Source organism: Nesoenas mayeri, assembly GCF_963082525.1.
Source record: "Nesoenas mayeri genome assembly, chromosome: 5".
Lineage (NCBI taxonomy): Eukaryota > Metazoa > Chordata > Aves > Columbiformes > Columbidae > Nesoenas > Nesoenas mayeri.
In genome coordinates, this window is record NC_137548.1 from 10594242 (window position 1) to 10732150 (window position 137909).

The 137909-nt window shown below is 43.0% G+C and overlaps 1 protein-coding gene across 1 annotated transcript; it reads right to left on the reverse strand.

Annotated features, from left to right (window-relative positions):
- Positions 1–2022: 2022 nt before the first annotated feature.
- Positions 2023–105934, reverse strand: KIF26A (kinesin family member 26A; the record flags this gene model as incomplete). Its single annotated transcript, XM_080345556.1, has 16 exons — positions 104810–105934; positions 102213–102458; positions 68282–68782; positions 52024–52190; positions 32056–32239; positions 18102–18311; positions 16068–16161; positions 15335–15597; positions 14899–15082; positions 14440–14599; positions 12595–12757; positions 8653–12037; positions 3948–4138; positions 3473–3493; positions 2940–3090; positions 2023–2198 (listed from the first exon to the last, which is right to left on the reverse strand). Exons 1-16 carry the CDS (start codon positions 104942–104944, stop codon positions 2023–2025), a joined length of 6231 nt encoding a protein of 2076 aa, XP_080201682.1. The 5' UTR covers positions 104945–105934.
- Between the last annotated feature and the right edge of the window lie 31975 nt (positions 105935–137909).

Below are 137909 nucleotides of genomic sequence, written 5' to 3' on the forward strand. Positions count from 1 at the left end.
CATGCAAAGCCACAAGGATGTTTAAGCATCAAACTTGCTCTCACGCTCCCACTTCTCCAGCTGCAGAATGAGGAGGAAAGCATTCACACTCCTCTCACAGGCTTCTTGGGAGGGTAAGAGAACTTGCTGCTTGGGTGCCATGCTGTTAGGGCTACGTAAGGAGAGAGAAAACTGGAGGGGAAAGTTTCACACATTACAGGCCATTTGGCCAAATAGCTGGAAAATACTCAAGAAGGTGTCATTAGAAGCACTAGCTTTACATTACATCTGACCAGTTGCTCCAGCCAGCATCAGTGGGAGATGAGGGCCGTGCACAGCCACTAACAAGAGAGGAAATGCAGCAGAGAGAATTGAATGTAGACATTTACCGTGATGGACCTACAGTGCACAGGGCTTGATTCCAGTTCCTAAAGTCTTCTTGTGTTTTTAAGACCCATTTTTAATTGCTTTGCCTCATGAGGGAAAACAAGTGTGTGAGCTGCAGGTCTTTGTTCTGTAAACTCTGAAGTGCTAAGATAATATAAGTATTATCACTGCTATTTATTTCACACTTCGGTGCTTTGTTTCTCTTTCTCAATTGGTTTACAATCACTAATGTCCAAACTCTGTTCCCAGTTCTCTCTCTTGGGCAAAGAGATAACATAATATGGCATCTAACGCAGTACAGCACAGGCCATCCTCTCTCTTCTGAACATTAAAATTATGTACATAGCAAGAAGCAATCGTAACAATAGATGTATCTTTTATTCACAGATAAAAACTGAAGCAAGCTGTTATAATACATATTTCTACAAAGGATTTGAAAAAACCATAAAAAGGAAGATGATTAGAAAATATGATTCATTATGAAATGTGGTATTACATACACTATTAAACCTTTTCAAAAGTATTTGTTTGGCAACAATTTATCAATAGTTTCCACACTTAAGTGGCCTCCTTCAAAAAAGCACAAATCTCATGCAGCATGTATAAACTTGATCCTGAGGGTTTGCCTTCCTTAGAAAAACTGTAAAAAGATATACTATTTGTCTTAAAAGTTCAAAATGCAAATGCTATATTTATAGTCAAAACTATATAAAAATATGGACCTAACTTAACATTTACAAAAACCTTTTGTTCCTTTTTTTTTGTTTGTTTTATGGTTTTGGTAATAAACATAATTCTCAGTTCCTGCAGTCAGAGAGGAAAAAAGAAAACCAAAACAAACCACAGTGCCCTTTGTAGACTTCCTCACATTAGATTTATGACTCCAAAAAGACCAGATCTGTGATAAGTGAGGTTAGTAACCAAGGAAGTAGTTAAGCAGTTAATATATATCTATATATGTATATATAAAATGGAAAACAAACATTTCTTTTGATCTGAAAAAGTAATAATACAAAACCTGAAGGTAAAGCAATCATCTCAAAATGCCATAATACACCTTTTCAATAGATAAATGTTCATAAAAATATCTTGACCCCTAACCAAGAAAACAATTATAATACAATTTTAATTCTGCTACATAAAACAGCTTTTCTATGAAACAAGAAGGCAAGTTCAGGTATGAAAACATAATTTACTTATTGCTTTTGCTACAATGTTGTTTGTTTCTTTACATATAGTCATAAATACACTATACAGTATAAAATATTTTGTAGGAATACATTTTGTGGTCTGCTTAGGTTTGCTGGCTTTAATTCTAGCACCAAATACAAAAATGAAAATCAAATGAATTTAAAGGCACTTCCATTGTATGTATGTTTGTTCGTTAATTAACATCTCGGTTTGTACTAAATTTCTTTGCTTCCCTCTGGTAGAAGCAACATTTGATCCTACTTTTATCTTTGTACAGTCCAGGTCACATTGAGGCACCAAATGATTTATGAACATTCCCAACCCTCAGCTTTTTCTTTCTCTTAAAACATTCATTGTTGCTTTTTAGGCTTCACCTTCCTTCCTTCACTTCCTAGCTACTTAATCTCTTTACTTCATATCGGACGATCCAGCTTCACTTCCTTCAGTCCCTTGAAAAACTCCTCTTCAAACCTCCACTTCCCTCGCTCCATCTTGTGCATCTGTTATTCCAATATCGAAACACGTCACTATCATGATATGTGACTTGCAAAGATTAACACACTGTTCCAGTTCCTCTGTGACTTGTTCCAGTGCCTCCAGGTACTCCTGTGACTCCTTATCAAGATCAGGATCCACTTCAACTGTCAGACAAAAGATTACTGAGTAAGAGAAATAGGCCATAGCAAGCAATTATTCCATCACAAAGGAGCCAACAATCATAGAATAGTTTGGGTTGGAAGGGACCTTCAAAGCCCATCCAGTCCAACCCCCCTGCAATGAGCAGGGACATCTTCACCCAGATCAGGTTGCTCAGAGACCTGTCCAGCCTGGCCTGGAATGTCTCCAGGGATGGGGCATGCACCACCTCTCTGGGCAACCCGGATGAGTGTTTCTCCACCCTCACTGTAAAAATATTCTTAATAATGTACAGTACAATTTTATTCCTCTTAAGAAATCTTTTTCATTTTGTTCAGTAGATGCAAAACTCTACCTTGAGGCTCCAGTTAAGCACAGCACTCAATCTGTGAACAAATTTCAGGCCTCCATTTCCCAGCTATAATATGAAAAAGGAAACATTTTTTTCTTTCTTTGGAAAGATAATAAAAGGTTATATAAATTTTTAACATTAACAAGCACCACTGTGAGTCTCCACATTGTTTTGCTGTTTTTGTCTGGTTGGTTTGGGGTGGGGGTGTTAATTCCTGGTACTACTCAGCACTGAACAAATCCCATATAACAGAAATAAAAATGGAGTCACAGAGTATTTTAGGTCTCAATTCAGCAAAATATGTTAGCAAGTGCTTCATTTTTTCAGTGGGACTGCTCACATGCTGAAAATTTGTTACATGCTGATCATACTGCTGTTTTTGCAAAGTACTTACAGTCTTCCTTCCACTTCTTTGGATCCATCATCAACCTGCACTTTGTCTCTTCTAACTCTTCCTTCAAATAATCATGCTTTGCCTTCACTTCTCTGATTCTCTGCTGGCGCCTTTCTAGTATCTTCAGCTTGGTATGGAAATACATCAGACCCTTTTAAAACACAGAAAGACCATTTCATTAATTCCCCTGTTATGAGCTGGCCTCCGACAGTTTGACACAAATTGCTCCCAGCTCTTTACTTCTTAGAGTTAGCAGGTGGGTTGCTTTGTTTGGTTGTGGGGTTGGTTGGTTTGGGGGTTCTTTAGGGTTTTTTTATTTGAAGTTTACATTAATGGATTCTAAACAAGAGGAACAGCATGCTACATCACTCGACCATTTGTTGCACTTGTCTGAATTAGGAAACATCTCTAATACATTCTGAAATTACTACTGTTTGTAGAGGATTTTTTTTTCTAGCAATGCAAATGATAAGCACAACCTAACAGTACTGTGAGAGTTATATTTAATCCTAAAATCTTAAAAGCACTCCTACCTTCTCAACATCCGGGAAAGGCTATTATGAAAGAAATGGGAAAAAGGCATCAGAGGAATATAGAATTCTGGTCTCCAAAACAGAATTAGCTGAAGTGTTTTCCAGTTACAAGTAAATTGAACTCAGTGCATTCCTGATTTAATAGAATCCTGTCATTTACATGAAGAGTTAATGACCCTGCAGTTGAGGGAGACTAAGGTTTCATCAGCCAGACTAAGATACTAAAGTCTTCTCATAATGTATTCATTGGTAACTTCCATTTATATCATCAGTCATGTTAGACACAATTAATTTTAGACAGTAATCATTTTCATTTTCTGTGTTAAGGGGACATCAACATATGAATTGTAAAATTAATAATTACAGTGCTTTAATTGCAATCAATTTTCTGAACACCATTCCAGCATTCAAGCAGGGATTCTGCGGGTATACTGTAATTTAAGTTGTCTACAAATGTTTTAAAATATGTACTGACCTCAGTTTCCTCTTGTCTGTGTCGCTGTAATCGTTCCACATCATCTATCTCATAAACTTTAATTTCAAATGGCTCTTTTAAAGTGCCCGGCAAAGGTGGTAGATCAACCCATTGGCCAGTGACGCTGGGTTTTCTTCCTAGGGAGGCAGCATCAGGTAATGGAGCAGGAATCAGTCTACGACGCTGGAGACCTAAAATACAAAACACAAGTGCTCCTCAGACTCTAGGAGACTATCAGACTGCAGAATGTACTGCAATGAATGAAAGACCTAGGTTCTCAGGATACTTAGGAAGAAATGCTTTCCTTGATCTTTTCCTTTTAGTAAAATACCCTCAGGCTGCTAACTGAGTTACTTCCTTAACAAAGTATGTTCCGTTCGGTTCACGGATGGGAGAAACAGCAGTTTGCCCTGTCATTCTGTGAAAGCAGATGTCTGAGCATCAATTCTTTATTCCCTCCTTGCAAAAATGCTCAAAAACCTGAGTTAATTTTTCTTTGGTGGGCTACAGTGGTATTCATTACCTTGCAGGGTCAACGAGAGAGTAATTTCAAACCAATACTGGTAACAGCAGACGAATGTGGAAATCTCCTGCTCCTCCAGTTAGAGTGAAGCAGGGCTACACATCATCATATTAGCTCTTTGCAAAGAGCAAACAGTTCCTTTCAGAACTACTACCAGTGCTTTAAGTTATGTATAGGGTCTGCATGGCCAGGTTTTGGTAGAAGCAGGGCTACATGGTGGCTTCTGTGAGAAGCTGTTAGAAGCTTCCCCCATGTCTGATAGAGCCAACGCTAGACAGCTCCAAGACAGACCTGACACTGGCCAAGGCCAAGCCACCAGCAACAGTGGTAGCACCTCTGCGGTAACATATTTAAGAAGGAGAAAAAGTTGTTGCACAACAGCAACTGCAACCAGAAGAGAGGAGTTAGAATATGTGAGAGCAGACTCTGCAGACACCAAGGTCAGTGAAGGAGGTGGGGAGGAGATGCTCCAGGTGCTGGAGCAGAGATTCCCCTGCAGCCCATGAAGGATACCACACTGGTGCAGCTGGATGCCCAAACGAGACTGACCCCATGGGAAGCCCACACTGGAGCAGGCTCCTGGCAGGACCTGTCGCCCAGGCTGGAGCAGAAGGACCCCATGTGGGGACCCACACTGGAGCAGTCTGTTCCTGAAGGATTGCATCTCATGCAAGGGACCCATACCATAGCAGTTTGTAAAGAACTGCAGCCCATGTGATGGACTCACACTGAAGAAGCTTGTGGAGAACTGTCTCCTGTGGGAGGGACCTCACGCTGGCACAGGGGAAGAGAGTGAGGAGGAAGGAGCATCACAGACAACGTGTGTGAACTGACCACAACCTCCATGCCCTGACCCCCTGTGCTGCTCTGAGGGAGGAGGTAGAGAAATTGGGAGTGACGTTGAACCTGGGAAGAAGGGAGGGATGGGGGGAAGCTTTTCAAGATTTGGCTTTATTTCTCATTACCCTGCTCTATTTGATTTGTAATAAATTAAACTAATCTCCGTCAAGTTGAGTCTGTTTCTCCCATTATGGTAATTGTTGAGTGATCTCTCCCTGCCCTTATCTTAACCCATGAGCCTTTTGTTATATTTTCTCTTGCCAGTCCAGCTGGGGAGGAGGAGTGCTAGAGGAGCTTTGGTGGGCACCTGGCATCAGCTAGGGCCAGCCCACCAGAAGGTGCTAAATACCAGCAGTTTTCAATGCCTGTGGGATTTGGAAGCATTCAGAAGTCAGCAACCAACCAAGCTGAAACTTGAGCCACCTCTAATATCAAGGCCTATCACCACCCACGTGCACCAACACTTAGCAGCTCAGAGCATGACAAAACTCACCAATTCCCAATGTACAAATATCACCATACTGCCACCTTGATGCACCTGCTAGAGCTCAAGTTTCATGAATCAGAGACTGACCTCGGTCCTTCAAAAATGCTGGTATGTTTGTATACAACAGTAGGCACTTTGGTGTCCAGCATTTTTTTTTTTTAATTGTAAGTCTCTCTTCATTCTCTAAAAGGCTGATCTTTACACTATGTGTGTCAAGGATGAGTATATGCATAGAGATGGTGAAGCAATATTAACAAGGCTGCAATCTAATCCCTAGTAAACAGGAGGGCTGAAGGCCACCAGAAACAAGCTTAAATGTCACATGATAGCATTAAGTATAAGCAGTTTTTGGGCGACTGGTGGCAATAGATTTAGTGCCTAACTTCCTTCTCTTATTGAAAACCAATTCAGAGGTAAGGAGTCTTATTTCTTCTGGTCTCCTTACAAAAGTGAGCACACCGAACAGAAGAGACAGTGCTGCTCAGAGGTCAGTGCTGCCAAAATAACTTCTGGGCTAAGACCTCTACAGAAGACTTAAGTGCTGTCAGGTAAACGCTGTCACATAAACCCCATCACAAACTTCAACATGAAATGGAGACAAAATCCCAGCAAGTACCCCCAAGAGCAACATATCTTAATAGACGCCAGAAGAGTTACCTGCTTTACATATTCTTAAGAAAAACTTAAGAATTCTAATTCTTAATTGCATCTAATTCTTAATTGCATCCTTGCTAATTTCTAAGTAAAAAGAATAATCACAATGGGAATATTTTGGAAAGAGGAAGACTTGATTGAACTTCTACACCACCTATTCATCATTCTCACAACCACAATTCAGTTAGCCTGAATCACGACTGTAGTCCTGCCTGCTGAAATCACCCACTGTAACTCTGGTTCTTAACCACTTTGGTGACAGCAGGATCCCTCTGAAGATGACAACAAACAGACAGAGTCAAACACATATACTAAGCAGACAGACTTCATATCCTTCCACTGTATCAGCCAGGGTCAACATCATCTCTCCAAAGATGAAGTTAAAGGACAAGGGGACAAAGTTTCCAGTAACAAGTATGGAAGTAGCATCTGTCCCTAAATCCAGAGACTGCATGACTCCAACATAGTTTGGAGTAACACAGGCTACTCCAAGAATCTCTAACACTTTGCAAATATTACAATATATTTTAGGCCATAACAGGCCTGAACCAAACATTTATTGTAAGAAATATTTCATGACCTTCCTAGGAAACCTCATTTCATGTATAAAACACATTATTGTCTCAAAGTCTACAGCACTCCAAGAAAAGTATGACATAATTTACTGATATAAAGCAATTTCAATTGGAAAAAGAAATAGTTCATCATTTTTAAAGACCTTATAAGCATTTCCTGGGGCAAAACCAAATACAAATCCATCAGTGGGTAATGCCTTCTCAATACATGTCCAACTTATATAGCTGTTAATATTGATTTGTAGGAAAGGTTTAAGAGGTTGATATGCTATGGAAAGAGAACTGCAGTAAACGTTGCACTGACTTCCCAAAATTATTTATCACCTGCTGAAGCAACTCAGTTTCTTTGACCAGAAAGCACCATGAGATCTACATCAGTTTAACTCATTTGGTTTTACTGCCAGAATTGCGCATCATGGGTGTCTACAGGGACTGCAATAAGTACCGCTTTCCAACCAAAAGCTCAGATTCAGCGCGTTGCTGATATTAAGTTGCTACTATATTTCCAACAGTCAGTACGCTTACTTGGGTTGCTGAATGAGGCTGTTGGTCATTAGCTACACAGCACTAACTGCCACTGATTCTTTACAACACTACAAGACTCCAACCTAGATCGCTAAAAATTAATAATGTAACAGGAGTCATATGAGCCCGTTTTTGAGCTGGCTACAACTAGCAGCACTTAGATGAGCACCACCTGCGAAAGCCATATGGAAAGGCACTGGAGAGCGGGAAAGGGACCTGGCTCTCGTGCGCCCACCTTCGCACGGTGTAGTCGATGCACCTGCCTTGCACAGCACGTGAGCCGGAGCCACCTCTTCTGAGCAACTCCCCCAGTCAGGTGTCTATTGCCTGTGGTATCCACATGTACACTCTAAAATTTCTTTATAAAAACACTATTACAGCACGATACAATAATTTTGCAATTAGCAGGTAGCATTAATGTAAGCGCTGCTGCACATTATGTACACACCCTACTGCTCTACCTCTAAGCCTTATCTTGGGTGATCCAAGGCACATTCAGCAATCCTCATTAATTCACAAACACTCTTCTCCCCTCTAGGCCTATTCCCTTGTTTCCAAAATATATTCCCAGCCCATCTCACTGAAATTCCCTCACAGACACCTGGCAGCAGAGCTCCTCCTCCCTTCACCACCAGTCTTCCCAGACACTCACTTGATCCTCACAAAAAACTCATCAGCAACCATCTAGCATCCTCATTCTTCCCAACCCACCCATAGCACCCTCCTATGTTGGGCCACTCTGGTGCCACACTCACTGCCAACCCTGCTGAAGGAGGAAGGAACGTCCCCCCATCTGCCAGCAGCCACCTGCTGCCTCCTCCCTTGCAAGGAGGCTGCCGGCGCCCCGGGGTGCCCAGCGCTTCCCCTGCCCTCTCCGCCACAGCACCTCTGTCACACCTGGAGCTTTGAAGTGAAATAAATGACAGGTAGCTGCTGTCACAGCGATATGCATGCACATACAAGTGCATGCAGGCAATCCACCCCTCCATGCTTTGAGTTTACCTCAAACCTCCCCTCCCTGTCAAGAGATGCCATGAAACCCGCCCCCATCCCCAGGGACACGGCAGTGGACACCTGGTCACCTTCCCCTTTGCTCCTTACCTGTCGATCGTTTCTTGGGAGACTTAAGGCTCCTCATCCGTCCTGGCGATGACATCCCGCTTTCACTCATGGAGTCATGTGCTGAAGAGGCGCTGCCCGTGGCCTCGCTGTCCCGAATCATGCTCTCGTAGCCACTGCTACCCCCGCTGTGGTAAAACAGAGCCGTCCTCCCCATGGCTGGCGGCAGCTCCCCGCTTAGGACACTGCTGTTGTCACTGCCGTGCCCACTGCTGTACCGCTGAGGCCGCCGGGGTGCCGTTATCTTGCTGTATGGAGATGGCAGCACCGGGATCTGTGACTTCTCATCGCTGAGGTTAATGCCACTGTCGTTGCCACTGTCGGAGTCGGTGGAGCCTCGGAAGTGGCCCGCCTTGGCAGAGCCACCCGACACCAGCTCATTCACGCGGCTGTTGGCCGCCCTCATGGCCTGCTTGGTCCCCATGATGGTCCCTCGGCCAGGTTTGCTGCTGACGGGCTGCACAGAGCGCGGGGCCATCTTCCCGCTGGGGGCCATCCCAGAGCCCTTCCCCGCGGGCTGCGCCAGGGACTTCACAGAGGAACTGAGAGACTTTGACCCGCTGGCAGAGAGGCACCGGTTTTTATTCCCATTCGATTGCACCTTCTGGTTAGCTGTGGGTTTTGCCTGACTGTTTTTACCAGGCACAGGGGCAGTAAAGGGTGGTGGTAAACCCATACTAGAGGCAACAGGGGGGACCCCCAGCCTGGGGACGGAGCGTCCTGCCCGGCTGTTGCTGGTGCTCCCGTTCTCCCTCACCATACTTGTTTTGCATCCAACCGATGTCAGGCTGTCACACCTCTCCAGAGACATGTGACTCCCGTAACGGTGCACGGCTTCACTCTTCGACACCTTCGCCTTTAGGCTGGACGTCATCTTGGGCAAAGAGTGGTCTCCCTTCAGGCTCATTTTGCTGCTGGCACTGTCGCTGAAGTAAGACCCTGCTTTCAGCCGCAAATCTGCATCGTCTTCAGCCTTTGGCACAGCAGCTCTGGCAAAGTCCAGGCCAGAGGCTTTTCCCCCACCATTGCCCAGACCAACAGGTTTCTGCTCCAGGCTCGATTTGCGTACAGGAGGCGTTGGAGGTGTTGGCCCACCTGGCCTGGACAACATGGGTGTCTTCTGTGGAGCACTCTTCTTTCCCAGCGATGATTTTAGGCTGCCAGTGGCCAAGGCAATATCCGAATTCCCTCGGGTCACAGCCTCTGACAAAGTACTGTTGGCATGTGACACTGGCATCACTCCCAGAGTGGTGGCTCCTCTCTTCAGCTGTGGCGTCTTCATTGCAACTTCTGACTTCTTTGCAGCTCCACTGGAGGATTTGCAGACCATTTCGCAACCATCCACAACCCTCTGCGAACAGGCGAGCATAGTCTGCGATTTTGTTGGCCCTGGTGCTGCGTCAAAATACTCGGCAGCCTTTCCTGGCTGCTTCTCAGTACCAAATGCATGAGATTTTTGACACAGCAGTGAGTTCACAGGTTTTGCTTCCAACTGATAATCGGTGCGCAACAGCCACGGATCTTCAAATATACCATGTGGATTCTGCAGCTCTTTATAACTGAGGACAGTATTATTGTGGATTGGAGACGAGGTAGTTTTTGATTTCCTAGGAAGACTAGAATGTATTGTTTCTATCACAGGCATATCACGAGAATTAGTAAATTTTATTTTTACTGGCTGATCAGTGACACAAAAAGCACTTTTTATCTGAGACGCTTTGGTAGTTTCAGAGACTTGAGGGTTTTTGCTGATGCCTGAGGACAGCTTGCTGGAACTCAAGCTCTCACTCTCCAGTTCAGAGAAGCAAAATCCACTGTCATTTAGAGTGCTTTTCAGGGGGATGGATAAATGGGATGAATCCAAGTTGAAGGGTTCCTCGGACTTATTACAGCTGTAAGATGACTGTGCGACAAAACTGTCACTGGACTGGGCTCCATCACTTTCAATTGTACAGATGCTGACTTCACTAAGCCACGAACTGATGGAGGAACGTCTGCTGCTGGTAAAGGGATCCTTAGCAAAGGGCACAACAATATCAATATTTACACCAGTAGAAGTCTCCTGTGAGGTATAAGCATCAAACTCATCATTTATGCTGCTGATAATACTGACTGGCCTTGAACCCGATGCAAGAGCCTGAAGGGAGCAGTCACTGTTAAAGCTAATGATACTGGAAGGTCTTCCATTATCCATAATCCCACTAATGGATAGTTCTTCCACCACAGTGAAAACAAGCTCATCCTCTCCATTCAGCTCAACAGGCTGCTGCAAAGTCACCGTGGTGGTTAGTATATCCCGATCAAAACACTTCCCTCTGAACGCTGACCTGAAGCTGTGTACCTCTATCGCACCTGACTGATTCTGGGGGTTGCTACCAACCAGGAATGTGCTTCCTATGGGGTTTTGCTCAGGTTCATTTCCTATCTGCTTGCTCATTCCCACGGGAGGAGTTCGAACTCCACTGCTATTGTCCAGCTCCAAATTCTCAGCTTTGGAGCTTGGCACTTGCTCTTTCTGCTGCACAGGTGGAGGTGCTGGGCTTTGCAAGGGTCTCTTTGCATACGAAGGCTTTTCCTTAATGCCACATTCAGCCGGGGCTTTATTCTGCTCTGGATTTCTTGAAGGGCTACACCTCGAGGACTGCAGGGAATCGATGACTGTCTCTCTCCCTCCCTCCAGTATCGAGTCTATTATTTTGTTGTCAGCTCTGCTCTGTGGCTTGGAATGCTCTGTTTTCAATTGAGGTGTGCTCTTTTCGTGACAATTGCCATTGCCACCCCTTGGAGCAACAGCCTGGAAAGGAAGGTTATATCCTTTTTTGGGAGATGCAGTTTCTTGTGGAACTGGTTTCTTAAGTCCTCCAGAAGGTGAAGATATTTTATCCTTTACCAGCTTAGACTGTGAATTTTCTGTACCTCCAGGGACTGGACTACAATTGGACACAACAGACATTTCTCCACAGGCAAATTTGATAGGTTCCTCACTTCCATCAATGCACTCTAACCTTTCTTGCAGTTCAGCAAAAGTGTTGCATTTAAAATGGTCCTTGTCAGAACTCCTACCAACAGCGGAATTGTCTTTATTTCTCTTCTTGTTTAGGGATGGGATGATGGGAACAAACTCTGGAGGACCTTCATTATCCGTCAATTCCCTGTCAGACAAAGCTGCACCATTGGGACCAACATAGATGACAGTATCACAAGACTGTTCACTACTGGAGGAATAATCAGGATCACTAGATATACTCAGGACGGGAAGGTCAGGATCAAGGGCAACAGTTCGCGGGTGGAATGGTCGCAAATGGGGCGGTCTTCGGACATGTCCTTCTTCACATGAACTCTCTCCTCCAGACGAGCTGGAGGCATACTGCAAATTATCAGTAAGAGAAAATATATAAATACTAATTGATATATAAGTGTGTATATATATGCTCATATAATTGACTAAAAGGTCAGGTTTGCTATATACTTTGTGCTTTGTGTATAATATCACAATTACATCTGGTGGAAAAATGTTAGAGTATGAATTAAAATAACAAGGTCATGGTACATAGATTTTACTGTATAAAGAGTAATATAACAATCACACCTTTTCAGATAATTCCCATTAAATATTATGTATTGTCATTCTCCTCAACAGTTTTCTGTTCCTTCCTTATTGGTTTTTAATTAATAGGAGCTTTTGAGATAGTTCCATATATAAGCAAAGAAAGAATACGTGTTTGGAACAAAAAGAAGGGAATTTCAGGATTAAGGACTGGGGGCGGGATGATGGCTCAGTGCCAAGTCATTTGTCAGTTCCTCTCCTGAGCTTTCATGCATTTTGTATTACTTCTTACCGCAGAGAAATCCCATGCTCTCCCACTGAGAGGTTAGGAAAACTCATTTTCAAATGAATTAATTGCTGCTTGTTTGTGAACCAACCTTGGATTTCTTCTTTCTCATTCGGTGGATTCGCGATGCAAGCTGAATGGTGGTGAGAGTTTCTGCATAATTGGCTGGGGAGTCAGAAATATGCGCAATCATAGTAGTTCTGCAGTTGATGTTCCCAAGTGATTCCCTCAACAGCATTGTCAACTTGTTGTCCCTGTGTTAAAAAATGAGAATGCTGAGATGGCTTAAAAATATCACAATCTTGTTTTGCAGATTTTTACATCACAAGTTGTGCTTTCTCTCTCATAGGATATATGCATGTATGGTACATGTAGATAAGAAATATGCTCGTATTATTTGACCACACTTGAAATGTCTCGAGATGGACATATACAAAGATACGTAGATAAATAATCAATTTGGTAGTAGTTGCATTATGGTATGTCATTTTATTTGTTACTTAGACAACTGTAAAATAATTGATAACTATTTTAGTTATGTCAGGTTTAGCTCATATTACCCCAGAAGCTCAGGAGTGCTGTATTTTTACCTGTGCAGACTTAGTACCTGGATAGCTAAGCTCTGTGAGCTATATGCAAACAATTTTGATAAGAAGAAAAAAGTCAACAGAAATGGTAAGAAAACTCTAAACAAATATAACAATGTTAGATATCAGAAGTACATTATCAGTGCCACCAGAACTAATCTACTTTCCATTCTGCCTGCTGTGCTCTGCTCTGACATAGCAAATGGGAAGCAGAATTTCTCTGTGAAGGCTTTCCTGGACAGAAAATCTGATAAGGCAAGTGACATTTTGTCATCCTTTGGTCCCCAAGACATCTATCCCCAGAGTTCCCTGAAGGCAGCTTCCTATTGCCCCCCTGAGCTGGCCCAGCATGTGGGAAGTACCGTCATATCCCTGCTCACCAAATAGTGGCAGGTGACACAGTTGAAGATCTGCCCTTCCCTATTCTAACCTGTTCATCCTCTACTCTCATCCACAAACCTAGTAACTAGCCTGAGGAAAATATCTTTCTGCCTAATACAGAAAGAACGAACACCTGTTTGAAATGCAGCAGTAGATAAATATGTGAAATGACACTATTGATAATGAAGGCACAAAGTTATAACACATAAAGACAAGCAGCAATTAAATTTAAGGACTGAAAGCCAAGTTCTGGTAAGGGTGTTTACAATGTGGCTGTCTTCTTTAGGTTGGGCTTCCCACAGGTGTGTTTGACATTTTATTGTCAAATACACTCTGCAAAAGACCACACCTAAATGTTCACCTCCACTGAACCACATGGTGGTCTTTTATTTTTTAAGTGAAAAAAATATATTATTCAAAAAGACGAGGAAAAATAACAACCTTTGATGATCACACTTGATAAGCTCTCTAGTATTTTCTGAAATTTCAATGTAATTTGTGAATTTGGAAAAGAGAAAGAAAATCCTATGAAATTCTGACATAATTGTTTACTAACGTCAAGCTGGTTGAGACTGCTCTGAATTCCAAACCCAGGAAGCAAAGAAGAGATAGAAGAAAAAAACATTTTGGCCATTTTCCCCTGCTTTTTTCAACAATTTAACCCTCCCCAACATTTCACCCAAACTGAATATCTATCAATATCCATACAATTTTTGCTCCTGTAATTAGGAATTTCCTGTTACTATGTGACATTTTAAAAATTGTGTGTGTGTGTATATATATATATACATATAGACAGGTAGATAAATGGATACATGTATCTATAATATCCAAGTGACCTTAAGTTAAGAAGACAGATCCCTCTCTGACAGAACTTCAACTTCATTTTACGTAAATTGTTGATGCAATTCATTGCTAAAGTAACAACAAACACAAATGTAAGATAATGCAGACAATAATTCACTTACTTATATGGCACATGCTTAGCACCATTAATTAAGGCCAAAATTACATTGCCCAGGGCAGAGAGAGACAGACACAGAGAACCTCCTGCATCTCGGCTCTTGCTCAGCACTTTTTCGCAGCTCCCCAGATCAATGAGATGCAAACGGCTGCGTCCTCCAGACACTGAAACAAAAAGGGGGGAAACAGTTGTATGTCATGTTCTTGTATGGGCTCAAGCCAAACTTGGTATTCAAAATGTATTCAAGTGAGGAAAAAAAGAATACAGCACGGGATAATGACCAAATTAAATATTAATAGTAAGGAAATGAGATATTAGCCACAACTACCAAAGCTAAAGGTGACTTGGCTGGCTTGAGGGTTCACTTCATTTTTTTCTTTTTAAGTTTATTGCAAATTATTGTTTAAACTAACCCAAAACCCACATCATTTAAAAATAAACAATACAGTAAGAAGATTCATACTTCCTCCTTTGCCACTCTTCTCCATGCGATACTGGTATATGTGAAGAGTAAAAAGCATATGTGAATTCCTCCTGTCTTCTTCCTCGCATTCAGGTTTGCTGGTACTTCTGGCAGCAATTGCAGCATCAAGGAAAAAGGCAGCTTTCTCTGCTGTGGGGGCCCTTAGCTCACTTTGGTTTTGAAGCTTGAATATAAACAAGAAAATGACTAATTAGCACAGGGGCGTTCTTTTTTATTATTTTTCTGCTGAATTGACTAAATATCTAGGGCACTAAAAGAAACAAATATGTACACCATGGGAAAACAGCTTATAAATTAAAAGCAATAATTTTTTTTTATTGTCTCAAAAGTTGTCGTAATTGTTGCCAGATAAAAGGAAATAAAAAGCAGAAGAAAGTCAGGCTCAGAAAAATCTATGTTGTGATATCCATTATACCTGGGTTCCGCATATTGGATCTTCTCTCAGATAAACCCCGGGAGACTGGCCATCCTGAAGGCTGCCAGTGGCTACTTCAGCTAACAAATCCTTAAGGTTTTCATCTTTGCCACTGATCTCCACAGCAGATACTCTAATAGAGAAACGAGTCCCAGTTTTTTCTTTACGTTCATTGATTAATTTGAAGAGCCAAGAAATTGCACAGGGGATGATACCAAGGCTTTGTGTGGAGCTATCCTTCCCAATCATGGTAAAAGATTTTCCTAGAATAAAAAGACAAACATGAATTTAGTTCACCTTTCTTGTACTAGACTCTTCATATCACCACTGTACATTATATGCAATGCCATGTGCTGCACAGAAAATGGGAAAGAACAGATACAAAAATGCAAGTATTTAATCATTAATCTGTTACTATTTATTCAATTAGTTTTCCATTTTTGTAACTCAGACCCACAGCAAATTAATGTTAAAAGCATCTCTGATCTTTTGATTTTCATCACAATGCACCTATATAAACTTGCTCTTGAATAAGCTAATCTGATGTTACATTTTACCTTTTCAAATTAAAACTTACAAGCCCAGTGTAGAAATAAACCATGATAAGTTTGCAAAACTAATTAAAAAGAAATTCTAATCTATTCATATACTCCAGGTTTATTGTTCCAGGAGCTGACAGCATGTAATTACCAGACTGACATAGTAATTAACTGTAACGAATTTGGGAGCTCACCAAGCTTGACATGACCAAAGCAAAATATGCAACCATCTGCACCATTCACAACAGACTGGATTACTTCTGCTACTGTTCCAGAGCATACCTCAGCCTGAAAGAAAGATTTGAGATAAATAAGTAAAAGAGCATATACTGCTATGGTTTTTACTGTTCTTCTGTAATGAAATGAATGACTCAATATTTTTGAGGTGCAATATTCTCTCCATTTTTATGGCACCAGTCCTACTATTTTAGAAACTATGCTATCTTAAAAAATAATAAAATATGCTACTACAGCCTAAAACAGTTTTCAGTTCTATTAAACCAATTCTCTTGGAATATTGATTCTATGACTAATGTAGCAAACTGAATACTATCCAACCAGGCTTCCTGCTGGTATAATAGCTTAGCCAAGGCTATTCAGCAATAGTAGCAACTCCACTGAAATTAAGCTACTCAAGAGTGCTCACAGGAATTAAAAAGACATTTATACGGGAGAAAATGCATTAAGATCCCTGAATAATACTTCATTGTATCACATCTTCCTCTTCCACGGGAAAAAACATCATCAATAAAGATAACTTGCTAAAATATTTGAGTGTACTAGAACCAGTTTATCCACGTCAGTGAAGGTTTCAAGTATACAATAAGATCATCTATTAAGTACAGCAACTGGGGCCCAGGGGAGACGGTTGGTGTAAATATGTAACTGCAGTGAAATGAAAGGCTCTGTCTGCAGGTGCATGGCAGCAAGATTGCCTCGAGCAACAGAGGTGGCTGCGCTGGTCAACGTCACCCAGGAACACCACAAACAGGCCACTCAACAGGCCCACCACAAGGACCTGAGCAAGCCCAGCACAAACCAGGGGTCAGCCACCTGAGGGACTGGTGCCAAAACCAGCAGAGAAGCAGGACATGACTGGCCACCTTGCAGGAGGGCTGGCAACACAAGTAAGAGAAAGCCACCTCCCGTTATGGACTAATGTTGAGATCACTGCTACACTTCTGCACAAAAAACCAGCCTCCTGATGTCATTACCATAGCTCTAGGTACTGATGTGTGTGGGAGGTTATTCTGCATCTTTAGAGTTTGGCTAGAACTTGGACCTCATAAATATTTTTGTATATCTACTTTGGAACCCAAAAAAATAAACAAAACCCCAGCAGAAGATCTGAGGGTAAGATTCTGAACTAGATTTTGTCAAGTTTTCTCAACATTAATGTATCATTTTCAACTTGGATGTTTTGTGGTGTACTTTCACCCTATTTTTTTTTTAGCAGTTCAAACTTGAAGTAGTTCTTCATATGCTGCTGAATTTGGTCTTCTTTTTAAAGCTGTTCTAAGATTTTTTCTGAACCAAAGATTTTTTCCCAGAAGGAATTTTCAGGTGTCCATGAGTACAATTTCACCAAATTTACTGCAGCCCTCAGTCCTCTCAAATACCAGCCATCCTGCCTGCATATCAGATTTCAGGTCTGGGGCTACTGCTGTACAAATACAGCCTTTTGCAGGCCAAAAGAAAGACATGCACCACCACCAGCACAACAATCACAATAAAATAACCAGTCAAAAACATAGTATAAAATAAACTGGAAAAGGCAAGGAAAACATAAAACCTCTCTAAGTGTTTCAGTATGGCAATCCCACAGGGTTAGCTGTATCTCTTCTCCTAACAACAGCATTTAGTTTAATGTTAAGCACATGTTCATTTCCCATTGAAAGCAGTGGGGAAGGACTTTATTTCAGTGACATCAAATAGGTTAAAACCTAACCGGATGGAAAAGTGAATTTCAAATTGGCTGTGTGTCTCTCTCTAACAAGAGAAAACGCAGGAATACAATTTAGTCAGCAAATTCATCTCCCCAGCTATTACTCCGTAATTTTACATCTATGTAAGAATTTACCCACTTGCCTAGTAATTACCGTGTTTTTTCCCAAGCATTAAGGCAACTCATTCAAATAAAATTCCCCAGAAACAGAAAGAACATTTAAGGCAATCAAACTCAGTGGCCATGAGAAGACTCAGGAGGTTTATGCAAGTGACTCCAGTACCTGTGAAGCATCCTGGGGGAAAACTGCATCAAAGGCAAACATCTTTGGGACAGCAACAACTCCTCTCCTGTGACCTGCATTGGAAGGCCCACTTGCCACTGGATCATAAAAGGTGATTTGCTTTTTTCGTGGGTCTACCTTTAAGAAGGACATGGATTCAGACGTTTCATGTGCTCCTTGAGAGGGACAAATCCTTACCATCACTTTCACCTGCAAGAATTCAGAAGAAAGTGATAACTTGAGTTGTCAGCTACAGATAAACACATGCAAAGCATTCCTCCCGAACCCATTCTCCCTCCCATGACATGCTCATTTGTAATATTTAGGTGTGTCAGTACAACCGTGGGACAAAACCAGAGCGAGATTTTCCAGCCTGGTTTCCACCCTGGGGTCTGCACTGAACTAGCTTTTAAAGGTACACTTTGTCCCTTCAGTTGACTCTGTTCCAATTTTACCATTTCAAATTATACACAGCTGATCTGCAGGTATAATGCACTCTAGATTCAATACTATGCCTAAAGAAAGGGAAACTCTCAGTCTCCTACCTTTCAAGCACTTAACGTGACTGAAAGCACAAAGCAATCCACGCTGAAAATCAGTCTGAATAATGCAAGCCTCAAACAGCTGCCTAGTGCATTCAAACTGAACTAAATCTAGAAACTTTCAATTCCTGGTTCACATTCTCCTAATACAAAGGTGATTCTCTTATAGCTTTCCCAGGCAGATGCCTTTATGCTGTCATTGCTAGGCTCTTCGATGCTTAGTTGCAGATTTAATTGAAGCCTCAAAGAAGGGAAGAAAAGGAAAAAAAGCATTAAAAGGTCAAAAAGCTTGAAAAGAAATCACTCACAAAGTAGATTTCTATTGCAGCATTGCAAATGCCAATTTCCTACACATGGTGTTTTAAGACAGCATTTTTAGAGAGCTCAGACACGTTGGCTGTGATTTCCAAAGCAGCTTATAGGATCCAAGTGACAGGGTCTCATGGAAGTTCAGCAGAGGTTGCACACTTGCTTCTTTTAAGCTTCCTGGAAATCACACGCTTAGTTTGAGAAACTGAAATATCGCCTCACACTCACTTACGACCATTTATCCTTATTAAATGCCCCCAGGTCAGAACCAGCGTGTTTTATACAGCTTGCAGTGAAGTAAATGACAATTACAGGCACAGTGAATCACTTTGCTGATCTTCAATTCTGCACTGCCCAGAAGATCAAGCTTAAGAGAAAAGCAGTGCTCAGCCAGAGTGACTTTCTGTGGCCAATGTGAAATGTTTCAATAACAAGCTGAACTAGACTGTTATCTCCTTATTCAACTACCAGACAATTTTCACACCAGCGATGTTAACCATGTAGTATCACTGGGTGAAGAGCCTCCACGGCTGTAACGTACCACAGCCAGCAGAGCCAGAACGATTTCCACCCAGAGCACCTATGAGGAGCTTCATCTTCTGCAACTACTGACCAACAAAACACCCACTAGTTTTACAGCACTTGTATCTGATTTGGAAGGAGTGACAGACAGCAAACCTTCTGAGGCTGCAAATCTGGCAGGTGAACCCTCCAAACACAGAGCAGGAAGATGCTTGTGCATGAGTCAAGTCCTCCACCAGCCCTGAGCTGGATGTTGCATGGGGAAGCTGAATTGGAAAGCATGCATCTCTGATAAAGAATGATCCTCCTTTTCAGTAACTTATTGTTGCCAATTTAACCTTAAATGTGCCAGGACAATTTGACTCCTCTTTACTATGTTCCGAGAACATAATTCATTAACATGGTGTGCACTCACTACACTGACACACTTTTTTTTGTTTTTGAAAAAAAATGTGTTTTGCAGTTGGCATCTCCCCATCACTCCCATATCCAGAGAAATAATGTAAAAGGCAGAACCAAAGATGAAACACTACTCCAACAAAGCACAACATGGGAAAATCAGGGACAAAGTGATGGCATACACACCTGCACCCAGTGGGTGCAAGTGAAATGTGGTGTCCAAGCCAGGATGATCCACAGCAGACCGGTGGGTGCAGAGGAAGCACCCTGCTGAACTCTCCCTGCTTTATCACCTGGGGACAGTGTGGAACATCAAGATCTCCTTGGCGTCCTAAACCGTTTCATATTTCCAGTTCCTCCTTTCTACAGGGGCTAAGCTGCACACAGGCATCTCTGCACAGTTCCTCAAGCACCCTCACAGAAAATATTTTCCATAAAGAGGCTATGAAAGCTTTTCTTCAACATTTTTTCCAAAGAGCATAAGAAACAACTGATCCCTCCAGTAAACACTGCAGAAGGCTCCACTAAAGGTAGCAGCAAACTCTTCCGCTGACACAAGCAGTCCCCTGATTTCAACACTTTCTTTTATTTCTCCTTTTCACAGTGATATGAATATGAAAATACAGTCCCAGAAAATAAGCAAACCTTAGAATAAATGAAACAGCTGCTTTAAAAGCAAAGTGCATGAGAGGTGACACACTCAAGGCTGTTTCCCCATAAAAGCTCCATGAAGCCAGCTTTGTGTATTAGCCTGCTAGCTCAACCTTGACACGCTACCAAGGTGCTCAGTAAAATACGTACCCTCAGGGGAAAAAAAAACAAAACACAACACCACACACCTATATATATATATATAAAAATACAAATTATACAAATGCCCACTTCAGGGGGTCACTTGATTAAAATGAATTTTAAAATATATGCTGTTTTCAAAGCACTTGTCTAAACAGTCCTTTCTGCTCTCTCTTCCACCTATTATTAGATTATAGCAGCCAGAGCTCAGATAAGGGAAAATTGGTTTGCCCCTGACCTAAACAGCAAGTTACCTCCATCGGAGCATTGCTCCCCGTAACACAAAGATGGCTTCACCCCCAGAAAAACCTTGTGTGTCAAATCAGCTTTTTGAAACCACCTCTCTGAAGTAGAAAGATACTACAACAGCTTCCCACAATGGATCAGATCCCAAACTTAACGGGCCTCAAGGGTCATCTTCATTTTTTACAGTGAAAGTGAGCTTTCAAGACAAATGGGAGGAGGGGGAGAAAAGCAGCTCAAGGGAGTTCTTCTTTCAGTGTTTCATGTATAAAAGCTGATTTGCAGAACAGAAAAATACTGATTTCAAATTTAGTTTATCTGCCCACTAAATCTGTCTGTAAGTGATGCCTACGAGAAATTGTAGGGTTATAATGTGTTGCACTCATTCATGCTGCTGAGCCAGACTTCGACTTCATTTGAAAATGCAGTAGAAATGCGCATGAAAGTACCAACAAGCACAAAGATTACTCAAACATATCCCTTCACAACAGCAAAAACTAAGTGCAGTCAGATCCCGAGTCCACATACATGCTTCTAAGTACATAAAAGAAAGGTTTGGTGTTACACTATTTATTCTTCTCACACTTCTTGCCCTGCTGTGTTTCAGGACAAATCTTAAGTGATAGCTTTATATTCTCAGCTCTGCAGTTCATCCCAGTACTCTTCTGGGATAAGTACTGCAGAAAAAGCAGGATACTATAGAGCCAGCGTGGTTCCTGCCTTAAGGATCAACTTAACTGCATCTTCTCCTGGGTCTCTTTATCTAGTTCTCATACAAAAGTCATGTTCACCTGTAGAGACAGCAACATGCAGTACAGGAAATCATGCACATAAAAGGGCTTGCAGTGAGGGAAGAATTCAAGAAAACATGGCAACTTACAAATTTAAAAGTAAATTTGGCCTATAACCGGGGGGCATAGCAGCGATACCTGCACTGCACTCTAATGCTTTTATTTGCTAATGAAAATGAAGGACTAGAACTAAATGCAATAACAGGCAGAGAGTTGGGGTTGTTCAGTCGGGAGAAGAGAAGGCTCCAGGGAGACCGTATTGTGACCTCTCAGTACTTAAAAGGGGCTTATAAGAAAGATGGGGACAGATTTTTGAGCAGGGCCTGTTGCCATAGGACAAGGGGTAGCGGTTTGAAAATAGAAGGTGGTGGATCCAGGACAGATATAAGGAAGAATTTTTTTACAATAAGGGTGGTGAAACAATGATCCAGGTTGCCCAAAGAGGTGGTGGATGCCCCATCCCTGGGGCATCCAAGGCCAGGCTGGACGGGGCTCTGAGCAACCTGATCTGGGTGAAGATGTCCCTGCTCATGGCAGGGGTTGGACTGGATGAGCTTTGAAGGTCCCTTCCAACCCAAACCATTTAATGATTTTAAAAGATCAATTTCAGGCCTACTCTAGATCACACCCCGTGTGGGCAGTTATTCAACAATACAGCCAGTTTCTTGGGCTCAGCTCAAACTGCAGCGGTGCCAGCTACTGGGAACACTTGCACAAAGCAAAGAAGACTCAAGATAAGGAATAGGGAGAATGAATGAAGAAATTGAGAACAAGACAGAAAAGAGCTAAAAGGAATGGCAAGGGGGAAGGAATGGCATGAGAAAGAACACAAAAAAAGACAAGACAATACAAATATGGTAAAATTCCAGAAAAGTCATCTTAGGCTCAGGGTGTCTGTGCCCTGACCACTTCTAGACCCCTTCAGGAGATCTAACATGGCAAATCCATCCTGTGATGGGGTGACTCTTACTCCTAGAACTGGGCATTTTTAGGAACTCCATTTTTTCTCCTCTTTTTTGTATTTCTTCTTCAATGTCACAGAAAGATGCAAAATAAGGAAAAGAATTATGAATGGAACTTTATCATTATCAAGGATATTTTAATGGGGATGTTGATAGAAAAAGAGAATATATTTGTTCAACTTCTGCAAATGAAAATAAAATAAACACAACCATCACAATACTTGTACATTATTAATATTTTTCTCAGTGCCTGAAGACATCCTAAATCATGCAAACCACTGAAGTATCTCATTAATTAGCCAACTCTAATCTGGTGGGTTTTGTACACTGGGGGTTAACATTCAGCTGCTGAGGTCAGCAAAACTGCTGAAGGAAACCCTATGAAATTCAAAAGTGTTTGGGAAAAGAAGATGGCTGATACATCCTGAATATGCTATTAAAATATAAAGAATTTTAAAAGTAAATAAATGAGTACATAATTTTGAAAAGACTCAGAAATAGGCAGCATAAGGTCAGAGGACCACTTACACAGCACAACAATTTTAACCTTCAATGGCAAGGATGGGAGAGAAATTGATAGCAATCAAGGAGATATATATATTTTTTTTTTAATGGGCTAAACTCCATACAGAAACATCTGATGAGACCACTAGAGAACCACTGAACCATATAGTACACTCAAATACCTGTAATTTATTGAAGCCCTGAGCCAAAACTCTAGACCTTGACGTCTCAGACCCTTATGAAAATCAAATATAGATGCATATTTAACAATTCTGACCTAAACAATGAAACCTCTCTGAAACTAAGAGATATACATCTTGTCTGGTGCCTCCCCTTTCTCCTCTTATAGCCCACTCCTCCTACCCCATTTTACATCCCAAGGGTCACAAGGAGAGACCTTCTGCCCCATCATCTCACGGCAGTCACTGTTCCCATGCTGTGGCCTCCTCCAAGAGTACCATCCGCGTGTGTTCCCTTTGTGCAAACTTATGATTTCCAGACCCCCCCCCCAAATACTGAACCAGCTAGAGCTGAGAACAGGACAAGCGAATCACAGCAACCAAAATAATCAGCTGGCAGCAGCACTGGTCAAGATAGTGCAAACATCAAGCATATGTCAGTGTCAGAAAGCAGGTTTGGAAAAATAAGAGACAGACCAGAAAGCTGTGAAACCCAAATTTCAAAGCAACTCTCTGACATGAATGTGAGACTGATGGCCAGAAGCAAGCTAGCAGTTTTGTCTAATACAGCCCACATATTTTGGATATGCTGAACTGAATGGAGCTACAGCAAAGCCACGCATCAATGAACACAGAACTCCTCCAAGACCAGTGAGGCATGCATCATCCCAGAAGAAAAACATCCAAGGCTGACTTTGTAGAGAAAAGAGCCGTGATAACAGAGAGAATGACACAATCCTACACAATTTCAGACAGAAACAGTCAAGAGACTGAGACAGCCAGGTTCACATTGATTACTACCTTGTAATCAAGAGATAGAAGGGCTATCAACTCTGAGCCCAGACGGGGAAGGACAGCCTCATGCTTAAAGAAACACATGATTTGGATTCTGTTTCTAAGACTATCTTGGATCTCTACTACACGTTTTAGACAATGAATAAAAAAATATTATATTACCTCAGAGAGTTGGTCATGCACCTTTCAGTGGAGTGAAGGGTGCCAGATACTCTGTGGTTTAATTTGGGACAGACATGTAGACAGAAAAGACTCCACTAATTCACTAAGTAATGACTAGACTCCATGGCATTTTGAATGCTGAGGAAATTAAGACCCTGACCCAGCCAAGTATGTTAGGACAGACATAACTGTAACTTATGGTATCTCCCTTGAAATCAATGGATGTGCAGCGTTCCTGTGTTTACAGTGATGTTCTATTGGAATTTGATGAGTATATAGTTATCAAGTTTCAAATTAGACAGAATGAGAAGGAAAAAATAGAAATAATAAATTTCAAAGCATGTAAAATCTTAAAATAGATACGCTCAAGCCTTTTTTACCAAAATAAACTCTGACTTTATCTGTCTATATTTTGGGAACATGCTGGCATTCTAAAAATGCTGCTCATATTCTACATTACAGCAGTATCATAATCCCTAAATGAACAAGCAATTTGGTCCTTAGCAATAAATGTCATTATTCCAAATTTGAATGGACACTAAATATTCCCTGAAATACATATCCTTGACAGGCATCATGCAGCCAGGAAGTTAATTTTGTCCAATGTTCACAAAATGGTGTATAACAGGAGGTTAATTAAATAACTATGGTTAGACATCCACCATTCTGAATTAAGATTTCCTGGCAAAAAATTATAAAGAATTCACATTCAGTTGAATAAAGACCATTTTCCAATGAAATCACTTATTTTTCAACTACAGTGTAAATCAAATTACAAAAGTCCTAGTTCAGAGCCAATATTTTTCATGGATTTAATTGTAACTGACAGATATATAACCCTTGCTAAATTGGTTTACTGTGGATAGTTCTTACAGGCCTTTCATATACTGCCACTATCAATGGATGGCAAATTTATATGCAAAATAGCCATGCTAGCATAGACCATCTAGCTCCCCTGGGAGAACCTTAAAAAATCACTTCTGTATTGTACTCTATTAAAAAAGAATTGATTCTCTACTCCCAGGAGACATGAAGAAAACTATTTCATTTTTAAATGTGAAAACAAAGTAGAAGAAATTGTGAATTTTTATCTCATTTTTCCACATCTTTGTTTAAGCGATTCAAGGTATTTCAGCAGGGATGCACATACCTTGGATGATATGGGACTACATACACGGATAGAAAAGTACTTAGCATGATACATGATTTATATCAGAAATAACACTCTAGTCATTAGGAAACAAGCAGCAATAAAGATGACAAAATTAAGTACCTATTTGTTATCCATCATCAAACTGTCTAAGAACCATTGAATGGGACATACAGCACACTTAAGAAAACCCTGAATGATCAGTAAATTATATTAGCAGTACCTTAGCTATGGCTTGGTAAAGCATAAATGAAAGTAAATGTCTAAAACACATAAATGGAGACCAGTATGTATATACCTGTCCAAGAAATATGTCTGACAATTCAGGTTCTCTTTAAATGCTCCACTTCAATTGTCTCACATAGGAGGATTCTGTCATTCTAACATAAAAAATTGACAGGATCCTTGCAATAGACAAGCACTTAAAGCTGCTGCTGTAAGCGATGCAGTATTATAAAGAATGAGCTGAATAGAATGTCAGGAAAAAAATAAAATAAAAAGAAAAGAAAAAAAAGAAAAGAAAAGAAAGAAAAAATTTTGCATGAAAAAGGCTTCCTACCATGCTAAAGAAAAATAGTAAATTAGAATGCTACACAGCAAGCACTGTAAAAAGGATGTCTTTTTTAATACCACAATATGATAAATTATCTTAAGTAGCACATTAATGTCAGAAATTGAGCATAATCTAACTTCTTTCCAGTGACAATATTAAATGGCTTTCAGACGTCTTTTCCACTATTCTGACATTAAATTTAATAACACCCAGAGAGACCACAAAAATGACTCAGTTACAAGAATCATACTGTACTGGATCATTGCCTTTTAAGTAGGATCCAGCTAAATGATTTGGACTCTGATGTTTTTGGCACATTCAAGAAAGAGATATGAAATTTGCTACATAACATTCACCAGTAGTAAGCAAAATGCCTTTCAGTGTCCAGTTTGTATTGGTAGTAGGATTTTTCTTTATGCATGAGAGTTCGATTATTGTTGGTTATATGAAACACAAGTCCCAGACAGACTTATGGTTCTAATATTTTCTTTTTTTTTTTAACTTTTCCATGCTTTGTATTCTTAAATATTGACAAACCATGCAAGCACCTGTCAGAGCATATAACTTTTGTACTCTTAGAAAATAAAGTTAAGCCAAAGGCTTAATTAAAGATTTGTATCACAGGACAAATCCACACACTCCTGCTGAAACTATTATAGGGGGAAAAATTGGTATTCATGAAATGTAAAAGAAATTATTTCCCACCTTCTAAGTACTTGAAACAAGGAGAAATTCTGAACAGAAATTGCAAAAAAAAAAAATATATAGGCTCTCTGATGAGTAACTCTCTAGCAACATGTGTATTCAACTGTAAAAGCCATAGAGCAATTTCACCACAGCAGAACTGTATGATATGCATGGAAGTGATTATGTTAGATGAAGAACAAATTCAGATCTTGTGCTCAAATAAACAATAACTGAGTTCAAGAACTGCCCAGCACAGTCTTATCGCATTCCTACCTTTGCTATAGTCATATGGAAGTCTTTACAAAAAGCAGGAATTCAAGCTTCTTCCCTTTCCTGAAGGTCCATCGAGCTCACAAGTTCAACACAAGGTCCCACCACCAGTGACAAGACTTGTCCAATTCTAGACACCACAGAAACAGCCAAGATACTCCTGATGCTGCCTGTGCTCAATTCAGTCAGTTTCTTAGATTCAACTGTCCCTTAACCCAACTCAGAATAACTCTTATTCATATGTTCAACTTTGAAACCAATGAAAAGGACTTAATGTACGAGGAAGCTCTCCACTGAATTGCTGACTTGGCCAAAGGGATTTTCTTTGGTGGGAGAAGCCAACAGTCACAGTATGGCAGCTTTGAAAGTGCACATCAAATAAGAAAAAATACAGGTATGGATGTTAATTTGTTTGTGAGGTCCTTTTCCCAAAGGTTTAGGCTTACTGGGGTCCAGCTCTGTACCAGCAGCAAAACACACACAGCTACTGCTCCTGCATGCTGGGGTCTTCAGATCCAGCCCCTCCCTCACTCAGCCACAGCAATAGGTCCTCTCTGAGAAGGCAATTCAAAGATATCTACATGGGGGAGCAAGGGAAATCTTTACTTTTCTTCAGTTGTTACCATCCTCTATTAAACTTCGTGAAAGCTATTACCTCAAGGAAAAAGGCCAGGAGAGAAGAGGAAAAAGTTTTCAAAAGCCATTATATGCCTGAAGAGGAACATATATTTATATTACATACTGTCAGAGACTCCCTACAATTAAAGATGCTTAATCTTTTTGCCTCCTGAGCAGTCAATAAAGCATTTCTTTAGAAGCTCAGACTCATGATAACAAACCCAATGCTGTAGCTTCTCCAGTAGCTGGTAAAATGGGTTATGGCCATGCCTGATATTCTTATTGTGGGTCCATGCATAGTTAGAGCTCCTTATATACCCTGCTTCGTGTTAATCAACACAGAAGTTCATCAGCCTCTTTATCCACCCAGTAACTTCAGTGTCATGAGACCTATTTCCAAGTCTTCACAGTCAATGTTTAGCTTTGGCTTTTCTGAGTAGACAGCTTCACCACCTCATCCAAACCATTTCGAAAGACAGCATGGACTTCCACACAACACCATGACTAACTTTGCTCCAGTGTGAAATTCACCCTCTTGTTTCCCACCAGTTATTAAACCACTGGAGAATACATGACAGATTACATTTTTTTTTAAGAAACCTAAGTCAGGGCACTTGTCAAAGGTTTTTTCAAAACCCAAATACACTCTATCAACCAGACCAACCCTATTCAAACACTCACTGACCCTTCCACAGAATGCTAACGTATGTGTTCCACCTGTAAAAGCTCCATCAACTGATCCCTACTATATCACATTAATCTCTGCCTGCTAATTCTATCTTTATTATTGTTTCAACCACTTTGGCTGGTTGCCTGTTCTGAAAGTCAGCCTTACAATGCCATACTTCTTGATTCCCTCTGGAGCCTTTTTTTCCCTTTTAGCCCCAAAGTGACGTAATATTTTCCACATTCTGTTCCTGTGTCTTTTATAATGTCTTGAATACCAGCTAAAAGACAACCTTGAGCATCAGTGAGGGGGAAAAAAAACGTCAAAAATTACCAGTATAGAAAGCCAATCCTATTGGACACTGTAAATGTTTCAACATTTACCTTGCTCTAAGCTTTCAAAAGATTTACAAGAGAAATGGGACTACATAGAGTGTGTCATTATAGATAACGATTATTCATTGCAGTGTTCAAGCCTTACTCACTAGTTCTCTCCTAATATAAACAGTATTTCTGCACAATTGACATGATTCACCACTTCAACGTTTCATGAAGGGAGACACACTGCTCTCACTGAAGTATCTTGGACACTTCATGTGTTTCCAGTTCAGTACTCTGTTTTTCATTCTCACATAACTTATACTCTTCTCCTTAAATTTTATCTCTTCAGCCCCTTCACAGTAAGAAAAGCCATGTCTCTCTATGGAATTCTGTCCTGTTCTGAAAGAAACCATTTGACAAGGCAATCAAATCTTGTCAAGCTATCTGTGCTCAGAAAAATCACTCCCTTGAGGAGAATAAGTACTGGTCTTCAATGGGTCATTCTCAGCTTAGTAAAGTGAAGTTAGGTGGGAAACAGGCAGCCCATCACCACTGCTACGCTTACCTATACAGCAAAAACCAACAAGGAACCTGTCCTCCACAACATGACTAACCATGAAAGCCAAACCAGCAGCAAGCAGGTAGGTGAGGAAGGAAAAGCTGCCCCACCAGCTGCTTAGCCCCCTGGAACCACACAGTAATAACAGGGCGAGGGACATTGCTGACCTAGGAATGGTCACAAAAACCAAAGGAGAGCCCCAGCCACCACCACAGATGCTGTGGTAGGAAAAAGTGATTCCAGAATCCACCACTGATTCTGTCCCCTATGCGTATCTTGTACTTATTATTGGACAGGCTGCAAGAAAAAGCCACAGAAAAAAAAAAAAAAAAAAAAAGGATAACCAGGAGGAGTGTAAAGTAGAAAGCCATTAGAAGATGAAAGACTGAAGTTAACAGAGAACCACAGCACATCTGTCAGCGTTTGCTGATTTTTCTCTCAATTGCTATGATACTTAAAGCAGTGAGGAAGAAAGGTAATTACTTTATTCCCATAATCCTCATAATGAGATAATAGCTGACTAAATCTTGATCAGCAGAAGCTGGTGAAGAGGAAATTATAATGGAAAATGTTACTGTGCAGTGGGCTACATGCTACCAAAAGCTTCTCGGTGTTGCTCAGAAAAGGTGAAACTATCAGTGTCTAGTACTAAAAGATGACCTATGCAGGACTGACACCTATCCTTTGACCGTAAGTTTTAAGAATTAGGATACATGAGATTTCATTTATGCTGACACATAGTTTTACAAAACACTATATTCCTGGAGGTTTTTCTCCTATGGGCAAACGCTAATTTATAAAGTTGCAAAAGAGGAATGGGTTGTGAGCCATTTAACAGGAACTGCGCATTTTATACTGTGGATCAGAGAAGATGCCTAGTTACTTTATTTTTTGAGGAGCATTAAAACTAGTAACTAGCACACCCCATCACCATTTGGATGGTATAGATCAGGGGTGTCAAACTCATTTTCAGTAGTTATATTTATGCAGTCTTAAAATTACATTTGGCCCTTTGAAGGCAACTACAAGGCTGATGTGGCAACCGGTGAAAATTAGTTTGACACCTCTGGTCTAGATCTTAAATCAAGAATCAAAGGGCAGATTCAATTTGCAGAGAGCTCTCATCCTTTCCAGTACAGTGCAGGATTCTTCCAAATTGTGGTCAACAAGTACGTGGTGAAAAGGACACAGCTGGAACCCTGGACCCAAACAGTATCTTCAATAATGTTTTCATCTGAACAACAGAGACATTTGACAAACTGCTGTTGACCCATAAAGTCTGGAAATTCTTGGTGTAGTGTGCCAGGCAGGAGAGAAATACCAGATGCACTGCCAGCATGGGATACATACATATCCCATGTTGGAGGAGAAGCTCTCACAGCTGAGCTGCACAGCTGCTCCAGGTCCTGCCATGTCCCTTGGCATTCTGGTAGAGCTCTTCCGTCTGAAAGCCTTCTGCTATGCTCGCTAATGAAGAAAGCAGATAGACCACATGGCGCAAGGCACATCATCTCCTGCCACCTGGGACTGTGCACTTGATCTTTATTAGACTTTGTTGATCTGTTTAAAGACACCAGATAAACCAGAGCTTTCCATGAGGCACAAGTCACACTGGTAAACACCACCAGCCGCCCTCAAAGCACAGGACAGAGGCTGAAGTCTCTTGGCTACAGATATCTGCAGGTGCGAAAGTGCAGTGAGGTGCAAAGACAGTTTTATTAAGCTGCAGGCACAAGGAGACACAAGTATGCTTTAAAGGTCTTCCAAAGAGCCTCAGAAATGCTACACCCCTATTATTCCTGGTGCCATGGCCAAGCACTAAGCCTCATGGAGAAGCAACAGGCACAACAAATGGGGTCTGCTGAAACACACACATAGAAAGGGTGTTCCTCAGCAAACCTTCCTGCACCTGGGTATTTCTAAATTACTATGCCCGGTTTGCTGTATTCCACTATTTAACAGTACATCCCCTTTTCTAACTCACTGGGAATAAAAGAAGAAACCACATTTTCATCTGTGAGTTTCCACCTGCTTAAAACAGACCCATTACTCCTTTGTTTTCCATTTAGCACAAACTCACTGACTTGAGAAATACAGAGCAGTCTCTGTGAGCAACAGTGGTAGTTAGAGGTATTTAGGCTGACAATCTCTTTATGTTAATGCTCATTTGTGTGCATTTAATGCTCAAGGTGTGTATTTTAGCTCTCCTGAACACATGATATACTCCAATTCTATCTTCATATGCTAATCTCTTGTAACCTATATAAATAAGTATTCAGATTCTGCTGCGTGGGTGATTAAACAGTTATAAATATGAATAAAGCTTTAAATAATTGGGTTGTATTTTAATTAATTTTAAATAAAATTAGCACAAATATTACAATTTGAAAGATGATGTATTTCGTAAGTTGGAAAGACATCTATTTCTCTCCTGCTACTTCATTTCCATACTCCTGACTTATAATGACACGTGAAGCAGAAGAAAACAAAGCCTCCTCAAGGTATCTCCTTAACCTCAAGCACCAACGGCTGAGCCTTGCTAGCAATGCAGAGACTGATTCTGCCAAAGCTGAATCCTGTATGTTCACTGAGTTTGATCAAATGATGCCAAAGGAAAATTGTTTCTTGCTTTACTAGTGGCAAAAACAAAATAACCTTTGCCAATGCTGTTGCCAGTGATGTTAACTGGCTTCAAGGAAGCCAACACTCCAGCACTGAATCTGCTCAGAGGCTGCCAACTCTTTCCAAAGTCAACAGGTGATAACAGCACTCAGGCACATTCAAATAGTTGTGGCTCTCTCTCTATCCCAAGACCCTTCCCTTAAGCCTCTCTGACTCTGTTCTGGGCTGAAAGCCTCCAGCCCTGTTAAAATTCACCTAGAAAACTATTAAAAAAAAAAAAAAAAAAAAAAATCAAAATCCAAAGTTACCTTTCCAATGCCAGGGTTGTCCTTGATTTTAGACACAGCTCTCAGAAGGCATGGTGGTGCTGGGGGAGGACAGAGCTGCAGGATGCCACTAAAATTAGTAGCATAAATAGAGAAGTCGTGTGTGTGTGGCAGGGGAGGATGGTATTTCTTTCTCTTCGAAGACAGGTTAAGCTTCTGTGCTGCTCTGTATAAAAGTAATAGCAAGAAAGGACAATGTTACTAGGTGTTAATGAGAATCTGGACCAGACAAACAGACGCTCGTTGTCATCACTGCCTGCCTAACAAATCAAGTCATCGCTTTCTAATCTGATTTCATAAGGACAAACCATTAGGAGACTAACAGAAGGAAATATGGGTAGAAAAATTACTGGCAAAATATTCAGATAATTTCTCCCCCAACAGTTTCAGTTATAATCTAACTTTCCCCTCTTTCCCCCAACAGCTTGACAGTTGAATCCTAAAATCTCACTGACGTAATGAAAAGCTGAAATAATCCCCTTGTCACTGGCAGTACCAGATGGACTTTGCTGGTGATAACATTATGAAAGTCGTTCTTTGTACTCTACATGTTACTCAAGGCAGAGAATAACAGTCCCAAGTCAGTTGAGCTCAAGATCCTCTCTTGTTGGTTGCACTGAAAATCCTGAGATAACAGAGAATTTCCTTCAAGACAGATTGGTTTTTCCTCCTCCGTTCCATTCTTTCACATTAAAAGAGAAAGCTATTAAAAAGACATGCTTTAATGTTCTGAATGATAATGATCCTGCTTTTGAAATGCAGAATTTCAAAACATAAAAGCTAAAGAAGGAAAAATTAAAACATAACATTAAAATGGTAACATTCTTCCTTGTGAATAAGGATATGAACATAATCAACTTTTCTTCTATTCCCCACCAGCAACACCAAACAGTATAGCAAGAAACAGAAGCTCTACATCAAAACTCACATGGCAAAAATCCCCCTGCAGAGTTAAGTAGAACAAATATAGCGTTAGTGAACACATGCTGGGCAACCAGGGGTTGCACTGAGAGTGAAATCTCCACTCTGTCAAAGCCAAGGAGAGCTTGGCCACCTGAATAGGATGTATGTGATCTGACCCTGAGACTGTCAGTAGAGAGCCCACCCCAGATACATATGGTAAAAGCATCCAACATGCCATCTTTTAACATTACTTTGAATGACTGCTAGGGCAGCAAAAATGCAGAATGTTACACTGCCAGCACTTGTGGGCAACCTGAGACCACATCACTGATGCCAACAGGTCATCTGGGGACAAAGCACTTTTCTCATCCATGCTTGCAATACACAGGCACTTTGGACAAGTTAGTTTACAAAGATGTGATGACAAAAAGTCTCTTTATACAATAGCTACTGTATATTTTCATCATGCCTTTCAGCACGGAATCTCCAAGTGCTTTTCAGTGAGATCAAACTGGCACTAGCATCTGTGGAGCATCATAAGCAACAGACATATGGAGAAACTAAGGCAGTGCTTTGCTGTCATACCTAATTCAGGGTAAATCTAGACCCCTAACCTTGCCACAGATCTAGTTGTCAGGCAGCCTCAGGCTGAGTCAGCTTAGTAAACTGATCAGAGAAGGAGAACTCTTCCTTTGCCTATATTATGGCAGGTTAGAAGCAAAAAATGAACACTGAGAGCAGGAGGGCCACACAGCTACCTCGAGCAGCTCTATTTGCTTCAAATGAGTTGCAGTACAAAGAACTGGCTGTGTCTGAGCAACAAAATTACTCCCTTGGGTCAACATTAGACAGTGAATCAGTCCGAGGGGCAGGACTCAATACAATCTCCAAATTTCCCAGTCCTATGGTCTATATCCCCAAACTTGTATGTTAAACTCCTGTATCTTTTTACTTCATCAACTTCTAGAGATACAGACTCCCTATGTGCTTCCTCTACAAACACGGCAATATTTAGAAAAAGACAAAGATTTGAGTGATGAAAAAATGAAGCTCTTGTTCCAAATTCAGAGAGAGCCAGAAACCACTGTCCTGTGAGGGACAAGCTGGACTTTTGCCTGTGAGGAAAGAAGCAGCTTTTGACTCCTGCTGCATCCTGAAACCAGCAGGAACTGCGTCCCACGGTGAAACAAAACACTGCAAGCACAGGTTTATGCAGAACCACGAGGTTTTGGTGTCAATGAGAACTGATTTAATTGCCTATATCTCAAATCCCCTTGCTAATACCTCATTCGGTATGAAAACATATGTTTGAAATAGGACACCAGGCAAACAGTTGTACAACTTGACTATGGTTGCAGCTGCACATTAAGACCGTAACGCCTCCTAAATTACATGCAGCTTTATTGTGCAGAAAAGAGTCTCTACCTGTTGGTACCCTCATTGTTGAACTCAAGACAGTCATTACCCTCTATCTCCAAGTACCAATTAACAAATGCGGTTATTATTTAATCATTGTGCTGATTAATATGAAAGATAATGTTTATTTCCTTGTTTACATGCAATGATCCCTTGTTGAAATGATAAAAACTCCTCAAGAGAATGTCTTCAAAGTGCAATCAAGATATATATTAAATACTGATGAAACAATTATTCATTCAATAGATCTGGCTGAAGGAGCTCCTCTGGGAAACATACATGAAACAGAATGAGATACAAAGGACAAATTTACTCAGGAATTTTGTATTCAAGCACCTAACTAACCGCTAACAACTCAACGAGTAAATTGAGCCAAAAGGGCCAAGCTAAGCAAAATAGATTAGCAAATAAACAGAAAAGTCTGCCTTCTTATAGTATCTCTCAAAATAGCTCAGTAACACAGCTTTGGACCATTTCAAAAATCAGATCGAAGATATCAAATCCATTACTAGTTGTCTTACGCCCCCATCAAGCCAGAACAACTTTCAAAGTGATCCACTTCCAACAGTATTCACACACTTTCTGCAACTCCACTGTTCAAAGGACAGTGCCATATGCTAGCTAAAGCAATTAACTGCTCTAGTGCTGATAAATCCTCTTCCTATGAGTCTGGAGTGCCACAATTTTACTAAGAAATTTGGCAAAGGCACTGCTGATGTCCATGTGAGATAACAGGAAACTGAAAAAGCAGAGGAACTGGAGTAGCTGTTGTAGAAAATAATCAGTGCTTTGATGGGCAACAGGCCAAGGGCACTAATAATGAAGTATGTGGTTAACATTTAAAAAGCATCTCTTCTCAGGTAGCAGTGCACAAGGCTTAATTACAACCTCTCTGTGTTTTAATGCAAGAATTCCTTTGCATGACATTAAAATGAGGTTTCTAGAGCTGGAACATCACAGCCATCTTGTACCAGCAGTATCAAACAGCTTGTCGGGTTTTGTTGTGTGTATTGTTTTGTTTTCTAAAAGGGAAAAGTTAAGGATCTAATGGAAAGAATAGGGAATTTAGGCAAAATGAAACATCACTATCAAACTGTAGACTCTGAATATGAATTTAAGTAATTGCCACCCTCAGCTCCTATAAAAAGAACAGTCAGTTATTTTAACTGCTACAAAAGCCAGCTGGGCAGCAGCCTTTGTATGCTTTGCTTGAGCTCCTGGACTGGTCCAGGCAAAGAGCACCACAGAAGGACTCATCAATCCTTATACACTTCTCACACCACCAACAATATACTTGGTGGCACCCCAGCCAAGTACTCATTAGGCCAAAATACAGGCCAAGCTGGTCTGGACATGAGCCCAACTGAATGAAACAAAATCCAGCTTCACAAAACTCCTTAGTTGAGTAAAATTCATGGAAGTATGTATTTACAGGGAGCCACTTCTGAGACACTCCAGAGTGCTAGATTTTCTGCAGTCCTCATCCAACAACCCATTACTGAATTTACACTTATGTTTCCAGAACTTTTTTTCTCCAGCATTCCTTTTCTCAGGGGGACTTTGTCCCTCGAAGATACGGAACACTAAGCTCTCATAAATGGGGCCTTTTTTGCCTAGCATCAGAAAGACCGAAGTCGGGCTCATATCAGAACCCTTTCTGTAGGAGCCTAATTAGATGCCACAACTCTTTCCCGATTTGTTTCTTTTTCTCGAATTTAATCTTGCACAGGAGGCCCTCACATCCATCTTCAGCACCACAGTGGGCTGTCTGACCTTCTCCAATATCAACTCCTGTTTCCTCACAGGGAAAATTATGACCTGTGGAGAACACTATGCAAGACTTAAGCATTGTAGTAATTTGTTTTTCTGGGCATTTTCCAAGCATTTTGTCACAGCTTTGACAGAGATGTATGCTTTGTACCTACCTTCGCCTTCCCCATTCAGCCTCCACCAAGCACTCTTCCACAAAACATTCTTGTGAGGGAAACTAAGCCACACACTCTCATGCCTCTATTCCAATTAAAGCATGAGGGACACCCATGTATATTATTTTTACCTCTGGCTGCAAGATCTACTGTCTGTATTTTGCTTAACTCTTTCCATCTTTAATAGGAGATGTCTTTTAAGATGCTCTGGAGAGTTCTTTTCCCATAGCAAGGTGTCATGGTAGAAAATAAAAATAACATATGGCACATGCAAGGGCACTCAAATATCAAATGACAAGGGACAGGCTCTAACCTGCTCCTTCCCCTACACAATTTACAGGTTACTAGGTTTTCTGCCATGCATGGATGAGACCAGTGACGAAAAGCATGGTCAGATCAATGACATAATGTTCAGCACCTAGGGAATAAGACTGTGCCTCAACAGTAGCTACAAACTCTGCTAATTAAAAAAACTACACACTTTTATTTTAAATTCTGCCTACGTGGTTAACGTGACATTTCAGATATTCTGATGTACTGCAAGCTGCTTCCAGCTTACACTCACTGTGCACGTTCTGCACATTATAGCTGTGAAAGTAAACAGTACGATTTAATCCCCTAAGGAATAGTGTTCCTTCTGGGCATAATTTCTCCATGAAAAATAAAATTAGATTTGAAACTTTTATAACTATGCACAATTATAAAATTTTTGCTTAACACTTTGTGGAATTTATCAGCTTCAGAAGGAAGAGTGATGTGAAATATACTCTGGGACGCACACTAGAAATGGGTCAATTGAGAAATATACAGAGGATTTAATTGACAAAGTGGGTTTACAGACAAACCACTGCAAGTCAGAAACAGAACTGGGAGTCCTGCTTCCCATTAGTAAGCTCCACTGGCAAAAATAATAAAACTTCTGCACATTTATTTCAGTGTGACTCATTACATATTAACAGTTTTAGTGTTATTAGCCAGCCTTATCTTTCAGAGATCATTGCCATTATTCATAATGTAAGAATGCTTAAGGGCTTCACAGAGAGAGTGAAGGCCAAAGAAGAGTACAGTCCAAGCCTTAAATATCCTGAACTTTGGCATTTACTCAAGAGTACACTTACTCAGGAGTTTGGTTTGACCTTGACAATAACCACAAAAGCAGTTTTTATCCTGATTCTGAACTCTCTGCAAAGCTTGCAAAATTCTGGATGCAGGTTTACACTGGGAATCAGTCCACTCTTCCAAACTTTCCCAGTTTCCAGCCCAACAAGACATCACTCCTCCGACACATATCCCAAGCCTTTCCCACTGAAAACCAGCTCCAAAGGAAGCAGTGGGAAAGTCAGATTCTCTCATTGTATCTGCAGTTCCAGTTATTGTTTCCTTAATTACTCGTCAACACAGACAACAAATAGACGGATGTCCTACAATACACCCTCCAGCACTCTGTCCTGAGCCTTCCGCAAATCACAGAATACACTTGGTTGGCATTATTACTTTTATTAGTGCTATTATTGTTTGATTTGTGGTTCTAAAATTAGAAAGGCAGCACAACGAAACAGTGCAGTTGCTACCCAAAGCCCCAAGAAAACTTTAAAATAAACAAGGTATTAATTTCCACTAATGGCATTCAATTTGGAAAACAAAACCTGGTTCAGATATAGCCATTTTAAAAGAGAAAACTGGGAATGTCTAAATTTGTCATGAAGGTTTGAAAAGGACAGGAGCCATCTCTATTCCTACCATAAATTTTGCCCAAGGAGTCACTTATAAAGTATAGATTAAATTTTGAGGTTATGGTTTGCTCTTCCCCCTAGAACAAGCTTATGAGGTTCCTGCAATGGATACAGAGCTTCAGGAGGATATAATTGCTTTTCTTACGTTAGTACCATTACACAAGCACAGCACCAAACCTTTGTTTGCTTAGCTGTCCCAGCAATGTTGTCAAGAAGCACTGCGAGGAAGAACAAACAATTAATGTTCCTTATTTCAGTGGTTCAACTTCCTCAATAAATAATTAGTCCATCTGGATCACAATGCACAGCCTCAAACAATGGCAATTTTATGATGGGTGATGGCAATGAAGTTTCAATAGAAAACCATTATTCTAAAACATTCCAAAATGTCAAACCACATCTAATATTTTAAGGATATTACCAAGTAAACATTATGAGATAAAGTATCTCAAATATGAGATTAAGGTCATGCTTTGCCTCTTGCAGATAGCATGATCTTGCAATTCAGGCTGAATTTCAACCTCTCTACTTTGAGTGACTTCTTAATTTTCTCTTACTATCTCTTATTAAAGTCAGCAAGGCAGAAATAAAAACCAGCTATGTTGTCATATCAGGAACATTGTCTACTCAGAGCTGCTCAGAGAAGTCATGTCCAGAAGAGATTTTGAGAGGTTATCTACATTTTCCCAATGCTCCACAGTAGAATGAGCTTTACCTAGCACACTCCCAATACATATTTGACCAACTTGTTCTTTGTTCTGTTCTGTTCTTGTTCTGAAACTTCCAGTAAAAGCAAATCCACAGCCTCCCAAGGCAATCAATTCCTGTTTTTAACTATTCTTACTGTTAGAAAATTCATACCTCATGTTTCTCATAAGTCTGCCTTGCTGGAATTTATGTTCCTTGTTTTTCCCTCCCTCCCCAGCAGACATGTAGAGCACCTTATTTCCTTCTACTGCGACAGCTGTTACTGGTATGAAAACCACTACCACATCTCAGTCATCTCATTTACAAATTAAAATGTCCTGGTCCTTCCAACCTTTCCTCACAGGTCAAGTTTCTTTTATTTCTGACCATCCTTGCTGCTCTCCCTCTTCTCTATTCACATCTTCATAAAATATAGAATTCAGGCTTAACATATCGGTGTGCAACAGTTGAGACTCATCTGAATTCAGAGACCACACAAAAAGACCAGGCAAAGCCATTTGGGATAAACTCAAATAGATCTCTGTAGCATGACAAGTTAAAGCAAACCTGCAGGGCACCCCAACATCAGAAGTGCTCACTCACAGTGTACAGCCCCAACAGCTGATCCCTCCTCTCAGCTACACATTATTATTTAAACAAAAGCAACCAAACAAGCCCATTTTCAAGCATCCAAGCTAGTTGCATGCAGGAATCCAAGGAGGAATTTCCACAGGTCTTCCCTGTTATTTTTCCTCAGGTTTAAGAAACACCAAAGAGCAGATCTACACCAACACTAACTGTTACACTCCAACCATTTTTTCCACCAGCAGTTTCTGAGGTCACTGCTATGAAATTGTCATGAGTGATGTCAGCTCCATGTTCTCCACAGCCTGCAGATTTAAGACACTTTTCTGGCAAAAGAAGATTGCTTCAGCAGACAGGACTAGGGTTCAGGAACTTACATATATATCTATATATATCTGTATACATATATATAGATAGAGAGATATAGATATATATATATATATATCTCAGAATAACAGCTAGTCACCGCAGCCTGCCACATATCATTTCCAGCTCTGTTCACTAATGATGTTAAACAAAGCAAGCATAGATTAACATATTGCTGTACTTCTGTACTTGCTGTTTACAATTGTACCATATGACAAACTGCTGAAAACCTGTGTAGGTTAATCTTTATGTAAGCAAGACTGTCAACACCTAATATAGAAATATGTCAGTTCCCAGGCTGCACACTGCATAGATAGCTATGTATTGAAAATACAGCTACCTGAAAGCCAGCAATATTTCCTCGCTCTGTTTCATGAACTAACTGAGCTAAAGGAAGCAGAACCACATCAATCTAAGCACACTCCTTAAGCAAAAAAAGTTTGTCGTCTTTGCCAGCAAGACACAGACTTAGGAAACAGTCACGTTGAGGAAAATAAAATTCTAGTCTCATTTGTATTCTACCAAGAAAAAGTAATAAAGACATTTTTAAAACTAGAAAGTCATGAAACACAAACAATGGTGCTAACTACCCCTTCATTATTAATTACTTAAATAGATCTCTTAAGATTTTGCCCTGCAATATCAGCTCCCAATATACAGAAATAAGGCAGAACCAAAATTACTTACCAGGCTATAAATTATTTTTGTTACAAAGGATATTCTACTTCATGCTACTCATCAAGAACAATCTGGTATGAAAAGCAAAAGCATTCTGCTCATTCAGGCTGTTCCAGGGAAGAAACAGGCACATTTGCAAGTGGAAAGGATGAGACAGAAAATGCAAGAAGTGGCTAGCAAGGGGTTCATCTGATGAACTAGATTCAGGCAAATATCAGAAAGAGAGGGACTGAGCAAGGGAGAAATTTAGTATTTTCACATTCCCAATTACATTTAGCAGTCTGAATACAAGTTAGCATCTGCAACTGTAAAGCCTCCTTTACCATAAAAGCTCTGGGGTGAGTTATGTTTTCAGGTTACCTTCCTTTGCCCCAACACACCAGCCCCACAGACATACCCCTCTCATCACCTCCAGCTCCCTCAGTTCCACATTTCAGTCCACATCTAGAAAATCCACAGAGGCTCCATTCTCACTGCAGCTGGGTTTTATTTCAGATGCTTAGTCAAAGGCTTGACACCTATACTGCCAAGCAAATAACTTCTCAGGGGGACATTTACTTATTCCTACTGTTAGCAAGTTAAACGGTCACTGACAGCATTCAATGATGCAGTGGAAATCACCCAAGTACAGAAGTCATATGCTCAGAAAATAAGTATTTTTAAACAGAGGAAGGGCACATCGTCTCTTAAAGCCCAGTGTATCTGTGATTTATTTAACTGACATGAGTTCTAAAATGATACTTCTCAGAGGTATAATAAGCTGAAATGGCAGCACCATTTAAAATAGCACTTAGCAGGAAAATGTGAGATGCATGCTCTTCCATCACTGCAGACGGAGAGATTTGACTATTTCTGACCCAAAGACAGTAACTTCAGATTTCAGCAGAAATAAGCAGCTCCTGAATGCCTGCTAGAGCCACATTATCAAAATATTCTGAAGCTCGCCCTGGACTCCAACTAGCTTCACTAATAACTCTTAGATTAGATTCATTTTATGCTGATTAACTTCCACTGAGTCATTTCCTCCCAGTAAAATCTCCATAGGGCACTTAATAATTGAGCTCCAACACAGAAGACACAAGACGCCCAACAAAGCAGAAAGGAACCCCAAGAGCATCACTCTGATGACTGGTAAAGCAGCACTAACTGATGCTGAGGTACTGGATAAGCTCTCTGAAATGTTCTGCCAAAAGAAACATCTTCCATCCTCCAGCAGAAAGGAGAAGGGAAGTTTTAGAAAGCCAAATTCACTGCTGTTTTGTGGAGAATTTAAAAGGCCCTTCAGAGTAATCCTGCAGTTGGTCAAGCACTACAGTTATAGTGCTGGTGCCTTAGTTTGGCTTGACATTTCATTTTAGTTATAAATTATAATGTGAGATGTCTTATTTTGCCACGAGCACAAGCAAGCAAAGCAGTCTAGCTCAGAACAGAGACAGTGTCACTTGAAAGTCCATCTGCCTTGCAAACCACATCCTGCACGCAGTAAACTGAGTGTTAGAGTGACCACAAGTCAGCCATGGCAACTAAACATTCAATTAACTATCAGTCTGAATTTACTATTTCACCTACTAAGTCTGTTCGTCTTAACAAAGTATTAAAATAGTTAAATACATTATTGGAAGAGTCTGAAAAGTCACTAATAAAGTTGTAAAGCAGGTGCAAAATGTCAAGTTACATCCCCACAGGAAAGTCACCATTATCATTTTACCTATGGAATGCTCCATTTCCACTGCAGCAAAACCACCAGCTGCCACTGCCAACGAGCTGAGAAGCCCCAAATAACGGAGTCAGGACAAGCACTGGTGGTCAGGAGTTCAGGAACCAAAAAAGCAGGCAGACTGGGAGGGCTGGTGTAGGAGAGAGGCAGAAGTGTTCCTTTTGACAGGCTAGGAAGGGCAGAAAGGAAGGAAAAAGCCAAAGGGAAAAGAGACGCTGGTATCTAGACAACAGTGAGATTCCATACATTCAGGAAGCAGAGTAAGCAGATGTATTCAACTATGAATTTATGAGAAAATGTAGAAAGGATCATACGAAAAGTCCTTAAACTGAGGGAGAAAATATTAATTTCAAGAAAGCAGAAGATCAGAGAGAGGACAAAGTAAGAATAAATATCTGCATGACTCCCGTCAAGATTATCCATAAATACTTCAGACTGTTCCCTAATTTAAAATCCCCTCCACTGGCCACCATTTATCCCCACAAATAAATTCAAATTTGGGTGGCTCTGAAGGCACAGATTCTCCCGACATATCTGTGAGCACATCTGTTTTAATTTATCCTGTTTTGCTCTTTCTCCTGAGCATCATGAATGTCTCAGAATATAGACCTAATCTAAGACCCAACTGCTGCAACAGCAGCCTGAACTGATCCACCCAGAGCCACCCAAATAATCACCACATCTCCTGGAGAGGGCTGCTTCTGGTGCTCCAGAACCTCCTGTATTATCATCCATCAAGGCACTCAGGACTGACAAAAATCAGCCTTCCCCAGGGGTGGCCTCGCATGACAAAGATCTTTAAGGCATCTAGTCAGTGTTTTGTTGGGCCCCAATTCTGCTTTTGCGGGGAAGCTACAGGCCTAAGATATCCTCTCCAAAATCCAAACCTCATCATGAGGTGCCCACATCCATTTTCCTCCCCTCTTTCACTGCCTCCTCTTTTATATACTTCCTGCCAATCTGGTTGGCGTCAGGCTCCCTCTTTTCTTCATTTTGCCACCTCCAGCATAGCCCAACCTGTTCCCACACAACCCCTGTGGCCTGTGCTCTGCAGGCGATGCTGCTCCTTCCAAACACCTCCCTGACACCAATGCCTTGCACAGTCTCCTTGGTTCATGCCATGATCTCTAAACCTGATCCCTAATCCTCTACACTGGGGAGCTTCATTTGCTAAGGTGATGACTCCTAATGCCCAACACTGTTTCTTCTGGTCACCACCACCCTCGCTTTCTCAGCCAATTCCTTTTCTCTCAAATCCACACCATGGGCTTTCCACCTTGGCTGATCATTCAGTCCTCCCCCCTCTAATTAAACAGCTATATCCTGAGCACAGATCTATTTGCCTTCGGGATATTTTTCATGCCTTTAGCAGGGCCGATGTCCAAAACTCTCCTCTCAACTGCTCCAATTTCTTTACCTCCTGTCTTTGCTGAACTGTCTCTGTCTCTCATCTCTGTCTCCCCATCAGTTTAGCAGTCATCACATATGAGCTCTTCATAGCAGGGAGCCTGGCTTACCGTATGCTGATAAAGCACTGTGTAAACGTAGGATGTGGTATTAGCAGTGATGCCAGTAATGATGTTCTGCTCTTAAGCATGCTGTCCTGAGAGTCATTTCTGTTTCCAAGGACAAGGCCTACTAAATTCAGGCTTATCTTCTAATTTATCCTCCTTTATGGGCTAACACGAAATGGGATATACCTACAGCATACACTGTTTTGTTTGCACTTAATTATAGGCAGTATTATGCTGCCACAGCAACTGAGAAAGCTTAAGCTGCCCTAAGATGACACAAGATCCTGCACAATGCTGCACACCCTGCCCGTCTCCTGTCCCCGCATAGCGTTGTGCTACACGTGGGTCACGTTTGCTCTCTGGGGACAGCTAGCAGTCACATTCCAGCAGCCACAGCGTGGCACCAGCAAGACGAGACAAGCTCTTTGGTGGCACCCGCTTCGTCTCCATCTGCACATCTGGACGAGGGGATTCCTGCTCTCCCCAGCTCCATGCAGAGAGGAAAAGGGGCTGGGGAGGTGTCCCCCTCTCCAGCACCGTGCAAGAAGGACATAGCAGGGACCACCAGGCTGCTCCAGCCCACTACAGTCAGAGGACAGATTCCTTAAGGGGAAAAGGCTAATTATATATCTGGCTCCCCTTCACCTGCACATCTGCAGCTCTCCCCCAAGTTGCAGATTGCTCAGACACCCTTTCCTGACCAGCTTCCAAGAGTGACCAAATGGCAGCAAGAGAAAGTGGGGCACTGAGGAGTATTTAACGAAGAAGGGTTGGTGCACCGAGCAGTTGTTGAGCTGCATTAATGCCAGTGAGCCATCGCATCCCCCAAGAGCCCTGCAGCTCCTGTAACACTGCTGCAACACTGCAAAGTAGGGACAAACCATGCACAGGTTTGGGTTATATCTGCCACTACAGCAGCTTAACTGAGAAGAGCTGGTACCTCACTTTCCTAAGTAATTCAAATTTAATTTTCCCACAGGATTTCTTGGGTGTGGGTTATGTGTAATGAGGAAGCTTTAACAACCGACTCTGCTTCTTCCCTTGACCCATCATTCCCCAAGAATTTACTAGAGTTACCTGTAACTATAGCAAGCGCTTCGTTCCAACTTCACAGACTAGGTTAACTACCACAGGTCAGCACAAAAAGGTGTAACTCGGGATCCAGTGAGTCACACATTTTCTTCACCTTTTGGTGAACTACTACTTATTCATAACCCAGTTATCCACTTTATCTGTCAAAGAGATTTAAATTGAGTCCGCTCTGCACAAAGCCAGGATACCAGTGCATCCCAGCAGGGTACAGGGCAAAAGTTTACAGCTATTAAATACAGAGAACTGGTGAACTACATTATGAGCTTAGCAGAAATGTAATTCTTGCTTTTAACAGGACACAGAATGACAGGCTGAAGTGATTTAGCTAGAAACATCTTGAACATGACAACTTTTAAAAAATGTATGTTTCATTTTTTTGTGCTTTTTTTCCCTTGCATTAAATTCTGAAACTACTGATAGTCATGGAATAATCAGGTTTAACAGGTTAGCAGTAATATATGCCTCAAGTGTTCCTAATACATCATAATCTTCTTTCACAGAATTTGCATCACTGTCAAACCGAACTACTGATTTTCAGTTGATGCTTTTAACATGTTTCTATGGTTACTTTCCAAGGTCGCATCACAGAAGCCTGAACGGCAGTTCAGAAAGACAAAAGGCATTTTGCATCCTTCACTGTATTAAATAATTTATGAAAGTTAAGGCATCCTCATGGAAAAAAAAAAATCATAAAAGAATAGGTTCTGAGGTTATTTTCTCAGCAACAGTTTGAAGCACAGTAAAATCAATATCTCTACAAAAGCCTTCAAGAACTAGGCTATTTGACTAATGTTCCATATGGTACAAAATACTAAGGAACACATTCTAAGTTTAGATCTATATGCACAAGCCTACATGAACTGCATGAACGAACCTTAAAGCAGAATATGTAGACATCTAATTTGCTGCTGTCAACTTCATCTTTTAAATTAGGCACTAAGCATTGTCCCAGAAAGTACTCTACATCTAAAAAAAATGCAAAAATAAAACTGAAAAAAAATTGAAGTAAAAATGGTAATGACAGCCTTTATTATTTCCATCATTTTTCATTCAAAGCCACACAGATTTCATCTGTCCCTGAAACGTTACAAATTTTGACTAGTGTAATGAAAGCTTATACACAAAATATCTGAATTCGCTGCCTATCGCTACACTAGATCAGAGTTTATTGGAACTAATTGAAGTGTCTGAGGCTTGGAACAAAAACACATTAGTCATTTAGCGGTTGTGCTAATATTGCTATGCCTTTCCTGCAGTTTCATTAGATACAGACTGCTTCAATACCCTAATCATATGCTCAGTCACAGCACAATCAGTACACAGAGTACTGACAAGCTGTCCCACCATGCCTAAAGCTGATAAGGTGTCTGCTCTATGAGTAACCTCAATTATTGACTATATTTTATGGTCAATCTAATGACCAAATGCTTATCAGTGAACCATCGGGTGCCTGTAATAGGATAGTGACCCTTAGTTTATATGTACCATTATTGCTCATTAGTGAATAATTAGATTCTTTAATCCACAACTCACAGACATTAAAATATGATGGAATATCCTGAATCTAGAAAAAGACAACTATGCTTATTTTAACTCTTAAGGTGTTCACTTAGATTACTCAAAGATTGTATGTTATATCTTATTAGGAAAAGCTGCTTGTAAAAAGCATATCGTGTAATGGTTTATATCATGTCTAAATTGACACAGCTCACCCAAAAATGCAGGAATATAAGAAGAGTGCAAAGATGGGTGTGATTCACCACTATGATTCTCCAGACTTATTGACTTAAATGTTTTTAGTCTAGCAAAGCCCAGCAACACTGCAAATAATTTAGAAACCTGAAAAATCCTGAGCGCATAGTGAGTGCTATGCTTGGAAGACTAATTCGTCAAACAAAAGCAGGTGGATGCAAGGGAAAGTATCTGCAACTACTAATCATGCACCTTCAAAGACAGCAGACCCATGGCAGCAAGTGCAACCCTGTGACCAAACCAGTTTGAAAAGATGTGAAAATAACCCAACATCAAACAAGGTTAAAATTTAAGAAGGGGGACTTAAAAGTTTGTCTTCCTCTCAACATTGCTGAGGGTTGCGTACTTTTACACAGATTTTCTTCTACACAGCTTTGATTCATCCCAGCTGTCCTGTCGCTGCTTAAACCCTCCTTGCAGCTCGCCCTTGTGCACCAGCACCAAACACCCACAGCTCTCACCGAAACACCAGGCCAGCAGTGTCCTGGGGTGCATTAAGAAGAGTGTGAATAGCAGGTTGAGGGAGGTTCTCTGCCCCCTCTGCTCTGCCCTAGCAAGACCGCATCTACAGTACTGTGTCCAGTTCTGGGCTCCCCAGGTTAGGAAGGACAAGGAATTACTGGAGGGAGTCCAACAGAGGGACACGAAGATGATTAGGGACCAAGAGCACCTTTTTAATGAGGAGAGAGTGAAAGAGCTGGGTCTGTTCAGCCTGGAGAAGAGAAGCTGAGAGGAGATCTCATTGATGTTTATAAATATCTCAAGGGTGGATGTCAAGAGGATGGACCAGACTCCTTTCAGTGGTGCCCGATGATAGGATGCGGGGCAATGGGCACAGACTGAAGCACAGGATGTTCCATGTGAGTTCTTTACCTTGAGGGTGCCAGAGCCCTGGAACAGGCTGCCCAGAGAGGTTGTGGAGTCTCCTCTGGAGACATTCAAAACTTGCCTGGACACATTCCTGTGTGATCTGCTCTGGTGAACCTGCTTTAGCAGGTGGGTTGGACTGGATGATCTCCAGAGGTCCCTTCCAACCTGAGCCATTCTGTGATTCTGTGACCCTCACCCAGCAGCACAGATGGTGCTGCCACCACTGTCACCAGCCACCAACCGGCAGAAATGGAATGTTAATGGTGGTGGCTTTGATTTCTCAGGGGCTTTGATTTTCTTCCCAAGAGAGTGGTATTTTCTTTTTTGGCAGACAGCCCGTTTAACCTCTTCCCAAGTGCATGCCCCTTCTTCTCCTCCTCCTCACTGCCCTTCTCCTGCCTATTCTTGGAAAGACCATTTCCTCTCTTCCCCAGGTGTCAGGGTGACAAAAAGCCCAACAGGTTATTACAGTTTTATACCACAATATGCCAATATTAACTTAGTTGCAAGCATAGCCCACAGAAGGGTCCTACAGGTATTTAACGTATTTTTACTTAGTAATATACAGTTTGTTTGGGTTCTTTATACAAAAAGAAAAAAACACCTGGAAATGGGTATAAAGTGTGGAGCACTAAGCAAGGTACAGCTCATGCCACACCAAGGGACAAAGGCCAGTTGCATTCTAAATCTGAAGAAGACAAGATTAAATTTCTCTTGCATTGCAAGGGTGAAATGGGAGCCCCTTCACAGCCATCCATGCCCACTAGCTGCATTCTTCTTCTAGCTTTCTTATTCTTTTAGTGAGTGACTGAGAAGCTGAATTTTCTGCTAAATCCACTGCTCCTTTAGTAACATGACCATTGAGTAATGTCTGGCAATTTGCTTGTGTGACAGAGTCAGATGCAAATCAAAGCTTTCCTCCTTCTGTGACAGATCAGAGTGAGGAAAAAAGCTTAAAACTGATTTAATTTCTTAATGCGCTTCTGTCTGCTGGCTCTAATATTTGGCTTCGATTCTGAATACTTAGCACTTCCATGCTAGACACTCTGCATTTCTAGGTAATGAATACTTTTTTTTTTTTGAAAAGCAAAACATAATTAAGCTTGAAGAAATTAAATATGACATTTAAATGAGAAAGAGGTTTGGATGAATATGTAGATTTGGGTTGCACATACGCTTAACAAAATCAATGCACTCCCTGCAAACACTATCTTAAAGATACTCATTTCAACCATGGCTACTTCTTGTCACCAAGTAAATGTTCTGCTGCAGCTCTTACTATTTTCCAGCAGAGGACATGAACTCTCTGTATGGTCTTCTGAGTTTGTAAGCCTACAAAATACAAAGCTATGACTCTCACTGAGGAACAAACTGGAGCAACAAAACAAACCAACCAACAGAACCTGCACAGACCTCCTCCCTTCCCAGGCACAGGACAAGCAAGAATCAAAGCGTGTTATTTCACCAAACAGAGACTCTAGTTTTAATGTGAAAAGACATTAATTTGCTGCCAGGAAACCACGCCACAGCCCAAAAGCTAATTGTGCTAGGACCCGTATAAACACAGTTAATGCTGTTTCATGAAGAACAAGACTAGAATCCTTTATTTATGTGAAAAAAATCTTTATCTAGTGTTGTTGCTGCTAAGAAATATCACAGATACAGGTTCCACAAGCACTCTATGAAGGCTTTGTCTTCTAAAGTAACTAACCCTGCACCTCAATACACTGAATGTTAGCATACAGGCATATTTTTTGTCAAGCTACTTTATTTCTATAACAAAACAACCCTTTTCACAAGCTAAAGTCCCAAGCACAGTCCCTTTTATAAAAGGGCTCTTATACAAAGATGGAGGTACTCAGAACTGGTCAGAGAGAGGGCACTGATTTGAAAAAAAAAAAAAATAAATACGTGTGTGTGTGTGTGTGATTATTAATAAAGTAACTGCATTTATTCCAGTAGAGAACAACGAACAAAATGTGCCAGGCTCCACATAATGCAAGTAGCACACTGGCCCTGCTATGAAGTTCAGAATTCAAGTGTCTGAAGAGAGAAACGCAGTAAGGAAAGAATCAGCAAATACAGTGAATAGGGACTGCAGCATAACAGTAGTGCCATGGCTCCTCTTTCACGTCTAGGTGCTTGCTGAGAGAGGATTAGCTGAACAGAGAGATGAAGGACAGAGAAGTGGATGCTGCTGTAAAGGATTCAAGGCAGAGGTCACCTTCTTCCTCAACATGCTCAAGGCTGGATGGTGCAAAGTGAAAGCAGAGATGGGATTGGAAAGGCTGGAGCAAAGCAGCTTGATAACCCATCAGTACAGAACTAAACAAGCCCAAACTGTTGATGTCCCAATACTTGTGGTCCCCAGATAAGCTTCCACCCCAGTTTCTACCAGCATCTGTCTTTCACTCATCCTTGAAGATTTCCTGCTCATCCTCTCCCCTCCTGATGAGGACTGCATAGCTCAAGGGCAGGAAGAAGTATCAGCATGGAAACTTTGAACCATAAAGTCCCCATGGCAGGAGGAGTCAGAAAAGAAGGACCAATGGGAGAGGGAGACTCCTGAGGTTAATGCCGATGGTGGTGGAGCACTCTGGCCAGGACTATGCAACAGCACCCACCTCAAGACCTGCTCAACATATTTATGACTGCCAGGGATCAAAAATGGATCTCCCCCCACCTTTGTGAGATTTTCTGCATTTCAATTTGTGTTTTTAATCACAGTCATAACTGAACTTGTTTCTTGAATTCTTGCTTTTGAGGAACCTGAGATTCCTAGGCAGGCTCTGGAACACTGAGAAATGAATGCTGGAATACATTAATCAGCAGTGTGATGAAAGATCATGAGAACGTTACAAAACTAATTCAGGTAACTGATAATTGTTAGAGGAAAAAATTATTTCCCACTTAAGTCTCTCTCTCCAACAACAACCACGCTTTGTGCAAAAAATTTCAACCAGCCATGTTCTTTGTTTAAAAAATTGAAGAGAATCAATTTTGAACAGAGGAAACATGGGTAGGGAATAAGCAATATACTAATGGGTTTTAAAATGTTTTAGCTAGCACATAGCTGCTAAAGCTATAAAACTCTCATTCACTCAAGGCAAAGACAGATTCATGAGAAGCAATTAGGGCCTGATTCAATGTACAATGATGTCATTTGCAGTCTTGCTGCTGACTTCAAGAATCTTTGAATCAAGCCAACGACCGTCATTAGTACAGATACGTTGCTTTACAATAAAACCAGAACTGAGATTTGCTGACCAGGGACAGAAGCATCACTGGGAGAAAAGATCTGGGGTCTTATCTCGGATTGCTAGACACTGATTTCTTTCTCCCCCTTCCAAGTAGAGTATTTTATTTTCTGGATTCCGCAGTAAAAACTACTGTCTTTAACACTTGCTTACGACATGCAGATTCACACTGAAATAAGTCCAAAGTTGATTAAGCTAAATCACACTGTTCATACCCACAATATGAAATACAGTAACAAAAGCTGTGTTGCTGTCCAGTTTGGGTACTTTGGAAAGGATTCATCTGTCCTTATTTGGGTAACTAAACAAGAAAAGAGATGTCTGAGTTTTCTCCTTACCTTTCCTCTCCACTCCCACTGATTTCAGACACCTATCTTAAAATCAAACAAAACATCCTTTGTAGGCAACCATGTCTCTGTGTTGACTTTAAACCCGCAGCACTTAGCACGGAGACAAAACACCAATTCACATACGCCACTCTTGGGGTGGTCATTTCCCAACCTCTTCTGTACAGACAGATCATGAAATATAGGCATATAATGCTTAAGACTCTCTATACTATGTTCTTCTAAAAACCAGAACCTAGGAAGTTGAGCTCCTTCTGAGGTCAGATTGTAATTTGTAGTAAACGTTTATTTAATGGTGCAAACCATTTTAAAGATCAAGGAAAAGGAAACAATAGAATTACCATAATGGTTACTTGATAAGAAGAATCCTCACTCAGTGCATAAATCTGACTTTAATGCCATTCACAGGCATTCGTTTTTCAATATTGTCTCAAAACATGCTCAGTTCTGAATTAAAAAAGGAGTCTGGAATGCAAGTACAAAGCCCTGAATTTTGTTGTTTTAAATACCATCTGCTTGACAGCTATTGCATTTAATCGACATGCTAATTACAACAAACATTTCACAGACAAAACTAACATATCGTTTTCGTTATGAGACCCAAGAATGGAAAAAAAAAATGTTCTAGACTACTGTTAAAAAAGGAATGCCTTAAACTCTTAACTGTTGTTTACCAACTATGGAGAAATAGTAGTAGCATACATAAGCCATGCTACTGAATAAAACTCTAACTTTTTTTTAATATAGATCCAACTGAAAAACTCTTGTTACTTCAACTTCTGCTCCAAGGAAACCTACAGAATAACAGACTCGCTACAGGTAGAAATGGCCATTATGGACTAGACAAAGACCAACACATATTTTCTTGGGTTTTGGTCAATAGAGGTTCCTGCTTAGGTCTCCCGAGAGAGAAATGGGGTGTCACCATCACAACCCCACTCTCTGGTAGCAATGGGAAGCCACAGTCACGACCAGCTGACCAACTCTACCTCTCAGCAAACAGTACCACACGCTACACCTTCCACCCACGGCAAGAAAACTAGACAGCATTTCACAGACTTTTCAAGACCCATGAGCAGTTGCAGATACCAGAAAGGTGAAAAACTACCTTATGAAGAATGAAGCCGCAGCGGAGGTACCTGCCGAGACCCCGGTTGGAGCAACCAGGCTCTGGGAGGCCACCGAGCCACCTGATCCCGCGGGGTCGGAGTTGTTCTGCCCTGAGCTGATCTGAACATTGGGACCATCCCGGCCACTTTCTGGTGCTGTTTCTGCCTGAAAAAAAAAAAAAATAAAACATACACACAGGTTAATAAAGTTGCCTAATGGCCATGACAGGGACAAATCTTGTGCAGTGCTTCCGAAGAGTGTCTTTGGAATGGTGAAGGTGAAGACAGCAGCAATTGAGGAGCTCTACAGCTGGGCAAGAGTACCACAGTAGCTCCTGCAACAGAGAAGGTAGAAGCCATGACTGCAGCAGACGAACAGAATATCATAGAGACCCTTGATGATGGGTAATGCACAGTTTAATAGTTTGACAGGCATGAAGAAATGGAAAATGATAAGCAGAACCCTTTTGTTTTCCAGTGTTATTTGTGAGCTGGCAGAACTGTTTATCTGGTTCAGTTATAACTGTCAGGAATTATTTTTCAGTGACACATCATCTGCAAGACCTATCTGCTTAAGAGGAACTAACCAAACAGTCACATTTGTAACATGTTTCCACATGAGTAACCCCAAGAACTAAATTTTTAAAAATTGATTTTTTTAAAACATACATACAGCCCTGCTTTTCAGCATTATCTATCTTAGCAGAACAAGTACATGGTATTTTGTCTCCTGCAAACCATTTCAGTGGAAGAACAGGAGTGACTGGAGATGCATCTTCTCCAGCATAATGCATCTGTGGTATCTGAGACAGGAGGAGGGGAGGCATTTGGTTTGGGATTTTGCCAAAATATCCAACACCTCTGTTGTGAAACTGTGTCATGTTCATATCTTCAAGCTTAGGCCACCAACTCTCTCAGTACCAAGTTCAATTAAGTCCCATCAGTCAAATGCTCATTGACAGTGCTGGGAAGGCCTCCTTTTAGGAAGAACCTGCTCTATGTCTAGGAGTACTGAAGATTTAATTAAAGACGACACCACAATAAATATTTGTCAAAAGAGTTAATTGCTTCATGTATGATAATATATGATGTTTCTGTCATCTGAAATACTACTTTGACATTTCCAACTAATTAGCTAAAATAAATTCTAGAAAAGCAGACAGCCTTGCAATGAAGCACAAATGCAATTAGGTACTTCCTGGGATGCCACCAAATTTTAAATTTTGTGCTGCCATAGATCATGTTTCACAACCGTAGATACACAGACATGGTAATAGGGCCTTCCCAATTACATACACACCCTCAGTTTTCTCATACACTGACAACCCAAACAGAATTTTTCTCATGAGAACTGAGGCAACCCGATTATTAGGTATCAAGTAAAAGAAAACTCCGCCAACTGAGCAGTGCTAGGCTGGTGCATGAAAGGCGGTCTGGAGTTTCATCTGGAGTCATTTCCATAGGTTGAGCACTGAATTCCCAGCAAAGTCAACAAGAAGAAAGCGTACCCAGCTCTTTTGAAGGTCTGCTCTTTAAAGATTAATATTATCATTGGTATTACGGAGTGCCTGACTAATGCTTTACCGCAGACTGCTACACAAAAAAAGTACTTTTATAGAGCTCACCTGAGAGATCTGAGGCTGAGACATATGAGAATATTCACACAGATCAATTTAATCCCAGCAAAGCTACTCATGCTAGAAGCCTAAATGGAAACTCTGAATAACCCTCTGCGAAACCCTTCAATTTGTAATACAGAGGTCTCATGAGATCAGGTTTAGCAATGCAGGCAGAAAGGCAGAGACCAAGCACTGCTAAAGGTCAAAACCAGCACAAAGAAATGGTATGGTGGCAACACATGCTTTAAAAAGGGAGTGTGGCTATCCCAGACATGATCTACTGGCAATGACAGCCAGGATCAGAAGAGAATCAGGTCCACTCATGTGGTTAATCACTTAAAACTAAGCGATGGAGTAATGAGGACTTTGAAGTGGTCAATAAAACAGGTACCTGAGCATTAATGAATTGAAGCAACAACTGTATGGTCTTGACCAATACCAGCCACAGAAAGTATATAGCATAGGGGTGAAAAATATGCAGACTGAGGAAAATCTGAATATGACATCTAAACTTCTGAGCTACATCAACCGACACAAAGCGCTAAGTAAGCAGAGCTTACTATGGAGTTAACAATCTACAGACTAAGAAACCTACACCAGATACTCTGGAGCCAGTATGTGGGGATCACAAACTAGCATATGAGGGGGATGCCATGCACAGTGGTCAGTAGCATGGTGGGCAGCAAGAGGAGGAAACCCAACCACCAGCCACTGACAGGTTAACATCAGTGTTTTAATACTCCCATACATTCTGCTAGGAGGACAACAGTAAGTCTCTGTCACACGTGCTGTTGTCTCAGACTAAAAATTACAAGGTTGAAATGAATTCCCAAGGCATATTTTTTCCATTCACTTTCAACAGGGCGATATTAGACAACAAGACTTTGAAACAAAGGAAATAACATTGGAGCAAAATATTGAAGAAAGCATGCAGAGGGATCAATGTGTTTCCAACCAATCGTACTTTCAACTAATGCATAATCTAAATGACAGCATAATCTAAAGCTAAAGATGAAATCTGTAGAGTTAGCAGTGAATTTTACAGCACAGTGCGACAGAACTGTAAGAACTGATTGGAATCTGTTAACGAGAGCAGGTTTTCTTTCTAAGCACTCCATCTTCCAAGAGGTCAATTCCCATAAAAGCTATTCACACTTAATAAAAACATAAGAAGCATATAACATACATTATTTTTTTACCACTTCTTCTTTTCTATGAAAACTTAGAAACCCACATTTCTAAGACCAACAGTTGCAGACATGTTAGGCATCTAACATGAAATACACAACTCAAACCAAATTTTTCAGATAGCAGATGGTTAATACGCTTTCCAAACCAAGATGTCTAAATCACATGTCTGTAAATCACCATTCTCACATTAGACACTTTTGAAAACTCAAACTGTAATTTCTGGGTAAATTTGGCTGTTTTATTCACAATTCTGTGCGTGCAATGAGAGGAGGATGAGGGGAAGCCAAGAAGAAGACATTCATTCTTGCGGAGGAAAAAGTGAAGACACATGAGATAAAATTATCAGAAAACTAGTGGAGAAAACAAGCCATATATTTTTCATTAAATCTTCAATTACTCAATTAGTACTCTTAAATACAAAGGTAAGATCAGTTTTGATGTCCAATGACACGCTTAGAAAAAAGCCAAACAAGTTCTTCCAAGTTTAAGATTCACTTCAAGGACTGCTTGCGCCATCCAAAGTGACAGCATTTTCCAGCACATTCATGTTCAGCTACATCTCTCAGCTGATGAGGAGGGCTCAGGTATGAGGAAATTTGTCAGGTCCAAGTCATTTGCCCTGAGGCAGGTAAACTAAAGACAAGTAATGGGACTCTCCCACACACTCGGGTTTGTCACACCACCGTTTCAGCTTGTGTTTCTTACAGCTGCTGAAGGGGTACGGATAAGATAAGGGGGCTTTGGTTTCAACCAAATTTCTTCATTCATCTCCCTTATCCTAATCCATGTTCTTCTGGGTATTATGTGTAGAAAACATAATACTCTAGGGGATCAGGAGCAATTTTACAGAATGTTTTTAAGCATGCAAGTCTGCACAGGGAGAATACTCCTGTCTGCAGCTGAGAGTGAACTGCTCTTCACTGTTTACTAAATTTTCATAAATCACTCAGCAATCACAACCTTGTCACTACAAAGTGTTACTGACTGCAATTAATATTTCAAGTGTCATAAGCCTCCACATCTAGAGATTAATGTTTAATTTTTTATGAAATGGTTTGGGGGACAAAAGTCATTAACCCTCTGGAAACCAGCTGAACCTCAAAGGAAGGATTTCCAAAACTGGTCTATAGGACCCCTTCCCTCCACTCTCTCTGAAGCCACATGAAAACTGGTACCAGTAAAAGCACAGCAAGGACAACACTTGAAAATGTCACACCAGGCGTTTTGCACGTTCAGGAATGACCAAGGTTTCGGTGCTTCATATCAGTGTCTGTGTCATGAACAGAAGGATTTTGGTACCAGGTCCCAGCACCCATCCCAAGGGCATGGGAGGAGAGCTGGACATGCTGCTTTTTGGCTGGCAGCTTCCATATACACAACTGAGGCTCACAGGGCCATAACAAGCAATGACAGCCTGAGTTATTCCCGGTTAAGATGGTCAAAGGCTGGGAGACAGGGCAGGAGGAGAGGGAGGCAACCTGACATCCTCAGGCTGTGAAGATGTGCTGGGCAGAGGAGGAACATCCCCTGCTCCATCCCCAATTCTCAGCACACAGGTTCTCTGCCATGACCAGACAGCAGGAAACACCTGCCCAGGTTTAAATTAGTCTAGACTAGTCCACAATTACACTATAGAGAAGTTGGCCATAGATTAAATTTCCAGATCCACAGCACACTGTCAGACCATAACCATCTGAAGGACAATTACAACCGTAACAAGCTCTTTACAAGTTTGAAGTGCAAAGCTAAAAACTAAGCCATAATGTTTCCAGTTTCCTGAATATTTCCATTCTCTGGACATTGACCTTTGTTCAGGGATCCAAAAAAGACAAGCGAGGTGCTGCCACTTTAATTCATACAAAATATGTGCCTGCTGACAGGCAAGAAAAACACGGGGATATGAGAATCTAGAGAAAAATAGATCAAACCCAGGATAGCACTGCCATGCTAAAAGAAAACCAGAAGGCTGTGTAGTGCTGCAAAAGAAAGTAATCAGATATGATGTCTAAATAGAAGTATTGAGAATGGATTCAGAGAAGAGGAAATGGAGGAAATGACAAAAGCATCAACACATCTGATACACATCTGTGTAATCAGAGTCAGAAGTCACTACGATTTATTTAATTCAAAAAATTGGTCCCATAATGAAAGCATTCAGCATGGTTTCAACAGTGAGTTGCAGGTGAAGCTGAGTCTCTACTGGGGTGTTTTCTTTTCAAGTTGTTTTTACCTCTTTCTGACTAGCAGGCAGACATACAGACTTTGAGTATTTGCTTTAACTTACTATTTTACCCTTTCAGACTAGAACATCACAGCCAATTAAACTGTAAAAATTGCTTGATTAATGATTTTGCAATATATTAAATCTACTGTTTGCATATGATAAAACAATAACTTTCCCCCTAAATGACTTATACTAAGGCTCTTATGACCTACTATCACTAACTGGAACAAATGTGACGTAAATCTCTATCCAGATAATGCTCATACCATAAACCCTTATTTCCCGTAAGCATGGATAAGTCTTGCATATGTCTTCTATGGGAAACATCTCCTCCTCAGACTGGCTAGCATTACATAAAGTTAACAGTGCAGTATATGCCAGGTTGAAGAGAAACGTGTTCTGGATAATTTTTTTACTGTCTTTTGACAATGTTTCTGCTGGGTCTCATTATAAAATAACTAGGGCATTTTATAACCACAATACACTACCATAGTCATTTTATAACCTGCAGCTGCGATGTGGTAACAAGAATTCCTAAACCTGTAGTTTCAGTCGTTTATGTGCACCTCCTCTTCAATGTGAATCAAATGCAGAGCACAATAACCCTTCCCCAAAAAACGGGTTTTCAGCTACAAGAGTTGCTAATGCCTGACTTATCATTGGTCTCTGAAGATGAGGCAGAAGGAGAACAAAAAAAAAAAAAAAAAAATCACAGAGAAGCAGAATTAAATAGATATAGGAGGACCCATCTGCTGTCACAGACTGGAAAGCAATACAGGAGATCCAAAGACAACCTCAGGGCTCTTGCTTTTGGGTTAATATCTGAATTACTAAAACAAGCTAAGAGTTTGGATCTTCAGCACCAAAAATCACTAGCAGTCTGTGCTTCATGCACAGAAGGGACCTCATCCTTCAAACGCACCATGCGCCCAGGTGCATCCAGCACTGGTGGCCCCACCAGTACAAGGATGGAAGTAGCAGCTTGTTCCCCTCTGACCAGAGGCTCTTGATCTCAGTCTGATCCAGATCTCTCCTAAACCATTCTCCCTGGTCCCTGATTAATTTGTTAAGGTTTTGGGCAGGTCTTGGGGATGCCTCTTTCATCTATAAAATGCCCATTCCTTCAGCCTGCCAAGATCCCCAAGCTAGAAGGTCTCTGCAGTCAGGGCTTTGGTGGCACAAAGATGCTGCCAAGCAGAAATGGACCAGTTACTTCACAGTTCAGCCAAGGAGAATACAGGTACCAAAAGAGGCAGCAAGTGATGCTCTTTCTTTCCTTCTTCACAGCTATCTGACCAGCAGTCACACAAACTTCACCCTCCCATCTGCACATGTAAACCAACCACCTGGAAAGTCAGGAGGACATGAAAAAGGGCTATGTAGAAGGATGTAGATCCTTCTGCACATAAACACTCTCAAATTTGGACTTTCCATGTGCAGTGGATTTAAAACAGTCAGGCTAGAGAAACTGCTTGTTCTAATGCCTCCAGGCAAGCATCAGAAAGTGTTGCCTGGAGCCCTCCCTGCTGACATGTATAACAATAGCTACAGCTTCCAAAGCCAAAATATATAGCTATGCACTGCTCAGGGTGTTTTAATTCATCATTGTGGTCAAAATTTAAAACGAACTGTTTATTCAAGTGGACAAATATACGGTTAAATCCCTGCTTTTTGTCAGAGGCTGATATGAACAAGCAAAGGAATTCATTAACAAGCTCATAATAATGCAAATTTCTTGCAGCTTAGGATAGGGTTTCCTACAAGAAGACAAATGCTTTTCCATTACAAGTGAGTTGCACAGGCCAGATGCGTCTCTAACAGCAGCGAAACACAAGACATGTACAGAGCTTTGAATCGGAAGAACTTGTATCACCTTCCTGACTCCACAACAAAATTTGTCAATGACTTTAGGCAACTCCACCAAAATCTCATTGTCCCTTGATTACTGTCTATTCAGCAAAATGGAATAACCATGTTACCAAGAATTGCAGGTCTTATAATTTTATTATTATCATTATATTGCTATAATGATGGACACATAATGTCAGCAAATAAAGGCAGAGGTGAACAGAGACTTTCATACGTCATTTTTACTTCAATCATGCTTGAACTGCTTATATATTAGATGTAACCACTTTAAAGAGAACATCCCTTGGGACCGATTTGCCTGACAGCTACCACATACAAGGCACCCATGGACTAGTATCCCTCTTGAAGAGGTACAAGCCCTGGTCATATGAAGGGAAAACTGGGTCTTTAGTACACTAAAATCTGGAGAACAAGGTTCAATTACAGGCAAGCTCATGAAGCAGCATGACGTTCACAAACACAGGGACAGCTCTGATTATGGGATAGTTTTTGAAGGACACCAAGGTCTCAAATTATGGATGGAGCTATGTAGGTGCTGCTCTTTTTTCTTTGTGGCTGTTCCCTGCTGACCTGATATTTACTCCCCATGTGAGAACCGCGTAATCCAGACGCACAAAGAGTCACGATTCACCATGACTGGAGTGAAATCCGCAAGCCTGTAGATGTCCTAAATCTCTTTCGTGTAACCAAATGCCATGACAATAATGAGGAATTCCAGAAGAACTTCACAAATGCGAGTAGGCAAAGAAGTATTGGTTGATTTTACATAGATAAGACTGTGTATTTAGGGAAAAATGAGCTAAACAACACCCAAACAATGCTGAATTCAAAACTTGCAGTTAGAGCTTGGAAGATTTAAGGGTCACTGGTAGTTCCTCTGAAGTCAAGATGTAGCAGTAGCCAAAAATACACCAAACAAATTTTGGACATAAAGTTAGGCAGAAAGAACACAGAGTATCCCTGTATTGAGCACCAGGTGCAGTCCTCATCCTGCATCTCAAGATGGGGGTAGTGGAATAAGAGAAATGACAGAAACAAGCAAGTAAATGGCCAAGAAGATGGAGCAGCTGCCTCAGGAGGACAGATGAAAGAGGCCAGGACTTTCATTTGGAGAGGGGAAGATTGAGGGAGGGCCTGATTGAGCTTTACAAAGTCACGGAGGCAATGGCTAAGCTGAAGCAGAATATTTCTTTGCACTGGGACAGTGAACTCACAGAACTTGCTCACACAGAAGGCTGCGGAGGCAGAGTGTCAGCAGTGTCAGAGAGGGATTTTTCCTGGACAGCAGGTCCTTAAACGGACAGGGATGTGTCCCTGAAACTTGCCCAGCTGTGCATGCTGGGGAGCATGAGCAGACTGCAGGATGCAGCCAGGCTCCACAGCTCTCCCTAAACACCATTTTCAGCTCCACTGCTGGAGACAGCCCTGGGCTAGACAGGCAGCAGCTCAGACCCAGTAGGATATTTCTAATGTTCATACAATTCCCATACCATCTTTCTACTAGTCTTCCTTAGCTTAACAAGTAACAGGAGGTTGTGCTATTCCCATAGGCCCCCATGAGTACTTCAGAGCCAACATGTGGGACTCAATGGGATGTCTACACAGCTACTCTGCTTGGACCAACCAAACCCAGACATCACAAGGGCCACTCTCCCCTTCTTCATCCTTCCACTGCCATCTCCCCTCCTACAACAGCCGACTGCCTTGCCGAACTTTACAACAGCGACTTTTGAGAAGCAGAAGAGAAAGGTTCTGAACAGCAAATCCATTATCTTTGCCCAACAACATCAAAACTACAGCAATTGACTCTTGCATACAGCACCTTTCAAACCCTTCCTTCAACTAAGGTAGTTAGAAAAGAATCAACTCAGACTTAAGATAGCAGCAGCTATGCAAACCCGAAGGAATTAACTCGGAAGCATTTGGGCACAAAAAAAAAAGGCAATAATAATAACAGGTCAGCTTTGAAAAATGCATAACCACAACATCACTCTGTATAATAATTTATATGGACTCACTTGCCTAGAAGTGTTTCACGCTTGAATCTTACAAGTACTACTTTCAGATTCAAAGCAAACCTCTAATTATTGATCCTTCGTTACACTGGGAAATTACCTCATCGTAGTTTTAAAGTTCTATTTATAAGTCTAATAATCTCATCATTGATTACGGTGACTGTATTCTAATTATAAATCCATTATCTCCTCAACAATGAAATAAAATCAATAATGCACGCAAATGGGAAAAAAGGAATTTAAATGCATACATTAATGTCATTTCAAGTAGCTCTATTTTATGCACCATCTCTAACAAAACTGTGTCACATCATTAGCAATAATGTGAAAAATCTTTTTCAATTAACAGAGCTGATTTGATGCTATGTTCAGTAAAGTGGCAATCCATTCCATTAAACACACACATATGAAATGGTTGCAACATCTATGAGCTCTATCTATACATCATAAATTCTCTCCCAATTGCTGAAACAGAAAGTAGATACATTTTCTATTGATGCTTTTTAAACTCCCTTTCAGAAGCTACCACCCAGGGCATCTTGGTGATTCTAGTTGCAAGTAACAAAGAGCATCAATATTTGCCACATGCTCAGCTATTCACGACACAAAACAACAGGAGATGCTTTCAGCAACGCTCACACTGTGCACAGCTTGACTACCTGGAGGACCACAACCTCAACATGCCATCATTCCAGGACACAGCTTATGGAGCAAATGTTAAATTCAAAGCACTTTCCCAAAAATGTACGACGTTCAATCCTATTTTACACAAGAAGGATGACTGGGAAATCCACACTTGCATCCACCCGTGAAAATCAGTGCCTTAAACATGGTATACAGAGACTACTGCAAAAGACTTTCTCTCCACCAGCCTAACACAACCAAGGTCTGAGCTCGGCCTGAATTTATCTGATTTCTTTCTCTGCTGCATTCACCTCAACCAGCAAAGCATCATCTAGCTGCAGCCCACCCATAACAACCAGAATAGCCAGTGCACAGCAATGGTGGTCTCATAAAAGCACTCCTATGTCAGCTATATAGAGTCTTTCCCAAATGCTGGATTGCAATTCTGAGCTCCAGCCAAAAAGTAAGAGCTATTCTTGTGATTTCTAATGTTGGAGTGGCGTGGGATACGCCAAATAACAATCAGTTCACCGGAGAATTCACACTGAAGCATGTGAACAGTATAAATGGACCAGCAGGATGCAAAAGAAATGAAAATGAATTGAGTGAACAGAAAAGGTGATCCCAAATAAACTAGTTCAAAAGGCAAATGTGGAAAATTTAAATTAAAAAGTAAAAAAAGGAGGGAATTTTTTATCTTAGTGTAGCTTATGATACATTTGCTGGGTGAATGACCTGTGGGGCGAAAGTAAGTCCTGTGGATTACCACTTGCACGTAATCTCTAAAGTCTGTTTGTCTTAAATCTAGCCCTGATGAGTACAGGTGAAGTCTGGGCCAACATTCTTCATTATTGCTTGTTGACTTCAATTGTCAACAAAGGCAAGTATGGACGTGTTTCCCTGTGAGAACTATAATAACAACTGCTTAGCCTAGAGCAGTGAAGGATCAAAAGAACTGTTTTCAGGTGGTAATTTGAGCCACAAGAGGGTCTGAGTCCTGTGAATAGTTACCCTGTCCCACAACTGTAAAACCAATACTATGGCAGAAGTGTCAAATACACAATATAAAGAGACATAATCCACACCCTCACCTAAGAAAATGCTCGTTTTCATCTTGTAGCCAATAACCTTTCTGTCCACTCTTAACATTTTTCCTGTCCCTCTGATACATGGGGATACTTTAAAAAGTAACCTCATTTTCACCTTCAGCATCCCACACTAGGAGCAAGCTAGAGGAAAAGGACACGGAGGCTGTAGCGACTACACAAAATCGAGGCCTGAATTTTTATCTGCGTGTTTAAGGCTTAATTTCCAGCCCAGACTTTCTAAGCTGGTCTGGTACCTGGCTGCTGGGACAGGGTCACTGACTGAACACACGGCGCCGGCAGCAGCATCATCCTCCAGGTCACATCCCTCCCTCTGCCTCTGCTGAGGCAGCCAAGTGCAATGCAAGGCACTGCTGCACATCCGAGGTGAGACAGCCTCGGGAAAGGTCTTTTCCATGGGGCTATAAATTAGGTTAATATGGGAAAGCATTTAGTAATTTGGATCAAAAGGTTTCCTCCTGCTGTTCGGACTTGTTACAGAGAGTGACCAACACTAACTTTGAAGATTTTTTTTGGTTTCCCACTTCATTTCCTTTATCTACTTCCTCTGCAACAGCAGTAGCACCAACACCACTAAAGCTAAAGGGAAAGCAGAAAAGCCTCTCTGCATCCCCGGCCCCACCACCTGTCGAGGTTTGCTGTTGACTTCTGCAGAAACAAAATGTTCTATGTGGAATCTGAGAAATGTCCCAAAGCTCAAAGTCATCCAGATGTCTCACCGACACGATTTATGGTCAAAGCACTACATTTTAATTGTTTCATTACAAAATGTATTTCACGCTTTGTATTAATAAAAAGTCACTGAGAAAGCTATCGAGAAGGACTTTTAAAATTAATTTAAAGACCCACTTGGTGTGACATTCGAAGTAAAAAAGTAAATGCTGAAAAATAAATCTTGTCATTCTTCTGTTTTCCACAGTCACCTTTTTATTGTATCTTCTAAGCAAAATTTAAGTCATTCTTGCTCTAAACAAGCAAAGAGGATTTAAGGAAAGTCAACAGAGGCTGAATTACTCTCAGATGAATCCATCTGGTTTAGATTAGGTTAAGCAGAAGACTTATTCCTAGGAATTACAGGAAAGCTTGAATTATGACCAAAATAACTCAGATTTTTCACATCAAACAAACATAGCTTCTTTAACTTTAGAGTATATGCATCCATTTACACGTCCTGTGGGCAAACCCTCCCTCTCTGAACCAGGCCATAAACTTAACTTCAAATCTGTCACTACGCTCAGTGACATACATTAGACTTTGGATAAATTTACAATTTTATATACATATGCTTTAAAAGTTTTACTTACGTCACTTTCATTTTTCCAGTGTTCCAACTTCTCTAATATCCTAATGGTGCATTTTTTTAATATATTTTTAAAGCAACTTAGAAACTGGTAAAAATTCAAGGAGCCACAATATTTCGCCTTATAACCAGTACCAATCGTATATATTCAAATTAGAAATACAGTGTGGCAAGGATTTCATTTTGCATAAGACAAAAGAAAATGTGATTTGCAAAACAAGCTCTATTTCACTGTGATATCTTTATAACACATGGCATGGCTACTTTACCACTTTTATGCAGTACATAACACTGCATACTAATAACACAGTCAATCAAAAGCATACAGTAAGACCTCTTTGTTCCACAATACATGCAGATACTTCTAAAAGGTGTACAGGGTATTTTCAGTGGTTTTTAATGTTCTGCTTCTCAGCCAGATTCTACACATCTAGGAAGCCTAAGCTCCCCTCATTCCTGTGCTTCTGTGTTAAACTGCATGGCAATGTTGAACACTGCTAACACGTGTTTTCATTTGAGTAGTAACCTTATATTCACTTGGCAGGTCTAGAATTAAAAACATCAATATAAAACTATTTATTAATTAAAGTTGTCAGCTGCCCACTACAAATCAGCTGTCTTAGCCAGAGTTATACCAGCTCCCTCCCCTCCGCAGTGCTCGCTGTCTGGTCAGACTACTTATCACTGCTACTGGTGATTATTTTTTGTAATTTTTCACAAGCGGCCACTTGGGTAAAGCAGCTGATTACATCTTCACCTTTTGCACCTTGGTTGCAATCCTAGTCTTCCCCTCCCTGGACCTTCCTCTGGATCCTTAATTACTGTTCCTCTTCACAGCTCTCAAAGCCCATGGTTATTATTTTGGTTTGAGAAGCACCTACACTATGCTTCAAAGACACATTCCTGTTCAAAAAAATTTATAATCTATATAATGGATTTTCACACTTGAACTCCAAACATATATTAAAAATTTACGATGTCCTGCACTTCTGACCCCCAACATTCAGCCTCGAAGTGTCTTCACAACCATAAGTGACATTACAAGGTAATACATGTGAGTTTGGGGAGGGAGATGAGAGGAGCTGAAATCAAGTCTTTTTTTTTTTTTCTCTCCGCAGACAATTCCACTACCACCACTATTAAAACTAACCATAAATAAAAAATATGGATCCTGGAGAAATGTTTGTAGGTACGAAGTCTCCTGAGGTTGGGCAGCCATAGGCTGGGCATGTTTTCACATCCACAAGGCACTGGGCACACGGCACCGCGCATCGGCCACCTGTGCAAGGGTTTGCTCCACGTCACCCACCTGGGATCTGCCACCACCAGCAGAAAGCCACAGGCACCTTCAGAGGACAAGGCGAGCCAAGACATGACATCCAAGACCAGAAGGACAAAGCACCTCTTGGAGGTGCCTGTTGCTCTCTCACAACTACAAAGGAAGCCTCAGTAATTAGCTTAGAGTAAACACCTGTCTTTTTGTCAGCTAAAAATAGCTGAGAAGAACCCCAGACTTTTTCTGTGCCTGTCTTCCCACCTTCAGGAAATTAATCATGCTCACTTCATATGCGGCACTGAGTTAAATGACTGCGAGGTAAGGCACTTGGGTAATATTTTCCTACCAGGGAGTTCAGTGTTTGTTTCAAGAGCCCCGCTTTGGTAAGAAAACAAGGCACAAGTACAGATTCCCAGTGAAACAGGGGTATTTACAGAATGGTCAAAATAACTTGTATCACAGCTGAGTGTAAATTCCTCAGGAAAGACTGCATCTTTTCCTTCTGCATTTGTGCAGTATCTTGCCTAAATGGGCACTGAAGGCTCCAAGATGCAGTCACATTACATATTATAAACAGTACACTCAACACTGTCCTTTCTACTGCAACTCTTCTTCTTGCTCCAGAATTCCTCTAGCCCGGACCAGTTTTGCTTCACAAGAAGATGGGAAAGGTTACTAAAGACAGGCATCTCTGAAAGTATGTATATCCACAGCTCTCTCCTGAGTCAATCTTAAAACATAAATCCTGCCTCCAACTTCGGGAAAGAATAGCCAAAATCATCTCTCTAACCAGGGTTTTTAAAGTAAATAAATAAATCAAGTAAACTTTTCTAACAGGAAAGGAAGTTCAGACTTGAAATCAATAGAAATTGGGGAATCTCAGTCTTTCCAAAATTGTAAGATGAGGTGAGATGAGCATTGGATGAGAACATTCTGCAGTGGATGCTGTCCTAAGCAAGGGCTATAATAGCCGATTCTTGAAATCTCTCCAATCCTGTTTCCTTCGACACCTGTGATTCCTCAGGGGAAAAGCCTAGGGAAAGCACTTTCTGCCTCACCCACCCCAAATAGCTTAATCAGACACAAGGCTCTTAATAATACAGAAGGCAGTAGGAGAATTTGGACAGACACAGAAAGCACAACCTGGGAAAGTATGCACAACACAGTCTTCTGTAACCACACTTGGACTCAAATGAATTTAAAAAAAGAAAAAAAAAAAATAATAATAAAGGAGAAAACGACTGAAGCCTCGCTTCTCTCCAAAAACTGCTTCTACATCTAAATTGCCCTTGCAGATGACTGGATCACATCCAAGCAGCCTCCAACACTCACACTCTTACAGTGTTTGTCCTTTTCACTAAAGGTCACTGTTTTCCAGGCTACTGCATTTCTTTGCACATTTCTAGCTCACACTTAGGCTCTGTTGCATTATACACATTTTTCATTCACAGGGGTTAAATGAGGCAACTCAGTTTTATCTTAGAATAATATGCAGTGGTTAGGGAAAACCACATCTATCAGTCAGCATGGTTAAGCAGGAAGAAATCTGGAGCTGGCTGTTAATGAATTATTTAAGACAAGAATAAGGGCACACAAGGAATGAGCAGTGAAATGGAAATATTTCTGCTTTAGAGAGTGCAGGCTTCTTAACACAGCAGCCTTCAGATTTTCTTTTGTACATTTCTGTGATCTACACAAAATTTAAAAGACAATTAAAAAGTAACATTATATGCCTTACATTGTCCAAATTGATCCCTAACACATGGAGCAGCACCTTAAAGAAAAGCACTAATAGCCACAGTTCCTCATAGATCTTGAAGAGCTGAATGGGTCAGTTTTTCCCCTTTTCTCAATGTAAAATCATCAGACAGCAATCTGACAGCAGTGGATATTCACTGCATTTAAATGGGGACCCGTCAAAGGTGGGATGTATGTGCATTCACAAATTTCCACATGAGAGGAAAGTATGGGAGGAAGGAATCATGTCTCCAAGCTTTTTCTGGAAGGAAACACAACAGCCAGCCTGTAAAAGTAATATTAGACAGCAGCACTCTTAAATATTTATCTCTGATGATCTTGGAGCTCAACCAGCTGAAGCTACCAAGTGATATTAGGTCGTGTTTATATACAACAGCACATAAGGCATGTTAAATTTAAAGCCGTCTAGCACCAACATACCTGGTCTTGCAAGATCTGCTACAATGTCTTTAAGTGAAAATCCTGACTTATATTTGTGTATGTTTTGTCTTTACACACACTCGTCTGTTCACTACCATGTGAAAATGGTTTACGAATAGTCTTGGTCAAAACCAGTCACTGCATCCTCCTTCTTAGCACAGTTCCATAGACAGGTATAAATCTGTAATGAATGTGCTTTTAAAGGAAACACGAATCTCTATAAAGCTTTTTCATTTCCCACAGGAGTTACTAAAATATACACAGAATACAGGAAATGAACATCAATGCTTAAAATCCAAATGCAATGACATTTACAGGCATGTAGCTCTGAAGCAACCTTGTGAACACTCTCCTTTACAGCAAACTGTTTTGCAGCACATCTAACCTGAAGATTAATGGTCTCCATCACAGTCTATCAACAGCATCTGCTGAACTGAACTCAGCTTTAGAAGTTCAGCACTAGACTTGAGAGTCAAGTTCATCTTTGATATAAACCCATGAAGCTCCCAGAGTTCCGTATGTGACAAACTTGGCCTTTCATGTTTTTCTAAAGGGGTCACCAGGTATCTGACAGCCAAATAACATCACCTGCATGCATGAAGCTAAAATAGGTATAAAACATCTGAGGAAAGGATCTCACCATCTGAGACAAGAAAGCAAATTCCTTGTGACATCTGACAGAACATCGTTCAAAGCTCTTTTTCAGCTCTTCGGTGCTTGAAACATGGTTTAGAATACCATTAGCTGATCCCCTCTAAGATAAATATGTACACATCTCATATTTTATCTTTTTCTCTCTCTGCATATCCACACACATGTAAACAAAACTCAAGCATCTGACTTATGGCTACTTACTAGACAAGCCTGAGGCAGGAAGCTGTTCACCCTGGAGATACTCCACATGCCCTCAAGGTACTGCTGAGCTTGGATGGTGACGGAGCTCAAGGCACCGCTGAGACCACTGGGGGCCACCGTGACTTGAACACTGGAGTTGGGAAAACTGCCTGTGCCTTGAGACCATCCAAGTCCCTTCTTCCTCTCTGCCCCAGAGAAGAGATTCGGAGACTTTCCAGGCTGCCTGCCCACCTGCCCAGCAATGAGCGGCAGGTCTCTCTGGGAGGAGACGGTGACCATCCTGGGTACCACGCTGGTCACTGCCCCGGCGCTGGGCGGGAGGTCGGGCATCTCTGGGTAGCTGGTTTGAGTGAGGGTGTGCATCATCTGAATGGCTTCTTGCTTCAGCTGGTTCAAGTGAGTGGCGCAAGTCTCACATCTGCTCTCTCCTTCATTCCTATTTTTCTGTAAGTAGTCAGGCACTTGAAGCTTGTCAAAAATTAAAGCTGATAATCGTGGGTCCTGAAGAAGTGAAGAAAGGAAGAAGAAAAACATACTGAGTTAAAACAATGCAGAAAAGATAAAAAGAAGGAAAAATAAAAAATTTCTGTGATTTGCTCTTCACCCATGGAAGTACTTTAAATCTGTTCTGGTAACTCTCAGTCATTTTTCCCCGAAATACTCTAAAAGACTCACAGGTCAGAGCAGATTAATAAACCATAAGTGAATTCATTTGTATTAGACCCAGCATGAAAATTACCATCAGACTCAAACAGTGGAGCTGTGGTGTACTCAATAAGTACTCATTCTTCTAATTAGCTCTCCTTTTGAGACATCTAACGTGCCTGTGTTTCCCATGCACAGGAACAACATTAGTTCAGATGCTAAACCTACCAATATCATAATGTGTTTCAAATTCATACCACCACCTTAAACCCAGGCAAATTAGACTTTAAAGCATTTCAAAAATTAGTGCATGACCTGGTAAACGTTTTGTTGTCCTCACCCTCAGAAATTATTAATCAAGTGGCATAAAAAACTGTTTACATGGTGCTGCCCACAGCTGGCTCCTCTGCTAGCAAGGACCGTTATTTCTGATCTTTGCAACCCAGATGGTTGCAATATTCCCTTACGCTACAGTTGCTTTGATGAGAAATAGATTTGAGCCTACAGCCATGTGTGAAGGTGTGACAATGTGCACACCAAGAAGCTGATTTAAAAGCAACACCTATTTTGTTTCCACAGAGCAATTTCCACCCCCCATCCCCCTTGCTAGTTCATTTTAAGGCTGCCCAGATATTTTAAAACCCAGCTCTGTGTTTCCAGTTTAGAGTTACCTATCTCCTGAAACACACAAATGCCTTCCCATCCAAGCTTGCTACTGTAAAGATTAGTCAAGAGATTAAATCCAGCCCTGTTGTAAATCTGCTATTAAGACTAATGCCTTGCAGTAAAACTGACCCAACTTCACACACTCTTGTTGAGCTCTCTAAACAATTAAGGTTTTAATGAAATCACAGCACAGCCAAAGGTTTATTTGTATAATTATTTTAAGTGAAAATATTTAATTTGCTTGTTAATAATGAGGGCACACAAAGCAAGGAAGTCAGCCATCCAACATATGCTGAGAGCATCCCCAGATCAGTATTCATTTTTTAAAATGTAATACTTTACACCAAGCTGCAATTGCTCTCTAGGAAATGAATGACCTGTTACAAAACTAACTAATTCTGGGTTTAATTACAACACACATCAATAAAACTCTTTTAAGAAGTCTTGGCACTGGTACTTTTTGCTCATTCTCTTTCAACTGCACTGTTTCCCTTTGCTCTGAATTCAGAAAGCCCTAAAACACTGCCTGACTTCTGCAGCAGCAGCAGAGCAGAATTTATCTCATTTTCAGCTGCTGGCCTACTGCTGCAATAATTTTTAATCTCTCTCACAAGACACAGCGTTGATAGAAACCACTGTGATTATATCTAGCATCATATCATTCTGCAGCAAAAAGCCATTAAAAAAGTTGCTCTTTCCACCATAATCTAAATCATTGTTTATTTACTAACTTTATATATATAGAGAGAGATAGAAATATATATAGATATATATGTATGTATGTATATATATATATACTTCTCAGGGTAAAGGAAGCTACTCCTGCTGCTGCCTGAACAATAAATTGCTTTCACATTTGTGAACCAGTTTACAAAATCTAGTGAAAGGCACTGTTTCATTTTTGCGTCTTCTCTTTATTGAGGTTTAGATCCTGGTAAAGATGCCTTTGAAGCTGCACCATTTGCTTACCCTCATGGGCAAGAAAATTCTTCCCCTCCCAGCCTCCCAGAAGATGATAATACTAAATTAACAAATATTAGTCAGGGAAAAAAAAAGAAAGTAATTAATATTTTAGAAACTTTTTTCTAACCCTTCAGCAGAACGTGCTATTGGTTAGACTTAAAAACCATAAAGACTCAGTGCTGCAAGCACTATTAAGCCTCAGGCAAAACAAAGGCCATGCAGTCTGTCTCCCAAGAAAAACAAACAGCACCTCACTCTGCAGGAACTTTTCCAAGGGAGAGCCCTCTGAGCAAATTCTTGCCCAGGCTGACACACAGCATCTATTCAAACAGCCCCAGAACCAGCAGCACCTTCCAGCACTGGGCACCCCATCCATGGCCAGGCACATCCCTGGGCTCACTCCTTTGATCCAAGTTGGGCACACAAGGAAGCACCTGCAGGTCCCTGCTGCGTGAGCCTCATCTGGCAATGCTTAAAATTGCTATCAAATGTCAAAAGTTTCAAATAAGCAATTAAAGCGAATTACTAGGTGAAACAGGCTTCTCATTTAAAAGAAACTGCTTCTTTTGATGTAAAGAAAATTAATGACCCCAATTCTAGCTCCATAAACACAGTTTACAGTGTAAGGCAGATCAGAGTCAGGCCTGTCTTGCAGTTACAAGGAAATCAAGTGGATGCCATATTAAAGGAGGGAACAAAATAAAACAAACCAAAGGTTTAAAAATTACACTGAGCAACCCATATTGAGTACACCAAATTTAAACCTTCTAATTTACTCAGAGTTAAAAAAAAAGAAAAAGGCACCATCTCATTTCCAGTGCTTGTATTTTGCCAAGCATATACAAGGAGCCTTTGAAAGCCACCCATCCAGCCCCTATGATCCCCATTTGGCATCTGTGGCCATCCTCCTGAGCACCTCACTGAGCTGTACGCTTAGATTACTTCTATTTTTCCACTCAGTGCGACAAAAACACCTGGCTAATGGTTGGGCGTGAAGGGCAGAGGAAACGCAAGTTACTGTTAAAAACATTAACCATAACTTAAAAGTTAAGCCAGCCCCATTAAAGAGGTTTTACTACCCAGTTAAAACGCCTGGTCCCGGGGAGCACCCCCTTCAGCAGCTCGCGGCCTAACAAGGCCGGGGTGGAAGTTACACTCTCATGTTTTACAGAGGGAAGAAATAAAAGTGGAGCGACCAAATGTGTCAGACACACACGTGGAGGGGGGGAAGCAGTTAAAACCACCCTTGTTAGGGCAAGCCAGACAAAGGGGGATGCAAGTCACTGGGGGGATTGGCACAAAAATTAAGCATACAACAGACAAGCCTCTATTCCAAACAGTGCTCCAAAACCACTTTAGTTCGCTGTTCTACAAAGATGATGACTCCTTTATTCCTGCGCAGCATAAATAAACTATGTTGTCTTTGTCACACCTACTTTCCAAATGCTATTCTTACCTTCTGAACAAGCAGGATAAGCAGAATACTGTGATTCTGTAACACTGATAGCTTTCCCTCCCGCTACGGAAACCAAAACCCTAATTTCAGTGTCAGCTTGTTAACTTTAGTATACACCATGAACTGTTAGAAGGGTAAAACCCATTGTTCCACCAGGAACAACTGCAGTGGGGAAGCCTAGCAAGGTCAAGGCAGAAGATAATTACATGTACTTATATGAGCAAGAATTTTCTGAAACACCTGAATTTAGGACTGCTTTTCAGCAAGCGGTTCTTACAGACACAAGCTAGCCTGCAAACTGCTGCTGGGAGATTAAGCACACACGTGCAAATTGCCCGCGCAAGGCAGAGCACACAGATGTGGTCTCCAAACCCATCCAAGCCCAATGAGGCGGGATGGTAAAGCTGGAAAACCAGGACTGCACTCCTCTTAGAACACACAGCAAAACACCCATTTAGTTCAACACCAGCTGCGTTTAGCCTGGAGTTTGACCGCAGGCTTTATCTCTAAAACCAGGAGTAGGAAAAACAAGCTCAGATATGAAAACATATCCAGAAACATGTAACAGAAAGAAAGAAAGAGCAATTTCTATTATTCTATTATTTTAATTCCCTCTTCCCTCTCTCATACCTCAACAGATGCACTGCCTCCCCATGAAATCCAGCAAGGACCAAGCAGGGTTAGGGCTATGCAGATAACACCAATGTGCTGTACGTGGGGCACACAAACCAAACCCACATCTCACAACTGTAAAATACTATGGCCTGACACTGCTGCCCTTGAAAGTACAGACATACACAAAGCAACTGGGATGTAGCCAAAGGCCAGTGGCTCTGAAAAGCCTTTCTACAGCTCAGGCACCAAAATCATCGCCAAGTTTTCAAAAGTGTGCAACACCAAATGACCTTGCAGGAGCTGAACTCGCTTGGAAATCTGAAGCAGTCTGCCAGTGATACTGCCCTTACAAAACAAATTCTTTTGAAATTTTAGCTCAATCTGTAGTTTCCCCAAGTATTTAAAATTTGCAGTTAGATCATTTGTTTAGTTGACAACAAGTAATTGAGAGCTTTCCCATTGCAAAAGAGAAATGAAGATACAAGCTTTAAATCTTACCTGCAGCTCCTGACTTGTAACTTCCAAACTAAGCAAGAGGAGAGGATGCAGAAAAGCATCTGGATTCTCACTTAAGAAGTCCCTGAAGTAATACCCACCCATCTGTAACCTAATCCCTTCAGCGACAAACTATCCACAGAGTGCGAACAAATGATGACGAACAAATGATGAAAAGTCAAATAGCCAACAACCGTCCTCAGTAATCACGTGCACTACTGCCTGGCACTAGTTTCTGCAACGCAGGGGTACCCGGGGCAGTATTCTGAATTAAATTCTTGATATAAAGAAAATTAAAAAGAAAGAAGAGGAATCACTGAATGTCACACTGAAATATATACTTAAATACAGACCTAGGTAAACAACATTTTTAAAGGATGCTTTGGGAAAAGGAATGTACCTTCCCGGTGCAAAATAATCAATGTTAATGATTTTTTGTCTTAATTGCCTTTCCAGATTTCTGCTGCGCTGCTTACAAATTAGTTTTTATCTTCCATGACATTGTGAAACATCCACTAATATCTTCTATATTGACAAATACTTTGAAGGCTGATGCTTACTTTCAACTATATAGCAGTCATTGTCAGAAAAAGAGAAGAAAAAGAGAACACTCAGCAAATCCAGAGACTGCTCAATGTAATCAAGGACAAAAACAGTGCTAATGGTAAATTTTTATTTCTTCTAAAAGAAAAGTTTCCAAGTAGCTGTCTATCTCAAGGGAGTGAAAATATGAGCTGTAAGTCTTCAAGAAACTCATGTTGTGAATTCATTCATTTACTGACCTAATCTTATCAGAATATAAACAATCAAAGAAAAACAAACACACAAAGCTTTCACAAAAAACAGAATTCACCAGAAGTCACATCTCCTGAGACTTAAGGGTCTTTGGAACTTGCAGTATATTTTGCTGTCCTTGGAAACAAACCTCTGAATAAGCAGGAGAGCAACTCATTTCCAAAGTAAGCAAAATGCACATGCACTAAAAAAAAAAACCAACAATTAGATGCATTTTTAAGGCCAAATTCTAGTCGTCCCCGCTACCTGAATGTCTCACTTCCTTTAGGCTGAAGATTTACTTTAGCCAATGGACTGTAGTCCTCCTCCCTGCTGTCCACTAGTAGTATTTCTTCAAATCTCCAATTCCATTATTCTGTTTCTCACCACAACCTCAGGTACTGCACACAGACATATCCCATTGACTCTACCCTGCTGAGACTCAACCCAATTTCTTTTAATCTTTGGCATCCCAAAGAGCACATTTTCTTACTTATTTTATAAATATACTGCATCTCTTTTAAACAGCACTCATCTTTCTAACAAAAGTCAAGCAATACGATAAATCTGCTAAAAAACGTATGACCCCACACTAAAAATGGCTGCAGCATGTTTAGTTATTCTGCAGCCTCCACTGAACTCTATTTATTTCCATTTCCTGCCCACTTTAATGTACTTCAGTGGCCCGCAGTAAAGTTAAAGCAATAGGTGTCTGTCATAAAGATGAATAGTGCTATTGGAATGCATAATACAGTGGAAAGAGGAAATGAGAGCAATCTGGTTTATTTACATCTCAGACTCCCATCAGCACCTCAACCCACCTCCCAATGGTTTCAAGCCGCCTTTCTTGTTATCTTGCTGTATAGTCCCCTGCAATGATTTGGCTTTTAACCTCGCAGAACCAGAGAGTAGGAGCTGATCTCCCACATTTGCGTCCATGAGCCGGCACAACACTGGAGCAAACAGCCACACAGTGTGTTTAGTGGCAAGAAAACAAAATAAAGGTAGTGGTTGCGATTTAAAATAATTAAAGACACAAACAAAACAAAAGACCCCGAAGAGATCTGCTATCACAGTTAAATTTAGATCAACACACAGGAATCTGACTACTTCTGAAAAACAGTAATTACTGTATCGCAAAATATTACTTTTAATCTCCGTTCTTTACGATCTAATTAAACAGATATTTTACTTGCCTTTGGAAAATGTTTTTCTTAATTTCATTCAATTTTAACATTTGCTGTATTCTATAAACTACACATCTAAACTAGCATGTGATTTTATGCTTATTTTTAATAGTGTACGACTTCATTTAAAAATGATGCCTTTTAATTTGCATGTTTATTGTTTGTTTTAAGTAATCCTTTAATTTTCCCTCTTGGGTCTGTGGCTTACTGTAACTTCACAATGCAAATTCAGTACTGATTTTGTTCATATGAAAACAGCATTTTCCAATGCCCGTTGTCTCTTTTTTTTTTTTTAATCTTCAAAGTAGTATCATTTTGAACAGCAGCAAGTGTTTGGGAAAACAGGTGCATACTCATCACCACATAATACTTTGTTGTCTAAAAGCCTTTGTTTGACTATTACTTTCAGAAATAGCCACTCAGATGAAGCTCCCTTTCACAAACTCAGGCAAAAACTTTTGTTAGAAATTAGACGCTTTTAAAAAGATAAATAGTTTTCCACCCTTATGTCTTCCTTGAAACCAGAGAGTAAATTTTGGTCAGCCTATAAGCACGGTAAATCAGGAGATGACAACTTCTCTTCCCCTTTGAAAGCAAACTGAGTGCTTACAAAAAGCGTTAGCATGACTGCTCTGGAAACCGGTGCTGATACCTTCATCACATTGAATGCTACCTGCTCCACAAATAGCTCGAGTTCAGTCAGGCTGCTTGGATAACACTGCAGCTCTGAATTTCATCATGAGGACAAAAACCAGGGAGCAGCGCTGGTAAACAGAACACATGCTGCCTTGTCAAAATGGCTCACAAACATCAACTCTTAATACCTTTGCATTGGGAACAAAAGGATGTTTCCACTATTACGGTTATTTAAGCAGCAACCTGTGTTTTCGGAATGACAGATTGCCTTGTGAGAGGGACTCCTTCCTTGATGAACTCTGGCTAGAGACCAGCAACCCGGCCCAGATAGCCTCGCAGCCCAGGAAAGGAGTAATGGCCCCAATGAGACCTTCAGCGTGTTCAAGTGATCCTAACTGCATTTGTCCCAGCAGAACCGTGCCCGTTTGTATCAGATGGACCTTTAAAGAGGGAGCTCACGAACGTCTGGACACCAGCCACAGTGAAAGCAACTTCGGCTTAGAAAAACTGGATAGGAAAAAAAGTGCTTGGAGCACTCAGGACATCTGTATACAAATCCTACAACTGTTTCAGTCCAACCATCTGAATCTAATTAAGAGAACGCTCAGCGGCAGAAGTTAGGGAGTGGACACATTTTCCAAATGAACATCATTAGCATAATGTAGATTTAAAATCAACTATGAAAACCAGTGCTTGGCATTGGATCACCCCCTCTTAGTGTCTCTTTCACTTGCTCATTTTATCCATTATTTGTTTGGTAAATGAATACTTGAGGACCATACAGAAATGATTTAGCTTTCACAACCAAAGGGCTGCCCATTGTGCACTCTTCTTGCAAGCTACAAATTGCTGCCTATAGTGCACAGTTAGCACACCAGGCAGCCTGTCTCCAGAAACAAAGAGGATTACACTTATTCTTCATCTTAATTAAAGTGCCACTGCCTCAGTTTAAGTCTTTCACCAAAAAATGACTCCTTGGCTGAAAAACTTTGAGTTTGCATCTAAATTTAAGCAGTGCTGTAGTGGGTTAGAGTTTTTCCTTTTTCTCCTTGCTTAGCTTCACTCAAGGACAAAAAAAAACCAAATACACAACACACCCCAAATGAGGATGAACAGAGGAGGAATGATGAAGTGTGTATTTCTAAGTCCTCAAGCACAACACACTGGCTGAAGAGTCTGCTCTGGTGCTTTTGCTTACTAGGTGGCACATGTGTCAGACACCACCTCCCTCTCCAAACCGCTCATCCCAAAGCAGCTCTCTAAAATGGATTATTTGGTATGGTTTGTTTGGACTTTCGGCAGAGGAACTTCAGCAAGTAAATTCACAAATTTGCCATCAGCTCCCTGTTGGAAAGCGGGGTCCTGGCACCTCCTGTATCTCTGGACTTGGGTGGAAGTAAGGCCTATGGCTGTCCACTGGTTTCAGCCCATGTTCATTCTGCTGGCCCCATCTGACATTAGATAGAAAAGTTAAACATGCAGACACTAAGGGACATCTCCAGGTGGGGGACATTGCCCAAAGAATCAAATGATCCTCCTATGGAATCTCATTCGGATGAAGTATGATCTCAGCCATACAAACAGCAGATGGAGACAGACCATTTGAGGAGTGTCTGTAGGACAAAACACAGTTTAGAAAACAAGAATGCTGTGGGAAGTTCAAAGGAGTGTGGTTTATTTAGTTTAGAAGAAAGAAAATTGAACAAAGTCCTCCAGTACACAAAAAGTAGTTACCAAGAGACTGGTGACCAATTACTTTCCATATCCACTTGGGAAAGGAAAAAAAAAATCATCCTAAGAAAAACTGTCAAACATGAGAGAATACTGGTAAGCACTACAGAATGTTGTTGAGTAATCTCATTTCTTCATGACAGGTTCTGAAGAGCAGCTGAGAAACATCCATGGGAGGTGATCAAGAGATGGGGAGGTCCCATTTTAGTGAAGGAAGCTGGACTACTTTTTAAAGATCTGAAGATCCTTTTCCAGTAACGCATCTGTGGACAAACCTGTTGCTTGGGTTCAAGCGCCACAGACAAAAGACTATAGACTTCAAAATACTATTCTCAGATGACTATTCAGTAACCTATACTACCTTGCACACAGCAGGTGTCCCAATTTGCATCAGTCCTGTTTTAATTCCATGCCTCTTGTCCTAGTTGCGACCCTCTGTATCATCTTGAATAATTATTCTTCTGCTAAACACTCACAGCCCATCACCATGATGCCCAAAACATTCTTTATCATTAACTATACTACCTATATAGTCCCTTTTCAACCTACCCTTACAGATGAAAAGAACATAACTGTTACATTGCATTCCCTACAAGTTCAGGGGATAATTTTAGGAATCCAAATGGTATGCCTACATTAGATGGTCTAAGTCAAACCACTCCTACCTGTCCATAACATTTTGGAAATAAACATCATAATCAAGATTGATTAAAACCTCAGAAATGAGAATTGGAGAAAAAACACACACACACCAGAGACTACTAGCTCCATTAAAGTAACTAGATCATCTCCTTGCAAATGATTCAACAAAACCTCATTGCAAAGCCCCCTAAAAGGAGCTGTGAAGGAATGCAAACTAGCCATTCCAAATTGCAAATGGAAGACATCTCAGGGCTGCTATCAGAGTACACCAGAATTTTTTGTAACAGAATGGCATAAGATGAATCCATAGCTATCTGCAGGCTCATCTGTCCAGACGTCTCTAGGCGCTCTGTCATCAACACATTTCACAGCATCTTAAAAAACTGTTCTCAGTAAACCTGCTGCTCCTCTGACCCTGAGACAATTCTATCAGGTTTTCAGGAGTAACAACAGCAAAACAAAAGATATGGTTCCCCCAGATAACCACATAGATGACAGATGGACAGAGATATCAAAAACCTAAATATACACACTGAACAAAGAACGACAAGGATCAGTTACTTAAAAAGCATCTGGAAAGTTAAAATAACCCAGTGTGTTCTATGGCTATAAATTATGTACAAACTTCTCCTATTTCAATAGCTTCTTTAGATGAGAAGTTCAGCACCTAGCACCACAACATCATAGACCACGAACTAGTAGTAGTGTCATAGTAAGACACTACATAGAAACATAGCAAGAACAAGATCATTATTAGTAAGATACTCTTGCTGGTTTTGTTGATCCTGTTGGTCTTCAACAGCCACTACCTGAACAGTATTAGATAATCCTTCTCTACAAAACAACTTATTTCTAACAGTCCTATGCCAGATCGATAAATTGCTTTGCATAAAAGTACTTTGGTTTCCCATAAGAATACCAATTTTTGCAAGCTGTCTGCTATCCTTTGATCATACAGTCTTGTAACAAGCCTTTCAACAACTATACTGCATTGTGAACAATAAAGCATGTACCCAGCCTTGAACCCTTAAAATACCTCACTGGCCACCAAAAGGCATTGCACATTTTCTACGGGACCTAAGCAACAAGTAAGAATTGCCTTTGTCGGCCCAGCAAAGCACACTCATGTGAGCAGGACACCACCAGTCCTGTGATTAATACTCACCTGTAATCCTGATGGTGAGAAGCCCTGCAGTGGTCCTGCAAAACCTGCAAGCTGGGCAACCTCTCCCCATCCAGAAGGCTGGTGTAATCAAACAGGAGCAACTCCCTTTGCCTAAGGTCTCTCTCCTACAAACATAAATCCATGTGGTTATGCCTGCAGGCAGACAAAACACACTCCACCCATGCTCAGAGCATCTTGAAAGCCATGTTAATAGGGTTTATAAACTCTGCTACCACATGGGATATGAACACATGGCCAAAGTGAGCTTGTATCTGCCTCTAACACACATCCATGGAGACATGCCCACAGATGGCTGGCTGAAATAGCTCTGTGAACTCTTTCAGGCTTCTCACACACTAAAAAAAAGCCTTATCTCCTGAGACACAGACGTAATCAAATACCTGGCAACAACTTTCAAAACCCTTCAAGCCAGATCCTATTAAAACCAGCACCTAAGAGATGAAAGGCTCCAGCTCATCCCACCAGTCACACTTTCAGGGTTCTTAAACATTTATGGTATCTAACATTGTTTCTACAGAAATTCCACAAAAGTAGACAATGCCTAACATCATAGGATACATTTATCTTTCCATTCAATTGAAGGTACTACATAAAAGGATGTTTTTATTTTAATTTGTGTTCTGGGACCTTGGAAAATAAGCTGCCTTTCACCAACATGCCTCTCCATTTCATAAAATGCCGATGAAACGCGTGTTTGTAGTTGCTGGATGATGAGTTAAGTTACATCTTAGTGTGCAAATTTGTCCCTTCATTTTAAAACAAAGTTTTGTAGCAGTAGGTAAAGTGCTAAATTTGCAGTAAAACACTAAAAAAAACAAACACGTCATCCAAGTTGCCTTGTTATTATTGTTACAGAGGTAAATACACATTTAAAAGCAGAAAACTGTGTGTAATCATGCCTTGCTAACATCCTTATAAAATCTGACAGCTTGTCAAAGAGCTCCCATTGTGGACACTGCCGAAGCAGCTCCACAGATCATTAGAGTTAAAGGCCAGTGAAGATAACCATCTTGTCCGGCCTCCTGCACATCACAGCCCTGCTAATTTCAACCAGAAGAGGCAGAGGCCCGGATAGGCTTACTTAACGAAAACAGATGCTTTGGTATTTTAAGCCACACTCACTTTTATTTGAGCCCACGTGTCTTCCAAACCCACAGTACTTCTGAAAGAATCATGTTTTTTAAGGTACAATATATATGAATAAAAAACATACAATCAAACAGATAGGGACAGCACTTGAGGTGACCTAAATGCAGAGCTGACACAAATTGTTCTTGCTCCTGTGCAGTTTATATCAGCTGGGCCAGAAACTTTACTCTCTATGGTCAACTTGAAAAATCCAAATGGTTCATTCCAGGACTCTCAGCACCATCCTGGACACTGTCTACTGGTAATATTTGATTTACACTTGCAGTTCTAGTCTCAGAGAAACCCATTATGCAAGATATGCTCAAAGATGTGTGTTTTGTTTCACAAGACTGGTGCTGTGATTCACAGGGAAAAGCCGCACAGAAGACACAGACCGGGATGTCACTGCTTCAGCTCCAAACAGCAAATAGTCACTGAAATAAATTAACATCAGCATCTCGTGGAAGTTTCTGCATGAGGAAGCTAGGCAAGTTTTATTCAAGACCACTGTCTCAGGAGCGATTCATCAGAATCCAAGGTAAGCCAAAAAATAAATAAATGAAAAAGGGACCAGCTAGAATAACAAAGCAGCAGGGCCAAGGCAGCAGCCACATGACAGCCAGAGGCATCTCCAGAGCAATCAGAACAACTGTCTGCAGATCTTGCCAATGAGCCAGATGCTGCTGCTGGAAGAAGGCTTGTGTTGATATAAACTCAGAGATGTGAGACGCTTAAAACCAAGAGCAATCAATCTTCATGATTCCCATGTGGCTGCCAAGCTTCACTATTATGCCACAAAGAGATGAAAACAAACTTCACAAAACACATGTAGATTCTACATGACTTCAAACTCCCCCCACCCTCCCCCTACTACTCAGAAACAAACCAGCAATTTGGGTGTAGCTATAAATGACCTGATGCTTTTCCTGAGTTAACAACAGAACCAGGAAAGAATATCATTGGCTAAACAGCTCACTGCACACACACTGCCAGAAAACGAATGAACTTATCATACTGTATAGGAAATTCCTATCTTCCACACCAATTAGTGACCCAACAGTGATTGATTTTATAATCCCAAACTTGACTTACAAAGCCACTTCCTCTGGGGCCAACTTTCCATTACCCAGCATGTGGAAAATTGCATACACTCAGTGCACTATGAAAACCAAGGAAAAATAAGTGCTATTTAAACCCCAATTCTACTGTGCCTCCACATTCCTGCTTTCCTAAGGGAGATGCACTTTTGACAGTTACTTCCTTTCCCTGCCCCAGCATCCTATCTCCACCACACACCAGCTGGGCACTCAATCAAAACAGAAACAACAACAGGAACTATTCAATACAATAGGATCAAAACATTTCTAGGGACTAGTGCTTCGCCAAGTCACTGTCCTTGAAGAGCCTGCGACAACCCGCATCTTCCCTGTCATCGCAGACACCATTACCGAAAGGGGCTCCACTTCAACCTGAAGCACCACAATACTAAAAATCATGGCTTTTTAATCAGAAGACACTCGGTGGCAGGCAGTCACATCTCAGAACTGCAGGAGGCAAGGAAACCGGGCAGCAGAAAGGTGAGAAAATTAACTGGCCAACAACACAGGCCGATGTTTATCCTTTATTTTAATCAAGCTAACATTAGCTCCAGTCTATAAAACCAGAATTGCATTGCATGCTAACTACCAGTGTAATCACAGAAACAGCACCACAATGTGATTACTGGACGCTAATTCTATCTTATAAAGAGTTAAAGACAATCAAGTACATGTAATAAAGATTTATATGCAGTTTTCCACTGACCTGGAAACAGCTTTATACATTAATAAGTTAATGTTACTGCCAGGAACAAAGCAAACAGTTACATCTACACGATAAAATACATGAAACATGAGAGCCAGATGTTGGGTCCTTTCATCAAGGAAACAATTATTTAATTCCTGGGAAAATATTTTCTTTCTCATTGTTCCATCAATACATAATATAGCTCGTAGAAGACCCAGTCCTGGCTTCAAGGCCTGGTCTAGGCACAAATCTGCAGCATTGCACAGGGTCTCCTTTTCCCGCCATGCAGCTGCTTCTGCGCAGTAAGCACAGGATAACCAGAGACATCCTCAGACTGCACCCACACATCTCCCTGTTCCACGCACAACAGCACAGACCCCACAGTGGCTACAAAGAGAGACTGTGCCTCCCCTCACACCTCTCCAGGAAGGCTGGTTCTCCATGGATGAACCTGGGAGCTGCTTGTACTCTCCATCACAGCTGCTGCCCCCCAGCTCCCAGACATGAGGGGTCACTTGGCCACCAGCCTCAGTACTTGGCTTCCCACTCTGAGCACCACTGCTGGTCTTTGATGAGTCATTTTGGCCATACCCTTCTCACCTGTTTTCCCTCCTCCCAAATGACAACAGCCATTGTCTCTCACAGATGAACACTCAAGAACCACCATCAGCAGCCACCCAAAGATCATAGGATACCATGGGTTGGAAGAGACCTTTAAAAATCACCTCGTTCAGCACTGAGAAAAGAAGGCTTACAGGAGACCTCATCACCATGTTCCACTATTTAAAGGGTGGCTACAAAAAAGATGTAGAGTTCCTTTTTACAAGGAGTCACATGAAAAGGACGACGGCTAATGGGTACAAGTCACTCCTGGGAACATTGCAATTGGACGTAAGAGGGAAATTTTCCATTATGAGAACAATCGGTCATTGGAATAATGTCCCCAGGGAATTGGTGGAATCCCCAACAATGGACACTTAAGATTCAGCTGGACAGGGTGCTGGGCCATGTTGTCTAAGCTGTGAAATTTGCCAAGAAAGGTTGGCCCAGATGATCCTTGTGGTCTCTTCCAACCTGGTATTCTATGATGATTCTAGTTCCCATCCCTCTGCAATGAACAGGGACATATTCAACGACAGCAGGTTGCTCACAGCCCTGTCCAACCTAACCTTGAACACTTCCAGGGATGGGGCATCCACATCTTCTCTCAGCAACCTGTTCCAGTGTCTCACCACCCTCATAGTAAGGAATTTTTTCCTTACATCCAACTTAAATCCACCCTCTTTCAGTTTAAAACCATTACCCCTTATTCTATCAGTACAGGCCTTGGTAAAAAGTCTCTCTCCATCTTTCTTATAAGCCCTCTTTAAGTACTGCGAGGCCACAATAAGGTCTCCCTGAAGACTTCTCTTCTTCAGGCCAAACAACCCCAACTCTCTCAGCCTGTTTTCATTGGAGAGGTGCTCCAGCCCTCCAACCATTTTTCATGGCCCATGCTTGGCCTTACCGCAGGGTGCTTACAGAGAGAATAAAGGTAAATATTTACACACTGGTCACATCCATAAGCCCAGCTGAGTTTAGGCCTCCTTGTGTCAAATTCGCAACTCTAGAGCATTTCATGAATTTACCAAAAGAAATATATATAAATCACAAATTATAAAGTATTCTACACAACAAGCGATTCAGCAGTTCTACTAACTATGCTATGGACATTGTAACTGAAAAAGCATATCCCCCCGTAAGGCTACTCTGAGGCTGTCGCTAGATAAAACAGCCAGACTCAGCCTGAAAATACCATTCATAAAGTACGCTCCTGAACAAGACACAACAGAGAGAACCACTTAATAAACAGATTCATTAACTAGGAAACATCCCTGCAGCAATTAAAACTTTGCAAAGTACTACAATGTACACCTGGTTATTGCTCTGACATCTGCTTAGGTTTTCTACGGGTTTGTAAGTTGGACCAAAGAGAAACATAATTGAGTTTATGGATGTATCATGACAAAAATGACAACAAGGTAACTGTTAACTGTTCATGAAAAAATGCATAAAAACTCAAAGCATGCATACTGTTTGAAATGCTTAAAATTCACCACATTTTATAATGAACCATATACAACCAAATGGGGTTTCTCCTATTGCTGAAGAATAATATTATTCTGAACTAAGGAGCCAATCACAAAATGAGAGGAATTTCACAGTCTGAACAATCACAGTTGTGCTGAGCACATTTTTAGGCATATGGCAATTTTATAATGGTCATTGGAGATGAAGAGCTAAAATTCTGTTGCAGACTCTGAATCTAAGGCATTTCACATAAAACTGCACATCTCAGGAAACAATTGTTAAGTGTGCAACCCCATAACATTACAGCCTGTATTCCATATATGTAAACGTGACTACCTCAAAATATGAATGCTATTTTCAGTACAAGGACCCAATTACTTTATAAAGGGTCCAAACAAGTAAAACAACTTGTCTGAAGGCATCATTAAAAGAAAACAAATATAATGAGATCTGTCTTAACTTTACATGGTCTGAGTTACCTTGACATTATGCAGCTACAATATGTGATCCAACGTTCCCAAGTAAATGCCCTGATTACTATTGTAAGTCTGTCATTTAAACAGTTCCTTCCTGTTTAAAATGTAGAAAGCCAAATGCATTTTCCCACCACTAAGCATTGTGTAAGGCTCCTTTCTCTTCCAGCAAGCTGGCTGAAGATGGATGAGCTTCCAAACTGATATCATTTTTAATTACGCGTTTTTCTCTCATTACTAATTTCCTAAACATGTCTCTAATCTCGCAGTGAAATCTCTGAGCACAGTAGGTGTATCCACATACATCACACTGTAGAAAATTAATATGAGATAATGATCAGGACTGCCATCACAATATAACCTGAAACAAGCAAGATACACTACAGGTGATATATACTCGTTACACTCATTTCAAGTGTTTCTGGAAAGCAGCTGTTAATGAATAGCTTCCCTCCCACATCCTGGAGACAATAATGCAGTTATTGGGGTCTGGAGGAAGGAGATGATTCAAGCAACCTCCCCTTTGCACTTGCCACCAGGTAGTTACAAGCTTATGATGCCCAATGCATATTCACTCCTTCACTCCCTTACCCTAAAAACTCCATCAAGAAGCATTGTTTGCATAAGGGAGAGATGACAATCTGCTCCTCTACAGAAGATAAGCACAAGAAGCCCAACTCCCTCCTGCCATCAGGGGTCTGCCAGCTCCCTCCACTGAGAACAAGGTCTCCTGTTGGGGCTGTCCTATCTAAGAGCACAGGAGAGCAGAAAGCATTGGAGGTGGCTGCACCCACCACACAAGTAGGAAAGCACATGCCCACACACGCCCCACGTACCAAAAGGGGTCACACACCCAGCAGCTGTCTGCATCAGATGCTCTTTTGGTGGACAGGAATCAGGACTACATATAGACCTGTCAGCTTAGGTCAACCAAGTGTCAGCCAATTATGCACAAGGTATCTTATTACTCAGGTATCTCTCACTACCTGAAAGACTTTGCACAGCTAAACGTGTTGCAGCATTCTTTCACCACTAAACCAACAGGGCAAGACAGCAACTTGTAGAGGAAAAAGAAAAAATATAAATAAAGGGGGGCGGCAACTGTCACCAGGCTTTCTCCCCAGCTAAACACATCACACACCAAATTCTTAAGAGAATGATGCTTTCAGCACACCAGCTGCCTTCTTGTCAGCTGACACTTCCCAAATAAAAGAGGAAACTCATAGGAACTGTTCAGAGTGGCTGACATTTAAGGAATCAAATAAAGCAAAACAAGATAAATCACAAGCACTTAAATAAGTTTATATCTTCTAAGTGGTGGTCTTAAAATATGTCACAAGTATGACTCTGCCTACTTACTCAAAGAAAAGGGATCACTGCTGTTTCACAGTCAAAAACATGAAGGTAGAGAGAGATTAGAAATATAGTTGAAGTATACGCACCAAATTAATGCACATAAAAACCTGTGCATACATAATGAACACCAACAGGAGGACTCTGGTGTATATGAACGCAACTCACTAGTCTGTAATCCCATGCTGAGCAAAGTGCATATGCTAAATGAGGTAAGTATATCAAAAAATGTAATGCTAGCTGACTTGCCCTAGGTCGCTAGGGAAGCCTGTAGCACAGAGAGTGCGAGCAGGCTGGAGTTCAGATGTTTTACTGTACTCACACACACTGCCACGGAAGCTGGCTGATGAAAAAAATCACATGATTTCACATTTTCTCCTCAAACAAAAAGTCAAGAGTTTCCTCAAACTGCTACCAACATTTCATCCTGTTTTTCTACCTGTTGTCCATCTACTGATCAAGATCCAAAGGTTTAAATCCAGCCTTGACTTGCTCACGGACTTGAAGAAATTTAACCTCCTATGAGAACACTGGTTCTTCTTGAAAACAAATATTTCTCTTCAACTAAACTTCAGTCATTCAGCAAAAGGAAGGAAAAGCTGAGGGATGCCCTCATTTTCTTTCCCACAGAGTCTTGTAGGGACCACGAAGAGGACAGCTACAAACCCAAGGCTCCACCAGAGCTTTGCTGTGCACCACCCACCGCCTTGACTGGAACCAGCGCCCACATCAGACTTGTGATAACACTGAGCAACACAACCTTCCCCCTCAAGCGAGAATTAACTGACCACTGAACTCAAGGCAAGCCTTTCAAGTGACTTCACTGGGTTATGACTGGGCTCCTACTTTTTTTTTTTTTCCTTTAAATTCTGGTTAGCATTTGCTGACAACAACTTACCAACCAGAGGGACAGGTTCTTTGTGGGAAGCCGTTTCAGCTACCCCAGTTAATGCCTTAATCCACAGACTGAAGCAGGTCAGATTATCTACACAAATCAGAAACAACATTATGCTTCATAAGTTATTTTACTGCTTCAGTAAGGAGTAAGCACGTTTTTATTTCTTACTATGTTTACCCATTACCTCACCAAGCAGCATTATTGTTAGTCTTTCTGAGGCTCTCCTAGAATAGGAACGTATAAAACAGGATTTCCTCCAGCTCTGCATACCTACTTACTCCAGAGTCATTAATGACACAGGACTGGATTAAACAAAGACTTAACATCAAATGAGCATTCAAAACAGGTGGGAACAAAAATTTATCTGCCTAGAACACTGCATCTCTGCTTTGTCTTTGAAAAAAATGCCAATAAGGCACAAATTGGCTTTAAAGACCACTTTTACAGGAATGTTTTCGTGAGAAAAATGGATGAGCTAAACACTTGCATGCGGGACATGTATCCCAGCAGGCTCCAAATCAAGTTTATAGCAGCTTTTACATAGCAAACTGCAAATCAAATTGTCCTTTTTACTGGAGATCAGAAGTAACTTCACTGCAGTCAAAAGGAGCTGCAGAAAAGATGCGAGTCCTGCAGAAGAATCCTCCAAAAACCCAAGCCAACTACATATTGTGTTTCACGTGACTACAAGCAACAGTTGAAGTATCCAAGGTAGGTAACACTGCTCAACTCTGAGGTTTTTAAAATACCTCTAACCAATATTTTAAATAAAACTTATAGATGTATATATGAAGAAGTGACGCTGCTCCAGGATTCACAGAAGTTGATTCATTGGATTGTTACACCATTTGAGTGTCAGACGGACTCATTTCCCTAACAGAACGTGCCTCCCAGCAGGTGAGATGAGGCCCAGACCCATCACTTGGCTTCACAGGACAGGTCACTGACAGCCCAGCACAGCCTGCTTCCCTCGCCCTTCCCACAGACAGACACACTAACTCAGGGTACCCTTTCAGAAGCTACCCGGTAAGCACATCTCCCCTGAAAATTAACAGGAATTTGGGGAGAATAAATAAATAAATAAATACATACATACATAAATAAATAAATAAAGGCAAACAATGAAAAAAACCAAACTAGAGGCTACAGACTGTCCATACAAGTACCCTATATAATGCCAAAGTCTGTAAGACATGGAAGAAATAACCAAAAAGCTACAAGGATAATACTGCCTGGATTCAGTGCTTAGCATCCAAAATTACCTTGGCAATCTCTTAAAGACCTTGTACCAGTGGTGTACACAAAAGCAGAGGCAGCCAGCAGGCTTGGAGAAGCACGCAAGCAACATAAGGATGCTGGAGGAGGAACACTGCCGCTCTGTTTAATGCTACCAGCTCCTGCCTGCCTGAGGACATTTCCTACCTCTACCTACAAACACAGCCATTAAGTAAACAGTCTTTGAAGATAAGGAAGCTTATTCTAATCTCACTGATGTCACTCCTGTATTGTACTCAGCTGAGCTACAAGACTCCTGGGTTAACTAACTCCTCTGTTAGATGCGGATTGCCTTAACTCTTTGCTCTCGCGCAGATTTAAGGAAACCTGTCGACATACAGAAAGAAGTAGATTTTTCACACATTGGATCTACATTTTTTTCTTGTTGAACAATCATAGACGCTTTTCAGCTCATTCCTTTAGATGCAGGTGAAACACTTCTGTACCATTACGTTTAGTAAGACATCCTTCTGTACTAGACCTTTCAACACTTCCAAAGAAAGCAGAACTACAGCCTTTAGAGAGGAGGCGATGCCCTGGACTATTTTCCAACATTGGCAAACATGGCTGTTGCTCCAGTGGCAAGAAGCAAGAAAAAAATCAGGTTGAACCTGAAGTAGTAAGAGGAATTAAAATGGAAACTACAAAAAGAAAGCACAGAAAATTAGAGACCATCCAATGCATCACCTCAAAGAACAATACCTTTGTGTTCTCACTTCTGTTCACTTCCCGGGGTCAAGCGTTTATTCCGCACTGCAGTTCTTTAACTATCTACTCCATGCTTTTCAGTGCACTCAATCCTACAAGAGTCAAGCCCTCCCACAGCAATAAAAAGCTCAGTGAAGAACTTGGGGTGGGTCAGAAAAGCCAGCCCTGCGTATAACATATCTTTCATGTCATCAAAAGACTTGGCAATAAGAAGCTGAAATCTAAGTAAATTCTTACAGCACAAATCAGAGCTATTTTGCTCTTGAGCTGCATGTGCTTAGGAGCAGCCATGACCAGAATAATAAAAGGATATACAGCACGAATCTCAGGAAAAGGGCTCAAGTTGCGGGTGAATATTCACGCTTCGTGTCAGTCCCAAGGCAAATTTAATTTGGAAATTTTGACTATTATCAGCGTGGGTTGTTTGCCTCTTGAATAAGCTGTGTCTCAGTCATATCAAACACGTAATGCTGCTATTTTTTCCCCCTCCATATACAGGTAATTATGTTCCCACTGAACAGAAAAATGAAGAGGATGTGCTGGGAAAAAAAGCAGACGGAGGTAATGATACCTACACAGAGAGACGGATTTGGAATACAGACATCGACCCAGTTCTGCAGTCTGGCTTCCTCTCCTGTTTCACCAGTGTAAATCAACTGAAACTACGCAGCACCAACAGGCTTCATTTTCCACCTGTTAACACAGGTTTTTGATTCCACTGTCAATACACAATACAAACTGTTATGAAATGAAAACCTGGTGCCATATGTAACCAAAGACAGAAGAGACATACAGCCAGATTCGGGACAACATATTGCTGAAAATACTCCTCCCTAAACCCAGTCATGGTTCCCCAAAGGGTTACTACCAAAGATGCAACAACTTTCTGCTGCCAAACAGCCCACAGGGAGCCAGTAAGTCCATAAGCTGAGGCCAGGATGTTCCTAGTCATGATCAAACTGGCAAATGCTGAGCACAAGTCCACCCTTCCATGCAAACATCAGAGAAACCCATTCACAGTTTGTGTTTCACACGTACAACACGATAGACAGAGAAAAATCTCTAAATAAGAAAAATATTTTTCTGATCATTTAGGTCTTTGTGGAAGTCTCCAATTTTAAACTCAAATATAAAGTAACTTTGCCAGAGGTCAGTCAAGCAACAGTAAGACTACACAAGGTGGCAGGTTAAAGCATCTGATATTTATAAGAGTATAAGCATGAAATTCAGAAAGGGCCCCCAGGGATCCCAATGCAAGACATGAAGGTGTAATTAAAAACCATAAATCCATCAAATGAAAAATATGTAAACTTCATACATTAACTCATATATTTTTCTTCCTCTACGACATTTGTCTTACTCTACGCTCCTTTGGAGCCTACAAATTAAAAATTAACAATATCAGAAGAAATATTTCTTAATATGTGGAATGTCAATATCAATAATAAACGCTTTTTACTTTATTCTTACAGGTAAATGCCGAAAGAAGCTCTCTCAGCAGACTGCTGACACTCTGCATATTATAAATTACTTCAACTGTGTCTCCTCTTTGCAAAAGCCACAAAAGGACAATATCTTACAGTGTTTCCATGCCACTCAATCATCCACACAAAATTACCCTTGTGAGAGCTTGTTGGAAGAATGTCAAATATACTTGCCTTTCTTTGCAACAAAATCTTCAGAGAAAGACGGCAAAATAGCTCACTTCTGCATTCACAGTTATACAACCTAAACTAACACCTGAATATTTTAACCGGAGATTCTGGGTTTAACTCCATATTTAATTACAAGCTACAGGCAAAATAGTTACAGGCCAAATCCTGGCCTGCTTACAAAAGCTCTGCAGCACCTGCAGTTCATATTAAGGTTAAGGAACCTCTTCTAAAAGTGGTATTTGGGACAAACCAGCCATTCCTTCTTCTGCTCACCTTCCAGAAAAGGTGCACCAGCATTGCCCAGAAATTACAGTGGCAAAGACACTTGTGCCTCACCTCCATCCTTCAAAGGCCACATTTTTTACAGCAAATTTGTTTCTCATCTGCTAATGACTCCTTGGGACCAGATGGCCCAGGACCAGGCAGCGATATGGGAACACCTCCCTTCCTCAAGATGCACCCAGTGCTAGGGCACGCACATGGGGACTAAGTGACATTTTCATCAAAGACTGAACTCCGTTTCCTCTGTGTTAGTGGAGCACTCATTCTCACAAGTGGAGCAGCCAGGTGCCTATACAAACAAACATATGTATGCGTATTCAACACAAAACTAATGCACTATCACAATATGGCTACCATTTCTCAAATAATACGCAAGTCAGCCAAACTTACCTTTTCCTAATATTCTGCAATCACTTTTACTAAATCCAGGCCAAAACTCTATCACGATTCTGCTGCTCTGTCAACACAACACACAGTCCAACACTGGCAGAGGTTGACATGCTCTTTGCACTTGTGCTAAGTATACTCGCCACATGGGAAGCAAAATCCTTCTTGCCTGAGCTGCCATAGATCAGCTCATTCAACTATCTCCCTAGCCTTCCTTCGTTCATTGGGACGGCAGGTGCCTCAGCATTATTAGTCAAGCCTCACCTGCTGAACAGGGTCAAGATCTGTCCAACTTTTGCTGCTTATTGCAGCTGAAAATCATCTACTTGCATGAAACAGGCCATATGGGATGCTCCCAGTCTGGACTGGTGACTGGTCACCCACGTCTGGAAGTGCTCTTGGCTTCTGGAGCCAACTCCATACCAATGTCTAGCAAGCACTCCACAGACAAAGCACAGAGCACATTTATAAGGTCTGGCTTTTGGCTAGTAAACCATCCTGGGAACTGTGCCATTGGTTGCTACAGCCTGGCTGCAGTTGGGCAGTAGATACAAGCAGTTGGTTTTACACTCCACACTAGACAATTTGGTGTTAAAGAGAGGGTCTGTCACAACATCAGCATGTTCTGTCCAGAGGCACTGCTGTGGTTTAAGCCAGCCAGCAACTAAGCACCACACAGCCGCTCACTTACCTCCCTAGGATGGGGGAGATACTCAGAAGAGGAAAAGTGAGAAAACTTGTGGGTGGAGATAAGGATAGTTTAATAAGTAAAGCAAAAGCCACGCACGCAAGCCAAGAGATGGATTCACCACTTCCCATAGGCAGGCAGGTGTTCAGCCATCTCCAGGAAAGCCAGGCTTCATCACAAGTAACGGTTACTTGGGAAGACAAATACCATAACTTAAAATGTCCTCCCCTTCCTTTTTGTTCCCCCAAAATAGCTAATGAGCATGACATCATACGGTATCAAATATTCCTTGGCCAGTTTGGGTCAGCTGTCCTGGCTGTGCCCCCTCCCAGCTTCTTGTGCACCTGCAACTTTCTCTATAAAAAGTCCTTGACTTGGTATAAACATTGCTTGGCAACAACCAAAACATCAGCATATTGTCAACATTCTTCTCATACTCAGTACAAAGCACAGCACCAAACCAGCTACTAGAAAGAAAATTAACTATCCCAGCTGAAACCAGGACAGGCACCCAAAGCAGACCCAACAGCTGCCAAGGAAAGAGCTTTCGCCACTCCACACCAAGCAGTACAGAGAGCTTTTACAGACGATCCAAAAGCAGTAAAACAACTGAAACAAGGATGGCCAGATTTCTTGATTGTACAAGCCACTTGCATGTCCTCATATTTCTGACAGCTGTTGAGAATGCCACATCACAGAGAGTCCCTGGAGACAGCTCATGGTCTGAGGATGGCAACAGCTCCTGCTGCCCCATTTTGGGAGGGCATCAGACATGTGCCACCAGTCCAGCACTGTGCTATTGCTCTCAACCACCCCGGCAGCCTCAACCCCTTCAAAACACTCAGCAGGACCCCTCTGCTGAGGGCTGCATGATGTGCCCTGGGCCACAGCTACCACCTCTGACCTGCTCAGGAGACACATAAGATGCAAGCAACAGCATAAGCAGCAGGCATAAACAGCCATAAGCAGCCTGAAAAACAACCCTGAAAAATAATGTTATTGATAAAGCTACATGCAAAGCTGTAGGAGATTTCTATACTCTGAGGTCCAGAAGAACAGCAACAATGCTAAAAGGAATAAATACAAGCTACAACACACAATACAGTGAGAACAACACAAGGCAATAAAAAAAAGGCGTACAGTAAAAACTGAGTACATCTAACTTCCCAAATGACTTAAAACACAAAGCCAAACACTACCCATTTACAGTATAATCAGCGCTGATCAATATATACACACCGACAGCGACACAAACCACGCTGTAACAAATTGTATGTTGTGGTAAAACAGGAAACACATTTAAACATAATCTTTTGAATGCTGTGAGAACTAGGACTAATGCTTCACTTCCACCATTAATGCTGAAAGCCAGTCAATGCCCAGCCTAGCCACAAGTATCACATTTCAGTTTTGTACAGAAGGCTTCCCATCCCATTCACCGAGCAGTGTAAAATCCCTCAGCAACATTAGGGAAAGATTTGCAAAGAACTAAATGAAAATTGATCATTTTCCCACAGCTGTCCAGTGTTCCAATCAATTCTGCACAGGTATTGACGTATGGTAATGCCAGCCCAGCCGCAGCCGAAACTCGAAGCAGCTTGCCAAACTCCAGGAACACTGACCAAAGACTGATATTATGGCTTGACTCAGAAAGAAGCGTAATTGCGCACACCAAGCCCCTTTTTTGTGAGCAAGTGCTGAGATTTCACTGATTCACTGTATGTTAGGGTGACGCATACAACAGTCAGACACTTAGTGATAAAACAAACACGCAATAATGGCATTATGCTGCCTAAAATAGGTGGATATATTTATACCAGTTAAACATTCTCTCTCCAACACGAAAATGAACATCTGCCAGCTACGCCTTAAAAGCTCATGTAGCTTCAAAGCAAAGAAGTCAGTCAAAAGAACTATACACCAGAAGTTTACATTCACTTTACCTTATCCTAGAGAAGAATACATTACTCCTGCAAAGTGATATATACCCACCACTCCTCTTGCTTGGAATAATCATTTGAAGCTTTGCTCTTGGGTTCCTCTACAAAATTTTCCTTTTTTCCATGTAAAAATAAATTTTAAAAAATAATAATAACAACGAAAAACTAATAAATAACACACCTGGTATAAACTTCAAAAGCAGTATGAAGACCTGAAGCGACTAAAGAGTTCCTGGTTTACTGTGGGGCCATGCCACATTTCCACAAGGCAGCTTTCTAGTTTCATCACAGGGAGGCAGAGAGCAGTTTGCAGATAAACCCTTTTTAGAAAGAATTGGTACAGCTCTAATCCACGCTCACTGAGCTGATCTGATAACTGGTACTTAAGCAGGCTCCCTTTTGCCTGGACATACACCAGAGCGCCCTCAGCCCCTTCACAGAGCCTCACCACTCCCCTCCTGATGAACCAGCAGATTTTCAGGGCTATCTATTACTGTCTTCACAGTCATCTGAAGTCCTTGGCTTTGTTTGCTGCATTTTCTTTAGCAGAGACCCCAGCCTCAGAACCTTCTCCCCATCCCCAACACAGAGACACACAACCTGCAAGTTCATTTACCAGTCAAACTCCACCCGTTTCTATATCCCTGTGGTATTGTATATTCCTCTTTATTATGCATATTACAGGAACAGCCAGCCCTACTAAGAACAACAGTCGATGATGCTCAATGTCATCATCCAAGCCAACAGCAAGAGAGAGAGTCTCCACAACAACAAAAAATTACTGGAAATTGAGAAAAAATGGAAGCATTTTCTCTCTGCCGGGCAAAGGAGAAATTAAGCACATGGATATGAAGCAGCTAGTCCAAATTCACAAAGTCAGTGAAAGATCTAGGGATTAAATTCAGGTCTTTCATTCCTGCCCTGTGTCTAAACAGGACATAGCTCCTCCTGATAACAAAGGCAGCAGGAGCCATGATTCTCCTGAAAGTAAGGCCTGAGTGGTCTCCCACTAGTCACTCATATGAGAGACTATACAAAATCAGCAGACACTTGTAAAAGAAATCAGCATGTTCCTGATGATGAGCACAGCCAGCAGTGGAGAAAAGACTTTCACCTTCCTGAAGATGTCCTCCATTTGGGGATATACTAAACACGTAAGTACGACATAGTTATTCCACAGAGTTGCAGGTCTGAAATTAGAGAACAGGCAGACAAATCCAGACAAACCAAATGCCATAGATTTCCAGTAAATGAGGATACAATGCTCCCAAATGGCCAGCTGCCTGCCACACTCGATGTGAGCAATATCCAAGCAGATCTAGTTCCTGAAGGCAATCCAATTTTGAGGAAGGCGAGAGCATCATCATGGAAAAATCTTCCATAAGACAGGCACACATTTCCAGATAGATTCTGTTCTTCTAGCCAGGGTGAAGCGAAATCTCCACACACTTTCCACAGCAAAATGTTCATTAGCTGGCTGAAAACCCAGGGACTAACTGGGTCTTCTCTAGATCAGCATCCTCACTGTGGGGAAAAAGGATTCAGACCCACAAAGAGCAGTTATCGCTGGGCACCCAAGCAGCAGCAGACCCACGCAGCAACCATGTACGTGACAGGCAATCCTGGTCTTGGGAAAGAAAATTCTCTTGGTGGTTTCAGCCATCCCTGCTCCAATACCCCGCAGTGTCAGGTCCAGTGCAGCAGCCACTATCAGCCGCAGAGTGCCGGGGCAGAGCAGGATGACTACTGCCTCCTACAACCACGCTGTTAACAAGTCAGGGGCTGGGATCACTGTAGATGGAAACTCTTGGCAGAAACAATAAAGCAGCTACCACATATTTCAACAGGTTCAAAGTAACCTCAGATGTTAGAAGCAGATGCTCTTTTCCACCCCCTGGGATTTTGAAATGGTTTATGTGTTTCCTCCCTTTTCCCTAACAGGGCAGGGTGCTGAAGGAATTAGCTACAGAAAGAGCCGGAGCAATACTAATTACCCTCAGCTACCCAGGAGACCGCAGTACCTTGAGCTAATTGTGCAATCCCTGCTCCCCCACGTCAGATCCCCCAGCGAGAAGGTCTCTTGCCTCCGGCATCTGAAATGCAAGATAATCCCACTCACCTGTATTTTAAAAGGGCATGCTTGAAAATCCTAAATGTCTATAGAGAACTCATTACAATTAGTTTCTGTGGCATATCACATAGCATCGAGACCACTGCACTGGCTGAAACAAGGGAACTGCTCGCGTCAACACGTTTGACATGGTGTTGTCACTAACCCCGTTATTAGATTGCACACGTACCCAAAATCCACATCTGAGCGCATAGCCTGAAGCACTCCATAGCCAAGTCTCTGCAAGAGTCTCTCTCACAAAATTAAATATTAAAAGTGCATCTCAAAAAAAAAAATGCCCTGTAGTTTCATATTTATTAATGACATTACTTTTCCACTTATGCATTTTTTAAATGTTAAATATAGAACACTTTAAGGTGCATTTAGTGCTTGTAAAGAGCCCTGAAAAGTGGATTCCTCTGGAGAGGAATCTGTAAAAGACAGTTCTCCCACTCAGCTCCCCTTATCCACATCAACCCAGTTGCAGAAAGGCCCCCCCATTAAAAGAAAACCAACCCCTCAGTAAAAGAGGACCCAAAGTTAGCCAAGATGCAGGACAGGATGTCTAAACCATCACCAGGACTCTCAAATTCCAGGTGACCATGACACTCAGGGCTGACTCATTAATAGAAAACAATAGGCACCGGAAGAAAATCGCACAAAAAGTCAGGGCTTGCTTCTAAAAGCTTAAACCTATTCCACATGCACCTCAAATGTTGTGAGAAGGCCCCGTGTGCTGTGAACCCTTGCCCTTTCAGGGAAGCGTGAGCACTAGTGTGTGCCTTTCCAGGCTCCTCCATGCACAGTGCGGGCTCCTGAAGCACCAAACAGTGCACACAATAGTGAGGAGACAGGTATCGGCAGCCAGGGACCATGCAAGCTCTCCTTGCTACTCGCCCTGCTGATACCATGCCAAGAGAGTAGCCAAGGTGGGGATAACAAAGCATACCCAGCCGTCCATGCATCAAGATCACAGTCCTCAGTCCCACGCCTGTCCTCTCAGGCTGTTTTTCCAAAGCAACGAGAACTGCACTGCCTTTCCCTCCAGCCTCCTTGCTGCCAGCCCTCCTTAACAGCTTTTGAACCCATCAAATGATCTGAAATTGAGGTAGAAGGCTCAGAGCAGGTTCCTACAACTTCTACAAACTGGCTGTGAGAAAAGTTGGGCAGGACCCACATGTTATTGTTTGGCAGAGGCCAGATGTCCAAGTACTAGCTCAGCATCAACCAAACAGTGGGCCTGCAGATGCAGAGAAGGTGCTGCCTCTTATCAAGTCATCAGGGACAAGGAGGGAACAGCTGAGAATAATGCAGAGGGATGGGGAGAGCAAAGCATCCATCCTACCAAATCATCCTTCCTTGGTTCTGCTGCTCGTGGAAACATGTGGGGGTTGTTTCACATACAGGAGAAACCCACAGGAAAGAGCATGCCCATCCCAAAGACTTTGTTCTTCATCTCCCCCTCTGGTGATGCAATCAGCAGCACACACAGGTGTACCAAGAGCCCAACACTTTCATCAGAAGCCGGTGTGGTGGGAGCTCAATCCAGCAGCGCTGCGTGGCATCTGCACAGCTGAGATGTCAGTGCAAACAGTGTGTCTTCCTCCCCTTTTTCGGGGGAGAAGCTGGGCTTCCTCCAGCTGTAGCTGGTGTAACACAGAGCCCTGCCAAGGACACAGCAAGCTAGGACTTGCTTAGCTCCCTCACATGATTCATGGTTTGTTAGCAACCAAAGGCATGACCTGTCCTGGTCACCACCACTCTCTGCGGACCAGGGCTGGCAGCATACCTCTTTGTAGCCAACCACAGCTTACTCTGTCAGCTGGGAATACAGACAACACTTGGGGTTTTTTAGGTATCAGAGACAAAGTGTTTTCCATCTCGCCAGCAACAAAGAGACCACAGTCACTCCTTTGTCCCTCAAACTCCTGGGAGGCTGCTCAGTGGTGTGCCTCATGTAACGGGCAGTGTAATGCAACAGGGGGAAAAAATGGGGAAGAAAAGCAGCTCTCAAAAAACAGGACAGCAAGAATTTGGCAGAATTCAAGCTACCATACAATACGTATGTTTCTGCCTCCCGTAATGTTGTCTCTGACCCCCACCTGCACCAGCAGCAGGTACAATATAAGCTGCTCAGACTGGGGGTTCGGGTGTGATGATGGATGGGGACAGGTGAAATGAGGTGTATAAATGCCTGGGATCAGAGAAACACAGTCCTCAATGCTAATCACTTCCAAAGTGAACTTCCTATGATCTTGGTTTCCTGTCAATATTTGTAAAAAAAAATATTTTATCCCCGTACAACTGGTTACAAAAGTTACTTTTCTAAAACCCAAGTATTTAAACCATCATAAAACCCTTCTGTGGATGTGGTTGTATCAATGTGTGCTTCCTTGTACCAAAAGAGCTTTCCTCCTCTGCTCATAAGGGATTAGCTAAAACCATTTTACAGTAGCTGTACATCCTTAGGGCTATTGCCTGCACTAGGGGGAGTGCAGAGTTTACTTCCAGCGATGCAGCTGCAGGAGCACATGTTGTGCATGTCCCCTTCCTTTCAGAGATACACACCTCCCTCTGACACACACCTCTGAGAAATGACAGCAGTTTGGATTTACTGAACAGAGGCATCACCCTAATTAATTAATTAGCATTTGTGAAGCACTGCAAAGATTTTAGGTGCTAAGTATTATTATTATTACTAATTTAGTCTACATCCCCATTCATTCCTCAGCCTCTCCTGTGAAACTGCCAACAGTGATGCCAATTAGTGGTAATTGTTGTGGTGGTTTTGCAATAAGGCTATTTGCCAATGGGGAGTGAGGCAGAGACCACCAACCCATTTCCCGTGGATTGCCCCACAGCTGCCAACAGCAACAACTTCCAAGCACAGCAACCTGCTCTCCACTCCAGCTGGAACCTGGAGGTGGGAGATCCTGTATCCCATTACCAGGTCCCCAGGGACACAGCCTGCAAGGCACATACAAAACTTTTAATTAGGGATAAACCAAAGGCACCTTTTTTTTTTTTTCCTTTCTCTTCTTCGCTAGTTCAGTACGTGGCCCAGCAACTGATGCTGATACTGCGATACCAAAATGCTAATTTGGGAATCATTTCAGATTAGACTCTGCTCATTTTCATCCACAGTTGGGGAAGATCACATTTTGATTCACACACAGGCCTCACTGTGGTGGCAAACTGTAAAGGCAGCAGCAGTAAAAGGGAACTGACAGTGTGGGGTGCAGTAAATCTTGTACTTGGGAGAACTGTTAAAGAGTTTTAACATAAGCAAAGAGATGTATCTTTTTATCAGCTGTCCACAGAAATTTGGAGGACCTTAAGAGACACAAACAACTAACAGTATTCTGTAATCAATGCACATCATCTGAGCACCGAAACTTTAAATTATTTATATATTTTAAATACTTCTAATTGAAAGAACAGCAACACATAAACTGTATGAATCATAGCCCTCTCAAGTAATTAGATTTGTTATCCCTGCAGACTGCAAACAGTACGTTGGTTTTTTATTCTAATGTGAATTCAATCCCTTGTCAGCTGCCCCACGCATGAGAATACACCTCCTCTCTTTCATCAAGAAAGATATCAACAGCAGGAAACTAGCCCTTCTTTCATCTCTGAGGCACCCACCCACCTTTCCAAAGGGTTTTCAACCAGGTGTGGAAATCTTTCTGAATCTGTGCTGAAAGATCCTTTAATTATTATGGCAAAGGAGGTAAATCCTTTGAGAGCAGTGTGCTTCAAGCAGTAGCCTTCTGGTGTTTACTCATCCAGTAGCTGCTTAGTTTGACAGTATGTTAAAAGAGCTCATAAGAAACTCTTTGGACTTTTATTGTATGGGCATGAAACTCTTATGGAAAGGAGCTGCTTTTTCAGATGTCTTGTTATATAATTAAACAAGAAAGGGAAGCGGGGGGCGGGGGGAGAAAAAGAAAATTAAAAAAGCAAGCTGCCTTTCTGGCAGGAACACTACACAGTGCTCAGCCTGCCAGCATATTGCATCAGATTCCCACTGCAAGGCCAATTCGCAGCAGCTGAGTAGCCGAACTCCTGACTGTTATCTCCCACTAACCTACTTCACACTCAGAAGGCAGTAAGTAGGGATGTTTATTGCATCTTCCTTCCTGAGGAGCTGCTCACTATACCAGGATTAGTGGGGGGTTTGAGCCTGCAGTTAGGCTACAGGTCTCACAAGCATTAGAAAATGGTTGGTTTGGGGGGGTTTTTGGGGGGTTGTTTGTTTCAAATTTTAAACATCAAACTATACTGTATGCTACTCAATAACTCCAGGTATCTGTTACTCTGTGATCAGGTCTGTCAAGGTTCTGCCACTGTGATGACGACTATTTTATTACGTTCCTAGGCATGCTTTGAAACCCCGCAGAAAAGGGGGATTAATTTACCCATCATCGAGTGCTTATCAAGGAAGTCCCCTGAGACTTGCAGGGAGGAGACCACACAAACAGGCCTCTGCTCACAGGTCTCCTCACCTGAACACCTGGCCAAGGCCCCCTGACTCTCCTGCACCGGCAGCTTTTTTTTCCCATGACAGAGATCCGCTCCCAGATAAGACACTATTCTTTACAGCAGAGGCCCACCCCAACAACAGGAACAGGGGGTTATGTGCTCCTCTCTAAAGCAGCCTATCGCATGCACTTCACAAGGGGAAATGAAACTTCTTTCCACCATTCGCAGCAATCCATAAAACAAAAGGTCCAGAAGTCCTGAATTCAATGAGATAAGATACGTGACCTTTTACACCACTGAAATAAGAGCTCGCTCCAAACCTAGCAAGTCAATAGAGAGACTCCTGGTGATTTCAAAGGGCTTTGGATCCGGCCTGAAAATACAAACCTTGCTGCACATTCGGACACTGCTCCACAATGCACTTCCAAACAAAACTATATTTAGATTCAATGGGAATACTGTAGATCATACAGAAACTCTTTGAATGAAAATGAAGGTCAGTAGGGTTTGGCTTCCTCTTCAGACCCTCCCCCCCATGCTTGCAAACATCCAGATAAGCATTGTTTAGAAAACAATACCTTACTTCCAAATGTTATCAAAATCCCAACACACGTTTTGTGTGCTCTGAAACAGAATCTCAGGGTCTTCTGTTACATTTTGCCCCATCAGCTAATCCTCGGCATCTTGCTTCAGATACCCAGGCAAGTCTCTCAATACCCTGTAGCTTTTCACCTGTATCACCTTTTAAAAAGTTTTGTTTCACGTAGACCCACTAAAGGAAAAGGGACAACAAAAATAAAGACCTCCAATATACAGAAAACAAACACGGAAAGAAAAACTAGGCAGCCAACTACAATAGACACAAATAAAGCTGCACGTGTTAAAGGAAACCTCTGCCATACTCATGCACTTTCTCCATTCACTACTAGATACAAAGGGCCACCGTGAGGCACAAACTGGAGGAAAATGACACAGCCCTGGCTTGCTTCAGTTACACTCAGGACAGGAACGAGCCCATGAGCCAGGGAGGTATGCTCACACACCCAGAGAGCAAAAGCCCAGCAAAACCATCCAGCTCAAACTTCCCTCCAGCACCACAAACACTAGTGTGTGCTTTTCGGCTGCGTCTTATGGGCTCCTCGGAAGGAGGAGCTGAGCGGCAGCTGCCGGCTGCTTCTCCTAAGTAGGATGAAGGCGCTGCAAAGCCCAGCCGGAGCACCGAGCCGGCATCTCCGAAGCGGTGTCACCGGGGCTGGCCCAGGGCAGGGGAAGCAGCCCCTGCAGAGCGCGATGGGAGCTCGTTTGGCACCTCGGCCCTCCGAGCGGCTCCGGGCTCCACCGAGTGCGCGTCCCTGGACGGCATCCACACAGCTTCTCTTCTGCTCTCCCGCTCCTCTTGCCAAAGTCACTATGAATTTTAACTGTTTCTGGCAGCCGTTGACTGTAACAGAGGGTGTGCGTCCAGCCTCACAGTTTCGCTTTTTTATTCAGCCCGGGATAAGAAACTTTGAACTTTTGGAGTACGCTCCTGGGCTGGAAATCGCCGGCTTTGCCGTCACGCTTTCCTCCCAAATCCGCGGGGACATACACCTGACCCATCCCGGGCTGGGAGCCAGGCTCCCGCGGCCCCCGCACCCCCAATAACCCCCCGCCTCCCGACGGTGCTCGGCGCTGTACGGGCGCCGTGGGAGCACTTACCGGCGGGGCGTTGGGCGGGCAGCCGCCGGTAGCCAACTTCGCCGCCTGCCTCCTCAGCTCGGCCAGCTGGGCCTGGCAGCTCCGGCACCAGCCCCCGGCCGCCGCCCGCTCCAGCGGCCGTAGCTCGGCCCCCGCGGCGGCCCCCGCTCCCTCGGGCGGCGGGCGGCTGGCGCAGCGCTCCTCCTCGGCGGCGGCCGGCGGCCTCTTCCGCGGGGAGAGCTCTCGCACCGCGCTCCCCTCCGCCACCTGCGGAGAGAGCAGAGCTCAGCGCCACGGTACGCGGAGGCAACGCGGCTCCCACCCCCATCTCGGGAAGGAAAAAAAAAGGCGGGGGGGGGGACAAAAAGGCGGCCAAACGCGGGGAGGAGCGTTGTAACAACTTACCCCAGGCGCCCGGGGCTCAGGTCCCAGACCCTTCCTGCCGGCGGCCGCAATCATGATAGCGGGGGATGCGCCCCTGCCCCGCTCCCCGCTTCGCTAGTGCGGGAGGCGCGGTGCCCGGCAGCGCGGCCGGCCCGCGGCGCCCATGGCGGGGTGGCGGTCGGGGGTGCCAACAGTGATCTCGCCGGTTCCCCGCCGTTCGGGCTGCCGCGTTAGGTGATGTTGCCTCCCATGTTGAGAACGGAGTGAAGTTTGGGTTGGGAGAGGGAGGCGGAGTAAGCTCCCCACGGCGGCACGGGGAAGGACCCGGACCACGGGAGCACGTCGGAAAAAAGCTGGAAAAGTGCTCGGAGGGCAGGGGAGGAGGGGCTGGGCGGGGGCGGGTAGGGTGGGGTGGGGTGGGGTAAGCGGGGCGGGGGAGCCTCGGCCAGGGCGGGATGGGGTTTTGGTTTGGGGTTTTGTGGGGCGGGGGGAGATGCCTTTCCATAGTGACCCTACAATATAGTCCCAAACCGGTGTGACTGGAGCGTAGGCACTCCCGCGGTTACCTCCTTCACACTCCATCATGCAAGTTCCTCGGGAGTGAGGAAAAAAGGGTCAGGCTGAGGGTGCCGGTCCCGCTGCGGAGCGCGGAGGCAGGAAAGCTCCGCAGGCGTCGGACCCCTGCCGCGGGCGCTGTGAGAGCGGGCCAGCTGCAAACGGGGTTCGGATCCCTGGCAGGACCCGCTTCCCCCCGGCCGGTGCTCCACCGCGCGGGAGTGGGACACCGCCCCCCTCCGCGGGCAGATGCGCGGTGCCGCGGGGCACATTCCCCCCACACTCCCCCCACACTCCCCAGCCCCTCGGAGGGCACGATGGGATGTTCCTACACGCGAAAATTGACCTGACAGATGGAGAAATTAACGTTCGCGGCTAATTGTCTTCTTGGCTGCCGCTCCGGCTCGTATATTTAGCACTCTTTTTTTCTTAGATTTTTGTTTATTTTTTTTCCCCAAAGAGAGGAATATGCCCCGCTGTCTGTCATTCCGTTGCCTCCGCGGCAGCCGGTGCGCAGAGGCCGGGGCGGCTGTCTCCTCCGTCCCTGTGACCGCAGCGCCACCTGCCGGCGCCGCGGCGGGACTGTACACGGGAGCCCCCGGTCCCACCCGGGACGGAGCCGGAGCAGGACCCGGCACCTCCCGGGGAGACGGCGGCGGGTTCCTCCGGCGCTGCCAAGCGCGGCTCCTTGTCTCCTCCCCCGCTACGGCGCGGGCGGGTGGTGGTGGCACTGAACCGTGGGGTGGGGTCTGCGGTGAGATGAGCAGCGCCGAGCACAAAGAGCGGGGAAAAAAGATTAAATATATGTGTATATATATATGGGGAAAAAAAATAATCCACTCCCAAGAGGTTCGACTGCTTAAACTTTCCTGGCTCTCCCGAGCACGTGTTTGAAGCGTCCTCCTTCCCCCAATGGCTGCATGGCCCAGGCGGGGCTGGGGCCATGTGCGCCCCGGCACAGCCCTGAGACGCCCCCGCGGTGCGGGCCGACGAGCCCGTAGCTCGAGAAAAGTTTGGCTGGGAAGGCGAAGAGGAGAGACGTGGGGAGTGCGGGCTGTTGGCCGGGGGCTGTTCCGGGTGCCAGTCTAGTCCCCTTCGCCCGGTGGACGCGAGCGGGGAAGCGGGGCTGGCACAGACACACGCACCCGGGCGGTGCGCCCCAGCTCCCTTCCTTCGCCTGCTCGGGGCTCTGCAGGTCTCCGGGAACTTGGTCCGAGATTGCATGTACCCGAATAACGACTTCAAAACCCTCCCTCAGCTCCAAGTCTCAGATTGGACGAGGCGGGGGGATAAGGGGCTGTGCTCCCCGGCCGGCGCTGGGGCTGAGATCCGAGCCGCGCTGCTCGGCTGAGCCACCTCCTTGTCTTATTAAGTAAAAACAAAACTCCTGGAAATTCCGGGACGCGGTGACCCCGCTCCCCATTTGAAGCCGGAGTGCACAAGGCGCCAAGGGAGCGGGCCGGGCCGCGCGGTCCCGCCGCGCTGCTCCGCGCTGCTCCGCGGAGCCGCCAGGACTGTTCGTGGTGCTGAAACCCGCCCCGGCGCGGCCGCCGCCAACTTCGCAGCGCTAAGTTTCCCATCCCCTTCCCGTGAGCCGGCCCGGGGCAGGGCAGGCAGCCGGACCCCTCCGACCCCATGCCGGCCCCCAGTCCCCCGGGGCCAGGGCAGGGTCGTCTTACCTTGGTTTTCCTCCGCAGGAGGTGGCTGGTGAAACCGAAGATGATCTCCGAGTCCAAGCACAAGGCTCCTATCTCCAGCAGGCTGGGGTTTTTCCTCGTGGCGTTGGAGGCATCGGGCGATTTTTGAAAAGCCATAATTTGGGGTTGAAAGTATCCGGCTCCCTGAGCGGAGGCGATATATTTGTATACACACACAGAGAGACGAAAAAAAAAAATAAAAAGAAAAAAAAAATGGACAAAATTGCAAACACCTCCTACCGCTTAAAAAAGAAGGGGAAAAAAAATAATTAAAAAAAAAATGCCAGACGCGGGTGAGTTACTCCTTCATCTGCCAGGGTGCGCGCTGCCGGGGTGAAATAGCCAGCAGCCGGGCAGACCCACCAGCCGCCTCCCTGCCTCTCCCTGCCTCTCTCTGCCGCTCTCCCTCCCGTTTTACCCCCCCCAGCGCACCTTGCCTGACGAGCGAGCACGGGTGCGGGCCCCGCTCAGCGCCCCGCCGGCGCTGCGGCCGGGGCCGCCGCTGCGCTGGGTGCGGGGGGCCGGCAGCGCCCTGCTCCCCCGCCGCCGGCCATCAGCTCGCCGAGCGAGGGGGCTCCCACCGCCCGCTGGCCAGGAGCCCGCACTGCGAGCGTCCTGCCTCCCCCCATCCACTGCTGGGTGGGTTTAGTGGCTGGGTTGTGGTTTTTTTTTCTTTCCCTCCTCCTTCTCCTCCTCCTCCTCCTCCGGGGTGAGCGCAAGGAGGGAAAAGCTGCCAGTGAAGTCAGTTTAGGAGGGGAAAAAGACACGCGCACAGGCACACCAGGAAAAAAAAAAAAAAAAAAAAAAAAAAAAAAGAAGAAGAAGGAAAAAGAAAGGAAAACCTAATGGAGCAGAGGTGAAGCACTTTCCGGAGAGGACACACTCTTCCACTCCCATTAAAACCTTCCCACTCTTTTTTTCCCTGGCAGCGAGGGAGCGAGCTCCTCATCGAGGGCGCCGAAAAACAGGTCCCTGACGGCTGTCCGCGGCGAGGAGAGCTCTCCCTGCAGGCTGCCTCTCCAACCGCCCCTCTCCACTGCAGCATTGCCACCTCCACGTACGCGTGTCCCCACGCATGTCCCCGCCTGAGGGCTGAGACCGAGCTCTTGCATCGGGAGTCTCTGCAGGGGCGCGGCCCGTCCCGTCGGGGCGGGAGGGAACGGGATGGATCGGGCCACCCGGCAAAGCGGGGGAGGGGGGTCTGGGCAGAGCATTAATCCTTCCCCGTGTACTTTCCCGCTAAAAAAATAATGCACCGCCTGACAAAAGCATTAATCCGCTTCACAACGCCTGCAGCGAAAGCGAGTTGAATAGTCTGTTTAGCCGGGCTCCGCGGGGGAGCGCACCCGCCCGGGGGCTCCGCGCCAGCCGGACACCGGGCGCTGCAGGCGGGGGCAGCCTCACGGTCCCGCCGTCCCGCTCTTACCACCCGCAACTGCGCCGTGGGCAGGGCTGAGGTCCTGCCCCGCAGGCTGGAGAGGGTGGGCAGGAGAGGAAAAGGAGGAGAAGGAGAAGGAGAAGGAGAAGGAGAAGAAGGAGAAGGAGAAGGAGAAGGAGAAGGAGAAGGAGAAGGAGAAGGAGAAGGAGAAGGAGAAGGAGAAGGAGGAGAGGGGGGCGAGGGCAGGAGAGGAGAGGAGAGGAGAGGAGAGGAGAGGAGAGGAGAGGAGAGAAGAGAAGAGAAGAGAAGAGAAGAGAAGAGAAGAGAAGAGAAGAGAGAAGAGAAGAGAGAAGAGAAGAGAAGAGAAGAGAAGAGAAGAGAAGAGAAGAGAAGAGAAGAGAAGAGAAGAGAAGAGAAGAGAAGAAGAGAGAAGAAGGTTTTAAGTCTTTATGAGCATGAAATTACACTATAGTTTCTCATTACTCTGAATGTTCTGGGTTGCTCAGCTTCCAGCTGATGAGGAGCCTGTGTGTTAAACAATGGAGTTGTGTTAATGGGTGGTTCTGTACAATGAAGGTAGAATCTAGCTGCCATACACAGGCATGGGAGGGGTGCTGGGATGGAGGAGAGGAGGTGGGAAATGGTGAGATGCTTCAGCAAAGGAGAAAGGATTTGTCTGGCTTCCCTATTGCCTCCCTTGCTAATGTAGGCATCTCAGACCAGATGTGTGCCAGTGTGTCAGCTGGTCCCTTACCCCACCAGAGAGTGGAGTCTGCAGGGATCCAGCCCCTGTTCCATCTTGCACAGTCTCATCTCTTCACCCTCACACCAATCCTACCCCAGCCTCCTGCCTTGCTGTGCACAACTCCTCATGCTCCACCACCCTCCCCTACACAGGTGGGACATGCCCCTGCCTTGGAAATTCCTGTGCTTGGAAAGTTCCACAGTACCAAGCAGGGGTGGGAAGAGGAAGGTGAAATGGAGGGCAGAAAGATGAGCAATTCAAGTAGAATGTTGGTATGGACCTCAGCTGTCCAGGTAAAGAATTTCCTCCTGAGGCCCTCAGCCCAGGTGCTCAGCAGGAGGTAGAGCAGTGCACATCACCAGCATCCAAACCAACAAATGTCATTTCCCATGCACTGGGGAAAGAAGCTTGGAAACATTCAAGGTCAGAGACAAGTATGCTCATGCCAGGAAGGCTCTGGACAAGACCTGAGCCATCTGTCACCATTCCCCACATCTTCAGCCCAGTCTGAGATTAAGCACTTACACCACGCTGGTCTGGTCCCAAGGAGACCCCAGCTCTGTCCACAGGCCACCTCCAGCCTATCAGGTCTTCCTCATCCACCACAGCTTGCTCCTCTGCCCAAGCTCTTACCAAGGACCCTAGGAAGCTCTGGATCTAGGATATGTCCTGATTGTCAGGCACTGAGAGTCCCTGTGCAAACACAACCTCACCCCTAATCCTGGAAAGGCTCCTTTCAGTCACCCCTGTTAAAGCAAATATCTTCCTACCCCACTGCCCTCAGGTGTCTTGTCGATAAACAAGCTGAAGGGAAAGTTATTAGATTTTATTCATGGTGTCTAAACTAAAGTAAAACATCACCAGAGTGACTGTACATAATAACAGCTTAGATAAAGTCCATTTTTCTTGGGCCGTCTGAAAGCGATCTCCAAGCATTAAAATGGGTCTCTTAATAAATATCTTATCTCCCCGCCACAGAGCCCTGGCTGCAGATAACCAGACAGCCATTACTGTACCTCTGAAATAACCCCATTTCCATCAGGACCACTTCAAACAGGCTCCACTTTAAAGACCCCACTCCCACCCCAACAGGAGGTGGGAGAGGCTTGAACCTCCCTGGCTGGGGGAGCCAGCAAGGGGCAGGGGATTTCATCCAAGTCCCCGGGCAGGGTAGGGGGTTCCTGCATTGCAATGCATTCCCTTCCACAAGTAGCGATAGAGCGAGTCATTCCCCCTGCAAGCCAAAAGCCTAAACTCCATCTCCCCTGTGACCTGTGTTGGGGTGCGCAGTGCTGGGCTCCCACAGTCCTACTCACCTGGGTCTGCTCTGCAAGAGGAGAAAAGTTTGGGCAGGACAGCAGGGACACAGCAGGCAGCTGCCATCTCCTCGGAGGAAAAGGCCTTCCCAGTGTTCGCATCCCAGGCTGCAAGGTGATGCTGTACAGGTTCCACTAGTTTCCTTTATTAATTCACCATACAGGTGATAGTGCATTTATTAAGTATATTGCTGTGATTTCACATTTAATTTACTAAGAATACAATGGTTTGGGCTAGAGGACCCAAGGGAAATCTAGGCAACAGTGAGCAAAAATCCATGAAATTCAATGTAGCACACTAATCATGGAGGCATTATAGTATTAATTGCTATAATGATATACTTCTAATCCTATCTTACACTATGCCACATAATTTCATTGGGTAAGAGAGGAAAGGAATTAAATTTAGTTCAATACAGGCAAGCGTGTAACTTAATAGAGTAGTTTGACTCCTGCACACTCATGGGTTTAGGGCTAATGTCGTGCAATACGGTCGGCAGTGGGGAATAAGGACGGCACACGACTTTTTACATCCTCACCAAAATCTGGAAGCAATATGGAAAAGTGTTAGATTTCTGCTTTTTGAGAGGCAAGCCGGCCTTATAAAGGATAATTAGAATTCGTTGTAAAGATGATTTATCATGTCTATCATTGTGTTTGAAAAGGCTAGGTCACCCATGAATGCTGATGAAATTTCAAAGATCTATTCCCCAAGGACTTTCTGCATCTGCTGCCCTCTGAGATGGGGAAATAGCCCAGGGCAAGCCTCTCATTAATACCACACAAAAATATAAGCATTTTGTCCGACATAACATTTTTCTTCAGTATTATACCTGACACGATCAGACCTTTAAATAACGTGGTAATAGGGCTCACTTTAAAGTTCATGTACTCGATGTCGTGTCCCCCCTCCCCGTTCTCCTTCCTCCCCAGCCGTTTTCAGCTAGGTAGCAGTTCTCTCTCTGACAAGGCAGCATTTCGACCCGAAACATACTTTCTCCCATAACAAATATTGCGTGACGTGGGCGGAGGTGGTAAAAGTAGCTTTTGATCTTGTTTGTATAATCTGCAAAAGAACATCAAAGCGAGGGAAGAGGGGGAGGCAGAGAAAGGAAAGCAGAGCAGGAATAGCCCTAGACACTGAAACACCAAATAGCTCATGAATAGCTAAATAAAACGTAATTAGGGTAACACGATAAATTAGTGGTTCTTTAAAGAGAGAGATGGTGGGGCTGGCTGGGTTAGCGGCCGGAGGAGGCGGGCACGTCCCATTTCATATCTGGTCCCGAGGGCAACCCAAATGGAGCCCAAACTTCGGAGAGGGGGGCGGGAAAGCCCCGGGGGCAGGACCCCGCGAAGACACCCCCACCCCGCCGGGAAGCGGCTTCCCTCCGCCCCATCCCAGCCGGGGAACCCCCGCGGCCCTCGGGGCAGCGCGCAGCCGCGGTGGGAAGCCGGGGGGGGGGTCAGCGGGAGGGTCTAGACCCGCTCCCCGGGGCGGGGTGAAGGGGAGCTGGTTTCCCCGCCGGGCGCTGCAGGTTTCGAGGCGTTCCTGGTGCTCCCCAGCCCGGGCTGCAGGGGATGGGGGGAGGTGCACTCTGGGAGCCGCGGGGGCGCCTGTTTGAGATTTGTTTGCTTGTTTGTTTGTTGTGTGGCCTCTCCTTTATTTTGATCAGGGCCGGTTGCCAGCGTTGGGTTAACTGATTTGCGGGGCGGGCAGTTGAGACCATCAAGGGAAACTTCAGCCCTTGCAGACTGTAGAGAAAATAACGATCATATCAGTGAAACCAGCATGAAAAGCAAACACGGCCTCCTCCTGCACGTGTCCACACACAGATGGGGAGGCAGCCACCCCTGAGACCTGGGAGTGCCCCGGTGAGGCTGCAGGATCAGAGCGCCCGCCTGAGACATCCCCAGGGGGACTCCCAGAAAAGCCTCCAGCCCTGCAGTATTGAAAACACTGGCTCTGCAGTGGCTCCATGGCCACGGGAGAGGGTGGGATGCATCTGCATTCCAAGGACCGGGAAGGACACATAGAGAAGAGAGGTCAATTCACCTCCCAAGCTAGATTTCCTCTCTGTCCCCGAGGTGAAGCAGGCTGCCTGCCTGCACAGTTCTTCTTCCAGCTCTGTGCTTGAGTGCCTTATCCCTGCAATACTGGGGCTCTTTGCTCTACTCACTGCATTGGTGATTCCTTGCCACCCCTGTGGTCCTGGGGGGTCCAGCCCAGCCTGCAGGACCCCTTTACAGCTCCAACCGTGACAGCTGAGCTTCCTCCCATGGCAAGGCTGTGTCCTGCCTGCACTTGGGGCAATTCAGGCCACAGGGTGGATCCCATGAATCTAACCATGCAGGGACTTAAGCAAGCCACAGGTCATGACCTGCATTATAGGGGAGGGCTAGATAAAACAAGTTGATGTAAGGGCTCTCCCGACAATGCCTGGGCCTGGTGGCTCAGAGCTGATCTCAGACCTGCTCTGGCTCCATCCCCTGCCTCTTTGTGGCCCTGCTGTCCCAGGAGAGATTGAAAGCCCTCCTGCAACCTCCTGTAAACAACTACTGAAGGTCAGGGGAAGGAAAGCCTGACACGACTTTATGATAGACAGTTGCAGATAATCTTTTGCTCAGTTGTCCGTGTCTGGGAGGCGTGGGGATCTCTGTGTTCAAGCTTTTTAATTTCCATTCTAATTTGCAAGTCATAAAGAGAGACAGGATGCAGTCATGGTCTCCCGTTTAATTTCTTGTCATCCTAATCATGCCAGTTTAACCCTCACTCACTTGCCTAGGTTCTTCTTATGCTCAGCCCTCACCATCTTCTCCTTTGTGAAACATGCCTCCCCAGACACATTAGTTGCCTGCTTACACTATATAACTGTAGTTCTAATACTATTTCAATGACCCCTGCCCACGTGTGTTTCAGCAGCAACCTGTAGGGAAAGTGGCAACCCCTTGCCCTCTGCCTCCTTTTTAACATTTGGCTGGATGGTTTGTAAAGGGGCGGGTGGCAGTGAGGATTACTTTCACCAAGATCTGCCCGCCTGGTTAGAACCACCTTTTTCCTCGGTGCCGGGACACGTACCCGGGGAGTCCCTCGCAAGGCTCTTCAGCGCTGGGAGGGAACACAAAACCTGGTCACCTTTCCGTCCTGCCGGAGGACGGGGACTCTGGGGCGCCTCCCGGGGCTGGAGGGGCGGGGCGCGGCGGGGCGGAGGTTCAGCACCCTGGACAGCGGCCCCGCTCCTGCCCGGTCCCGCCGCCCACCGGCCGCTCCTTCGGCAGAGACACCGGCCCACGGGAAGGGGCCGGGAGACTCCGCCCCAGCGGACGTGTGGGGCAGATGTTAAATAAATAAAATAAAATAAAATAAAATAAAATAAAATAAAATAAAATAAAATAAAATAAAATAAAATAAAATAAAATAAAATAATAAAATAGGATGCTCAAACAGCAGCTGGAGGCTGTTTCAGTCTACTTTTTGCTTTGCAGAGAGATCCCATGGTCTGCAAGGGATGGGTGGTGATAGAGTCTGTTCTGCTCTCTCCCATGACAGGTTTGTGTTACTGACCCAACACAAACAGCGTGAGAAGAAAAAAAGAAGAAAAAGAAGAAGGTAAGGCAAAGGCAAAGGCAAAGGCACAGGCAAGGCAAAGACAAAGGCAAAAGAGAAAAAGCACCCATGCCTTAAACAAGGTAGCAGCCCTGCACTGCCCACCACTGCCATGGTCCACAGGGTGTCATGGGCAACTGTCCACTCTGCAACATGGGAGCAAACTGGGACTGACCCAGTGTCCTCCTTTTCCTCCTCCTCACATTAGTGGAGTGACTCAGGGTGGTGGGGGAATGTTCTCTTGGGGCTGCAAGTGTCCTGGGCAGCAAACAGGACCTCGAGGGAACTTCATGAGTGAAGAGCGGCAAAGAAAGAGGGAACAAACCTGTCCTGGCTTCTAGCCTTCATCAAATAGTTCCCCCACCTCCCCAGTATGGTGGTCATGCAGGTGTTCCCAGGGACACTCAGTTTTGTGACAAACGACCAATTTAAAAAGCAAACATCAAGTTCTACACAACCATATTTTCATCAAAGGTAAAATAGCATCGCAACAAACATGAAAATATCCAAGAAGTTGCAGCAGAAACAATTGGCTTTACTGACCACACACAGCAGAAACATTTACAGCTTTTTTGACTTGAGAATATAGCAAGCACGGCCCTGGAAATGCAGCCCCCTGTCCCTGTCCTCTCCTGCAGAATGAAGATGATATTGTAAGGAACAGGGTCAGAAAATGTGCTCCAGAGAGCTCAGCATGGCCTCCTATTCTATCTCCTCTCAGCTCATCCAATGCCTTGTCTTACTGGAGAAGCTGCTGGTTTATTTCCTTAACTACATTGGATCTTGAGTACATTTTTCTTACTGCCCTGGCCAAAGCCAAGTGCTTTATTAATCCTTTAACTAAGCAGAAAGACTCCATTTTCTAAACTCAATTTTAAAATATATTTGATCGGAAAGAGAAAATTGTGTATCTCAATTAAAATGGGGCTGCTTTGTCAGTAAAAGACAAAGAACAGAGCAGGTGATGATTTTTCAACAGCCTAGTGGCGCCTCGGAGCAGATTTCACTCGCAGCAAGAGGCAGCAACTTTTTGATTGAGAAATCCTGGTAAGCCCGAAAACAACACCAGAGGAGCCTGGATCCTAAACCTCAAGTAAACACAAAACAAAGAGCATTTACCAGCGCCGGAGCAGCAGCCGCGCTCCCAGAGCCGCCCGGAGCCCCGGCAGCGCGCAGCACACCGCGCTCTGCCGGCAGATGGCGCTGTGCCGCCAGCAACCGCCTCGCGCGCCCGGCCCCGCCCCCGGCAGGACCCCCCCAAAACCCCGACCCCGAGACGAAAAGTCGGTGGCCAAGAAGGCCCAGAGTCGAGCGGACAAGGGAACACCTGCACGGCAACCACTGGAATTTCGCCGTGCCTTTTGCATGTTAGAAAGAGTCTCAATGAAACACATATAAACACATAAACAAATTCATCAGCCAGCCATTGGTGGTTCAACTTTCTTTCCTTCTCTCCCTATCCCCCACCCCATCCTGCATAATCATAGGATCATACAATCACTTTGGTCAAGATCATCAAGTCCAGCCATTAACCCACCACTGGCACTAAACTATGTCCTTAAGAACCCATCTACACATCTTTTAAATACCTCCAGTGATGGTGACTCCACCACTTCCCTGGGCAGCCTGTTCCAATGCCTGACAACCCTTTCCAGGAAGAATTTTTTCCCAATATCCAATCTGAACCTCTCCTGGCACAACTTGAGGCCATTTCCTCTCATCCTGTCATTTGCTACTTGGGAGAAGAGACCAACACCATCCATGCTACAACCTCCTTTCAGGTAATTGTAGACAGTGATAAGGTCTCCCCTCAGCCTCCTTTTCTCCAGGCTAAACAACCCCAGTTCCCTCAGCCACTCCTCATCAGACTCGTTCTCCAGACCCTTCACCAGCTTTTTCACCTCTTCTGAACTCTCTCCATCACCTCAATGTCTTTCCTGTAGTGAGGGGCCCAAAACTGAACACAGTATTCAGTGTGGGGCCTCACCAGCATCGAGTACAGGTTCCCTAGTTCTGCTGTCCGCACTGTTCTTGATGCACCCCAGGATGCTGTTGGCCTTTTTGGCCACTTGGCCACACTACTGGCTCATGTTCAGGGTGCTTTGTAAAGTAAGTTTTAAAATCAAGTGTCCATACCTACCAACTAATTGCTTAGCCTTCTTCAGAAAAACCTTGGGTTTTGAGTTATTCAACTTTTGCACTGAAATTTGGCTGTATATTGTTTATTCTTGCTTGTTCTCTGTCCTAGGACAGAAAGGCTGAAGAGTTGAACCAGTCTCGGCGTGCTGACAGCCTGAGAAGGCAAAGGAGAATGAACGCAGTTTTCTGTGAAACAAGGCGGAAAGGGGGTTTGAGAGCATCAGTCTTGCACATGGAAAACATTGCTGGAGAGCCTATGACGCAAAGAGTGATGACAGGTTCTTGCATAATATGACACTTAAAACTACAAATGGTTCACTAAACTGGAAAAGCACTTCCTCTGCACCCGCTTGTACCCAGACATTTTCAAGCTACAAATAATTCACTGGTACAAGAGGTGCCTACGGGCTTACCAGTCTTCATGCATTTGTATGTCTGGGCCATCGTGAACCAGAAGACAACAAACATGGAGGAAATGAAGAGCAGGACCAGCAAAGTAAGGCAAAGTAAGCAGTTGTCCAGAGCAGCCAGTGACCAGACATAGCAAATGACCCTGAGCACCAGTCCCTCTATTCCCTTTGCCAGAGCTCTAGAAAGACAGACCGGAGGCTTCAGTCCCTGCTGTGGAAAAAGGGGAGGTCTCTTTGAACTTCATACTTTTCCTCTCTCACATGTTCCCTACAACAGTAGGGACACCAAGCCAGAATCTCCCCAATATTTTTCCTTGTAATTGCAGAAGACACCTGGCACGTGCCTTTATTTATAGGGCAATATATTAATTTTTTGCTGCTTTGCCTGCATAGCTGAGAAGACTTCAGCCAGCTCTTCTGAACACATCAAGCCAAAACAGTCCACCACACACCAGATGCACATTGATCACTCAAACAAAGGAAAAGTTTGTTTCCAGTGGGGGAGAAAAGAATTCAAAAATATCTTCTTTAGAAGACTGAAACAATAACTTGGAGAGGCAATCTCTCTGGTTCACTGATTCTGCTAACTAAACCTTAACAGGGACTTAACCTGGAAAAACTAGCAAAAGTTTTGAGCAATGAATGTTACTTTCTCCTCTGATGATCCTTCTGGCAGGTGGGACTGGAGGAAGAGGTCAGAGTGAAACGGGATTTTGGAAATGCAGTCAGGAAGAAGATGCATGAAGATGAAAGAAGACAAGAAGGGAGAAGGAAACAGATGGGGTAAGGGAAAGTTAAGAAAAGACCAGAAAGAGTAGCATTCTCACAGAGGTAGATACTCCACTGGGAGAGGGATAAGGGGTCAAAACTTCATTGAAAAAGACCCCAAAGTAAACTAATACCTAAGACACTCTCCATTCTACCCTTCTCCTAACAAATTCCTAATCCTTCTCCTTACCCCAACAGGGTACCCATTCCCTTCTTGTCTTCATTTCAACTCACCTTTTATCAAACCCACCCAGAAGTGTGATCTTAGCACAGCACAGTAAACACATTGGTTGGCTGCTTTCCTAGGCCAGCTCCTCACCACGCTGATCCTGCAACGAGATACCCTGTCCACCCACCACCAATCCACCATTTCTCTACTTCACAAACAGCAAGAGCTCCCAGCTCCTCTAGCAACACAGCAGCTCTTCTGGCTCCACAAGAACCTATTATTTTCAGCTCCTTAATAGATCTAGCTCAATTTCCAGTATTCACTCAGGAATAACCCCAGTTTATACAAGGTTGTGCAAACTCACCCTCAACTCCCAGCCACTCAGAAATCAAATTCACAGCTATAGAGATGGTGAGAGCAGTAGAAAAGTCCTCAGCTACACTGCTTGAACTTATTTTTGCAAAGATGAGAGTTTCCATTTTGTGAACAACCAGAGACCCAAGAGGGAAAGGCTGTGATTGAAAACACCCAAATGAAAGAGCTAAGCCACCAGGCTTAGAGCCTAAGACACCAGGACTTCAACAGCTCTGTTCTCTCTACTGCTTGGATGCAAAAGGTGACGTGACACGTGCTGCCATCAAACAAATAGCCCTTTGTTTTTTGGGTTTTTTTCCTTTAACTCACAACCCACAGATGAGGAGAGCACAGAAGTGGTTAGTTTGCCTTTACAATTATGTCTGTTCACAGTATTAGTTTTTCTTAACTGCCTCAATTATATTAATATTAATGCTGTTATAGCTAAACGTAACAAAACAGTTGCAGACACACAGGTCCCAGAGGTGGCCTTAGTGTGTCTCCCGACTTCTCTGATTTTCTACCCCAGTACAAGAGCGGTTGCTACCAGCAGTAAAGGATACCTCTTGTACAATGCTTAGCCATGCTGAAAAATCAGCTCTTAAAGGAAAATGGGTACCTAGCTTTCTATTATTACTATTATATTAAGAAAATTTCTTGAGAGATTTAGTATTGAAAGTGCTACATGGAAAATTATTGATACTTGATCTCAGTAGGAAACTACCTGAAGCCAGGTTAGCCATCTCTCTTTCTGTCAAAAAAACCCCAGTTTTATGCAAACATATTCTGTATTTGTTTTAATTTATCATTAAATACCAAGTAATAATAATTCATAGCTTCACAGAGTCATATCCATAGGCTGAAACTTCTATGATATAAACACTGTCCACTGATCCCTGTAGCATCACTGTGAATGTCTGAAATCACAACTGTTTAGATTCAAACTGACACCAGTGCAGATGTGATGACCACTGGGCAGCAAATGGATACTGGCAATGCCCCTGTTCCTGCGTGCTGACAGGCTCAAAGATGCAGTATCTTACATGTTGACTTTCTAGACCACTCACAATTAAGTATAAATACGGATTTTGGAGCTAAGTTTAGGCTTTCAGGCTGGAAAGAGATGACTTTGCAAGACACTGGCCACTTCTGGAATATTGGATGTTTAATACATCATCTGTACAAACAGAAAAATCCAGTGCCTGTTGTTAAAGCAGTGTGGTCACTCTGGTTTTTTCTTTAAACCCTTATTACAAAATGGAGTGCGTAAGAAGAGCCAGGAAAAATATGTTTGTATTTACTAGGAAAAGAAAAATAGGGAGGGAAGATGTGAACAACATTATTATACGTGATGAATCTCCTGTTTATTTTAGAGAGTTTGGAAATTGCTTTATTTTTTCAATTGGACCACATGTCTTTGTAAAAGATGTGTTCCACTCCAAACCATAAATATTCCAGGGACATCCTATTGGCAATGTTGTGCAAGATAGGGAACTAGTTTATCCCAATGGAAGGCATTCACACTGCCTCTGACATGCATTTGATTTAAGCCTGTCTTCTGTGCTCCCTGTCTAGCAAAGGGGCTTCTGTCCAGAAGCTTCACCACAGTCCTTTGTCCTCCCTTTGGAGATGTCCTGGAAGATAAGCCTATCAAGCACACCATCTAAAATTAGTGTCATGTGAATATCCTCTTCTGGCCTTATAAACTTTGAGTCCATTAAAACAATAAAACACTATTCTTTAATTTGACGTGCACCCAAACCTGCCTTTTACAATTTTACATCTGAACCTGGTTAAAGGGAGCTTGGGTTGCCACTAGTTTGACCTTCAGTATTTGGGAATGTGCTGCTGAGGTATGAAGCCAACAGTGGTCCCCGAAGGAACCTGCACAACACTGCCAAGTCCACCTCTACTTGTGCGAATGTGAGCACAGCCTGATGAGGCAGGTTTGCATACAGCCTGCAGTGAGAGTGGAAGGAACATGTCCGAATAAAAATCGTGGCAGGCTTTCTCCCTCGAATTCTGAACCACCTTTTAGATCCTGATCCATCAGTGGGGGAGGTTAAGGTGCCCAGGAACCTGATACACAAAATTCAGCGTGCCCTACGGGAAGCTGCTTATACTGAGAGGAAAAATTCAGGAGGAAACTCAAGACACTGCAAAGGGAAAGGCTATGGCACAAAGAGCCACTTCTTCATATTCCAGATCTTCCCTTGCTTGGATCCAGGTGCTTATGAATTCTTCCTCCGCACACCCCCCCAGCCAATAGAGGCATCAAGGGAGCCTCTTTCCAGATCTCCTGCTGCTAGAATTTAAACTGCCCTGCTCAACAGCCCACCCAAAGTAATTTTTCCATGTACCAATCGAGCTTCGTAAGTCTTCTGACCTGGTAATAAGATCAACAGAACACAGATTGGGCCAGACAGTATTTAGGATTGGGAATTGCTGGTTTTACCTGAAATAACAGAGATCATGTAGCAGTCTTAGTATCTTCTATCTGTTCTGTTCCATCAGTGTGCACAAATAACTAGTGTTTTCCTGTTTTTAAGCCCATGTGAAAGAGAAAAGATTTGGCTTTCTGTTTGGATGTCATGATATTAATAGAGAACATCTTCAGAGGCTTATAACAATGCAGTATTGCCAATTCCAAGCATTAAGAAAATGAAGGGAAAAAAAAATAAAGAAGTCATAATGAATCATTCATCAACAAAAATCACGGGAGCAAAAATGGCTTTGATTCCATTTGTTTACCAGTTTCTGAGCATTTCTGTGTCATCAGATTACCATTTCACATCCTTCTCCCACAATGAGAGCTTGGAATTGTCTTACAGATTCTCAGTTATCTTTAAATCACATGAATCCTGAAGCTGGAGACTTTGGGGCAAAAAAACCTCTAATAAAACAAGTTAACAAGGAACAACACCAGCTAACAGGGGACTCAGGATGAAAACACCAGAGCAATTAATGAACCATCAATACCAAACAGGTTCATAATGTTAGCTATGCTGCAAGACCTGGAAAAGATGACATCTGTGAGAACAGATTAAAACTGCCTAAAATGAAAAAAAAGGCAAATTCACTACACTTTGAGTACTAATCCAGATCAACTATGCACAATATGTCTGGGAAAATAACCAAACAAAACCCCCATACCCTAATAAACAGTAGGGGCTTTTGGTCTGAGGCCAGTTCTCCCTGTCCTGATTTCTTACAGAGTCAGGAAAAAAGCTACTGGCCAAAATAGCTCTGTGTAAGACTCATGAAATGTGGTAACTAAACATTATTATAAATTTATTTCATCATGACACCAAAAACAGCTCTACAGCTGTTTTATGGTACAGTGAAGGTTAAACTACTATGGAACAGGTACTTCTGCATGCAGCTACTATAAAAGTGTCACTGAATTATTTCTACTTTTAGTGCCTGTTGTGTTAAAAATTGCTTCCTGCTGCACTCCAGGAAGGAAGAAAAAAGGTAATTCTCATAAACCTGAGAAACCACATGGATCTGAGGGAACTGAGCAGCCGTGTACAGCTAGAGGGTTTGTATTGGACTAAGGGTGCAGGGACACTGGCAAAGTCACCATAGTCCACAAGGTCTAAGTCTTGTGGCTGAGTTAGTGATGTTGCCCCAATTTCTAGCAAACTAAGAGAAACAGGTAAATAGTCTCACTTATTTCAGCCATCTAGTTTAAGATTATGAGATGCACCACTCCTGAGAATGGCCATTTGTCTGCACTAACCATATAGTTAGTTCAGGCAACTAGATATTTTATTTACTTTGTTTTCAGCTGAATCATATCCAAGTGTCCAATAAAAGGTAAAGTGGCAAAACACTACTCCAACTTCAAATACTGCTACATCCCCATGCCCTGGTACCTTAATTTGTCAAAAAAAAAAAAAAAAAGGAGAGAAGCAAGCTCATACAGTAGATATAACAAACTTGCTGGGCGTGCCTGTAGGAATTAGTGCTTTCAAAAGGCATTCCCTTCGCTGATGTTCCCAGATATCAGTAAAAACCATTATCTGAGAGCTGGGCTTGTCTAAGAACATCAAAAAGATAACATTAAGCCACATAAGCTAAAGGGAGATGTACATCACTAGTCTCTGTATCACACAGCACACAAACTAGTTAGTCTGATGATCACCAGCTACCAGTATAAATTGCTGGATATTATGAACACCTGTAAAATCAAACCCATGCAAATTATAAAATCACAAGTTGTCAGGTAAATTTTTGTCAAGGAGAGGAACCAGAAACAAATCAGCTAGCAAAAAAATCATACCTTCATTGTAATCAAGGACAGATTTTGTCACCCCATTTGTCTCATAGGGATGCTGTTACTGCTGATACAGACAATTTACTGTATTTGGAAAATATGTTTTTCAAAAGTTATCTGCATCCTCCAATGTTGGTTTTAAGCACAAAATCACTTTCAGGGAGAAAAAAAATTCAAGGCCTACACCTCAGTTGGCATAAACTGGTATAGCTCCACCCAAATGGAAGATAATATGCCAGTTTATATGGGCTGAAAGTACTGTCATTAATTAACGTCTAAGGGACTGGAAGCTCCCAGCAGTGGATGAGCCTCTTCTTCCCACTAGGTCAGTAAAGCAAATGATCAGATCAGGCCTAAGAATTTCTGATGCTCGAAATGGCAGATGTCTGGTCCCTTGGCGTGGAAATTATTATGTGAACGACACTCAAGTATCCCAGAAGCCAAGTATAAACCCTCTGTGAATGGTGACTACTGATGTCTAAAAATAGTGGGGTTTTGGTATCAGCTCTTCATACAACAGCTTTTTACTGTTATTTTAAGGACTTCTGGAGATACAACTACCTCTTGTTCAAGAGCCTAAATATGATGTCTAAGTGTGATGTTTAGGATGCCCTGATTACAGCGTTACTCAATAGCTGAGAAGCACCAATATCTAGATCACTCCTACGCAAGGGGTGTTATTCAGTAGACGACAAAGAGCGAGCAACCCAAAACACACCTACCTAAATTCAAATGTGAATTTGATTTGAATGCATACTTTACCAGGTGTTGCCACCCAAATCTCTGACCAATCAGCATTGCATCCAACATATTCATGTGTATACTGAAACTATGAGATGCTGCCAAAGCATTAAGCAGCCTACAGAAAAGGGTGGGGAGGCATGAATGTGTTTCTCCTTCCTATTCTTGGGCAGAGCAAATGATGAGAAATACCTCCTTAGTCCAGGGGTTAGTCCAAAACCAGAAAGTTTAATCCACCTATGCTTCTAGTCTGGCCATAATACCTTTGCTATTAATTTTAAAAGGGAGTAAAAAAAACTTTAAATGTTATTATCCAAAGGCCAAGATTCCAGCGATAAGAAACTGGAACATTGTCTGAGATGTTAATAGTATGAGCTAAAGACATGCTCTGCAACTACGGGGCAACAGTTTACTAAGTTTGGCAGATAGATGAGTCTCTCCCCTCCATCCCCTCAGGCTTTTGCTTAGCTTAGACAATATCACAAGGAAGGGCTGGCTGCCCAGAGGTTTTCACTGCATATTTGTTGGGGATTTTTGTTTGTTTGTTTGTTCATCCCCATGGCTCACTGCCAGTTTATGAAAACTACAAGCCTGTCATCAGGAGTTCATCCAGTCTGAGAGGAAAAACAATAGTTAGAAGTCAACCTGGTTCCATACTTTAAAATGTCACACATAGGAGAGATGCTCCAGTAACGTTGTGACGCTCTCCAATTTCATCTGTGGATTATAATGAAGCATCAGTTTCTACAAGTAATCAGCAGAGGTTTGTCTTGACATGGGACAACCCAGTACAAGAACATTCAGGTCTTTTCTTTGTGCAAGAACCTCCTCCACAGGTTTGCTCTTCCAGAATGACTGACACTGTCCTTAAAAAACCCAAACTCTCTTCTTATCCCTACCAGACAGGTTTCTTTCAAACTTTTTCAGGGCACATTGCCCTCAAACAGAGGAAAAAAAACCCCAACACTTACATCATTTTGAGCTATACTAAGAAGAGCAAAGAGGATTCCCTGGAACCAGGAAACCCTGCCTTGTACAGTTCATATTCTTACTAAAGCCAGTGGACAGCTTGGATACAACCAGCTGAGAGAATCAGACCTATCAAGCGAAGATAGGACAGGAGAGAAAAACACTGGGTGAGATCCCAGCTGGTGTAAATCAGTGTAACTCCACTCAAGTTAACAGGGTAGTGCCAATTCAAGCCAGCTGTGGATCTAACCCACAGTGTGTTTTGCAAGTCTATTTTCAACTCTTCAGGGCTCCGCTGTGTTTAAACATTCACAACACCCACTGAAATTAATGAGAACTGTGTGTGCAGAACACTAGTGTTATTTCTTTTTAAATATTTGGGAGGTGCTCAGAGACTGTGATAATGAGTGCCATATATTAGAACCCAGACAGAATGGCATTGAATCATCAGACCCTTAAGTGGGACAGGTCGTTAATCTTTTCCTTGGGAGAGCATTTCAGTTTTTGCCTTGGCAAATGTGGAATCATCGCTAATAGATGTGGGGGTTCTACCTTTGCCAAGTCCCAGACAAAGTGTGTTTTTCCATTTGCCTTGGGCTTGTGTAAGCTTGCCTAAGGAGGCCAGCCTTGCAGTTTGAGAAACACTGCTAGCAGCCACCATACCCTCACTCCCAGCTATATTAAACCTTATTACGCTGTAATTAACCTTGCCTAACTTGTTCTGAGTTACAGCAGTAGGTAAAAATCATGCTTTTCCTAGGCTGTCCCCAAGAAACATTTTTACATATCAGGTTTGCCTACTCTTCAAATATTCCCAGCTTCTCCTGGAAGCTCTTCTTCTGCAGATCACAGCACAATTGCAGGCAACATCAGAACTCTTCTTGACTTCAGTGAGGCCACAATCACCTACAAAAAAATACTTATGCATCTCAAGTTAATGCCAAATGGCATATTTTTGAAGCAAACACAATACCACAGAAGTGATGGTGAGAATACATCTATAAATCGTGTTAGTTTTTAAGGTTTGAAACATAAACATAGGCAGGCTCACTAAGTTTCCCTGGTCAAATTTAAAGCAGCAAAAATCCATTTAATGAAGTAGTCTGTTGCCTGTTTTATTTAGATGCAAGTTCAAAAAGTAAGAAGAAAAAAGAAACCAAACACATTTCCAGTTCCATTTGATATTTGGGGTAGGGGTGAGAAGAATGAGCACAAGGTAGGAAGAACTTCTAATTTACAAAGGTACCCGTTTACAAGAAAAATAAATTGTTTGCAGTATTAGTGTTTCCAGATTTTTTTCCTCCACTTTTTAAAGACTCAAAATTCTTCAGCTGTATTTTGAAAGATCCACATTTTAGATAAGGTCCATCTAACGTGATTAAGTCCACAGACCTTCAAACCAGGCCATCAATACAACAGTCTTAAAAGCAGATACCCACCAAAGTCATTCCAGTGAAGGTAGGACAGAAAATCCAGATAATCCTTTAACTGCCTATAATAAGTGTATACACGGAAAATACAGTCTGAACCAGCACAGAATAAAGACTACACTGCCCTAAATAAAAGGGGGGGGAAAAAAAAGTGTTATCACTGAATAGATGTTGCACATATTACCGGTGGGAAGCCCCTGAAGAATTCAGCCTGGAAAATCAAAGGCAATTTGCTTTTTAAATCTTTGTGTTAGGATAGATGGGCGCAATAAAGGAGAGAACAAACGGTCACACCGTAAGTGTAACCGCCTGCCTGTAACAGAGCTCGCTGACAGCAGTTTATTCTACCTGTTCCTTCTAAGCCATTAAACTTCTCCGCTCGCACAGCACATGCTAAACTTTTTTTCTTTCTCTTTTTTTCAAGCACTTGCACTGACATCGCTCCTCCTGCCACCCCGGGCGGGTACCGCGGCGAGCGGCGCGTCTTGCGGCACGACGCGCTCCGCCTGCCGCCCCGGGCCCTCCGCCTCCCGGCCCAGGTGCTCCGGGCCCCCGGCGCTGCGGGGCCGGGCCGCTCCGCTCCCGCCGTGCGCCCCCCACTTCCCCGGGGCCGCCCCCTCCCCGCCGCCGGCCCGGCCCAGCGGCTCCCCCCGCTCCGGAGGGTCTCTCCGGCCGGGGGCCGGGCCCGTCTGTGCCGCCCGGCGCTGCAGGTCTCCGGCGGCGCCAGGGAGCTCGCTCGTCCGCCGCTGCCGGCCCGATGCCCGGGCCTCGCTGGTCAAGTGGTCCTAAACATTTCACAATTATGATAGAGAACTGTTGAACTGTTAAGAACCACTGCACCAAGGAGGCTGCGGAGCCGCGGTCCGCGGGGGGGCGCGGGACGGGGCCGCGCTCCTGGCCCGGGCTTGGCTCTTCCTCTCGCCACGGCGGACCTGGGGAACGAGACAAAACACACGGCACTGGCGGGCGGGCGGCTCCAGCGCCGCGAGGAGAGCGCCCGGCACGGCCCGGCCCGGCTCGGCTCGGCTCGCCGCTCCGCGCCCGCCCGCTCCTCACTCAGCGCCGCCACTTACTCATGACCACCGTCCCGCGAACATCCCCCCGGCGTTGCGCTGGGGCTTTGAAAGCTTGGAGGCAACAAGCTTTCTTTAAAAAGGAAAAAAAAAATAAAAAAATAAAAAAAGGAAAAAGAAAAGTCTAAAAAGGACCCAAAAAAAAAAAAGCCATTCTCCTCAGGGGACCCAGCCCGGAGGCAGCCGGGACGGCCGCCCCGCAGCCGCTCCCCCGCCGCGGCCGCCCCTGTGCCGCGGCTCGGCGTGCGGGGCCCTTTTATACCCGCGCGGGTACCTCGCAGTGGATGAGCCGTCCCCTGCCGCGGCAGCCAGGAATGCAGCCCTCGCCCCTGACACGACCAGTTTTTCCAGGCTGCCTTCGCACTGACGGGGCGGTTTTGTTTCCAGCCATCATCTGGGGCAGCCAAACGTCAGCAGGTAGAAAAGGACAAACCTGTTCCGAAGCGGCGCGTTTCCTCCCCTCCCGCCCGCTCTCCGCCCTGTCACCGGGGGGAAACTGCTCGACAGGTTTCGCCGAAGCTGGAGGTGGCTCCGGGAGGTGAGAGACTCCACCCTACACCCTCCTGACAGGAGCTGCCGCTGCCGGGCCGCCTGCCCTTGGCACCCTCCCGGCTCCCTTCGCCTGGCTGCCAGCCGTAAAAAAAACAAAACAGCAAAACAAAAAAAGCCCTAAACCGGCCCGTCACGTTCTCTGGGGCATTTCGTCGCCACAGTGTGAATGCCCGCCTTGGCCCAGGCTCCATGCTAGTCGTGGCATCGCGCCTGGTGATGAAGGCTGCTTCCCGCCCAGCCTGGCCCCGGGCAGGTGGAGAGGTTCGGTTTCCTGCTGCCTTCCCTGGTGTTCGGAGCCAGGTCTCTCCTCCATCCATCCCCAGCGGACAATATTCTCAGAAAGATGGGGGCTTGCCTGTGGAAAGCAACCTGCAAAAGCCCCCCAACATTCCTGTGTGGAATGGCGGCATTGCCATGTGCTGCTCTGCCCTTCAGAAGGGTTACGCTGTATACTCCCCCTAGCCTGGAAGCTTTTGCTGTTAGCTTTACTCTCCTGAGTGTATTGGGGTTTTTCGTGTTGTGGTGGTGTTGTTTTGTTTGGTTTTCTCAGAAATTGTGTGAGAAACTCCCTGCTGCCGGGTGCTGAGTTTGCCTCGCCTTCTCCTGCTCTCCCCACAGCCCTGCTGCTGTTTCCCCAGGTGAGGCATCTGAGGAGTCCCCACTGGGGAGCACCTGCCTTTTTGGAGCTCGTGTTCTGCTGCCGAGCATTCACAACCTTGTGAAAATCACACCGCTTGGTTTCAGAAAGGCAGGACTAAGAAACCAGGACAATGTGAAGAAGGGCCTGATTTTCAGAGGTATTGGGTACTTAACGGGGAAGATGCCCTGAACTTCCAAAACCAGGCTGCTTGCCCCTCATCAAGCACGTAGCTGTGACTCAGGGAGCCACCGTCTCTGAGTTTGGGCTTCTTCAATTAATTCCTCTCAGTTTTACTCTCTTCATCAACAGAACAGGGATGAAATGTAGTTCACCAAGGTTTCCGAGCCACGTTGTTGGGGTGAGCTGACAGGCCTCCACGCCCTGCCACATCGGGCCGGGTTTATAAAGCTGAACAGGAGGCTTCCCCGTGGTGTCAGTGGGGATGCCAGTCGGTGGTGGCGCTAGGCTGCCTGACCACACGCTGCTCTCACCAGCCAGCCCAGGAGACACCATTTCAAAAAGATGTGGATGGTAAACCCTACTCTGCCAGTGACTCAGCCTATAGCCTCAGCCAAGTCACTTCACCACACCTTGAGAGGGAGAGATAATGCTTACCTGCCTCATCTTATGAGGCTTCACTAATGTTTATATAGTGCTTTGAATGTTTAAAGAACTGCCTAAGTGCTGTGTATGAATTTTGGTGCTCCAGATCCTATGATCTTTGGCCCTTTAAAGATATAAAGGAGACTCAAGCCAGTCTCGGAGGAAATGCCTGCGCAGGTGTCATAGAGCAGCAGGGGATGGAGCAGCAGGGGATGGAGCAGCTCTCATGGCTGCACCGCAGCCATTCCAGCACAGCTCGTGTGAACGTGGTGCTCGCATCAGAAGCAGGAGCAGACAGGTTGCTCTAGGAGCCTATGCAAACCTCATGCTGAAGAAGCTCCCTGGATCTAGGCTGGAGGCGTTTCAGTCCACTTTGGTAAAACCAGCTCCTGCTGTTCTGCTTTGCACTCTCAGACTCAAACACAGAAAATTTTGTGCCTTCTTCCAGGCAGCCCAATGTGTAAAGGTTTTCTGAACCTTCTCTTTCTCCCAAAAGGATATTTGCTTGCCTCAGATAGAGGGAGATACACCATTTGTGAGTTAATTCAAAGGGGACCTCTGTCCTTGGCATCAATGGATGCCTTTGGAAACAAGGCATCTCTTTACACACAGTGAGGAGAGTAATTTGTTTTACGACACAGCGTCCTAGGTCTCCCACTCCTGCTGGTGATGTACACAGTGTGCACAGCATGACCACACTGGCTGTGTTCTATATTTAATCCCTCACTAACAATACTGCCAACACCTGCCTGCCCCTGACAAACACAAACCCACACCCACACCCACACTCACAGCTCCACAGTATCAGTCAGCTAAATAATAACCTGACTGTCCATACTAACTGGGTGAAAAAGCCCTTTCCAGCCAAACCAGTCAGAACCCACCACTGCACTAGTGAGATATATAATCCCCGGGGATCCCATAACTTTTCCGGTCCAGGCACAGACACACCTGGCTGATGGTCCCTAAAAGAAGGACTCTGAGCCACAAGTGAGGAATTGCTTGGGGCAGCCACGGGGAGCTGAGGAACAAGAACCCATATGGGGTTTAGGCAGGATTAATCATCTTCTGCTTTTGATTTTTTTTTTTTTTTTAAATAAGTGTTGGTTGTTCTACTGATTGAATGTTTTAAGTTTTTGTTTTGTTTTTCAGGGAAGAATATAACAAAAGAGAGCACAGGTCTCATGCTTCTTCATAAGGAGTGCCCAAGGAGTGGCTAGAATGAACTCTATTATCTTAAAGGGATGCACCTCGTCAATGTATACACTCCCTTAGATCACTGGTATGAAAAATATACTCTTTAAGTACCTTACATGTTAGAGAGCAGTGGGCAAATGTACATTTAATTTATTTATGTATTTTTAGATAAGTTCTGTTTCTCGCTTGTATACCCTCAATTATAAAAGTAAGAAAGTTAACATCCTGCTACCTCCCTTAGTTAGGCAGAGTCTCTCAGAATGGCTTTAAAAGGTAGAAGAGTAAAGGTGCCTAACAGTAGAAATGGACAGATACAACTGTGCAAGGGATAAGCCATGTATTAATTGTTCTTCCCAGTGAAGGTACAAAAGGTGCTTGAAGCATTAAAATAATATAATTTATTCTGAAGTTGTACAGAGAGAAAAAATTAGTTGGATTAGAAGGAATAGTAATTCGTCCTTAATTTCTATTGATGGTTAAACTAGGTATCGTTTATATCCTACTCTTTTCAACTGCATAACTACAGTAGTTCTGTGCTTGTTTTTTTAGGGACCACAGTGGAATAAATGGTCCTGTTAAGCAAAGAGCAGGTATTTTCCCCATGCCTTTGCAGCCCAGGAGCACAAACCCAATACAAAGGACCATGCTCCCCGCCAGCGTGGACTCGGCACACTAGATGTTGAGAGCTCTCTGTACTGACACCCCTGAAACCTGGAGGAAGAGCATGTTATGATGTGGAACATGGCGGTTCGAACACCTTGTACAGCAGGTGGAGTTTTCTTGGAAGGGAGAAGCAAATACTCATCAGGTGTTATAGTGTGAAACAAAGAACGCAGCACAAAAGGAGACATAATGCCAAGGGTGATTTTTAGAGACAAAGAGCTGGCCTTGGAGGAAGTGAAGATGAAGGGTAAGCTTGTGGGAGGACATAAAAGGCTGTGCTGTTTGCATGGCAGAATATGGAAGATCGTGAATGCTCTGGTAACAAGAGGAAGATTACATTACAAGGAGGTTCTACTTTGAAAAAATTATGTTGTGAAAAAAGACTGGGAGATGCTATCATTATTATGCATCACTATGCCTACACTCCATTGGCAAAACCTCCCAATACTTTCCCGCCAATGTCTTATTCCACAGATAATATCGTGGAAGGCCATGGGACAAACCAAAGTACTGTTCCTTGTACTCCAACATGTTTTATCTGACAATTCTAAACGTAAAATATATCCATCATACAAACTAAGCCCAGACAGGGTGCTTACTATCATTTTTTGCTTCCTCATCAGTTCCCTATGGGCTTACTCTTCTTGCTTATTATTGCTCCTGTAAAATTAGGTTGGAAGTTTCTTAAGCAAAGACCTGGAGTCTGACATGTCCTGTAAAGTACCTGTCATATTCTTCAGCCTGGTAAACAGGAAAAAAACCCATTGCAAGTGGATTTTCTCCCACTCTGGGAAATCAGCATTCCATATGTTCATAGCAAACACCGATGGGGCAACTTCTTGTTTACTTTAGTTGGTTCGAACTAATTTGTCAATATAACATCCCACTACATGTCACATGTGAACATAATAATAGCTTGATAGTAACTTATTTTGCAGTAATAAACACCTTGGGACATGGCCTAGTTCTTCCTCACAAATAGAAAGCCTTTTGAGATGATTGCCTAAATACCATTAAGTGATTTATTGATAAAGATGTATAGATATATACAGTGGGATGTTTTTCCAGCCAAGAACTTTTAGAAACATTGTGGGTTTGCCATTCAGTAGTTGAATTAATAAAGAGATGCTAGAAATTAAAATATAGATAACTTCTTTATATGAAGAATTCACGGTTTATTGGAAAACGGCACCATAGTATGCACAAAATTTTGATTAAATCCAAAATATCAGTTTAACAGGAGAGGAGTTTTTATCTCATATGCTCTATCTAAACAGACAGTTCATCATCCCTGAGCACTACAGAGGTTAAATACTAATGTAGCCCATAATACCACACTGTGCCAATTTCCTTGCTCTGATTTAGCATCTTGTTCCTTCCAGCAGTTAACTGTGTAAATTACATTATATAAATTAATATACTTTTTCCGTCTTTGGGAGAATTTTTTCAAGTCAAGCTTTGTCTGTACACAGTAGCACAATAGCTAGCTGTAAATAACAGTGTAAATTTTCAGTTCTTCAAATATCCGATTTAATTGTTGAATATATCAGTTCTTTTAATAAAAAGCATAGAATAAGGAGACCTCTGGGCTTTGCACACTTGATGTTGGATCAGTGGGTACAGTAACCTGTACAGCAGCAGCTGGAAAAAAAGAAAAAAAGAAAAAGGAAAAAGGGCGAAAAACAATCCTTGTGCTGCAGAGATGGCACATGAGCTGTCAAGCGGATGTATCCTGGGAGATCCATCAGCCTCTGCATCGAGAGGCTGCATTGAAAGGCTGAGAGAGCTGGGGCTCTTTAGCTTGGAGAAGAGGAGACTGAGGGGTGACCTCATTAACATTTACAAATATGTAAAGGGTGAGTGTCAGGAGGATGGAGCCAGGCTCTTCTCGTTGATGATCAGTGGTAGGATAAAGGGCAATGGGTTCAAACTGGAACGCAAGAGGTTCCACTTAAATTTGAGAAGAAACTTCTCAGTGAGGGTGACAGAGCACTGGAACAGGCTGCCCAGCGGAGTTGTGGAGCCTCCTTCTCTGGACACATTCCTGTGTAACCTCATCTGGGTGTTCCTGCTCTGGCAGGGGGATTGGACTGGATGATCTTTTGAGGTCCCTTCCAATCCCTGACATTCTGTGATTTTATGTGAGAGCTCGATATTAAGGAGACGTTTCAACTCCAGCACTAGGAGCCCTAAAAACATTAGGAAAAGCATGTTGCAAACAATGAGGAGAAACTTCTGCAGTGCTGGTGTAGGTGACACTTTGCCATGACTTTCCACTGGAAGCTCAGGAGCCACAGCAGTGCCATTGAGATGACAGCTAGAGATGTGCATATGAGAAATGGAATCCACTGAGTCCTGTTTTGCAATCAGCTCTGGATAAACAATCTCTGTAGTATTTGTACAAAATCGCAGGCAAGTTTGGTCTCATGGTTACTTTTTTTAAATCTCCTCGCAATCAATTCTTCTTTCTGCTTTTTGTTGTTTGGTTTTGTTTTTTTTTTTTCTTTTTGTGTGTGTATTGTATTTTGATTTTATTTTTTTTTTTAATTTGAAATAAAAGTACAAATTAAGCAGCCAGTGAACAAGATTTTGACATGACCAGTAATTCTGAATGCCTCACTTCCCAGGTGCCTGACTCTGTACGAGGAGCTGACTTTCATAAAATACCAGCCACCTTTTATTCCACCCTTAAGGTTCATGTTAGAGCCTGGAAGCTGACACTTGAAATCACTAGCTTTTTCTGAAAATTTCAGCCAACAATTTCATATTTAAGATTCACAGCTGTGCATTATGTGCACTTTAATAACTTTATAATTGATTAAAATGTTTAATTGTGATGGCCATCACAAACCTTGTGCTGACTTTATTTTTCATGTTCACCGACCAGCTGTTTTTTCGGAGTTGGTAGAATTGTGTGTTCCATCCAATAAAGCCACCAGAAAGGAAGTAATTACAAATTATTTGACCAGTTATTGAGATTTCCTAAGTATGTGCTGGTTCAAGCCACTGAAGATACAGAGTGTGACTTTGCAGTGAAGTAGCACGGCAATTTTTAGCAACATCTCATATTTCTGGTTTTATGTCCTTGAATGTAGAACTTTCCAAACAACAGTGGTGAACGGTGACATAGCTGTGGGCAGAGAGCTCGGTTAGAGTGGTCCAAGGAAATATACTGACTTATTTCACATCACACTTTTGTCAGTCAGCAGAGATAATAGCCCATCATCTTTGTCCTGAAGCCCTGGAGCTCTGCAGGCTTCAGCAGAGATCTCTGCTGGATGTCTTGCCTCAAGGGTGCTGGGAATCAGTCACCCCAAACTCAGTGTTCGGTGGGAATCAGAAATTCAGATGTGCCACAGCAAATAAACCTGATATATCGAAATCCTACTTTTACTGGGCCCTGATCACAAAGATCCACAGCAAAACATATCCAGGAAGGAAGTCACACAGCCTGAATGATGTGAGGGTAATGATTCATGCACAGGCATCACCATCACAGAATCTCCCCAGCACAGCAGCTTCTTGCATATGACAGGATTAATTTACAACTCTGTTCTGATTGTGATAACTTCCTTATCTCTCAGCAAAAGATTGCCATTAAGATTCATATTTCTTTAACTTGAAATTCTTCTTTGCTATATGTAACCATTGCTACTGAATTGCCAGAACTGTCATTCCTCTTCTATGCTAATAATTCATCATTTAGCGTTAAATAATTGGAAATCAAGGTGTAGAAATAGCCAGCTGATGTAAACGAACACTATTGTCATTCTCTTGCCCCTTTCACTGCATGGAGTCTCATCTGATTTCACTTGTAAGCTCTAAAAATCAGCATCTGTGACTCTTGAACACCAAGCACAAGAGCCTAATAGGATCTACAACAGCGGCACTACAGAAGAAACAGGTTTATTGTGCACATAAACATGTAATTAATGGAGCTCATCTGTGCTCAGAAGTGCTGCATACACTCCTAAGCAGGCAGTTCTGGCCAGGTAACATCTCCCCTGGCCATTTTGGTCCCATTTCGAACGTATTTTGAAGCCTAGAAGATTTGAAGGAATTCAGTGGTTATTTATTGTTGTGATATTTATTGCTGCTGCGAGACAGAGAACGATCTCTCAGCCTTTTCCTGGCTGGCCGTGCGACGTGCCACGCACCAGGTCCCGCGCTGGCGAAGCTGCGGAGGAGGCTGCGGAGCGAAGCTGCATGATGTTGTTGGTTGGCACCTGCCCATGGATTTGGCTGACATCTCCCTCTGATGTGCAGCATCCCAGGGTGGGAGGGAGGTGTCGGCTTGGAGCTCAAGACGCCAGTGGGAGTGCGCAAGATAAGCAACAGCTGAGCATGCCCGAACAGGTGAGACCGGGCAGAGCTGGGTGAGGGGGAAAGGGGCAATACCTCTCCTGCCTCTTCTTCTTCTGCCTCTCCCTTGCCAACAGAGCCTGCCAGGAGTCTGTGCTCCGTCTCTTATATTCTCCTGTTATGTCAGCAGCAATTTTGGTCAGACATCAACATAGATTTGGACATCGAGGACCAAATCCTTTGACCGTGAGATTTGTATCGACCCTTCCAAATAGAGCCACACTAAGTAGTGCTGTTTTCTGTGGTTTACGCTAGACGTTTCATTTCGTTGCTGAGATGCAGGATACCTGTCCCAGCTACACTCCTGAGATGCAGGCTTCTGCCTCTTCCCATTCACCTGATCACAGGTAAACAAATGTATGTCTAATGAAGTTCCTACAGTAATTTTCAGGTAGACGCTTTGCACAAATAATAAATCTGGTAGTACCAGATTTTATTCTGACTCACAGACTATCTAAGGTGGCAACATTTGAGTCCCACAGATTCATTTGTATGGTTCTGTAAAGTATTTTACATATCTTATAAGCTTTCTACATTAGTAGCTTTTCTAAAAGAGTCACTAAAATGGAAGTTTTGTTACAGCCATGCAATCAATCACCACACTGTCATAGAACATTGTTAAAGAATCATGGAAAGACTAGTCTTACTAGTCTAGAAGATGATTATACTGCTGATAGAGTCCACTTGGAAGAGACACAGATGTACCAGCAATGCTTGCGATAGCATATGCTGGGCACATTTGAGCAGTTCTTTACGATTTCTTGTTTTCACCCATCATATAGTTTACTTCAGGTTTATCTCAAATTGTGATGCTGGAAACTAAAAGCATTTCATTTCTTACACTGCTGTGGTAGGTCCTATGCATGGATGCGCATAGGTACCTGGAGAAGGGGATTACACCTATGGCTGAATTTGCTCATGCTATGGATCCTATAATGTTTTGTATGTAAGTGGAACTGGGTGCGCTTTGCCTTCTAGGTACAAGGGATACATTTCCCTCAGTCATTTCACTACTTGGACCCACCTTAAAGAGGGAGGAATCTCCCAACTAGATCACAATATTTTTGGAAAAATCCCAGTAGATCACACTATTCAGAAGACTGCAAATAACCTCTGATTCAAGGAAGGTAAAGAGGTTTAGTTCCAGATGAGAGATTTCATTATCACTCTTTGCTGAGTACCAAAAGCCATGTACAAAACATGCTATAGTACAGCAACTCTAATTTAAGATGTGCAGAATTTGAGTTATTTAGCAATTTAAGAAGAACAAGCAGATACTGAAGCCTTGCTGAACAGCTGATTTAATTCAGCAAGTACTGATCAGACACAGTCAATCTGTCAGTGGGTCAGCCAGCCTTGACAAATGTTAACAGTTTACCAAGAAGCAAGCGCATGCTGATTTTTCAAACAATTAAGAATGCCCTTCCATCCCAAAAGTTTTATAAGAGAGTCTCCAAAGAGAAACTTAATATTTTCAGACATTAGCAAAAAGAAAGTGGTTGCATTCAGGAGAGGAAAGTTGTAACTCAAATCAGACAGGAACTTGGACAAGTTAGTTGTGCAAATCTCTGCTTTCTGCAGTGTTAGAGAAGTGCTGACATAGGCCAACTCGTCCCTATCCCTTGGCAATAGTAGCTGGATCGTTAGGAAAAAGAAACAGTGGAAGCTGGGTGTTGTCTTTCAAGTGAGGAAAGCTGTAGAATTGATGTAATGTTTGACTTTTACAGGAGGCAGTCACAGCGTCTCCTCCGTGGAGAGGCAGCAGAGATTCCAGCACCAGCACTCGCTCCCAGAGCACCACTGCGACTTCAAAGATCCAACGCTGGAAACGAAACATTCGTGCAGCAGCTACGAGTCTCAGATTACTGACTATGCCTTTTTGCTGTTGTATAGTCACTGCGGAAGTCACGCACACACTTGTGCTGTTTAATGGGGTGGTCACAGACCAGCAGCAGCCCCTCTGACACACAGGTGCTATCAGGCTGTCTCAGGAGCTTGTTCCTGGTACAGTGTTTCACCTGCTGACGCTGTTATCAGGCAAGGGAAGCCACAGCCCAAACACTCGTGTTATTACACTGAGGCTGGAAAAGAATGGGAGCCACTGCTGTTTCCTAACAGAAACTGAAACGTCATCTTTATTTTTCAATAAGCATTAAGAACTGATACTAAAAAATATCACGAGCTTCTCTGCACCAAAAGAACGCAAAACTTACTTTGTCCAGCTTCTACCAGGCTATTCCAAGGTGTACTGTGTATCAAGTATCAAGCACAGATCCACAGATGGTCCTTGCAGTATGTATTTGACCGAACAAACTATAACTGCATATAGATATTAAAGGGCACATGGACATAGTTGGTGACCGCAATTAAAAGCTGTTACAGAAGTCATGAAATGGATCCACAGCTTGTCCTGGCAATAGAATGAGCGTGTTTGCGTTAGTAATGACCCTAGTCAGCTGCTTCATCTGCAAACCTTTACCAAGCAGAACATGGCTGGACAACAAGAAGAGTGTGTTTGATCTTTCCAGGGATGATCCGAAGGAGAAAAATTAGGATATTTTAAAAGTTAAGCTGCCCCTGGAATGTCTAGCATACTTTAACTAATGAAAGACACTCACCTGCTTATAGTAACTAAAACAAATAGGTAGAATTTTCATTCCTTACTAATAACAAGATTTTGCTTTTGATCAATAACAATGTAAAGCTTACAGGTTACTACACACAAACAGGTTCATTATAAGACTGGGAGTTATCACAGACAGTGTAATTATTATCATTAAATCCACTGCACAAAGCAAAGGGTGTAATGGACCAACGAGACAAACACGGGATCTCAAAAGTGTTATTGATGTTTGTTCCCAACAATGAAACAAGAGCTGAAGTTTCTGGCCTTGACTGGGTGATTTTTGCCATTTTTTAAATCACAGTACCCTATACAGTTCCTCTTAATGCGCACAGACTGTTACGGTTCTGGAATGAAATTTCGAGGTATATCAAAGAGATCTGGTTCTTTTTCAGATAAATGTTAAGTTTACATTCATACATTTGCCATTAAAATCTTTGTTAGATACTTGTATAAGACAAATGGCAGATTTTCTATAAAGTTGCAGGAATATTATCTTATGCAAGATAACATATTAATAGGATATACATTTCTGTAAAGGTTTGTCAGAAAGAAGCTAATACTGCTTTATTCTCACTGTAAATGTGACCCAAACAATTTCATTTTAACTTTATGAACTTTGAACTAGAAGTTTTCTTACTAGATCACATTTCTAAATGTTGTCATTTGTGTCTTTACCTGGTTCATGCGCAGAAATAAAATGGTTCTGTGTTTTCTTCCATCTCCTTCAGTTTTACTATTAGTACCTATTATTTCAGTAGTTCACATCAGAATACCATTCTTTGTTCAAAAGAAAAAAAAAGTATGTTTTGTACTTTAGATGGGTGTTTTATTTTAGAAATATAAGAACATTATTGTTCAGAAAATTTCCTGTAGATCAAATCTACCCTTATTGAAAGGTATAAGGAAAATATTGATGCTTCCATGTATGTTGCACTCAGTCATTCTGGTACAGAAATAAAGAATGGATGCTGCTAAGGATAAATTATTGCATCTGAGAATCATTAACAAAACACAAAAATTCCAATCCCAAGTCACTTGCAGGGAGTGATCAGGGATTTCCTAGTTCAGTGCATCAACTCTTAGACTATTGATAAGGCAAGAATTAAGATAGCAGATCTAAATAGTGTAGAAGAGCTTGTGCATGGTATTTCTCCTCATTGTAAGAATTTTCACAAATATGACTTTATCACATACATTGTCTTTATGTATTCACAGATAAGACACCAAAAAGGTGATTAATTTGAAACCTGTTTTTTTTATGTTAGATCTCATTTCCTTAATTCCATCTTAACTTTATTCAATCTAAAGTATGTTTATTGCTATATAACAACAATTATTTACTAATGAGATAGTGTAGTTATAACTTTTGTGAGCACAGTGAAGAAGTACACAACTCTTCACATTAAAATGTCATGCATTTTTATGGTTTTGTTTTGAACTGGAGCATATACAGCATTTCCTCAGACTACATGTGCAGTTACCTTGTTTTACAGGCTCTGATATGCAACATACCTTGGGAATCTTTCAATACCAGCAGGCTCAGCAAGTTGTCCATGCAGCTTTTCTCCATAAAAACAGCTGTGGGAAGGCTGAAGAGTATAAAAAGGAAAAAGAGAAAACTATCTGCACTTCAAAGATTCCCTTCAGATGAAGCAGATAGAAAATCCACATGGATTACTGCAGAAGCTCTAGGTCAAATTAAAAGTTGCCATCTCCAATATATGCATTTGCCTGAAGTATTCTTTATGTTTACATATTCTAGGGTAGATGCAGCTGAAAAGATACATATCACTTTTTTTTTCTCTTTAGTCTGAAAGTGTTTGGACTTTAAACTTGGGGTTTGTTAATACTGAGATCACATTTACAGTCCAAAATTTCACGTGTCCAGCATGTAGCAATCTTGATTATTTTCTGTTCAGGATGTGGGAAAGATGCTATTAGAAACAAAACAATCAATTCACTTACACAGCCCCACAAACATGCTTTATGGCATCTGCCTCCTCCTCATTTTAAGTGAGGTTTTATAGTGACACATTGGTGAAGATTAGTACACAACTGCAGGCAGATGCCCATGACTGATTCAATTGTTTGCACTGACACTCACAATTGCTGTAATTGCAACTTAAGTGATAGAAACCATTGCAAAAAAACAGACAAAGTGAAACCAACATTGTTCCTCAGACATTTTATTAGCTGAAACCCAGAAATGCACAATCCAATGTTTTTTCTTGGTATGAATTCACCACAGCATTGTTTGCTGCTCCTGCAATACTGTGCTTGTTCATTTAACATAAGAAGGCATAACATTCAGAAGGCCTCTCTTAAAACCACAACTTGTGCAGTAAAGGCAATACATCCCAGCTTCACTTGCTCATAAATTTTATTTAAAAAAACCCACAAACTATTCAAAAAAAAAAAAAAAGGGCAGCAAAACATTTTTAGAAAACCCCAAAGAAATTAATGTGATCCTAAGTAAAACATATTTCTAAGCTCTAGCTTTCCTGTATGCTCCAAGTGCAGCTACCGTTGTTCTTCTCCTCTTTTCCTCCCATAACTGCTTAACACTGTTAATGTTCAAAACTGGGATTTCTGAAGAGCAGTGACCATCTTCTACAGCCTCTGGAGAACGAGAAAATGGACGTTTAAAACCAGGCAGTATTCAAACCTCCCTCAGAAGAGATTACCACGTAGCCTGCCAAGCAAGTTCTCACCCAGTACGGAACGCTTCCTTCAGCCTGCCTACACCACCGCTGGCTCAGTCCAATGGAATTAAGAGATGATCTGTGTAGAATTCAAGCATTTAGCATATTCACTACCCACTTACAAAAGAAAAGTGACTTCTGCACTTATTTCCCTTAAAGTGGAAACCCTGTGCAACATAACCCATATTCTGAAGGCATTTTTAGCATCTTCATCCTGGACACTGCAAAAATTCCATTTAAATGCTCGAGACTGTGATTATACCTAATGCTTCTACACTAGCTAAAAACAAAGAAAATATCAAAACTTTACAAGAAAGCAAGAAATGCCGGATTCTGCCCTGTGTTTATTTAGACCAGTT